The sequence below is a fragment of the Pieris rapae genome, chromosome 16 (genome assembly GCF_905147795.1).
Source record: "Pieris rapae chromosome 16, ilPieRapa1.1, whole genome shotgun sequence".
Lineage (NCBI taxonomy): Eukaryota > Metazoa > Arthropoda > Insecta > Lepidoptera > Pieridae > Pieris > Pieris rapae.
The window spans coordinates 1,213,124-1,329,552 of NC_059524.1; the positions used below are offsets into that span (position 1 = coordinate 1,213,124).

At 32.8% G+C, this 116,429-nt stretch overlaps 5 protein-coding genes and 2 long non-coding RNA genes across 8 annotated transcripts; 2 read left to right on the top strand and 5 right to left on the bottom strand.

The window, feature by feature from the left end:
• Positions 1–1,804: 1,804 nt before the first annotated feature.
• Positions 1,805–11,455, bottom strand: LOC111002974 (elongation of very long chain fatty acids protein-like). Of its 2 annotated transcripts, none has more exons than XM_022273282.2 (6): positions 11,309–11,455; positions 8,273–8,463; positions 5,118–5,249; positions 4,938–5,043; positions 4,250–4,386; positions 1,805–2,471 (listed from the first exon to the last, which is right to left on the bottom strand). In XM_022273282.2, the coding sequence occupies exons 1-6, from the start codon at positions 11,367–11,369 to the stop codon at positions 2,208–2,210; spliced, it is 891 nt and encodes a 296-aa protein (XP_022128974.2). In that variant the 5' UTR covers positions 11,370–11,455; the 3' UTR covers positions 1,805–2,207. The 2 variants fall into 2 exon arrangements, with proteins under 2 accessions (XP_022128974.2, XP_022128975.2); XM_022273283.2 differs by lacking the exon at positions 11,309–11,455 and adding an exon at positions 10,101–10,189.
• A 4,078-nt stretch (positions 11,456–15,533) lies between these two features.
• On the bottom strand, positions 15,534–21,949 carry LOC111002975 (elongation of very long chain fatty acids protein 7-like). The gene is made up of 6 exons (XM_045631624.1): positions 21,765–21,949; positions 21,424–21,614; positions 18,209–18,346; positions 17,592–17,697; positions 16,898–17,034; positions 15,534–16,092 (listed from the first exon to the last, which is right to left on the bottom strand). The coding sequence occupies exons 1-6, from the start codon at positions 21,823–21,825 to the stop codon at positions 15,841–15,843; spliced, it is 885 nt and encodes a 294-aa protein (XP_045487580.1). The 5' UTR covers positions 21,826–21,949; the 3' UTR covers positions 15,534–15,840.
• Positions 21,950–22,833: 884 nt separating this feature from the next.
• Positions 22,834–23,350, bottom strand: LOC123689864. Its single transcript, XR_006750734.1, has 2 exons — positions 23,267–23,350; positions 22,834–23,077 (listed from the first exon to the last, which is right to left on the bottom strand). It is a non-coding gene; the product is annotated as an uncharacterized LOC123689864 (long non-coding RNA).
• Positions 23,351–28,955: 5,605 nt separating this feature from the next.
• On the bottom strand, positions 28,956–29,427 carry LOC123689863. Its single transcript, XR_006750733.1, has 2 exons — positions 29,389–29,427; positions 28,956–29,199 (listed from the first exon to the last, which is right to left on the bottom strand). It is a non-coding gene; the product is annotated as an uncharacterized LOC123689863 (long non-coding RNA).
• A 13,345-nt stretch (positions 29,428–42,772) lies between these two features.
• Positions 42,773–53,349, top strand: LOC111002979 (nose resistant to fluoxetine protein 6-like). Its single transcript, XM_045631679.1, has 13 exons — positions 42,773–42,835; positions 44,202–44,341; positions 44,903–45,212; positions 45,995–46,106; positions 47,121–47,205; positions 48,015–48,181; positions 49,088–49,166; positions 49,244–49,347; positions 49,831–50,004; positions 51,022–51,169; positions 51,645–51,822; positions 52,429–52,571; positions 53,111–53,349. Exons 1-13 carry the CDS (start codon positions 42,778–42,780, stop codon positions 53,294–53,296), a joined length of 1,884 nt encoding a protein of 627 aa, XP_045487635.1. The 5' UTR covers positions 42,773–42,777; the 3' UTR covers positions 53,297–53,349.
• A 1,241-nt stretch (positions 53,350–54,590) lies between these two features.
• LOC111002972 (nose resistant to fluoxetine protein 6) lies at positions 54,591–70,443 on the top strand. Its single transcript, XM_045631725.1, has 13 exons — positions 54,591–54,818; positions 57,081–57,220; positions 58,305–58,620; positions 59,011–59,122; positions 59,717–59,801; positions 60,256–60,422; positions 61,488–61,566; positions 61,934–62,037; positions 62,436–62,609; positions 65,283–65,430; positions 66,023–66,206; positions 67,036–67,178; positions 70,209–70,443. The coding sequence occupies exons 1-13, from the start codon at positions 54,743–54,745 to the stop codon at positions 70,347–70,349; spliced, it is 1,869 nt and encodes a 622-aa protein (XP_045487681.1). The 5' UTR covers positions 54,591–54,742; the 3' UTR covers positions 70,350–70,443.
• Positions 70,444–70,997: 554 nt separating this feature from the next.
• On the bottom strand, positions 70,998–106,922 carry LOC110994720 (elongation of very long chain fatty acids protein AAEL008004-like). The gene is made up of 7 exons (XM_022261529.2): positions 106,797–106,922; positions 84,976–85,041; positions 76,939–77,129; positions 75,637–75,717; positions 74,980–75,142; positions 74,494–74,630; positions 70,998–73,302 (listed from the first exon to the last, which is right to left on the bottom strand). Exons 1-7 carry the CDS (start codon positions 106,801–106,803, stop codon positions 73,096–73,098), a joined length of 852 nt encoding a protein of 283 aa, XP_022117221.2. The 5' UTR covers positions 106,804–106,922; the 3' UTR covers positions 70,998–73,095.
• Between the last annotated feature and the right edge of the window lie 9,507 nt (positions 106,923–116,429).

The window sequence follows — 116,429 nt, forward strand, 5'->3', positions numbered from 1 at the left end:
CAAACCCGCCACTTGTATTATTTAAACATTGTATTAAGTATTGTCTTTTAACGAAATCTTTAATGTCTTTTTGCGAAACGTCGGATAAATTTAAAATTATGTTTAAATAATTATAAGTTTACAATAATACATAAATTTAATCCGTTAAAAAGTGTTTTCTTTAAATTGTTCTAAGCTTTTGTTTACTAAAAAATAAAATAAGGCGAACTTAATTTCCTTCGGCTTGATTACAGTTACTCGATTAAAAATTAAATTAAAGAGAAGTGTTTACAGTTTAGTAATTTATTAAACATATTAGAATTAAAATAAAAAATGTATCGTGTATTCCTGATGGGATTTATTATTAATATTAATAAATCGTTTATTTGCACTAAAATATTACATATTTAAATTAATTGCTTAGATTATGTTCATTGAGCAAACTATCATGTGTATAGTATAGTTTCGTTGAAAATGAAATTTTGTTCGATTGAATTAAGGTTCAATTTTGAATATATAAAAGAATAAAGGAGAGGAAGAGAATTTACATATAAATTTTCTGTATACGCGCTAGTTTCCTTTAATTTAATAAAACATGTAACTACAGCTCAAAAGGGAAAAGAAAAAGGTTAGTCGACATCACTAGAGACAGAAGAGCTGGCAGCTACCTCGGACAAAGAATTTGACTAGCTATTCAAAGAGGGAACGCTGCCAGTATCTTCGGAACCTTGCCTAAAGGGACTCCTTTTATTAATATATTATCTTTTAAGTTTAAATCAATGCAAACTTCTTAGGTCTGAGCCTCAGACTTCTGTATATGTTCCGTGATCATTAGTTAATCTAATAGGCAAGTAGGTCATCAGCCTTCTGTCCCTGACGCAAGCCCTCAACTTTTTGGGTCTAAGGCAATCAGGTTTCATCACGATTTTTCTTTACTGTTTCAGCGAATGTTAAATGCGCAAATAGAAAGTCCATTAGTGCAGCCGGGGATGGAACCTACGGCCTAAGGGATGACAGTCCCACTCTGAATCCACTAGGCCAACGTTGTTATTTTATATTTTATAAGTTTAGTTATTGTTTATTCAATAAATATATTGTTTTAGTTATCTATGCTCAGAATTCAAAGTAAAAGTACAGAGATGTGTAGTAAGCGGTAAGAAATCAAAAATAAGGCGTGTCATGTGAAAAATAATACTTAATATTAAATCAATGCGTGACTTGATTTTTGGCGAGCAGCGGCCCTAGCTTTAAACAACTGCACCCTTCTAACCCTTCAATCAAGGTTAATATAGCTTTCATTGTATCTATATGCAATTTGTGTATTTTATTTGTTTAACATACAGAACAGACCTCAAAACAAATATCAGTGTAACTTTATTTAATTTAATTTTGGTATTAAATTTTGGACTCAATATACAAATCGTAAATACATTGTTATGGAGAATTTTTCCCCGGCGATAAATTTAATAATTAATATGTCTGTTACTAACATACAAATATCACAACATTTTTTACAGCTGTGATACTTTTTTGACATTCATCGCCTTTTGTCTTCAGTCACCGTGACCACGCACGCTGTAAAGCACGCGAAACGTCGGATAAATTTAAAATTATGTTTAAATAATTATAAGTTTACAATAATACATAACTTCAATCCGTTTAAAAAGTATTTTTCTTTAAATGTGTAAAAGTTTAGAAAGAGATATATTGGAGCTAGCCGTGTCAGGTGCACAGGACGGTCATAGTATGGAACCTTGTGGCAGGCTTTATTTCACTTGACTCACTGTACATTCGAGGGGCTTACCAAGTGTATTAAAAGAATTCATATAACTTAATATTTATTTTAGTAATAAGCAAAGTCAACCCAATCTGAATTATAAAATAATAGAAACACTTATAACAGACAGTTTCAGAATTCATACATGCCACAACGAGCTTAAAAGCATTTCCAGGACAATATTATATTTTTGTAAAAAAGTATGTATGTGTGTATCTCTTGTAAATAGTATTGTTTATAGGTATAAATACGGCTTAATTATTTTAACTATATACCTTCTATTATAAATGGTATTTAAAGGAATAAAACACTACCTTTAGTACAAACGTATCATAAAGCCAGCACAATTCGTTTACTTTCCAATACAGCCACGGAGCATTTGTGAAATTTTTATGCTAAAGATATACAATTCATTTTTTAATTTTTTTTATTACTATACATGTATTTACTGTTACGAACGAGAGTTTAGATTTTCTTTAACGTGCCGCGATTCGATCAAGCGTTGTATTTCAGTATGTTCGATGTTCTTCTCAACTTTCTCTTCCTTGGATTCTGTTTTAGATTGTTTTATATAGGTTTTGATATAGAAGTCTACGAATAGAATGAGCATGAAAAAGTTCTGCGGCAAGAACACAGCTGAGATCCAGCGGGGATAGGCACAATCCGGTATGAACACGATACAACCCATGTGTAGAACCATGATTAGGAATTGAAGCTGAAATTAAAAATTAAATTAGTTTCGTTTGTTAATAAAGTTCCATTACTCTGCAATGGGGGAAAGAATATACGCTTATATTCACTTCCTATAAGACACTGACCATCTCAGTTTTCTATGCATATCGAACTTTTTTTCTGTTTTTATATAAATCAGTCTTGAATTGTTACACCATTACAATTTTACATCTCTCTTTATAAAAATCTGTTTAAGCTGCGATGAAAAGAGAAAGATATAGACTTGACAGTTATGAGTAGAGGATTTCTATTTATGAAGTTATACTTCTTTAGGCGCGTTATGAAAAATTGATGAGAGTGAAATTTTACGATGCGCGCGCACCGTGTCACAAAATTAACAGAATGAAGTGAGTGGCGCATGGTGGCACGCACGTCGCCTCTGTTCACTGTGTATTTATATTAGTAATATTTATCCACATGCTTTCATTTTCTACATTTAAAACACGTGTTTTCATTATACAAGTGCGAATTTTATATGTGCGTCTGAATTATAATCAGAAGTGATTTAAATTGAATATTTAAATCAATACTAATGAATATTACAAAATATTTGTGAAATAACTGTGCTCATCAACCTTCCTAAGTGCTTCAATACAATTGATACTAACTATCCGTATATATTATTTTGTAATATAAATGAGAAAATTATTATTTAATATATTACATACTAAATATTATTAAATTATTAACGTTAAGTATTTACTGATTCATTTTAATATTTATCGTTAATTACTACTGCATTTTAGATTTTTTTCTATGCGCCAAAGAAGTATAACTTTCGTCTGTACATAAGTACATACACTCTTTTTTTTTATGTCGGAGCTTTAATGTCAGTTGTCAGCTCAGACAGATCCACCAAAATCGGCAAATCCAATAAACAACAAGTATTAAAAGGTTTTAAACCGATTTGATTTTGACACATTATTATAAGCTCTGTTTAATGACAATGACCGCTGACAGTAAAGCCATTGCTCCGACAGATACTTTTGTTCTAATGCCAACGTTCTAAAATGTTCCTCGAGCAATCAAGAATTATTTAAGAATAAAACTAGACGCTATTGAAGTATAAATGAAAATATTTTCAGATTTGTTAACAACTAGATTGAAATTGCTTTTTATTAATGTGTTTTGCTTCTGAATAACCTTAATAATTATAGTTTAAACTGATTGGAATGAGAAAACACACATTCATATATTTAGAATGTAGTGTAATAAGAGATTAATATAATTTTGATTTGTAAAGTCCTGCTAATAAATTTTTGCAATATATTTTCTGTTGTTATTAAAACATGACAATATTCAAAGTATGTGAAACAAATCAATAAGTAAGTGTTTTTCTTATCTACCTTTAATAGAATCGTTCGGTATATTTCTCTGTTAGGAAGTTGTCATCATGTGGATTGACTAATCTGACAAAATTTCCTAGTGTGAAGAACAAATTAAAAAATTAACTCCGGGAATCGAACCCAGGCATGGTTTTGCCGAAACTCAGCCATGTCCTTAATGTACAGAGCATACCATGTAATTTATAAAGGCTGGCCTTTAGGCGGCGGTATCCCATAACATCAGGTGAGGCTCCGGCTGCCTATTTTCCCCCTGATACATATAAAAAATTGCGTGCGTACAAAGTAAGTATACACATGTCAGAAGTGAAAACAGCCGCTTAAATTTAGCCTCATGCGCCTTAAGAAGTTTTATTTCAAGGATGTAGAAAGTCCTACTCAATACGGTTTCAAACAATTATTGTAAACATAGCCTTACAATTTGTAGCTGAGTGATGTACTTCTTCCACCATAGCGAGCCCTTCAAGCTTGGGACGGCTACTGTGAGCAGGTAATATGAGTACATTATTGCGTGTACGAATGAATTGAGTAATCCAACCATCGTGCCGTGGCCACCTGAAATTTGAGAGTTGTATATGCTACATGTGCCATTTGTTGTGCCATGCCCTCACAGTGCATTTCCCAATTAGCATTTCTAAAATTCTTATGCCCCATATGTAATGTACATAATTTTTTAAATTAAAATATTTAATTGTTCACTTATAGTTCAGGAAGAAATAACTAGGTCGAAACGAAACAGAATGAAAATTTTCAAAACACATAATGAAAAACTGAAATTCAAATTTCAAATAATTTGAATAAATTTCCAAGAAACTACCAATCAAGTGGCCCATCTGTAACAGTGCTGTAAACACATGGCCAGCGTATCGGAAATAGGTCTGCGAATAGATATTATTATACTCCTAAATTATGACAAGACATAATTTGGTGCATTAAAAATACTCAATTTTAGAGATATCCCAGGAGTTGACTGATTGTCACATCTGTCACAGGATACACCAGTGGGCGATAGGTTCGTCACGTCCCGACGCCCCCAAATAACATTAATAACGTTCAGCGATGTAAAGTCATTTGTGTCCGTTTCATAAGAATTGAAAAGAACATACCTGGATAGTACGCTGTACAAGCCCATGTAAGCACCACCATTCCTGTGTGGTGATAGACGTGAAGAAAAGATATTTGATTGAATTTCTTACGTAAAACAAAAAATACCTGTAATATTGTAATTAATTAAAGGATTAAACTCTGTACTATAAAAAACAAAAATATATAAAAAAAATACGCACCGTATCAAGTAAATCTAAGACTTTCAGTAAAAAATAGCAATATACTGCTTCAGCTGCTTTCAATCCAGATTCTGAATTTGAAAAATCAGTTGGTTCACATATCAATTTATAATTTGACCAAATTTGAACCCCCTAAAAGAACACGTTTATTAGTTAATGAATTTAAGAAAAAAACGCCATGCCTCATTCGGGGACTGCCGCAGTAAAGCTATTACATAGTATTTTTTATCAACTTTTGCAATTATAATTATTTATTTATTTTTTATTTATGCGTTTTGTTCTCTTATATTAATTTAATCTATCAATCTCTCAGACTCAGAATAACACGCCTATATAGTTTGTGTCACTCTAAACCGTACCGGCTACACCGGCCGCGCATATCATCGTGTGTTAGGTTCATTTTCGTTACGGAATTTCTTGATTCAGTCGGTACGCTCAAAGCCCGCGATAAAATCTATGCTACAGCTTAGAAAACACAACACGTATATATAGTATTTACAATATTCCAAACGGACATAGAAATAATAATAATAAAAATTGATAAAAATACAAAATTAAAACGATTTTAAAAACGTTGGTTCCTGTGTCACCTTAAAGGCTGGCGGTATTTTCTCGATTTATTGCAATACTCATCCGTTGAGCGACGAAAGCACCACCAGTGGTACTTAGCTACCAGGCGTTTGCGCAGGCGCAACTTAAATTTGTTTAGTGCCTCTGCACATGAGTCTTAAAAGGGATCCACAATCGAATATTAAGGAAATATTTTTTTTTATATTTTAAAGGTTTTTGTTACGTTGACAGTCATAATTGACAACAAGATGTACCTGTGAGTGAATATTTTTTATGTGAATCTCTAAATATGACGTTTAAATCTCTATGTAATATTAATGTTTCGAAAACGTTTAGTTATAGTCTTTAGTTAATTAAATTAAACTAAAGGTCAATGTTGTCTGATGAATATGCAAGAAGTTTAGAATTCTTGCTACACTGTATTTGTTCCATGACGCTTACTTTATTTTTGTATTTTATCATATTGAATTTATTGAACTACCATATCTATCATATGGTGTTGTTATTCAGCAACCTATATTTTTAACCTTTCTTTAAAAAATACAATTGAAATCCTGGTGAGTTTCGGTTTATATTTTTTCGTACTATAACCGTAACTGAAACGTATTGGAAGCGCAAGACTAAACGAGAGAGCGAGAATTTTCTTTGTCGTTTCTATGTTAGTTTAGAAATAAAACTGTCACACTCGCTTCGAAAGATTCTTCTATAATAATAATTAAAAACTAAATATTGTTTTAAATAAATCGTTACTCATAATAAGCTTTGGAATATATTTTTATTTCAGTACTTAAAAAAATATAATCTTTTGATATTTGATATATTTCATATCGTATGAACGTTTTTTTTTAATTTTAATAGTTTTAAATAAATACCGATATCGAATAGAATTCTTGAAATAAAACCTATTACAAAACAACTTAATTCAATAAAATTAAAAAAAAATGTAAAAATAAATTTATTTTAATTATATAAACATAGTTTATAAGTTAACTAATTCATTCAATATAGTGTTGCCTAGAAGAGATCGCTTGTTAGTGAAAGGCTGCTCGTTGCATCCCTTGTATTTTTTATGTATTGTGTTATTTGTGTTTTGCAACGAAGTGTAAATATATAAATAAAAATATAACTATATTTTCTTTACAACTTAAACTTGAATTGCTGAATTGAGAGACATCTGGGCAAAGAAAAGCTCCAATATATTGGTACACTGCTTTGAACATTGCCTGAAAGTATCTATTTTTATCTGAATGGTGTTATCTTAACTAAATACTGTTATTATAATACTTTGTTTGAAAAATACCATTTATTTAAAAAAACAAAAATCATATGAGTAAAATACAATTCGTGAAATAATAAGGTAAAGTTTAATTACGATAAAAACTAGTGATAGAGTATTCTTATTTATGTAAAATGAAGAAATAGACCTTTTGCCTATTAAGCAGATTCCTAAAGAATGTTTAGGTATGTACTGTGTAATACATTATGCTACATGATATACGGAATTATCCTTAAACAAACCGCATGAGACTGGTAAAATACACGAAATTAACGCAAGCGGAAGCTTGTTTGAAATAATATATGAGATATTGGGAATTGATGTTTTTGTTATACACTCAAATATTCGAATCATAATCGTTTATCTACAGCAAATTATAAACTCAACATCTTTGAAGTCATTAACGGGGATTGTTTGTTTGCTTGTCTTGTTTCTTAATTGATTTTATTTTTTTATAATCACTCTAAACTCAAAACTTAGACAAACAGAGACTTATCATACCAACTAGTTTTCAAAAAAATGTTGAAATTTTATATGTTCTAAACTATAATTTGGATATTTATATACTAAAAAGAAACGTTTTTTGTATCGCTTCAGTCATAGTTTGAATGCGAAATATAATATTTCAGTTTAGCCCAGCGATATTACGAATTTTCATACAAATAGATTTAACGAGAAATCAAAAGAGAATTTATAAGAAATCTGAATATCTCTAAGGCAACATAAACGCTGATTTTTTTGTCATCGTATGAATAAGAGATGTATAGCAGTTTAGGTTGTCAATCACTCGCAATAGACCCCTAGTACCTAAACTAAAACGTAAATCTAAACTTATAAATCAGCAGTGCTACCATTTTAGTTCTGGGCCTCAGATTGTTGTATCAATTATGGTCTTTTGGCAACCTTATAGGTAAGTAGGTGATCAGTCTGTACCTGAAACACGCTGTCGACTGTTTTTTTTTTTTTATAGAACGGGGGGCAAACGGGCTGGAGGCTCACCGGATGTTAAGTGAACACTCACATGAACACTCTCGATGCCAGCCGGCTCGCGACTACGATGCCGGCCTTTTAAGAATTTGTACGCTCTTTTCTTGAAGAACCCTAAGTTTGAGGCAAGCCTCACGATGTTTTTCTTCAACTATACGTTTTAAAAGATTCTTTTTGACACCCAAGTAATTCAGCCTTAGTATTTATTGTCGAATTCTGTCGTCGGAGCATTTTGTTTTAAGCTTTTTGTACACGAAGAAATTAAGGTGACTCAGAGCAACAGAGTGGTTTTTTAGTATTTAAGGAATTATGTCATACTTACGGTCACAAAAACATATGAACATAGTATCACTTGTAAAGCGTTATAAGCAATAAGGATGCGTTCTAAATTGAAGGGTTTTCTCTTCTCCATACATTTTGGTCCCCATTTCATAACAAACAGGAGGTATAATGCACATAGTCCAATTCCTTGATACGGTTTTCCAATCAGCGGCCAATGTTTTGTTCTAGGATCTGAAAAAAAAAACCATAAAAAAATCAATGACACTCCAACCTTTTTATGTCTGGGCTTCAAGTTTTGTATCTGTTTCATGATCGTGTGTTTGGTCGCCTGACACACGCCGTCGACTTTTTGTGTCTAGGCAAGCGGTTTCCCCACGATGTTTTCCTGCACCGTTCGAGCGAATGTTAAATGCGCACATAGAAAGAAAGTCCATTGGTGTGATCGAACCTACGACCCCAGAGATTAGTCGCACTCTGAAGCTGACACTGCTCATAATAAAAAACAATATGAAATATATTTTTTTGTCTTGTCTTCAAATGTTATCTAGACAGACGTTTGACCGCAATCCAATCCAATGTTAAATGTTTTCAAGGGTACAATCGTCGTATTTATTCTCAAGAGAAAGTTGTCTCCCAATTTCGGCACAGTTCTTGTCAATTGATAATTCTTTTTTATGCTGTATATATATCAATCTCTGCATATAGCAAGGACCAAAGTCAACCACTGCTGTCTGTGTATTGTCAAAATACTCGCGACCAATCAGAATAAAACGAAACAGTTCATCGTGTTGTCTTTTGTTTTGCTTTCTTTTCCTGATCGAACTTATATATCGAAATTATTTCAAAACCAATGAGTAAGTCATTGCTGAGGGTCTGCCTAGAACTTTTTTAAAAAGATCTAGTTCAAGTACTGATGTGTTAAGTTTTCGTACATTGGTCCCCTATAAACTGAAACGTATAGAATCGTAAGACTGAACGAAAGAACGATAGTTTTGTTTTGAGGTTTCTATGTTTTGAAATTTAACCGTGAAATAGATTTTCATTTCTTCAATCACAATAAATATATATTAAGACCTAATAGTCTAAATATGATGATGTAAAATAAAAAAATTAAAAATACGTTTATTTTGGAACATAAGATCATCAAGGTATCACTTATTCCACGTCATTAAATTCGAACCTGTAGGCATCCCTACTCATCGGCAAAGAAGACAGAGGGTGTAGGCCGAGAGAAAAAGCCGGCGTAAAAAACTCTCGGTACCTACTCTTTTAAAAAAAGCAAATCATCAAACAATATACTACAATATTTAAAACAAATATAGCAAATTAATTAGAAGTAGCCTGTCTAGCACTAGTCCCAGGCCCTTTTATCAACTAGATAATCGCTAACTTTATAGTAAGCCTTTGCTTACACAGTTTTTCTTTAATACATTTCTTAAATTTATTTAAAAGGCAGAGATAAAAGAGCCTCTGGGATTTTATTAAAGAAAAGTATCCCTTTTCCCAAAAAAGAATTACTAACTTTACATAGTCTAGTACGGGTAAATTGCAGTTTGTGTTTGTTCCGAGTATTGACATTGTGCGAAATACCAATTTAATTTATACGTTAATTCATTTAATTTTCATTTAATTCACTTAATTCATTTAATATAAACAATTTTATTTTCTTTACAACTTAAGCCTGACAGACTCGCTAAACTGAGAGACATGTTATTATATTATGAATAAATAAGGTCAAAAATCGGCTCGCAATAAGGCCACATGGCTGTAGGTCTACCATGAGCTCTTATTACTCAGTTCTCTTATTTCTCAGTGGACAAGAGTCCATTTCACCATCTTGGTCATCTCTGTCAAAGCGCTCTACGTACCTACAGTTTTCCTTCACATTTTAAACACAAAACTCGAAGCAGTACCTACTAAACGCCTTCAACTGACTACAATTGAAAACGAAACGTAACATTAAACGCATTTTGTAATTAAAACTATGTTTATAACATTTTGACAAAAACATTTATATATGTATACATTCAGTATTTTGAATTTAATAAGAATTGCTAATTAACATCCAAAACTGAACTTTGGGAAATGACTCTGCGGTAACATTTTGTTTCGCGTTCCATTTTCACTATTATTTTTAGTATTATTATATTTATATTTAGTATAATTTTAAATCAAAGTTATAGATCTAGTATCTGAACTTAAATATTAATGAGTAAAATTTGTTGGTAAAATAATGTTTAAAGAACACAGAAACTTTTTAAACGAGCGAAATACACGTCGCCATTAGCCGTCCCAATTTTATTTATTTATTGAGTTTACGACATCATACATAATTCTAAGTCTACTGAAAATTTTACAAAATCTAACATCTAAAATCTGTGACAAGAATGGTAAAGTTTATAAAAAAAAATAATTAAAATATAAAAACAAATGTGTAGGAAAAGATAAACACACAATAAATACTTTTTTGTGTGTACAAAATCTTAGCCACGCTCCATATATACATTGGTATATGAAGATAAATAAAATACCACAATAATAAAGTATAAAAAAAAAGAAAAATTATTTTAAACGCCATGGATCTAGGTCGTTTATCAATCTGGATATTAGTTGGACAATGCGGAGGATGGAATAACTAGTAGGTATATCAAATTATTCTCTAACCTAATTTCGTATGTTGACAAGTTTTCTTTTGAAATACTGCAGCTAGATTAATATTTTTTGTATATTTATATTTATAATGTAATTTATTACATACACATATAATAATAGTATGTAATAACTAATATTACCATATTAATAGCTTACCATTATTAGCTATACCATACTAATATTTCTCAGCGCATTCATGAACATGAAACTTTCAAGTGATGTAATGATATTATGATATACTAACTTCCAAAACTACATTCTCATTTATATACAAACCGCTCAGCCCGTCTCAAGCTCTATATATTGTTTCTTTTATCCTGGTAATATATCAATATCTAAGCGAAATAAATCTAAATAGTTTGTCGGTGTGAACACAAATTACACTTTTAAATGATGGTTTAGTTACTTATAAACTATAACTTACCACATAACTCATCAAACAAAAAACGGTACTCGATGACTAATTTTTCAATTAAAGCCGCCATTTTAATATTGAAATATGAAGCGATATATTTCGCTAATATTCATATAAATTTTTATAACAACACTTATTCGACCGATCACGTCTAAACAAAAAAGACAATGAAATCAATTGGTCGGATTAATTTGCATTTTTATACGGTCATTGTTTCGATGACGGCCATTTATTTAAATATAAAAGTGTATTTTTAAATAATTTAGAAAAGAATATTGATTGAAAAAAATTTTCAATAAAGTTTCTGTTATTGATCAGCTAAATCTTAGTACATTAATATATTTTATATATGACATTCATAACAACGTCGATCACGCTGCCAATTACATTTTTTTTTAATTTTCTACACAAAGATAAAATTTAACATATCGATCTAGACTAATTTAAGACTAATATGTAATTTAAAACTAACCTAGTTAACTAAATACAATATTTACAATAAGAAAGCTTCCAATAACAATACTTAGAGTCTCTATGAGTTAGACACAATTTCTTTAATGGCAAATTACCATAATATAATTGATTAAAAACAGTCATGTCTAGTTACACTGGCATTTACTGAACATTTTCATTTCATAAAAAGAAATAGTTCAGGAAGTTACGACAGAAAGAGAAATATACGAGCTATAATATAACCAGTAATAATAATATTAATAGCCTTTATTCAGATACATTTTACATTTTATATTTACATTTAAACAAAGCAATATTAATTTCTAGTGTATCTGTGTGCCCTTTTTTGGCAAAGGCCTCCTCCAAATCCCGCCATTCCTCTCTGCACTGTGCCACTCTTTACCATGTACCACCTGCTGTTTCTTTAATGTGGTCTATCCACATCCTGAATTTTCTCCCTCTTTTGCGTATGCTGTACCTTGGGCACCAGTTAAGTAGTTTTTTGGTCCACTTTTCTGTACCTCTTGCCATGAGTCCCGCCCATTTCCACTTTAGTTTATTGATTATTATTGTAACATCTGTTACCTTAGTTATTTAACCAGTGTTATAGTCTATATACACCATTTAACTCAAGAACGTTTCCTTTTCAGTGAAATTGGTTCAACTATGGAGGGGGCTTCGAACCTTCGAACCAGGAAACGGATAAAGGATTGCTTCTTATCCTATGTTCAATATGAAACATGGTCAAACAAAAAACTGAAAATGTATCAGTCAAAACATCAGTCTAGCCTAGCCATTTGTTAAAAATGTTATAACAAAACGCAACTGACAGTTATCCCTATTATCTAAGGTTATGTATGATTAACCATTTCAAATTCAATACCAAGACGTTCGACTTTACCGACAAATCCGTAATGCGACTAGGATTCCAAAGATTGCCAATGAAAGGTCAAAGGACTGAAGAAGAACCAGAAATTGCGCGCAAATTGCACAAGAAAGTTATGCGTTAGTATGACTCGTTTGCGTGCTTCTCAATCACAAGAGACAGACAGAACAAGGAAAACGCAGCTAGATTGTTAATGAGAAATCGTCGAGAAAACCTCAGAGATCAACAAATAGATAATGTTAAACACACATTTTTTTTTTGTATTTAAGACGCGTTGTACATCCGATTAGATTTATATAAAAGGGTGTTTATTATTGCCTCTTTGGATAGTAAGTCTCAATAATCATACTTACCGTCTTACAACGTCTTATATTCTGTAAAGTTGGCGTTTGGAATGAAATGCTGACAAAACTTCGTTATAATATTTGTTACCTTTAGTTCCTTTCCTTTTTAAAATATTTTTCGTCCAAACATTTTAAAACGCGTAACATAAATAATTTGCAAAATTTTTTTTTATGTAATAAGTAATGTAAAGTGACATCATATGTAGTGTTGGAAGTTAAAGACCTCGTGAAGCCAGCCAAAGGCCAAGACAAGATACTATGCATGCTAATTAATGTTTATTTTAATATTCAGTCTCGTTTTAATAGTCTACTGAACAGAAACTAATATAATGTAATAAAAACTTGCCTACAGACGAACATTTGTTGCTTGAAAAGAAGATCGTAAGGGCTAAAGCAAACTTCAGTTTCTACACATGCTACAGCATGTGTCTTAAGCCTTGGGAAACTTTTTAAGTACAAAATATCTGACAAAGCTTTAATAATGCTTGGATTGATTTCGAGGTCAGCTGTTCTGATATTTGAAGGACGTATATCGGTAGTTTTTTTTATAGAACAGGGGGTAAACGGGCAGGAGGCTCACTTGATGTTAAGTGATACCGCCGCCCATGGACACTCTCAATGCCAGAGGGCTCGCGAGTTCGTTGCCGGCCGATTAAGAATTGGTACGCTCTTTTTTTGAAGGACCCTAAGTCGAATTGGTTCGGAAATACTTCAATCGGCAGCTGGTTCCACAAAGTGGTGGTGCGCGGCAAAAACTGCCTAGAAAAACGCGCAGTTGCAGTTGGTCAATTTCTACATGAGGTTGGAGGAACCGGTAGATTCATCGTCGTCTAGCGACGTATTGTTTTGTTTTCTAAGATGGGGAAACTGTAAATCTATCTGATACTCAATTCTGTTTTCGGAATGTTTGCTCAATCCATGCTTTATCTAAGTTACATGTGTAGAGAAACTATACCTGGGGGAGTGGGGTTAGTAGCCTTGTCTATGTCCTCAATCTTAAAAAGCGATTTTGCATGGCCACTTTTAAAAAGGTGTACTTACGTCATGTGTTAGGAGCTTATCTTTCTGATTGAACGATCATTTATCGAGAAGGTTGGAGATGCTATCAGGTTCAATGTCTTGGTAGGGTCAAGTTCGGGGTCTGTGGGGAGTTTGTGGAACATTGGGTATGATGGATACCTTCGAGGTAGACTGATGCGAAATCGCGGATTGTGACGGCCAAGGTCAGTAATGATCAAGAGGCGATATTTTTAGCAACTGTTAGAATGGAATTAGTAGTGACTCGTATAAGATTTGTGCGTAGACGGTTTCATGATACGCTTGCGTTTGGCGGATTAGAGGATAGAGCTCAGCTGTTACCTGCCTCCGTCCATTAGCGAGCTGAAGGCATTATTCATGTTTAAGTGGTTCTGAATCAAGTTTGAGTCCCACATAATCCCTGCTTGAGCAAAATACTGGCAGCATTTCCTGACGTTAACAAAAAAAAGTCTTCGATAACACTTGTTTAGATTTCATTTGAACATTGACCAACTGCTGACATGGCACACGTGTGTTCCAAATCTTAACAGCTGAAAAATAATTTTAAATATATATTATTTGAATATTGATTAACTGCTGAGACGGCTCACCCATGTTCTAAATGTAAACAGCTGAAGATGAAACACTATCAGGTCACAAGAATAATATCATGTATGTGTGAATAGGTGTAAGTAGTATTTAAGAGTAGCTTATGGCTTTTAAAAGCAGAGGATTTTCTCATAGACACCCGTACGATCAGAGACTTAAAAAAATTTAATATGTTTTCACTGTACGACCGGAGAACTTTAACCGGTGTTACCTGTTTACATAAATTGCTAAATAATCATATACAGAGAATTAACTCTTACAGGGTATTAAAATTGTAGTCCCATACTCATTCTTTAGGGCTGAAATCACCAATATTTTCCAAGTTCCTTCTGCGAAAACCAAACTAGACACTAACGGATTGAACACAGCTTATCCGGAGCTATATATTCGGTAGCGGGCTGATTAGTTTTAGAGAAAGCATTGTTGGGTGCCTTTCTCGAATCTAATTCGCTGTTTTTCTAATGATTTTTTTTATGCTTTATGTACCAAAAATTCTTGGTAATTTTATTTTATTGTGTCTTATTTTGTATATGTTTTTAATTAGTATTTTTTTTAAATAGGGATTTTTTGCAAAACTTATGTAATTGAAAATGATTTACAAAAAATTATCATGAAACAGATATCTGAGACTCAGATTTTCAATCTAATAGGCAAGTAGGTGATCAGCCTCCAGTGCCTGGCACACGTCGTTGACTTTTTGGGTCTAAGACATGTCGGTTTCCTCACGATGTTTTCCTACACCGGAGCAAATGTTAAATGCCCACATAGAAAGAAAGTCCATTGGTGTACAGCCGGGGATCGAACCTACGACGTCAGTTATGAGAGTCGCTAGCACGCTGAAGCCACTAGGCCAACACTGCTCAGTTGCGACATATACATTCGATAAGGGTTAGGTTGACAAAGGAGGGTAAATAAAATAATTATATATTAATGTCGTATAATAGAACAAGAATATAAATAAAAGCTTAGATTTAGCATAAAGTACATATTCAAAGAATCGTTCCAATTCACTAATCATTTATCTTTCATATCTCCATAATACTCTTTCATAAGTCTCTTTTTGTTAAATGTTGTCTACGCTGTGTTGAAAAGAGACGTTAAGTAGGTACTATAGTTACGGTATTTAGTTGAAATAATTATACATTTTGATATTTTTTTTAAATAAGGTGGTATATTCATGAGAAATCTTATTATTAAATAGATAAAAAGAGATATTTTTTTTTTAATAAAAATCATAATTCCTTTTGACTGTCTACCACAGACCGTTGACGTACGATCGACTCTTCAAAGATATTTTCTTTGCTTTCAGACTGTACTGGTGCGACCTTTGGTTTCTTTATATAGGTCCTTATGTAAAAGTCCACGAATAAAGTGAGCATAAACAAATCATTAGGGAGGAAGGGTATTGCTATCCAGCGTGGGTATCCGCAGTCTTGCTTGAAGACCAAGGCAAACATATGGAAACAGCACCAGGCCAGCTGAATCTGTAACAAAGAATTTGTTATATTACAGATAAGGTATAAAATTTCGTTGTATACACTGTAAACTATATGTAACGAAACAAAAGGGACTGTACATTTGACAACGTTATAGAGAGTTAAGAGAGAGTAGAGTCGTGTACTATGCGGTGGTGTTAATTATTTCGACAATGTTTTGCGTGTTGTTTCCACAAGATTGTAAGTGCGTGCTATAAAAACTATTTTTAAACCATAATTGTCTTAATATAATAAAAATAAAATCAAATATACATTTATAAGCATTTATAATTTTCTTAACCTACATATTATCTAATAAGAAAAATAATAAATGGAAAATAAAAACAAATTTAAAAAGTTGGGTTATTCCTGCAGCGAGGAAAACATCAGCTCTAGGAACACCGGCAACCCGGAAAGACTTATACTTGAGCCCTATATTATTACAAAAAAACTTGAGAAGTGTCCCTTGACAAGTTGAAGTTCCTTTCGATTAATTAGTGAAGGAATTGTAATATTATTATTTTTTAGTTATAATAGTATTTTTTTAATTATTAACAAATATTATGAAATGTAAACTGAATCCGTAGGCCCAATTATAGTAATTAGAGTGCCTAAAATTATTATTTTGTATCAGTTTATTGTGTTTCATTTGGAAAACAAATCTGAAGATAGAGACATCTATTGACACCTATGTACATTTTTCCGAAAAAAGGTTCAGTTTCATCATAGAGATGTCGCTAGTTATTTTTTTCCGTCTAGCCCCCTTTCGCAACGCGCGATAAGGAACTTCGCACCAATAATTACTGATACTTACAATTTGTAATTGCGTAATATGTTTTTTCCACCACAACGACTGTTTCACACTTGGCATCGCGACTGTGAGGAGGTAGTAGCCATACATAACTACGTGCACGAAGGAGTTCACCATGCCTATCAGAGTTCCGTGGCCACCTTAAACGAGAAACAGCAATGTCACATGAGAGAAATAACTCAGTTACCAGTTGGTAAACATTTTTCAATTTAGATCTAAAACTTGACGCTCCACATCTCTTGCTCTTGCTTTGGTCTGTGTTTTCCATCAGTTTCTGTCCAGCACCTCTCTACTGTATACAGTTTTGAGGACGAATATTCTTTCACTTCATCAGTCCAGCCGGTTGGTGAACTGCCAAGTGAATTTGGCCAAGGATCAATACATATTAATTGTTTATAATTCAAGCATCACATACCTAGACAATAAAAGAATCTATAAGATATGAGTGATTTTTGGTAGTTCCCGCTCATAAGTCAGGGCTTCCGACTTACATATGTGTCCATTTATTTAAACATAATAGGAGGCAACCGGGCAGGAGGCTCACCTGATGATAAATGATACCACTACTCGCTCGCAAGAGCGATGCCGGCCTTTTAAGAAATGGACCCCAAGTCGAAAGAGTTCGGAAATACTACACTGAGCAGCTTTGTTTTGGGTAATGGGTAATCATCAAGTTATACATATGTATATTAATTACCTGGAAAATATGTTGTTGCTCCCCAAATCAGCATCACCATTCCTGTGTGATGGTAAACATGGAGAAATGAAATTTGGTTGAACTTCTTTCTCAGAACGAAGAATATCTGAAAACATAACATAGTGGTATTAATCATTAGCTATTATAAATTTCAATTATTTAGTATTTCTTTCTCATAATATATTAACTGTAATTTTTAAATTCATTAAGAAATGTCTGGAATTTTTATTATTTCTGCTCCTAATAGATCTAAATAGTAGAGCTTTTTGTTTCATTTTTACAGCTACCTGAGACCTGGATTTCTGCCTTAAAAATGTTCTTCGTTATCTAAATGGCATATATCTGCTATCGATGTTTTTACAGATTGAAATCCCTGTAGATTAACAAAGCAACGTACGAACTTAGCGCATTATAAAAAATATGTCGTCGCCAATATAAGGGAGAAAATGTATATGTTTTTAGTCTAATTTATTTAGAATTTTAATAATCATCAAATTCAATATTATAATTATAGTTTAACGCCGTAATTCCACCTTTACCTTTACCAGTACTTTAAAATAATTTTCTTACATTTCAAATAAAAAAAACTCAAAAAGTACAATAAAATATGTAATTACCGTGTCAAGTAAATCCAGATACTTGAGCATGTAGTAGTGGTGAACCATTCCAGCTATGTTCAATGCATGTTCACTATTGCTATAATCTATTGGTTCACAAAGCCATCTATAATTCCAACCCCACGCGTAAATGATGGTCTAAAATTTAATAAAAATAAATTTTCTCAGATCGACTTGAAATATAAAGTAGTTATAAAGAGCAAGATTAAATGGCATACTAATGAAATAAATTGAAATATAGCTTGGATAAATTCAGTCGAAGTAAAAAGGGTATTTAAGGCTCAAAACAGAGCAATTAGAGGAGCCAACTTTCTTGATAGTTGTTTACCTATATTTAAGAATCTGACAATTTTATCTCTTTCCTGTATTTCTATTTTAGACATGCATTCGTGTTTTGCAAGAGTTAGCTTCACTGCATCATTGATTTGGTTTATGGCAAGTCACATGACAGATAGGGAGCAGTGTGTGGAATGTGATGCCATTCAATCTAAAAAATATTACAGTTGGTCTGGCGTGATGCAAGGGAGCAATTTAGGGCCTCCTTTAGAATTTTTTATTTAATATTTAATAATTGTAAATGATCTACCAGGAGTAGTAGAAGAGGCAAAATGTGTGCTTTTCGCGCATGATCTTGATGATCACAAATTAATCTAATTATATAATAATACAAAAATACCCTATCATGTCTTGGGCATGGTAGGGTATAACAAGTTAGAGGTAAGGAGGGACCTTACTATCATATTATATTTTTTTTAAAGGTCCTTAGAGGTAAAGTGAAATGTTAGGAGAGACTGGAACTGCGTGTGCCAAAGAACTACACTCGAAGTGGTAAGCAGTCGCAATTGCTGGCAGTACCTAGGGCGCGTACGAATTTACTCAGATAAGCAGCATTTACGGGTGTATTGCGCACCCTAAATATTATTGCGTGTGAGTATTGAGTTGCACACTGGCTGTGCCATTGATTCACAAGAATTGCATTATTTATAATAAGATATAAAATTAGGTTTTAAGATTTTACCTATTCTTGAAATACATTATTATTATTATAATTTAAATAATATATAAGCAATACAGTAACGATTACAGGAAGAATAATCTTTTGGGTTTCGACCTCAGAGCTTCAAGAAAAGAGCGTACCAATTCTTGGCCTTCTTAGAATCAACGCACTTTCGAGCCTTCCGGCAATGTCCATATCACTTAACATCAGATGAGTCGCCTCCTACCCGTTGGCCTACATCCTAATACATAAAAAAATTATCTACATAGGTGACGATTTAACAAAACATTAGTGAGAAATAGATGGATTGGCCATTTGCTTCGTGTCCAATAAAAACGTAACGATGACTGGGCGTTATGGAAATCTGTCACGAAAATAACACAATATAGAACAGAAAGACGTTTTAATCAGGAATTGTAATTATGCGCATGACATGGAGTTTGTAACTACTTGAACTGATCGGAGTTCAAGTTCCATTTTGTTTGTATATTAATTTTTTCATCGATTTACATACTAGGCCGCTAATTTATTAATTTTACAAATTGAGGCATAGTAAGTGTGCGAATTTTCAACCATTCATACGCAATCGAGCAAATGTGAATTTTACAAACCCACGTTACCACCTTTTTAGGCCTCAGATATTTGTCTATTTCATGATTTTTAGTTTAATAGGCAAGTAGGTGATAAGCCTACCTCTCGACACTCGCCTTAGAATTTTTCTACGCGGCAAGTCGAAACTTAAATGCGCAGAAAGTCTTTTAGTTCACAGCCGGGGATCGAACCTACGACTTCCGGGATGAAAATCGCTCGCTGTGGCGCTAAAGCCAAACGATTTTACAAATACAAAAATTTTTGCTAGGACTATGTCGCGTATTATAAAAAAGTACATGAAACTCGGTGTTTATCGTCTATATATAGGACATGTCATGAATCAATATTTACAATTGAATAAAGAGAGTGGATCGATCAAAAAAGCATATTTATCTTTTCTCGCCGAATAATTTTCACGATTGAAGAACACTACTATAAGCGAAATGATAAACTGTACGCTCACAGTCCTGAAGAATCTGCTCTAGTATTCGGAAATGTAAAACGTGGTCATCATCCTGCGATGATGATTTGGTGGTGTTTCTTATAGTTTCTTATCAGATCCCCGTTATCCAGGACGTTGCGCTTACTAAATGCCGTCTCCGATACTATCGACATATTTGTATGTTTGCAGAGTGAATTCACAGTAGCGATATTGTGTAAATTATGTGTCTAGTTTTTATGTACATTATTATATTTTTATGAAATGTTTCTCCACATTGTCGTATTGGCGTAGGTTGTAAAGAAAATGTATGTATGTCTGAAATAAATAAATAAAGGAGTCAAATCTTCAGCCAAAGTGAATACATACATTCTCGGATCATGTTGTGAAACCTCTCAGCAATTGACTTAAAAAAAAACATGAACTTTTCAGCAGGATTCTGTACCTGGTTATAAGGCACGTACTACTCAAGCCTGGCTTGGAACCAATGTTCCGGAGTGTAAAAGAACTAAAGAGTGGCCCTCATCTAGTCCAGACCATCTACATAACTTTATGACTTTAAATTATGGTTAGTTTTAGAGGACATAGCCTGCTATAAACGACACGGCAACATAGTGTTTAAAAAAATCTTTGGAGCAAGTAGTGGCGAAATTTCCCTTGGAAGAAGTGCGTAAATCCATGGGTTCGTGGCCACACAGATGAAAGTGTTTTAGGCAAGTGGCAATGTTGTATTCTCCTTAGATAAGTCTATCCACCCCAGAATGTCTGTGTCTGTCTGGATCCTAAAAATTCACGCGCCTGGCTAGTATTTAAAATAACCGAAACACGCCGATACAATTAACCCACAATAAATGTGTAGATAAAAAACCTTGTAGTATAGAACGTTTTTCGATGTATTACGTAAAAATATAATGTATGGTAATCTTATGTATTATATGCATTGATTATGACATTATACAACCTAGCTTCGAAAATTTAACATTCTTATTACTAATATATCGAAATAAATCTCGTTTAAATGATGAATGAAGCTGATAAGTTCAACTATGACAAGGATGCTTATTCTGACTCTTCTCAACCTGGAGATTTAGCAAATTTGTGGCGTCACTGGCTTTAGGTGGCCTTGCAGACGACTGCAATCGAATATTTGTGAGGAAGACAAGTTGTATATAACATTCACCTACTTACCTCATAAAAGACATAAGCACATGCTAAAACTTGCACAAGATTATGTATTATCATAAGCTTATCGACATTGTATGGCTGTCTGTTTTTCATCCAATTCGGTCCGATTTTTAGTACAAACAACAGATATAGACCGAGTACGCATAATCCTTGGTACGGTTTCGCTACTAGAAACCATGATTTTGTTCTTGGATCTGAAAGATTAAATTATCAAGTAACGTGTATAAGTAACGACAACTTAGGTATAAAGCTTTAAAACAAATATTTATTTATTTATTTATTAATATATAGATAAGAACGATAAATATTTTGTGATAGAGTTGGAATATCGTAATTTATCATACCTGCTAATTCTTCGAAGATAAAACCATACCCGCGCCAAATAGTTCTTATTAGAGTCGCCATTTTCTTTCAAAATTAAAAAAAAAGCCTATGTGAACAATCTAACACTGGCTTTAAATTTAAAAACTGAATTACGATTTTAGAATATAGTTTCCATAATTAATATGGCATCCATTCTATTGCGAACAGGGACTACAAGTGAGATCCCTATTTATGCCGCCTTATTTAAATTGATAATCACTTATTTGCATTTCAAATCAATTTAATGAGTAGGGTTTTCTAAGTTTTTGAAATTCTGTTGTGTAGAAGTAATCGTGTTATTATTTTCTATACTTTAGAATTAATTTCAAATGCAAAGGACTCACTAAGTCCAGATCAGGTTATCTGGCTTTCAATCCTGATCAGATACAACTTTTATATCAATATATTATATCTTAAGAACAAATTCCTGTTTAAAGGTAACTGTAAATTTAATTTTAAGTGGTATATTGTAACAGTAGTACCTACTTTGTACAACGCTTATATGGTTTCAATAACTTACCAGTTGCCACTGAAACACAGTTTTTTCTTTATATGCCCTTAAAAAGAGGTAAGATTTAATAAATGTCCTAATATCTGAAATAATTCCAATTTTTTTTTGTCAATTGCCTCTTAAAGTTTTACTTTTATGTAATGAACCAAAATTTATAAGTTTCTATTGACCGTTGTATTCCCGGGTCGAGGGACTTTTTCGATCGATTATATTGTTACTTTATTTCTGTAAGAATATAAGAGACGGAAAAGGTGGACCATACACATGACAGGAGATGCAGACACAGCGGGTCAAAATGGAGAAAAAATGTTACAAAATTGCAACCACGAGATAGAAAATGGAAAAGAGAAAAACAGTGCAAGAAATGGGCAGAAGATATAAAGAAAATAGGGTGCACAACTGGGACAAAAAGAGCTAACATTAGAAAAGAATGAAAGCAGCTGGGAGAGGCCCATTAAGTTAGGTTATGCAAGTAATATAATACAAATGTTTATATATATTGTTATGGGTTTTTGAACTATAAAATAAAACAAAATAAACACATTTTGAAATATTTATGACAAACCTTAAGCTAAGTAAATACTAACATGCATTAACTAATTAACTAAACTTATAAACTAAAATTAACCTTAACTAATAGGTTATGGGCGCCAGGAGGATTTTTATTCTTGGGTCATCCCACCAAAACCCGCTGTATTGTACAGGAGTGTTCACAACACAGTGACACTATCTTCATCCAAACATTTGTTTTATGAATATTAAATTTGAGGGCATTTCATAAAGCTAAAAAAACAAACCAAAAAAAAAAACATTTCAAATACTAAAACAAAATTAAGCCACAAGATAATAATAATAAAAAAAAAACACATACCCCTCAACACAGTAATAACACTAGAACCAGAATTTTATATAACACCAAAATGTTAATATTAAGTGTGTCACCGACACGTCCAATTATCGGCAAACACCAACCGTGTCTGTCCTCTCGTTCCTACCCTCTTACTATCACATTCCCCCTACATACAAAAGAAATGAAAAGGTATATATAAAAAAAAAACATTTTCATTTCTTTAACTGCTGCTCTCTATTCCAATATGGCTTTAAGTCCTTAGCGTGCCAAACCCCTAACGGTTTGCCGTAACAGTTATTCAACCTAAAAACATTATTTGATAATTTTTCAACAATTATAGCTTTATCAAACTTTGGTGCCAATTTAGCCATAAATTTTTTTCCTGCGTTAGACAAAAATTTATTCCTTTTCCAAACGGTATCACCCACATTAAATTTAGCCTCTCTATATTTTAAATTATAGTAAATTGTACTTTTTTTATGTGCGTCTTTTATCTTTTGTTCAACCTTCTCATAGATACTCAAAAGTTTCTTATTATCTACGAGATATTGTGTTTCATTAATGCTTAAAGATTTGTCGAATGTATTAACTGTATCATATGAATTACTTGTGACTTTGGGGGGGATAGCTGTTTCTCTGCCAAAGAAGAGGAAAGATGGAGTGTAGCCTGTGGTTTCATGAACTGAAGTCCTAACAGCATGAGCAAAACTTTGTAAGTTTACATCCCATTCATTATGTTTCTTACTAGTAATGAAACTTGATATCATTGTCCCAATAACCCTATTCACCCGTTCTGTAGGGTTACTCTGTGGATGATAATTAGGGGTATACCAAATTTGAGAGTTATAACTATTAATTAATTCTTTAAACAAATTTGATTCAAATTGCTTACCATTATCTGAGATAATTGCTTTTGGAACACCAAAAAGTAAAAATTGGCTTTCAACAATACTGCAAATCTTATCTGCTTTACCAGTTTTTAGCGGAAATAGTAAAACAAACTTACTAAAAAAACAGGTTATTACTAAAAGCATAGTGTTACCACGTTTGCTTCTTGGAAACGGTCCCATTAAATCTAATGATATAATTTGCCACGGTCTATTAACATGTCTCTGATGACCCATGTGACCAAAAGGTAAACGTTGAGAAACTTTAAATTTTGCACAAATTTCACTGTAAGCGTACGGCGCCTCGATCTGAAGCACCGCCGCTATAGTGGAAATGAAACTCGAAATGAAGTAGTAATTGTTCCGTATATTGATCGAACGTTAGTGATGGTAAAACACAATTATAAAGCGAAGCAAGCTTATGACTAACGTCCGTCCGGCACGGCTGCGTAAATCTATCTGGTATACAAATAATAACTTAAAACTAAGCCTTAAAACTACACGCTGGTAAAAGGGGCCGACCGTCCCTTTTGATACCTGCGTAGTCGCCGACCGTTTCATAGAACAACATCTGGCTGGCTGCTTCGTTTACATTGTTTCTTAATTACATTGTTCGTTGTCCGTAACAGTCTCCCCTCAGCGAAACCTTCCTATGATGTGAAGCTTTCCATAGGTAGGACAACGATGCGCATACCAGTCGTCTCAGCTTATGATGTTTCAATTCCAGTTCTACTGATCGGGTTTCTCCATCAGGCCCTTTATGCGTTTTCTTTACAATTCTGATCCACTGTAATACCGTCGTTGAATCCGTCCAATGCACGATCTTGTTTGGTTCAATTCTGTAACCTTCTGTAATGGCCAGGGCTAATCTCGCTCCGATTAGGGCTGCCTGCTTTAGTCGCGGTATACTCTGTGGCTTAATAGGTGCCACCCATGCTTTCGCTGTGAGTCTGACGTCAATTACATCGGTTCCAATTCGCCAATATGCCACTCTCGCCTTTGCTTGTTCAGATGCGTCGTAAAACACATGCAATTGTAACTCAGCTCCCCTCGTGTAATTATACCATCTAGGTATCTTCAGTGTTTTTAGATTTTTTAACAGGCTCAACCACTGTTTAAACTCAGTAGCTTGGTCAGTAGGAATTTCTTCATCCCACCCTGTCTTTAATCTCCATAACTGTTGTAGAATTATCTTCGCCGTTACGGTATAATAACTTATTAAGCCTAGCGGATCAAAAATCGACATAACGGCTCCTAAAGCTTCTCTTTTAGTTGGCTGCCTGATTCCCTGTTTCACTTCTTGAGGAACTCTGTGAAGGCTTGTGTTAAAAGAAAGTACGTCTTCAGTGGCTTCCCAAATTATTCCTAATGTCTTCTCATAATACAAGGGTGTGGTTCCCAACTCTTTGGGGCTTGTAGTGCGAAGCTCAGGTGGCGTAGCTTCCACTATCCTTTGTGAGTTTGAATTCCAATCAGCCAATATAAACCCGGCATAGCTATGAACTTCAATCACTTCTTGCATTGTTTTTATGGCTTCGTCTTCGGTATCAAAGCTATCTACGTAGTCATCCATATAATGATTTTTTGTTATAGCATTATAAGCGTTTGGATGTGTAGTACGGTAGCACGAAGCATTGTAATCCCTTACGCTGTGTGCTTGAAATGGCGAGCTCTTAGCGCCAAATATCAATGAAGTCATAACGTATTCTTTTGGGGGCTTATCTCGATTTTCTCCACGCCAAAGAAACTTTTGAGCAACTTGATCGTCTTCGTTCACTTTAATCTGCAGGAACATTTCTCTAATGTCAGCTGTTGTCGCGTATTTTCTCTCGCGAAACATAAATAATATACCAGGCAATGATTGCAATAAGTCTGGCCCGTCTAGCAACTCATCGTTTAAGCATACTTCATTTGATCTTGCCGCTGCATCAAATACTAGACGAACTTTTCCCGGTTTATTAGGGTTTGTAACAGCAAAATGAGGTGAGTACCAATCTTTTGATGTCGGTATTTCGGGTCTTTCAATAGGGCGGGCGTAATTCTTCTCCAACAGGTTATTTATTTGTCTCGTATATGACTGTTTAAACTCATACGACTGATCCATTTTCCGTTCAATGCTTTTAAGCCGCTTAAATGCCATATTATAACTTTCTGGGAATTTCGTGTTATCAGTCTTCCATGGCAATCCCAGGTAGTAACGCCATTCTCGTTTCTCTATTGTTCTATTGAACAATTGAACTGCACGTGCGTCGGCGCTTGTTAACCTTTTTTTATTATTTATCCCTAAGGCATCTATTGCAAAACTTTGTTTTAATATCGCCTCTAGACGCTCATCCATTGTTTCTTTGTAAACGTCGTTTTCTGCCGCCTTTTTCATGCAGTACAAGACACGTTCGTTGTCTTCCATTAAACTTCGTTTAGGTGCTGTTCCATGTAAAATCCAGCCTAATCGTGTTAAAGATGTAGACGGTTCATTATTCTTCCCAAAGTATAATTTTCTTGAAACGATGAGATGCCAATCGTTTGCTCCAATTAATAATTGTGGTTTATCTTCGCCGATCATTTCTTGGAGTGGTAACTTAACCACATTGTTGTAGCGTAAATTATCCGCGCTAATTCTTTGGCTATAGTTGAAAGTGAGTTGTAAGCTCGCTTCTTCTAAGAGGTATTTTGAGAGCGTAGTGAGAATTGGTTCTTTCTCATTACTATTAGCCTTACCGTAGTCTGTCCATCTAGTCTGATAGTGCAGCTTCCGTTTAGACACTATTTCTTGGACTAAGGCTCCGTTACTCGTATAGCTACGATCGTTTACACTTTTCAATGGCCACGTGATGTTTGGCACTTTTATTGCAAACTGGTTTATTTCAACAGCTGTATATCCCGGTCTGGGTAATCTATTTATTTCTTCCAGCGCTTTATCAAACTGCGTCAGATCTTGAGCATGTCGTACAGCGGGTTCGTCTGTAACTATTTTTTCAAAGCCTCCGATAAGCTGTTCTATCCCTTGGTCTTGGGATGTCGTTTTCGGTACGGAGACCTCTTCGATAGGTGATATGGGACGCTCTATTTCCCGACACACATTGTGTTTCAATGTCTCCACGCGTTCTGGGAGCGCTGTGTCTTCTTGTCTATCACCTTGAGATAGATTATTCACCTCGCTATGACTTCTTAGCCATCTATCTACCATAGCAGCGGACTTGTTTCCGTTCCGCTGTTCTGGCAAGCATTTGACGATTCTCTCTTCGTCGGCTCTGCTTAAGTCAATGGCGAATCGCTCATTTAACAATTTTATTTCAAGCTCCATCTCTTGTTCCATCTCCTGCATCTTTAATTCGAACCGTTTCCTTATATATTCTTTTTTCAATGCGACTAAGCGTTCTTGGGCTTCGTATTCAATTTGCTTTACACGGGATGCCTTTGACCTCATCTTATTTCTAGAGGTCTGAACTGACTCCCTGTCGTGTGTAATATCAACTAGTCCACGTTCTAGGACTTTCGATGGTGATTGTAACGGCACGTTCTCTGTCCGTACATCTTCATCGATTTCATCTGCCCTCCTCGCTTGTCGGCTTCTTGTGTTCATTTTGAAGTCGATTGTATTCTTCGCTTCGATGAACTGGTGGATAATGCTTTCCGTCGGCGACCCACGACAGCAGTGCGTCGATGCGGTGAGTCACTTTGTACAGGCAATGAAGTCAACCCTCTGCACGTACTCCTGGGATCGCAGGTAGTACTGCCGATGAAAATCTTCCTGGGATCGCAGGTAAAATCTTCCTTCTTCTCGGCGTCGATGCGTTGAGTATATTTCTTCTGGTTATCCGGCTTCTCGAAGGACCAAAACTATAAGCGTACGGCGCCTCGATCTGAAGCACCGCCGCTATAGTGGAAATGAAACTCGAAATGGAGTAGTAATTGTTCCGTATATTGATCGAACGTTAGTGATGGTAAAACACAATTATAAAGCGAAGCAAGCTTATGACTAACGTCCGTCCGGCACGGCTGCGTAAATCTATCTGGTATACAAATAATAACTTAAAACTAAGCCTTAAAACTACACGCTGGTAAAAGGGGCCGACCGTCCCTTTTGATACCTGCGTAGTCGCCGACCGTTTCATAGAACAACATCTGGCTGGCTGCTTCGTTTACATTGTTTCTTAATTACATTGTTCGTTGTCCGTAACATTCACATTGACCCACGTGGCGTTTCACATCACTTAAAATACTTGGCCAATAATAATACTGTTTTACCCTAAAAACCGTTTTCCGAATGCCTAAATGACCCGCCTTTACATCATTGTGACAGCGCTTCAAAATATTAAATCTAAGAACCTCCGGAATATATAACTTCCAATCATTAGCCTTATCAGGATATTGTTTTAAACAAATCTTTTTATACAATAAGCCATCCCTAACTCGCCATTTAATATCAGAATCACTATTCAAGACACTTTTAACTTTATCTTTATACCATTCATTTTTATGTTCCTCTCGTATTTGTACATCATCACCTTGAATTTCAATCGCGTTAATTGATCGCGATAAAGCATCGGGTACTACATTAGAACTTCCTGGCCTATGAACTATATCGAAACTGAAAGCTTGTAATTTCATAGCCCACCTTGCAAGTTTGCCATGGGGATCTTTCATTTTATGAATCATTTTAAGTGCGCTATGATCCGTCACTACAGTAAAATGAGACCCATCTACATATGGACGAAATTTTTCTACGGCATAAACAATACTTAATAATTCTCTTTCAGATGTAGAATATAATTGTTCTCGGTCATTAAGTTTTCTACTTAAATATGCAATTGGTTTTTCTAAACCGTCAATCTTTTGGCTTAAAACAGCCTTTCAAAATGTGAAAAAAAAAAAAAAAAAAAAATGTTATGGGTTTTTGAACTATAAAATAAAACAAAATAAACACATTTTGAAATATTTATGACAAACCTTAAGCTAAGTAAATACTAACATGCATTAACTAATTAACTAAACTTATAAACTAAAATTAACCTTAACTAATAGGTTATGGGCGCCAGGAGGATTTTTATTCTTGGGTCATCCCACCAAAACCCGCTGTATTGTACAGGAGTGTTCACAACACAGTGACACTATCTTCATCCAAACATTTGTTTTATGAATATTAAATTTGAGGGCATTTCATAAAGCTAAAAAAACAAACCAAAAAAAAAAACATTTCAAATACTAAAACAAAATTAAGCCACAAGATAATAATAATAAAAAAAAAACACATACCCCTCAACACAGTAATAACACTAGAACCAGAATTTTATATAACACCAAAATGTTAATATTAAGTGTGTCACCGACACGTCCAATTATCGGCAAACACCAACCGTGTCTGTCCTCTCGTTCCTACCCTCTTACTATCACAATATATTATATTAGTTGCCAGCAATTAAGGGTTTATAATAATTGAATGGTTACTTTAAATATACAAAAATTATTTTTTATAATTTTTTGTCAGAACCGCCTTTTTCCTTCCACCTGTGCTTAGTTAAGATGTCCTCTAGGCCATTGTGATCTACTGTCATCTGTGTTTGTGGCTCCAGGTCGTGCCTGGATTGTGCAAATATAGGGACATTTATAAGCACATATTCTATAGTTTATTCGCCATTATTGCAGATACAAACATATTAGGCCTTGACTTAAATTTAAGCATATGCAGGGGTATGAAACGCTTCTTTTATATTAACTTATATGCTCTATCATCTCTGACTAACATTTTATCAATGCTGACATTCTTTCCACTGCTTGTGGAAAATCAAAAAAAAGTGATGGCGGCGGCAGTTGGTAACATTGCTGCATCATATATGTAGAGATAATTAACATTAATAAGGAAATGGAATGAAAACATGGATACTGATTTGTTACTGGGTGTGTCAAATAATTGTGGGCATTTTTTGGCATGGTTGTAAAACATATACAGAAATTAATATTAGGTAGGGCGACAGGTAAGTTGTAATACAGCTTTAAAGAATAGCAAACTGGGAACGGTAGATAGTGGCGGAAAGTTTCTTGCCAGTTCTTTTTACCCGCTCTACGCCCTTGACTTGCGGGCTGGTTGTAAATGTAAATTTACAATTAATTTAATTTGTTTTTTTTACGTGCATACCTATATGAATAAAGATATTTTTGAGTTTGAGTGAAAACAAATATTATCCAGGAACTAAAAATATACTATATAATAAATTACTTTTTTCTACTGTCCTAGGCTGTACATTTTGGACGTTTAAAGAAATGATTTGATTTTCAAGATCTTGATATGAAAACAACAAAATCATTTACCGCAAATAAATAGTCAATTTGATAATAGTTTAATCATCGGTGTAATATTACACAGATTCTCGCAACAGAGTACCCCACTATTAAAAAGCCGATAATAATTTTCCTAAATACATAATTATATCAAATAGTCCAAGTGTAATTTTCGATATATTGTGGATTAACCAATGTATCAGTGTGCCGACTTTGGCAAGCTTTTATCAATAAAAGAAAAATAAATAAATAAACTCGACTTATAATAATAAAAAGCTTTATTCATCCACATCTCTTTGACATACATTTAACAATAATAGATTGAAGTACAATGCCAAGAAGGCTTTTCTCAACTTTTTCCATCCTATTTATTTTTTGCCAACGTCTTGCGATCCTGTCAACCTATCGCTCTATTAGTCTTTTGGACCAGTCCATTCGGTTACTGTTTTCGATCAACTGGCATGCCCGATGACTCCGGTGAATGTTAACATACTAATCTAAAATAACTAGCTGATCTAGTTCTTAGAGGTTATAACAGAATTATTATATGTATAGAGAATTAAACGCTGCAATAAGGACGTAATTACTATAACACTGCAATAAAAACTTAATTACTGCACTACAATTAATTTCTTTCACTTCATATTACATAAACCTTCACCTTTAACAAAGGAATGCCCATGCGCATGTGCAACATCTTGTTTTATAGTCTACTCTAACTTGACCAATGACCATCCCACTTCGGGGAGATGTTTGACGTCAATTCGTAAACAATGGAACGAGTCAAATGAGCAACTTTCCATACGCGCTTGTAAGATTCTCAAGTTTGTATATTTAAAATGTTTATAATTCAATTAGAGCAGTGTTGGCTTAGCGGCTTCAGCGTGCGACTCTCAAACCTGAGGTCGTAGTTTCGATGCCCGGCTGTGCACCAATGGACTTCCTTTCTATGTGCGCATTTAATATTTGCTCGAACGGTGAAGGAAAACATCGTGAGGAAACCGACATGTCTTAGACCCAAAAAGTCGACGACGCGTGTCAGGCACTGGAGCCTGATCACCTATTGCCTATTAGATTTAAAAATGATCATGTAACAGATTCAGGAATCTGAGGCCAAGACCTAAACAGGTTGTATCGCCATTGATTTTTATAATTTAATTAAATACATATTAACATACAAGTAAACAACATATGAAAAAGTTTCGGCCGGCGAACTATCACTTTTTTTACGAGTTTTGCCAAACACCCACCGCTGCCTGTGCAGCTAATGATCAACGCACCTAATATATTTGATCTAATATGATATAATATGTTCAACTATCAATATTAATAACAGCTGGCTTACAAATTTGCAATGCTACTCTATCTTCCGAACTATAAGACGAAAAAAGCGTGTCCTAATTGTAACCTATAAATACAGAGACTCTTCGTTTGTTTGACAATTATTATTATGATTGTTTGCATACTATACGGTCACTTGCTAGCGCTTCCAGAACACCTGGAGATCCGTAGAGCTTATCTCGCATCCCCGGGTAACTCAAAATTGAAGTCAGAGTACGCAGGAATGACTACGTAAATCATTATTATATCCATTATAATCATGAAAACAAAGACATATTACAATAAATAAATTTTAATAATTATTCTTAATATTATACATTTTTATTTTCGTTTACTCCCGTTTGCCGTTTCCCTTTCAGGTTTTCTTTTGACATAACTGTTGTAATAAAATTGACCAAACATGTTCATAAATATACACGCATATACAATTGTCAGAAGTTTGAAAATAACTGGATAAGAGCACGGGAAAAACATACTAACGACGCTGTGGATACCAATTAGTGTAAATTGTATCTGAAAAAAAAACAAAAAAAAGTTAATACGTTGTGGTGTCATTTTAAGCCTCGGCCGTGGAGCGATCTTTGAGCATTCTAAGCAAGAGCTATGACACCCATATGTCAAAATCTAACACCCCTCACTTGCATCTTGTATCTGCTCTTTTGGGAAATATACTTTACACTTCTTGCTGTTACATCATCACCAGTAAGTGTTCGGTGGTAGTGCAACTAATAATCCCTCTTTTTTTTATATTTTCTATCCATCAGGGCTGAGTACACAAACGACATATTTAGCGTTGTAAAACGCCATTTATTGCAATAAAAACATAAAACACTATTACTTAACAATAAATTTTAAAAATACTATGCAGAGAAAATGATAGTGAAAAATGTCAGGCGATAGCCAAATCGCGCTCATACAATGCACTATACTAAACTTGACAGATGACAAGTGAATTTGACAGGCGATATAGTCGATTGAGGTTTTGCGGCAGGGTGACTTACGCCCAAACCCAATAACCTATCTCAATCCATTTTTTACAATCTGTAATAGACGTCCATCCAATCAACGGATTGTATATATCCATATGTCGATATCTTCATATAAGCTATCCGTGGTAGGTCAGATCGGTGTTTGTGAATTAATTATTGACTTCGGGCGTTTATCAAAAATTAAATCAATACGTACCAACTGTAGTACAGTAACATATTTCTTCCACCACAGATATTGTTTATACTGCGGCCCTAGGCCAGCGACGAAATAGTAGCCATACATTATAATGTGAACAAAGCTATTGACAACCCCAATCATAACACATTGGCCACCTGAAAATAACATTTAAGAAATACTAGCTGACCTGGCGAACTTTGTTCCGCCTTAATGGCAATAAATAAGCAGTTTGGGTTTTTTTATTGGAAAAAATACAAAAAAATTAAATACCTACATTAATCATTCATTATTATTTCTGTATTTTAGTACATAGGTTGCTCTTCCCTTAAGTACCTTGTGATACACATTTTTTCATTTTTTGTTTTATTATCAGGCGCAAAAACAAACAACGCTGATGGTCTTCCGACCCGTGAACATGCCACGTATAATTGACCATGGGAAAAACATGAATGTTCTAGATTTAAACCACAAACTTTTAAGGATTGGCCTTGTGATTTGTTGATGGTCATGGCAAATGCAAGACGTATCGGAAATTGAAGTCTTTTAAATTTTCCTATCATTATCGTAGCGTAAATTACATTGTTCTTCAATTTTCTAACCACCAAACGCATACCATTATGTAGTTCAGGTCATCTACATCTTTATTCTTTTTCTTCTTTTTTATCAGTAAGCAATGTAACTCTCATGTTTGTTGTCAGCTGCAGTTTCGTCACATAGCGCCATAGATTTGACGATTTGAGGCAAGCGTTTATTTCGTCGACAGCCGTAGATCTTGGAATTACTGGCAGTATTTGGCGGAAATCGCCAGACAGTAAAATCATTGCTCCTCCAAAACATCTCGATTCATTGCGTAAATCTTTTAATGTTCGGTTAAGTGCTTCCAATGCACGTTTATGCGCCATTGTGCATTCGTCCCAGATGATGATTTTCGATGCCGCTAAAACTTTGGCCATTGCTGAGTGTTTTGCAATATTACACGTTGGTTCTCCAATAGTTTGAAGATTTAACGGTAATTTTAATTCTGAATGAGCCGTACGGCAACCTTCTAACAATGTGGCTGCTATTTCAGAAGAAGCAACTGCAACCGCTATGTTGGATCTCGCCCGAACAGTTGCTAAAACTAATGACATGAGGAATGTCTTGCCAGTTCCACCAAGGGCATCTAGGAAATATAAACCACCATTTTCTTCATCGTTTGCCTTCATTAAAGTATCATAAACTTCCTTTTGTTGGTATTTCAACAGGGGTACATTCGTTTGAACTACTAAATCTAATTCCTGGTGATCATATTCACGTTCCCGTTCCAATACTCGATTAAATGCGTCATTCGACAACAACAACAAATAGAAACATTCATCATTCTTTGGATGAACTGTATACATACGACAATACCGAGTTTTATAGTTCTCTTCACTGTTTATACGAATGGGCAATAGCACTATCATTATAATTAAATTGTAAATTGTAAAAATAATTAAACGTATTTATTTAATAGAAATATTTTGAACATTGATTTCTTACAAATATCAAATTGTCATATATACGTCATTACATAGCTGTCATTATACGTCAATTACATAGCTATCATTTGCGTTTTATTATTCCAAGTCTGATTCTTATTTGTTATACCACTTTTTATAGTGACAGACGTTTCATGTCAAGTCCCACGGGAACGCTGTCGAACGGGATAAAAAGTATCCTATGTCCGTCTCCTGGCTCTAAGCTACCTCCATACCAATTTTCACTCAAATCTGTTCTTTCGTTCTTGAGTTATAAGTGGTGTAACTAACACGACTTTCTTTTATATATATAGATTAAAAATAAAATAATAAAACAAATTCATTTTTCAAAATTTCTGCTTAAGTGACAAACATATATGTAGGCTCTTTTATTCTAAACACTACAGTCTATCTATAGATTTCATTCCTTATTCAAAAAAACTCAATCAGAGTATAACTAAAACAATTGCTAACTAAAAAAATGTCTTATCTCTTTCCGTCAAAGTGTGAATTCACTATGTTGCAAGGAGACTTACAAGTATGGCGGGCATACCGTATTACAAAATATCTTTTTTTTTTAAATATTTAAAAAGAAAATGTTTAAAGATTAGTACCTGGGACATATCTAACGGCAATCCAAGAGACGATTGGCATTAAACTGTGATGATGAAGATGGAGAGGCGACACTTGTCTGAATGACTTCCGAAGTATGAAGAATACTGTGTCCAGAAGTTCAATATACTTCAACATGTAATAAATATATACATTTCTCGCGATCTAGAAATAATTATACACACAATTTATTTAATTTAAACTATTATTATATTATTTGTAGTCATCTAATGGCATCCATCGTGGTCAGCGAGAAATATCAATTTAAAGAAAATTGATTTATACCATTGGTTAATTTGTTGACATTTATATTAATCTTACTAAACGTAGTGCTTAAAATGTAATCACTTCGATTACGATGAATGACAATTATACAAACAATATCAATCAATATATTTTAACAATAAAATATATGGGAATATAAATAACATTCAATAAGATTGCTGAAATATTTTGTCCCAATATCTAAAACTGTTTAAAGTGAACAAATTTATCCAAAGACGTAGTTTGTAGCCGGTGTAATGAGACAAGGCACATTAAAAATTAAGTTAAGACAAACGAGAACAGGCTCATATAATGTTAGATGACTATGCAACAAGATTTGCAATTGCCATCCTCTTAGGAATTGGTTTGCTTATCTTGAAGGACCCGAAATTTATCCTTCATTGGGCAGCGGGTAGGTACTCATAAAAGTAATCATTGACTCAGTGACTAATGGAGAAACTCATCTGCAGGTATTAATACGTTGCTATGTGTTTTTTTTATATAAGCAAACGAGCCTACGGGACGCCCAAAAAGGCATAGACACCCATTTTTAGTGGGCGCGTTGCCGGCCTCTAAGGGAGGAGTACGCTTGAATTTTGAATTGTTGGAGTTCGTATCTAGGCGGGAAGACCCCCGCCGGTCGTCGATTGCCAAAGTCAATTTACTAGTTCGCAAAAGAAAAATGGTTTAAGAAATCAAATATATACATACCCACACACTCGTTTCTAATTCAGGTTCATCGAGTCCTTGACATAAATAATTATATTTATTCACAAAGAAGAAGAAATAACCCTGAAAGAGAGTATTTAATTACCAATATTAAAAGTAGCAGATGCAGATATGTAAAGTTCTTAATTACATTGCGATTTCAATACCAACACTTTAATTTTTGTGCGAGGTAGCTGCCAGCTCTTCGTTCTCCTGTCATGTTTTTTTTTATAGAATACGGGGCAAACGGGCAGGAGGCTAACCTGATATTATGTGATACCGCCGCCCATGGACACTCTCGATGCTAGAGGGCTCGCGAGTGCGTTGCCGGCCGTTTAAGATGGCGTTAGTCGACTAACCTTTGATGTTTCCCTAAAAAGCGGACCAAGGTTCTGGACACCGAATGGGACCAAATCATATTCAGAGCCTATTTTTAATTACGTAATGAATTACGTACTTATACATTTAATTCCAGAGTACAGCTGTTAGTTGTATAAATTCCATCCAAGCCTTACCTGGTAAACTAAATATGCACTAGCAACTACTTGAGATATATTGTAAAGCTGGATAATATTCTTCAAGTCGTATGGTTGTCTGTTTCGCATTAAATAAGGACCGAGTTTCCTTGCAAAAATATTGTATACCAATATAATGCCTAACACTCGCCATAAGCTGGATGCGAGAAACCAATCTTTTGTGATAGGACCTGAAACAAAACCATATAAATCATAGCGCTCGTAGACATTTGATAAATAAACCTTCGAGATTTACTTATTTACTAGCGGATCCGACAGACGTTGTCCTGTCTATACGTCTTTAATTTGAAAATTTCAAACTTTTTTTAATAAGCTAAAACATTCTGGACCATTTTGATGAAAATTATTATTCAAATGTTATGACAATATCTAACGATCCAGCACATGGTCACAATGATAACAAAACTTTTTTTTTAATTTGATCGCAGCGCTAACTGTCGGGACAGACTAAAATTAAAATTCGAATATTATTTAAAATTTGACAGTGCGATGGTAGCGCCGTCTGTCGGATCCAATGTAAAACATTCCAAAATCAACAACTACTAATTAATTAAAAAAAACATTGTCCAGCGGACAAAATTGTGAATCTAAACCATTCTCGAATCTCCACGAACACACACAAAAAATTTCATCAAAATTGGTCCAGTCGTTTAGGAGGAGTTCAGTCACATACACACGCACACAAGAAATATATATATTAAGATAAGTAATCTTATAGCTAACACTTTTCCATTTACAAGAAAACACGAAACGATATACAAAGCCAAAGATTACATTTTTATTTATGCGAGTGTCCATGGGCGGCAGTGTCACTTAACATCAGGTGAGCCTCCTGCTCGTCTACCCCCTGTAACATAAAAAAAATTAACAAAATATAGGGCCAAACTCTTTAAATTTGTTTAATTTTAAAGTTCCCGCCTTCGTGGTTAGTACAATCGAAAGTCCTAGGTTTGATGAGAGAACTGATCAACGTATCTTCATGTCCTAAATACCTAGTAAAAAAATCAGTAGCCCTTCTAGCATTCTTCAGGTCTGGGGGATCAAATTTCTGAATCTGGTTCATGATCATTTGTCATTCTAATAGGCAAGTGGTTAGGGGTAAGTCCATTGGTGTGCAGCCGGCAAAACATAAACTTTTAAAAATTAGCAGCATTCAATATCGCAAACATTGGCATTTTACATTTCTAAAGTTCATAGATGGAAAATCATAGATGGCGCTGGTATACAATATTTATTGTTATTTACTATAATAATATTATTATTAAATGCAATTGATTTGAACAAATATATTTATAAAAAGTACAAAGCAGAGCCTCTTGTACTTAATATATTATTTTAAAGCTATTATAATATGTTTTTTTTTAGTAATTTGCGCCATCTAGACCTATAACTGGATAACGTGATACACAACTTACATAATATTGAGAGCAAAAATCACTGACTAGCTATTAGTAGGAACTAGGGCATATATATTTTTAAACCTATTTTTAGTGTCTTAAATCTCTCTCTCTCAAGACCATAGATTTTAACTGGACCCGTGTCAAATTTATTCTTTTTATGTCTAATGAATATTATGTATATTATAAATATTATGTCCTTTAAATTTGGAAAATTTACTTTATCTACGCTAATTTTAGTGTAGCATTATTTACAAGTGTAGTATTTACTGCTAATATAAATTATGACAGAGCAGTGTTGGCCTAGTGGCTTCAGCGTGCGACTCTTATACCCGAGGTCGTAGGTTTGATCCCCGGCTGTGCACCTATGGAGTTTCTTTCTATGTGCGTATTTAACATTTTCTCAAACGGTGAAGGAAAACATCGTGAGGAAACCGACATGTCTTAGACACGACTTAAAAAGTCGACGACGTGTGTCAGGCACTGGAGGCTGATCACCTACTTGCCTATTAGATTTAAAAATTATCATAAATCAGATTCAGAAATCTAAGGCCAAGACCTAAAGATGTTGTAGCGCCACTGGTTTATTTTTTATAAATTATGACAAAAATAAAACTGAATCGATACTCTGTGGAATGAAAATTCAAGTACATATATAATATGTATGGACTTTGGAACAGGGGTTAAGTAACGTAACGTTTAAATTACGGAGCAGTTTATTATAATAATATTAACATATTAGGGACTGATAAATTATTGACTATGACAATGTGATTTTTAATCGAGTATGACGAATTAAGCTTAGTGTTAAACTTGTAAAAACAAAAAAGTGCGTGCGTCAAAGTACAGATATCACAAGTGAAACTTCTTTGTAAATTAATTATTACTTAGGCAAATGCCCCAATATATGATCAGGTACCAGTATATGATTAGTTCATGTATTTGTAAATCTATATTCACACTGTTTACACACTGTATACCTGGTAATGAATATAAATAAATAAAAATCTGCGTTTACTGCACAAGACTTTATGCGACAGAATTGCCATCTAAAGTTCTAATATCTAACTACTAAACGAATACATCAACCAATAGCGTATATTTTTCATGATATCTCACTCTCTCGCAATCGGTCTCAATCGCTGTCTCCCTTTTCTTCGACAAAAACGCTTCGTGACTTATTCAAGTCATATTCCAAAGTGTGAAATGAGCTGAACAATGATCAGCTCATTCCACACGTTGGAATACGACTTCGGTATGTCAAAAATCATTAACTTGGTTGATAAATCAACTGTCTTAAAATGTTTGTATCATGTGGTCTGTTTATAAAGAAATACCTTATGATACATTTTTACCGGCAACGCACTTGCGAGCCTTCTGGCAATGTGATTGTCCATGGGCGGCTGTATTAAAATAAATAAAATATGTACATTATGGAATAAGTGATAGTGTAATTGGTAGACAGACCCTACTCATAGGCAAAGAAGACAGAGGGGTTGCTAAATCGGAAAATCTCTTTTTATGGTAGTTAAATTAATTCTATACAATAATGTATTTTAAGAACATTGCTTCTCATTTCTATAAATTGTATATATTAAATTGTATATTATATCTGTAATTATGATTAAAAAAAACCCTGCCGTCCGAACCACAGATCGCTGGTAAAATAATTGTCTGAATATACAAGTTTATATTGATTAGTATAAATTTTAATAGTATATTACTATGTATTTATGCCTCGGTTCAATAATCTACTAGCAATGCAGTGGACAATAGGTAAAAGTACAGTCTAATGTCAAATATCATTTATATTATACATTCTGTGATGCAACGATCATTCCGCTAATTAGTCGGCAAATAAATTTAAGTTCCTTTTTTTATTAATTATATGGCAAATTTTAAATCCTTAGATAGTTTAAAATTATTATTATTATTATGTATTTAAACACACTAGCAGCTTAATAAGCTGATGCGCGCGTATTTTCAGATTTGGAGAAAATATCTAATCTATTTTTAAAATAAAGTATGCTAAAGGATACTTTACTGCCACTTTACTGTACTGCCAAGTACAGTTGGTGTTAATGATAAGTACCAGACAAACGAAAGTTTTGTGATCCTCTTCAAGGTCAAACCATAAAACTTTAAGAGAGAAATTAAAAGAGTTGTTAAAAGTCAGCTGTAAAAATAAATAGTAAAAAATGCGTTTGAAAAACATTATTAAATTATGATAATAAGTTAATAATAATTCGTAATTTTGTTTTAATCTTTTGTTTATGTGTCTAAATAACCCGTCTATGTATAAAAAACCAAAACTCCATGGTAAGATATTTTATTTTTTTCATCGAATTCTGAAGTTATACTATTTCTATTATGTACTTATCATTTTTAATTATTTTAAATGTAACACACTCTACGGGTACTTAGAAATGAATTTATAGGTGATATTCGGAGGAGACATAAAAAATTCAAGCTTGAACATTTTTTTTTAAATATAATATTTTATACTTACTTGCCAGATCTTCGTCAATATATTTATAAGCACTGATTATAGTATCCATATTTGTACTGATAATAATTAGTCGGACAAGCACCGCCTTCACCCAATGCGCTCAAAAGAATATAGTATAACAGTAGCTGAAACGTACTATACATACATTTACATATTTATATAAATCGCGTACATGCATTATTAATAATACTTTTGATTTCGGCACTCCCATAGTATTTTGAACATGATCAAAATCTTACATAGAATTATTTAAATACTTAAAATAAGGATTAATTAATTCAAAATGTAACCTAAAACGTAGAAGAACTTATTAACTTAGCATTCAAAATGTTATACATGTTTAACATTTCATTTTGGTTATTTAAAAAAAAATGTTTACCCCTTATATTATTAAATTAATAAACGTTTAATAGATTAAATGTATGTACAAGACCAATCAATATACATAAGAAATATTGTTCTTTAATACGCCCTTGACTTGCGAACTGGTAGTATGCTGCTACTAGCAGTATAACTATATGAATAAAGATATTATGAGTTTGAGTTTACACTGAACCAGGGATATGATTGCTTCAGAAATTATTCCTTTTCGAGAATGCTATAGGGTCTGTAAGGCTATCTACATACTAAGCACTCTATCTCCATAATCAGTTGTAGGCAGTAATCAACCTTTTGTGGCTGACACGTGCACACAGAATATTGCCTACTACTAATTATATGTTAGCGGTCTCAGGGTAGATCCACATAAAATAAATAAGTCTCTCAACTTAAGAGGTTAATTATCGCCTCCTACCTTATGTTTTCCCTATGATGGATACAGACTAAACAGTGTATTAAGAAGAATGTACTAAGACTGTTTTAGTATTTAATTTAGATCTTAATACTTATCTGCTAAATTACTGTGATTACTACACACTCTGTGGTCGCGCGTGTGCCTGTCTATGCACACTTTGTTGTGTATGTCAAAACCAGGATGTGTCAAACTCAGAAGGACCTACTTGCTTGTAAAACAAAAATGAAGGCAACCGCTACTGAGTTATGGATTATAGAACTTATTACTGAAATTTGTTTTTTTTTAATATTATGTAATACTCTTCTACATTCTTGAGAATTGCTTACAATGGTTTATGCAATGTCATTAAATCGAATGCTCACGGAAGTATTTTTATAAGGGAAAAATAATAACACCAAGTTTCTATACACAGCATAGTATGTTATTGAAAAAAAATACAATTTACATTTTTTGAAAAATCCGTTCGACGGTCAAACTTAACATTGTTAGCGTCGAGTTATTTAAAATACCTATATATTTAAATGCAAAATACATTACGTCAAATGATATATACATATTCATGTTGGTTTGTTGTACATTTTTACTGTTACATAAAAACGTTGTTCCTTTGATTGAAAATTATTGACAGAGATTATAATGTCTAGTACTTGAGCGCTGCTGAATTCGACATATGTATAACTATAATATAATTAACAATGTTTTTTTCTGTCTGTTAATGTTTCTAATCCAAAGATCTGCTTTTCTCGCTATCAATATATAGTATACGCTATCAATAATAAGTATCGCAATACAGCCAGGAAATTCATTATTTACGTACACTGCCACAGGGACCAAACTTTTTAAATGTGTTTTAATTTTCAATTAATTAATTTTATTTATTATTATTACATTATTGGAGTCAGCAATACTTGCTATTTTTACACGCTATACTTAATAGGAGGATAGATAACTCGTACGTACGTGTGCCTCGTACGAAGTCGAATTACCTGCGTAATTAAAATAACATCCATTAACAAGATGTTTACCTTTTCCACCTCAAAAAGAGAGATGTCAAGAAGTACTTGAAGAAGCGGGAAGACTCTTTGTTTAAGTAGTAGTTTTAAATTCTAAGTATTATTTGTTGTTTTTAAATGTTAAATTTCAGTTTACTTAGTTTTATTTATTATTTTGCTTTTCTTTAAATGTATCTTTATCTATTAATGCACTTGCTTGTTTTCTGTTTTATATGTACATAATTGTTTATCTATGTAATCTGTTTTGGCTTTCTGTATTGTCTTAGTGTTTTGTATTATAATATATATAAGTATAAGCTGTTAGATTACTTATAGTTAAATAAATAAATTACTTTGAAGGTTAAAAAATTAATGTATATATAATAGTCACTGAAACAGAATACTTAATATAATATTGTTTTAAAAACGTTTATTTTACTTATAATCGTTCGTACAAAAAATATTTAAGTTACTGTAATAAATACATTTGCATACGATTTTCTGCTGACAATAAAATTATATCGATCAATTATTACAACATAATATAGTTATAAAATATATATTTTCTTGTGTTAAATATAAATGCATTTATTCAATTGTTTATTATAAGTTTTATAGACATCGAAACGTTAGACGCTTCTTGTTCAATATGAAGGTTCTAGTGTTTGTGATTTTATTGGAACTGTGTAATGGACTCTATTTAAATGGTAAAATGCATTTAATTAATCATAATATATATATATATATATATATATATATATATATATATATTTAAAACACTTCTGCCAGTATTAAAATCCAAGACAGACGAGTCTTTCTCTGATAACAATTTTCTTCTTGAAACTGATTTCACCTAAAAAAATATTTATATTGTCACGTAATATTTTTTAAACTTTAGAAGCGGTGTTGGCCTAGTGGCCTCAGCGAGAAACTCTCAAGTCAGAGTTCGTAGGTTCGTCCCCTGGCTGATACAACAATCAACTTTTTTTCTAAAAGTGCAGGCGTTGATCACCTATTTACCTATTTTATATAGATCGACAAATTATGATATAACATATACAGAAATCCGAGTCCCAGATCTAAAAAGGTGGTTCCCTATTTTTTTAACATACGTATGTTTTATTATTATAAATTAATTAAATTATAACTCTACAATGGAGTTGTAGTTAAACAATAGCTTTTGTTATTATCTCATACTTAAAGAATATTTTTAATTCTAATATGTAGTCATCAAACTTCACTAAAATCGCTATTGATACGAAATCAACTGATTTCCAACTATACAGTCGTCAAGACCATAATATAGTATGTATTTGAATTGGGACATCGTCCCATATGTAAGATTTATTAATTTACCCCGGAACACATGGTGTTACAGGCGCAGCAAATATTATAATAAAGTCCTTTCCCAGAAGCATTTTCTTTGCCACGCCTTCTAAATTCTAATGTAATATGACACAAACATAATTTTTAATTTAAAGAAAAACACTTTTTTAACGGATTATAGATATGTATTATTATATTTAAACTTATAATTATTTGTACATAATTTTAAATTAATGTAATACATTCTGTTTTTTATTTTTATTTTCTCTAGATTAAGGTTCTATAGATTACCATAAATATATTTTTTTATTACAACTTGTTATGCACTTCTTGCACTCATCATTTTTATTTATTGTTTTTTTTCTTACTAGGGTTGCTTGAAAGAGACTGCTTGTTAGCGATAAGGCCGCCCGTTGCATCCCTTGTAATCTTTATGTATTGTGTTATTTGTGTTTCTTTGCAACGAAATGGAAATAAATAAATAACCATAAATAAAATTATAAATCAAAAAACGTCGCGTCCATTTTGAAATTGCCCCCTTAACAATGACATTGTCCTTATTTCCCTGCGTAACGCAAACTCTCTAATACATAATTTAAAAATATTGAGGTGGCTTGGCCCAGCCCACCTTTAATTACTTACCCTAAGTTATAAAGGTAACATCACTTACTCTAATGATAAGACCTGTTCCGGGCCTACCGAAAAATTTCAAAATCCTCTGCATTTTTTTATTATTATTTCTATCAGATACAGAATACTCCCGGATGCCGCCAGTCTTTCAAATGGACCTCTACGAAGACTGTACATTAAAACCAAACGGAACTTACTGCTTGGTCCAATTTGTCTTAGTATCAGACACACAAAGTGATCTTCTGGATATGATAAACGTGAGTATATATTTTTTACCTGCTGTTAAGTGATAGTGGACAATTCGACGCTCATATTGCCAGTCTCGCAAGTGCGTTGCCGGCCCTTTAAGAAATAGTTTACTCTTTTTTTGAAAGGCCCTAAGTCGAATTGGTTTGGAAATACATCGGTGATGGTATTTACGATTGAGTGTGAGATTGTTGTACTTTAACAATATGGGTGCAGTCTATGTCATTACGTAAATAAGTATTATATCTAGAAAGCACTATACCTTACCAACTACGTAGGTAACATACAATATTTATATAATAAATATTGGTAGGGCGACGCTCTCTTGCTGAACACTTTATCAACAAAGGGCACCACATGCTGTTTGCATTCGTAAGATTAATATATTTATTTATTGTTAACTAATTCGATAACTTATTGTATTGACTCACCCGAAAAAAGATGATTTGTGACTTTGTATGTATCTGGATAGTTAGAACGTTGTGAATAAGTTCCAGCACCGTTTTGCTATAAAATAATGATCCTATAAACGAATAAATCAAATAGCATAATTGTAACATTATTAATTACAGGAATATTCCAGTAACCAAAACACACGTTACAATCATAGCCTATTACGTCATGGTATATGCGTTCCAGAACAATGTGGTAATGCAAACAAAAAGGACCAAGTGTTGTCCCTAGAAGCATGCCTAAATGATACATACTGGCAAAAGTATAAGTTAAAGACCAGAGTACTTCAACCGTTGCAATGCAATACAGATGTAAAGGACCCTATTGTTTTTACAGCTGAAAATATTGTTGTTTTAGTAATTATTGTTGTAATTATTATCATGAATATAGTTGGGACTCTGTATCATTCTTGTCTGATAAATAGCAAAGGTAATTATTTAATTCCGAAGAAGACTTCGGTTGCTACTGAAATTTCGGTTCAAAGATACTTTACTTTCTCAATGAATTACAATCACTTATTAAAGTTTGGGATAGGTTAGTTGTGTACATCGCGTTATCGAGTTATTAGAAAATAAACTATATAAAATAAAAACATGAGTTGCTACTAATTGAATACAATAGTATAAAGACTTTTCATATTTACTTAAAAAGAAGAAAACATTTCGCTTATACAGTTAGTTTTTAATTAAGGTAAATCTGTGGTCACATACAAACGCAGAAATCTGCACTATAATAATTTATTGCACATTATTAAACTTTCAAACAAGTCACCCTGAAGTCTATTAAGCCTAATAATTTATTACATCATGTACCTAAAACATTCATTGAAATGAAATAGTTTATTTGCTAATAATATAGTTGTACAATTAGATAGATTAATTTAAAAAATCTGCACAATCATCTATGTATAAATAGGCATGCAAATGTCGTATTAATTTTTATAATCTCTAGATCATCAATAACATAATGCCATACTAATAAGTAAAGTTATTTAGAATTGGTGTCAAACTTATGGTCTTAATAATCACCGAAACGATAAAGGCTCCTTGCCTATAACATTTTTTTACACATTCCCCTTGAAAGAATTGCAAGTCAGTGCAATTCTATAACATCTAAGATATGATCTATCTAAAAAGGTGATAAAATAGTTTAATTGTCATGGCGTAACAATTTGTTGCATTATGTATAGAACTCTTTATTATAAATTACAGGTAACCGATTTCTCATGTGTTTTTCTATTAAACAAAATTTATCCAAGTTACGAACTTCAAACACAAACTTAGATAACGAGAAACAACAGTTAAAATGTTTTCATGGACTAAGGTATGGTATAGTTTGTATGTATTTGAATTAAATCTCAAAAATCATTTATTGGTAACGTACAATTATGAACGTGAAAAATATTAAATGCTTCTAATTGTATATTTACTGCCAGTTCTCAAAAAGGGCGTAGAACGGAAGAAAAGAACTGGCAATAAACTCGCCGCCACTCTTTTTAATCGCCAAGTTTTTTCTTTTACACAACGTTTGTAAGGAGCTGCAACCATTACACCATGTTCCATATGACGTCTTTAGTAATAAAGCAACTGTTTTAAATGAAATACATTTTGTGATGTGTAGATCAATTAAGAACTGTTTTTAAAGTATGAATTAACCTAGGCAGAGTGGCGTAGCTACCTTGATTGGCGCCCAGTGCGGAAGTTGGTGGTGTCACCCCATCGAAAGTAAATTTTTTGTTTGTACATTGTTCTTAAAGTTGAGAGACCGGGTGGGAGTCACCCCAATAAAGGTGACAACCGGTGCGGACCTCCGAGCTACACCACTGCGTAGGCACCTAAGTGCTATAAATGTAGCGTAGGAAGTCAAAAAAGCAGAGCCCGCAAGAGATTACTCGGAAGGCGATTACTTTATGAGGTTTTATGAACTGCATTTACGTAGGCACAGAGAGAAGCGAAGTAGAACCCTCAGTTATAAAGCATTAGTAATCACAATTGACATGTCCTCTTCAGAAATGCCTCATTTCAACCTGTGAAGATTAAAATAAGTGTATGATTTAGAGGCGAGACTGAAAAATCAAAAACGTAAATAATCCCTAAGCGACGCAGGAAGAAACTTCTTATTTACTTATTTATTTAGTACAACAAACAGCTATCATAAATTATATATAATTACAAACAAATACACTGAGAATATAGCCAAAGATGGAATACATGATACATTTAACAACAAAAAGATTTATAAAAGGGAACAAACAAACAAAAATTATTGAATACATTTGACTAATTGTGATTTAATTTATTTAACTAAGCCTATAGATAAACAGATTTTAATTTTCAGAATGCTGACGATATTGTGTGTAATTTATTTGCATGCGATGATGATAACTCGCATTTTTCCGGAAAATCCACGTTTTACAGAAAAAGTAAGTATAATATCCATTTCATAGAAATAATAAAGGAAATACAATTAAATTATCTATGAATAAATTTGCAAATATAATTTATCTCCAACAAACAAATACAGTATTTACAATATCCTTAACCTGCCTAGTAATATTAATAATTAAAATTGATAAATACATATTACATTTTTTTTTAAAGTTTGATCTCTGTGGCAGTGTACTTTTCATGCAGTATTTCCTCGCTGTATTGCGATACTCATTCGTCGAGGATAGACCCAGCTCTGGACTCACCGGTACTATCTAACAAGCACCATCACCTACGCCTGCACCTTGGACCCCACGGCCCAAGTCTATTCCATAGGAAACAATATCAAAGATGAAGGAAAGTCATATATTTGAACCGTTATTATTTCCGCCTGCTCAGCGTTTGTGTATAAGAAAATTGTAAATACTGTATCTTTGATTGTTATGTGTAGCTTTAACTAAACGATATAAAAGTAAGCAGTGATGTTGGTGAAATTTATAATTCACTCTTCATGGCTGGAAATCTTTCACAAGGCAATCTTTTGCGAACTAGCGAACTGTGGCATCGACTCTCGGGGTCTTCTCTGAGAGATACGACCTCCAACTATTCAAAATTTGACCGTACCCCACCCTAAAAGGCCGGCGACGCACCCACTAAAAATGGGTGTCTGTGGGCTGCGATGCACTTTTTGGGCGGCGTTTGACCCCTATTGTATAAAATGAGACAGCAGTTAGCATTACAAAATTTTTTTTTATTAAATAATCCTTCTACATTACATTCATATATATTTTCTTAATCATTTCAGATGTATGATAACGTGATAAATTATGTAATTTTTAACGGAACAGTGCTCGTTCAAACATTCTTTATTATGGCTGGATTCCTGTTGTCATATAAATTAGAAAAATTGTCAGAAAAACAAAAACTTACATGGCATTGGATACCGAAAGGCATATTATTTACACTACTAAGGTATAACAACTACCTCTTTGGTATCTTTTTTTATTCATTAAAAAACAATTTCTATTTCAACTTGCACAGAAGTTGCAGCTTGCATTAGGTTCAAACTTATAGTGAGTTGTACGCTCTACACTCAAGTCAATTCATTTGCAAGCAAGTTGCAAGCGCAAGGGCTTGTCTATAGAGGGAAGTGTGCAGGATTACCTTGTAATATGCTTGCTAAGAAGGACACAAAGAAAACAATATTATTTTTATTTATATTAATATTTAGCACAGTACATCTTCTACTTATGATAAACACTGGACACTGGGAACTAACTTATATGCAAGGCGAACTTATTTGCAGACAAGTGTGACGTCACACATGCATGCAAGTATGTACTTGCATATTAGAAACCCGGTTTAATTGACTTAACGGTCGGAATCTCAAATTTATCTTTCTATACATTTACTGAACGCTGAAATCATCAACCTGGTTTAGGAGTATGATAACTAACGAAAATGATCAAAACAAATGAATTATCCGTTTGTTAGCTGTATTATTATTTTTAAAACATACATACAGTGTTGGCCTAGTGGCTTCAACGTGCTACTCTCGTCTCTGGGGTTGTGGGTTCGATTCCGGCTGTGCACCAATAGACTTTCTATGTGTATTAAAAATTCGCTCGAACGATTAAGGAAAATATCGTGAGGAAAGCCGCCTAAGACTCAAAAAGTCGAGGGCGTGTGTCAGGGAAAGGTGGCTGATCACTAACTTGAATATTAAATTGACAAACAATCATGAAACAGATACAAACAATCTAATAAGGTTGTATCGCCACTGATTTAAAATAAAACTTATATACATGAAGTTATTAAGTTTAAACCCTGAATATAATAGATTTTGATGTTTGTTTTAATTCATTATTTTATTTTAAGGTTAACTCCATCGTATGCTTTAATTCTTGTATTTACAATAACCTGGCTTGGTTATCTCGGTTCAGGACCATACTGGCAGGTAACGTTCTTTCAAATGTTCATATGTTATTTTAAAAGAAAAAACCCACATCTATTTTTTTTTTATTGCTTTTTCAGGTTGCCGTTATGAGTGAGGTGGAGTGGTGTCGTGAAAGCTGGCTGTATAATTTGTTCTATTTAAATAATTATGTGAATCCCAATAGATGTATGTATCATTCATGGTAAGTGCCACAAGGCTGTTGTTAAACTATAATTATAGTTAATAATAATAATGGCTACATAAGTCTAAAATTATATTTTAGTTACATTAGTAAGTATTGTTTAATTCAATTATTGGGGCTTTTAATATAAATACGTCGCAGCCAACTAGCTTAATTAGCCGTTCAATTAACAACCTAGCCGTTTAATTAAATAGCGCCGTTTAAGTAACGGCCTGAAAGATATTCAGCCAGTCGATTAAACATCTAAGCAAATGACTTAGATCGATGACTTAGATTATTATCGAACCAAATCATTTTGTAAACGAAATTATACTGCGGCAAATTTACCCTTTAAATGTCAAGAAACCGATTTATTCTACTACAAGTGTACATAAAGTCTCTCTTTTCCTCATTACCTAAACACAATTTGACAGAAAGAGATGAATGACAATTTAGTTGACACAGTAAAAAGAAATAACATATCAATGTTTCCAATTATGTTAGGTACGTGGCCGCAAATGTCCAATTAATGATACTGGGGTACTTTGTCTGTGTATTGGCGAGAGGAACATCAGCAAAGAAATGGACTATAGGCATTCTAATTGTTATTGGCACAATTATACCAGCTGCTCACACATTCTACCAAGACTTGGACGCTGTATTGTTTGTATCTCCTGAGTAAGTTTTAATTTTAAAAAAGCACACTTGCTGCTTGCCCACAGTTTTTCGTGATGTTTTTCTCAAAGACAAGATGGCTGACATACACGATTTTTTAGCGATAAATATAAACAAAAATAAAATATGTTTATTATGAAATATAAGATACAGGTATCACTTATTCCACATCTTTAAATTTGTCTCGGTAAACAAGTCTATTCATCGGCAAAAAAAAAATGATCAATATGTACTTTTTTTTTGTAATATGTGGAAAAATCTTCTATAGTTTTCGCAGCGCATGTGATGAAATATATTTTATACGCATTTTTTACACCTTGGGTAACATTATTGTAGTTTTAGTAGGGATCCTTATTTTTTCTTGCAATTAAAATAGACTATATTAATCAGTGATAATGAATAAACGGTGAATGAATTTTTAAAATCGGTCCAGTTCTTCTTCAACCATTTTGTTACAATTATACTGAAATACAAATATTTCCTCTTTATAATATTAGGATAGATTTATTAAGCGCCTTTGTAGATGTAATACGCAATGTTGTTTAGTGAACAGCAGTTTTATTTTAATCGAAGAATAAATTTCAATAAAAACGATTTGCATAAAAGTACCAATCATCTAAGTTTCAACCTAGTTTTAACATATAATTCTTAAAAATTATAAATTTGGTATTTCTCAAAACTTAGGAACCGTGAAGTGGGTTTACACATTTCTGGCTCAGGTACCCAAGAGCCCTATCAATTCAAAATTTCACCATCACCTTGATGGCTGGAAGTCTTCCACACAAGGCATTTTCTTTAGCGAACTGTGGAATCGACGTCCGCTGGGGGACTCCCCTAAGATATACGACTTACAACTTTTCAAATTTACAATGTACAGGAGAACAATTAAAACAACGACAGGGATTTTATTTATTATATATATATATAAAAAATTTAAAAAAAAACAATTATTGAAAGTTTAATTATATTATATTTTGAGACTATTTCAGTGTTCATCAAAATAACTCCTCACTTTTACAGATTGGCCTCAACATATTTCATGAACCCGACCTATGTTTATGTTTACACTCGCGCTCACAATAATATACCAGATTTTGTGATGGGTATCGCATTGGGATACTATACGCACTACTTGGAAAAGGAAAAAGTTGATTTAGCCAAATTTCAGGTCAGCTATATTATATAATATTGTTATATCAAATAGGTGCTCTTAAAATTATTGAATCATGAAATAAAATTACTTAATGTGTCTTTTAAGTCTGTATATCTTCGGTTACTTTTACTTTTGGGTTTGTTGCATGTACAATTTATGATTATGTGTAAATATTGAACAACTACAATGTTATGTTTACCTGAAGTGTTTTGAGTAAATAAAGTCTTTATACCTAAACTTAAGTCCACCGTAACAGAAGGGGACATCTAGCCTAGAACAGCATGATCGATCCTGGAATCTTTACTGGTAGCCATTCTTTTCCTTCTTAGCAGCTGAATATAATCTTCTTAATCGTATAGTAAAGTTACATATAAATTTACTATACATATGAGATTCTTGTGTAACCTAACCATATTAAAATCTTTGTAACTTTGCATACTAATAATTTTGTTTATTTTGTTTACAAAGTTTACGTGGGATTTTTTTTCAGAAATATAAATTTTTATTTACATTACCGCTACCAATGATAATCGCGCTATTATTAATCGGATTTGCATTTATAAACGGAGCATCTGTATACGCCCGAGCTTTATATGCTGGCCTAATTAAACCACTATACGGTGTATTTTTATGTATGATGATATTTGGATCGATTTTCAAACTGGAAAGTAAGTATTCATTTAGTTTTCTTTTCTTACTGCTTCTCTGCTTCCAAGCGTTGCTGTGGCTAAGGTCTTTGTTATATTACATGGTAGTAAACTATTCAAGGGAAACGGTAGGAGAACTTATGTAACAGTTAGATAGCTTATGTGAAACGTTGGTACTTTTAACACAGCGCCATCTGTTGGAGTTGTGTCAAATTATAAACAAATAATTTGCAATAAAATTTGATGACCCTCACACACACACCATCACACAACACAGCCGATTTATTACTTAGTTATATGTAATTTATAATTTTTATTGAATTTTTCCTTTGTAAATGTTTAAATATGTTGTATTTTATCTTCCACAATATCTTTAGTTTAATTGTTTTTTGTCATACATAATTTATGTTAGCTGAATTACGAAATGAATCCATAAATTAGGTATTAAACATTATTAGTAAAACTTCACTAGGCTTAAAAAGCACAAAAGTGCTCAGCCGGTAATCGAAACTACGTACCTACGGGATGAGATCCGCACGTTGAAGCAACTAGGCCAAAACTGCTCTAATCTAAAGATACTCACACAAAAAATGGTTTGGCGTTTTATTGATACTTTGATTATTTTAGATACTTGGAGACCGATACTGGAATGGAATATGTGGCAAGTACCGTCAAAACTCACATATGTCGTATATCTTATACACTTGACCGTAACACGTTTTATACTAGGACACAACGCAATGGTGTACACCAACTCTTTATTAAATAAGGTAATGTATGGTCGTAATCTAGATATATAAAACAAATTCGTGTTAGTTACACCACGTATAACTCATGATCGGCTGCACCGATAAGTATTATTTATCTCTTTTTTGGTGGATTTTACTCCGTTCCGAATAGCAGAAATAACGGAAGTTAAATAAATAAAGTTGTCGAATAATGATAAATAATATAAATTAATTTTACGAATGCAAACAACATGTAGTGCCATCTGTTGACAAAACTACGCATCATTTTACATCTTGTCAGTTCAAGAAATTCTAGGGGTGAATGAGGAGATTGTATAAGAAGAGTTTCTTCGATCGAAGACATGTGTTCTCTCGTGCTTTAACATGCAGTATCGCAATATTAGCACGAGAGAGATTATAGTTTCGCAATGGCAAGCAATAAAATATTAATATGTTATTACCTTAATGAAATCCTAAATTAAGTTTAATTAAACACGGTATTTTTAGACTGTTAGGAGGAACGAAGTTAGCCGGGTCAAGAATGAGGTGACGTTTAAACGATGGACTATGTATTTTTACAGGCCCTGGTTGCATTTGGAGTTGCTATCGCAGTATTCCTACTGTCTATCCCTCTTTGGGTGTGCTTCGAGGGGCCAATTATCGAGTTATGTAAACTGCCATTCGCGAAAAAAAAGGAAAAAATTGAAGTAATTGATGATAACTATACTGTCAAAATTGAGGAAGCGACCAAAAATACGTCAAATTAATGTTATTCAACATATTATTTAAATAATACTTTTTTACTTTAATAGAGATAATTAAACGCATTGAATTATCATCTTTATTTTGTTTTGTTTGTTACGAATGTATTTCCTGTTCTAAACGGGACATGTTTTGCTGCAACATATGGCCAATAATAATAAACAATTTCGACAATATTTGAGTATTACCTCTATTTAGCCTACCCTGCCTCGGTATTATTCAAATCAAATTTCTAACTTAAGGAACAGTCCAAATTTCATCGAAATCGGTTCAGTAGTTTTGAGATATGCACAATTACAGTGGGGGCATGTACAAAATAACCTGGCTTTTTGAGTCTAAACCATGACGGTTTCCATGAACCATACGAACTGTTAAATGAGTAGGTACATAGAAAGTATATTGGTGCACAACTGAACTGGATTTCCTTTTGATAAGTGCCTATAAACAATCAAAATAATTCAAAATGTCTATTCATAAAATTTTTAAAGCGGATGCTACATTCATGTGTGTTACCAGAAGTATTACATACAAAACAAAAATGAAAATTATAGTAGAAACGTGACATGAGAAATATTTTTATTTTATTTTTATGTTATGATAGCAGCATGTTATCATGAATCAATGTGAAACGTTAGCTATCATTATTATTTTGCGTTTATGCGGTATTTCGCTTTATTTTAAAAAGTGGATACATACAGGAAGGTATAAGAAGTCGCTTAGTACTTATAGGTGCTATATTTTCTATTGAAACTATTATGGGTTTATTTTTTAACATTAAAATGAATAAAGTATCGTGCCAGAAGGATTTTTGACAAATATAATAATTATAAAAATAATAATAAAAAATAATTACCAAATATGTGATAATTTCAGTAGACAAATAAATTGTTTTCCAGACATATGGTACACCTTATTTGAGGGCATTTTCCAATGTTACACAATAAAAAAAAATCCAAAATTTAACTCACTATAAGAAAACTCTTTATCTTCACAAACACGGCAATAGTCCTGTGTCTTTTTATTCCCTACCCTTAACTGATTATGCTACGTATAGTCGTATAGTAATATATATATGTATTGTATATAGTGACCCTGAGTGAGTCATCGGAGTGCTTTAAATAATAGAGAATTTTAGTTTTACTCTATATTAAACACTCTCATACAATAATAGAATATAACTGTATGTGCATTTTTTTAATAGAACAGGCAATCGGGCAGGAGGCCGCTAAATATGTTAAAATCTCCAGCGCTGTTGTTGCTGTTTTAGATAACCCGATACATTTGGCGTCAATTGCGAAAAAGTAGCTTCATTGCAGCGCTGACTGCAGACTTGCAGCGCCACCGAAACTTGATAAGATATAAAGAATATCGGCCTACAGAATGCGTTCTATAAAGCTGTCTGTTGTGTTTTTTTTTTAATATATAAGGTTGTGTTGATTGTACACTGGTGCATGGAAATCAAAATGTTATTTACAGTGTTTTTTATTGTGTTAATTAATAAGTGCGTTGGTATACCTGAGCTAAATGGTGAGTAATAAAACGCAACTAATTTATTTAAAAAAGTATTTATCAGAAAATCTTGTGCACAACCCGTGCTTGTTAGTGTCTCATAAAAACGCTTACAAAAACAATATGGAATTAATTTCTTACTAAAATTACGAGTCTCTTATTCAACGTTCACATCAGACATACAATTGACTGACGAACATTTTTTAAGATGTTTGAACTAACTTTTTTTATAATATGTCCAAGACGATTCCACCTATTCTCTAAATGGTAACTGACATTGTACCTGAGAAAAGTGTATGCAGAGAAAACAAAGTGCAGAACAGAAGAGTGCTCTTTTATTCATAATATCCAGGACATAGTAGTGTAAACTTGTATAAAATAAAATAAAAATGTTTATTCATTTTCAGTAGTTACATTTTCATGTATTTGAGACTTAAATGGAATCAGTAGTGCCTACAAGCATTGCTCTTAATAATAATAAGCCTGGCTACAATCATATATGGGGCGTAAGATCGCATTTGTTTCCTGTTTATTTCTTTACCAAGTTGGTGATTGATCAACTAAGCTTCAGAAGATAAACGACTTATAAGGAAATTGTATTCGTTTTGACAACAAACTCCTAAGCGAAATTAGAGTATTTCTAACTAAAAACTCTCGTTAACCATAAATTAATCAATAAATACTATTGATTACCGATATGAATAACGTTATTATGTGTTTCAGTCTTTTATACCTAAGTGACCCCTTACATGCATAAATTCTTCACTCAATGGCATAACTGTAGGTATTGGCTTATGGCTATAATAAAAGATACCGAAAGATAACCATAAACGTAAGAGCAATTGTTATTTAGTACAGCCGAGAAACGAACGCGTACGCGTTGAGAGTCCAAAGGAGCGTACCAATTCTTAAAAGGCCGGCAATGCACTCGCGAGCCCTCTGGCATTGAGAGTGTCCATGAGCGGCGGTATCACTTAACATCAGGTGAGCCTCCTGCCCGTTTGCCCCCTGTCCTATAAAAAAAAACAAGACTACACTGCTTAATAAAACATTTGCTTAAAAAGTTTTATACAGTTTAAGTCGTAAGGTTATCAGTGGCAATCATTAAAAACATTCCGACTTGAGCATTGTTTATCTAGATTTAACGTTCATTTTTAACAAGTTATATCTGCAAACAATTATGACACGACAATATTATTAATTTGCACGTTACCATAAAAAATTGTAGATTTCATTTTGACATTGGCCAACCTGATCTGAATCTGCATGACTGAGGCAACTATATACTTGATTTTATATATGTATATGTAATTATGTAAGTATATAACATGTTAATGTAAATATATCAAATACGATTTGAATATTGCCTTATTTATTTCTCGCTTTGTCTCGAGGTTCTAAGACTTCTTTCAAACCCTTAATTATTATCATAGTGAGCCTTAAATGATATTTTTGAGTAATTATCACCACCTTTTGCTTCTGATCCTACTCTTAGGGCTTCGTCTATTGACTCAGAATTCTTTGTTCAGACATCCCGTACATACCGTCTTTAAGGTAAACTATATGGCTTAGGAATCCGAGGGTAGTAAGGTTCTTAGTTCTCACCCTCTTTATTGGAATCGATATCTAGATAACTCTTTACTAATACGAAAACTATGATTTTTAACCGCTAAAGGATTTATTGCTTTAAGTTATTGCTTTAAATTAAACAATCTTGTTTACAAAATTGTAATAAACTTGACTTGATTCGACGTATCTGTTGATTTGAGTCTGTCTGAACTCTAAACAAAAGAACCACTTAAAAACTGATATGAATTGCTCCAAAATAACGAGGTAACGCCACTGAATCTCTCGGCTGCATTTCCAGACTTTGGGGCGATCAGCAACATCCACGACTGTTAATGTAAAGTGGGAACAAACTGTAATCCGTGTCGTATCAAGTTTTTATTTTTCAGACATTATGTAATGGTAGCAGATCCTTATATATGTTGTATGATTATGTAAAACAAAAACTTTACGATTAAATAGAGTGGCGGAGAGTTTATTGCCAGTTCTTCTCTTCCGTTCTACGCCCTTGATTTGAGAACTAGAAGAGATTTGTAAAATTAGAATAATTTCATATATATTTAATTTTCAAGGTTCATAAGTGTACATTGTGTTACATATATGAATAATACGATAATTATACAATACAGTTATGATTTAGAATTTGAATTTAATGTAATAAACTGCAAAGGTGCGATGCCTTGGTTGTAAGTTCACTCTAAGTTTATTTTTCAGACACGGAATACTCCCGAATGCCACCAGTATTTAAAATGGACCACTTTGATGACTGCATATTTAAACCAAATGGGACTTACTGCATGGCTAATTTCGTCTTAGTTTCAGATACACAAAATGATCTCTTGGATATGATAACGGCGAGTTTTCACTTTATAAGTAGAGATGTTTGATAATTAATTACACTGGTTGACCCGGCAAGTTGTTTGTCTAAAAAAAATTGCTAATAAAAACATGGGTTGGTGGCAGGAGAGTGGAAATTAAGGGTTGTATGTATATTTAATGCCATGTCAAATAGGACAGTCCCTTATCACTTTGGAGTAGAAGAAGCTTTTCTCAGACACACAGACAGACAGAGACGTAGAGTAGACAGACGATATATCTATATACAACGCTGACCCCAGTGAAGTTATTTTTCTACGACTTCTGCTAATAAAATTGGCGGCAATAGTATAAAATTAAATGTAATTATTTTAGATAAGGATTGATATCTACTTGTAAATCAAATCAATCTAATAACAAAATTTAATTATCAAAATATCTCTCGAATTTTTTTAATTCAAGCCTACCTACTAAACCTAGCTCTGAAATCACTTCAACCAAATCGAAAAACTATTAAACTATTAAGATTTAAAACGTCCGAGTTATCAGATCACAATCTAACTCAGGGTCGTCAAGCATATTATTCTTAATGTTATGTTGATAATTAAATAATACGACTTAGCTATAAAAAATGCTCAAATAATATTAACGCTGGTTCAGCGTGCTGATGCGATTTACGGCCATAGAGGGCTGTGAATTCAACTGCTGATTGTGTGGTGGTAAACGGTAAGTTTACTCAATTACCTTATCCTGCTTCGAGCGACGCACATTAGGAAGTCCCACATATACCTCCACCAAAGGGAGCTCTCGCCTAGGGAATGTATTTCTTCTTCTTGTAGTTGAAGGGCACTACTGAATGGACTTCCCGTCCATTCCCTGACATTGCGGAGCCACGCCTTCCTCATTCTGACAGCGCCTCTTTTTTCCTCGATCTTGCCAATCATGTGACTTGAAATATTCGGTACCGTTCGTGCACATGTCCCAAATAACTTATCTCCTTCTTTTTAATGGTCAAAGAGAGTTCTCGATATCTTTTAGCGCGCCGAAGAACTTCTTCGTTCGTGACTCTTATTTTTGCACCACTAAATGAAATGATGTATTAAAACCCCTTTATTATTACAGGAATATTCGAAGGCAGTAAAGACACGTTTTAATCATACAAAATTGCGTCATGGTATTTGTGTTTCACAAAAATGCAGATACGTAGACTTTAGTAATAAAGAGGATCGCGGATTGAACCTTGAAGCATGCCTCAACAAAACGTATTGGGACGAATATAAATTAAAAACTAAAATTATTGAACCTTTAACGTGCAATACTAATGAAAAGGAAGATGTTGAATATGATGTACTTGAAATCATTGCGGCTGTTGTATTTATATTAATTCTATTAACAAATGTTATTGGGACTATAGGTGACTATTACTGGAATGGAAATGGTGATAATTCTATATTATGAATATTATTAGCATATATGTATAACTTATTCCACGTTTCATTAAAAAACAGTAGAAGTAGAAAATTAAATCACTCAAAAACATTTTAAATATTCATATTATAACAAACATTTATATATAAATCAGATTGTATTTAATCTAAATTTACTTTATAAAATTAACGAGACTTTAAAATTGATTTTAAAGTCCCACGAATAATTTATTATTATTGTATAAAATTTTTGGACCATTAATGTGGCAAATTAAAGATACTAGCTGCCCACGACACGGGGAATCCTACATTCTATAATTATTGCGTATGATAAAGCGTTTTCTTTACTTTAATTTCTTCTTTACATAAAATAATATTTTTAAATTTAAAATGTTTTTCAGGAAACAGCTACTTATTGTGTTTCTCCGTAAGACGAAATTGCCATAAACTATTTATTTCATACGCCAACTTTGACGAAGATCAAGAACGTCTAAAATCAATACATGGAATACGGTATGATTATTCTTTGCCCCAGCATCACCATTTCGTGCCTCCGCTAAATGTTCATCCTATGATACCGGCAAACATGTTGAACAAATGTCCTTGCCTTCTAGGTATGACTGGAGGGGGAGTGACGTGTCGATTGCGTGATTGATAAATCAGTTGACGTTTGTGTCCCGCGCTGCGATACCCCCACTCCCTTGTTTAATGCTCAAGAAGTTTGCCGGTATGTGTAACCATTTCTTTATTCTGCCCTTCGTCCACTAGAAGCTGCAGTATCTTGTCGTATATTAAATCGATAGAATTTTTTTATCATGTGACACACATACATTCAGATGCATGCATTTCATATGTTTTTTACTGCTAATATAGATACTTAAATAATTAAGTAAATAAAATTCGGTCTATACTCAGTGCCCACGCGATAGCGGTTAAAATTTTAAGTATACACCCTAGCGCCATTACGCCGGTTCGTGTGTCAAAGTCAAAATCGACAATTGTCATATTTCTTTGACTGAGACCGATGTAGCACAAACCGATACAGAACTATTCACTTTCCATACCATGCGTGTAACATTAAGTTATTTATACAGTTTACATTTTTAGGATGTTAACAATAGTGGGTGTTGTTGGCTTACACTCAGTTTTGATAACAATAACAACGCCTGCAAATACAAGATTTATAGAAAATGTGAGTTATTATCACTATAACGCGAGGAGTCATACCGTCTACCTGCAGTCATGGCGGAATACCAAATACCATCTGTAACATCTCGTCGTCCGTGGTTCCACAACTGAGCGTTTTTAAAGCATTCTTTGCCACGCAACACCGCTGCCACTGGCCACTGAAATATTTCCGAACCAATTCAACTAAAGGACTCGAGAAAATAGAGTACCGTTCTTGAAAGACCAGCAATGCCCTTGCGAGCCTTCTGGTAATGTCAGTATCCATGGGCGTCGGTATTTCTTAACATCAGGTGGTCTTCCTGCCCGTTTGCCTCCTATTACATAAAAAAACGTACAATTTATATAACCTATCCGAATTTCAAAGACATTAGTTCTTTGTACGAACTACATGTCATCTGAGTCTGTGCAATCCACATATAAACACTTGGCCAGCGAACTTAGAAGATATACTTTTACAGCTTTATGATAACATAATCAACTATGTATACATAAATGGAACAATTGTTGTGCAATCTTTTTTTGTAATGGCTGGATTTCTCTTGGCATATAATACAGAAACCGTGAATTCAAGAGAAAATGTGTCGTGGAAACTGATTCCTTTAGGATGTTTACGAACATTTATCAGGTATGCAATATTATTAATATTTACATACAAAGGATATTCATGGAAAAAATTGGATCAAGTTGACTTTAGGGACCAATCTGGTTGCCAAACTCCAAAAATTTTTAATTCCATTTTACGTCATCGTTTCTTCAAGTAGGTGAAATAGAAAAACTATATGTTGGAGTCGAGTAGTTCTGATTTTTTGAACTTTGCAGGATCAATACACGATTTAAATATTTATCTTTGCTTGATAGAAAAAAATCCAAACATTGCAAATTTTTGACACTTTGAATTCATTTTTTAACAAAAATGTTTATAGCACATGATTTTGAAACCTACACGATATGTTTTGTAAAAATCATAAAATTACATTCATTTATTTATGTTTTATATAAACTAAATAATTTTACATAAAAATTGGTTTTGAGACACCATGGGTAGTGTTACACTGGAATCGTTCAGCTTGCGAATTTCATCACTTAGGTATATAGGCTGTGTCCCAATGAACTTTTTGACTGTCTGTTCGCATTCAATTAACATTCACTCGAACGGTAAGGTAAAATTTGTGAGTAAAACCGGCATGCCTCCGACCTAAAAAGTCGATGGCGTGTCACAGAAAACTGATCACAAACTTGCACAAGACATCTGCACCACATTTTTTTTTTGGTTATGTGATAGTGTAATACAATAACAATAATAAAAGCCCTTTATTCGCTGTCTATTTAGCTTAAATGCTATTCTTATCAAACAGTTATATTCTTAAATCTAATTATATAGCAAAAATAATAATTAATTCTCAACCGCTTTGGTCAGGTTGTCTGTTGAGGTCTCCCCCAATTGTTTCCATGTCTCTCTATCCTTGGCAGACCATCCTTTTGGTAGATCGTCCTCCCATCTTTTAAAAAAGATTGTAAACATTTGGTCATATTTGGCGGTTGGTTCTTGGAACTTTGACTTATCCTTTGATATTGATTGGTGAACAGTTGGGCATCTAGCGCGACCTCGTTGGGTTTTATGTAAAATCTAGGCTAGATTTTTTTCACACTTCACCTAAAAATTTCAAGCAAGCTATCAACTTCTTTTCAGATTGACACCTTCATACGCTGTCATCCTACTCTTTACTATGACTTGGCTTAAGCGTTTTGGCTTCGGACCACTTTGGCTGGTAATATTCAACTTTTACCGACCTAAAAAGAGAAGAATTATGGCTATATTGTTTTTGTGACTAGAATGTCTGAGGACCGATCTTGATGATTAAGCAGAAATTTTCATCCAACTCGTCTACGCTGCAAGAGTACAATAGTTGTAAAGCTCACAAACATAGCCCCACTCTATATAATCTATACTCATTAAGTAGTACTTAAAACATCCAAATGACATCGCCAAAGGGCTTGCAATCCAGTATATTTACCTAAATATCCGTAATGCTACAATCAGGAACTTTTACTAAGAGAGCATATAATATATAAATAAAAGTATCGTAACATACTCATACGGTGCTCTTTTTTAGCATTAAAAACGTATATTTTTAGGGAAACATCACACTTGAAGCCGAGTCCTGTAAAGTGAATTGGTTGAGCCACCTTCTTTACTTCAACAATTATCTAGGCAGTAGCTATTGTATGCTACAAACCTGGTAAGCGAATATTTTTAATTGTAATGCATTTGAGCCGTGCATGAGTTGCACTAAAGAGGCGCACCAAATCATTGCCGTGACACTCACAGCTCGCAAACGGCTCGCGAGCTGCACATTCGCGACATATTCGCCAGATGGAACGCATGTCCAGCTGAATTAAAAAAAAAGATTAATTTCCTAAGGTCGAAAATTTAAGTGAGGTGTGAACACACGCCAGCCTAAGCCTCTTCAATACGGCGGTCGTGTCGCACATCCTTCTTATTACGCAGGCTACAGAAAAGAGTAATTGTGTGCTCACACATACACTCGTACTACAATATCTACGTCTCAATAGTAATAAGCCGCCGTGGCAGTTAGCTTGGAAAATAGTATTAGTATATCTTGGGATTTTATTCCAGGTATTTGGCAGCAAACGTGCAGTTGATGATTATGGGTTACTTCATATGTGCACTGGCCAGATCAACAATTGTTAAATGTTGGACACTGGGAATTCTTTTCGTTATTGGAATCATGCTACCTGCGGCGTATACATTCTATTATAATTTGGATGCTGTCCTTCTTATGTCCCCTGAGTACGTATTATAACAAATATTAATTATTTAGCTTTTGTATGGGGTGCTAAATGTGTGGACACGTATGCCCCGTCTCACCTCCCTCAGACCAGCAAAAAAGCTAGGAAATGCTGCCAGTGGTAAAGCACTACCTAAGTGACCAAACTGTTTAAATTTGGATTAATTTTCTTTTTGTTCCCTCAACTTAACTATTGAAGTGAACTCTTTTATCGGCGTTGGAAAAAAAAATCCGCCACATTTTTCCGTTACGCGCAATCTTTTTCCTACCACGGTTGAATCGTAGAGATTCGAAGCACAAAAAGAATAACAATATTGTAGTTTCGTTAATATGAAGAACCAGTTTCATAATTTATTAATAAACTATTTAAGAACGCAACATAAAATTGCATTATGAACATTAAAATCAAAGAAAAGTGTTAACAGTGTTAAAAGTAGTAAGGATATATATATTATATATTATACCCTCTAGAAAGTAGAAACGAGAGCCATCTAGTTTTATTCATCTAAAACGCACTACACGCTTTTAAATCATTATTATTTGTTGACATAAATAAATATTAATTTAAAAGCATAATTTCAAAAAATTTTTGTCGATTACTTCAAGTAAATGCAACGCTTTGGAATCCTAGAAATTGACAAATTGTGAAACTAGGCACGAGAAACAAAAACGCAAACAAGAGCTTCGTTCGATTGCAAATGTATTTATAATGTCGGTTTTCAACATAACAAAGAAAATACAGAATTTGAGGACTCAATATAACAAAGAATTAGCCCGTTCTCAAGAGCCAAATGGTAGAAACGTTACAAATTGGTATGCCTATGATTACTTACACTTTTTAAAGGACTCAAATAAGCCATACAGACTTGTTCATATGGTAAGTTTCAAAAAGTATATATAATATTCAAAACAAATTACTTACAGCCTCGGCAATTATACAATTGGCCTAAACCGTTTTTAATTAAATTAATTAATCAAGTTTAGGTAATAAGTAATAGTTTGTATTTTAATGGTTAACTGATATATTATGCTAATGCCGAAATTAGGAATGTGACATTTGAAAGACAACATTATCTCCTATTACTTTTCAGGATATTTAACAATAAATCAACTAATAATGCTATTTATCACCACCTCCTAAAATGGCAAGAATTGGTAATATAATAGATACCAACTTAGTTAACAAAGAGAGATGATTTTTCAGTATTTAGTGAATACATTGCAAATTAATTGCGTTCACTAAAATGTGAAAGAAGCCAATTATTTGCAAGAAAGAGAATATATAATGTTAAAATGAATATCCTAAGTGAAATTAGTCTGAAACCTACCAATGTCTTCACAACAGCCACTTCTCAAGCTGTGCAGATGCAAAATGAAAAATTATTGTATACTGTACCCATTATAAACAATAATAAGAAGCATTACCAACATCTCAAGGACCTCCAACATCGGCAATTAATGATATTATTAATGGGATCTGCCACTATTCAACATTCAAAGTTGCCATTCACTTCTCCATGTGGAAGTGGATAAACCTGAAAAATATGACATGAGACATTGAGTTATTGTCTTCTCATGGAGATATAATCTAAAGTGATTTGTGAACTTGTCCTAAATTTCTAAGGTATACAAATAACTTGTATTTATTTAGAAGAAAAATGTAATTAATGACTTCATAAATTGAATATGCTTATAACGTCTATCATTGTAGAGACAGGTATTATAAACTTACACCCATATTCATAAAAATCAGTGCAGTTGTGTACAATTACACTGATTTAGTTGTAAATAATTGAATTGATGTAGGTAAATATAATTGTACTTATTACATAAAATAATAATAATTCTACCTCTTTTTCTAATACTTGGGTGTGATTCTGGTATTTATTTGATTAAGATCCGGCACTAAAATTGATGGAGTTTTTACATGATTACAAAATTTTTTGGAATGTAAACAATATGTTTTATATTTCAGAATGAGCATAATAATTCTGAAATATGCATATTAATAACAAATATATATAATAACGATAATAATGATAGTAATGATTATATTACAATTTATAAAATTCTGTAATAATAATCTTAGTAGTAATAATATAAGGTAAAATGATAATTGTATTATTTGTATTCATGTCTATGATAATAAAAGCCTTTTGTTAAACATTATCTAATTTAACTATATTTAACCAATTTCTGTACAGGTGCATATGGTAGGTAATTTTTCGAAATATAAGGTCATAAACAAGTTTCACTTCTTACGTGTCTTCTTACTTTAGGTTAGTAAAATTGTAAATACTGTACATTTCATGGTTAAGTCTATTTGAATTTTTTGTCATCGTGAAGAAGTCACTGAGCTACGAAGTTTCATTTCTCCTCTCAAAGTCAAATTCATAAAATTTTCACGTGTGTCTCTCACAATTTGTATGTGTTACACACACACAAAACTTAGCGATTAAAAAGAGTGGCGGAAAGTTTTTTGCCAGTTCTTCTTGCCCGTGACTTGAGAACTGGAAATGTAAATTTACAATTTTGATGTTCATAGTGTTGCTTGCTTACCTATATATGAATAAAGATATTTGGAGTTAAAGTTTAAGTCTCTTATCCGCTCTAGGTAACTCACTTGTACTTCATACAAAAATATAATAAAATAATCTTCATTATTCCAATTCCAGGTTTGCGTTTACTTTTAACGATAACCCCACTTTCAAACACGTTTACAAGACGGGACATACAAACATACCAAACTTTATAATGGGCATTGCTTTGGGATGTTATACTTATTACTGTCAGAAGCAACAAGTCGACATGGCTAAGTTTAAAGTAAGTTTTTATTTAAATCTACCTTTACCAAAAACAACAGCTATTAGTGGAACGCGGTGTTAAGTCACTCAGTCTAGTAAATAAACCTAGTTGTAGAATATAGTTGATCAATTCTCTTCTAGTAGGGCACTACACTTCTGAGATGAAAAGTGATAATCAACGCGGACGAACATGAAACGTGTTATAGAAGTTAATTGATGAGTTTAATAACTCTTTATAATATTAAACTCTAATATTTTATTTTATTTGAAAATGATGAAAGTAATTTTTACGATGCGCGCGCACACCGTCACAAAAAAGCGTAAAGTTAGCGTGTTCAACATTTTAAAATAAAAAAAATTACCATTTCTTTGATTGTGTAGAAATATATTTTTTAAAACAATATAACCTTTTTTCTATTGTTACTGTTGTTATTTCTACAATCGTAGAATAAGGTGAAATATAAATTAAATATAGGTATATAAATTTTAGAAAATATTTTTATCATGTTTGGGCAAAGAAGTATAACTTCTAACTCATGTATATAAAGTACGCATATATGGTTTTTGAATAATTCTATATCTACGTTATATGTAAGATTCTTTCTTTTCAGAAATATAAGTTCCTTTTCAATCTCCAGATCCCTATTATATTAACTATGATGTTGTTCGGATCTATATTTAAGGATGGCTTGGACATTCCTCCCTACATTAGAGCAATTTACGCCGGTCTTATAAAACCTATATATGGGTGCTGTCTTTGTACTATGATTTTTGGCTCCGTATTTAAATTTGAAAGTGAGTATTTACCGACATGCTTTATTGATAATATAGTATTAGAAAGTTAATATGGAAAATTCAAAACTATCAAACACATATTTATTTCAACGGCTGAAGCGAAGTAAACGCTAAACTACCTCTCATCTTAAAAATATAAATGAATATATGAATTTAATTTAATTATTATGACTAAATTTATTATGTATGTACAAAGAAGTTAATTATAAGTTACATTTTTTCCATAAATTAACATACCGTTTGTAAACAAATGCTTAAAATGCAAGAAATATTTACTTATTTTTGCTGCAATTGTTGCTGTAATAAACATTGGAATTCCGCTCTGTCTATCTCTTTCGCTTGTTCCGCGCTCTCGCTTGCACGCTCGGCTCAGGCGGAACGTGACAATGAGTCACGTTTTTTCGTGCGTGCAGCCGGCGTTCATCGATTTATAAGACATTAAACGTCAAAACTATAACATACTTCACATCAGTATGTCGAAACTTTTAACCTAACAACTCCGCTACAGTTGCATCGTGCCTTTAGCAATCTAAATTTGTCCCTACCATTTCCTGAAAGCATAGTGTTCTCTAACTTTTGTGAAGGTTACTTAACGATTGATTAACGATATTTGTTGCTTTTGGAGATACTAATATTTGCAAAGTATTCCAATATATCTTCCAATTATCAACTTTTAAGGAGCTAGCTTAATAGTGTCAATAGTGTCTACCATTACTGTTAACTATAACTGTATTATACAAAAAGCATTATCAAACAATAACATGATGCTTTGTATAATACATAATGCTGAATCCATGAGGTAATAAATTGTAGGTTTAATTTTTTTCAGATTTCATTAGACCCATACTAGAATGGCGGATGTGGAAGGTTCCAGCTAGGCTGTCTTATAGCGCGTACATTATCCATGTTACCATTATACGACTTATGACGGGACTTGGAACTTCAGTATATGATGTTAACTACTTGCATTTGGTAATAATTTTATTGTAATGCGAAACGGTTATTTCGTTTGTGATTGGTCAGCTACGTGTCTAATGGCGCCAATGACAAACGAAACGCGCCATTTTGTTTTTTTTTACTGACTAAAATATCGATTGCTTTCTAGTTTATACAGTAAGCGACTTGCAGTTTATAAGTTTACCAGCTGAAATTTTGTCTTTTAGTATAGACATTTACATTGCTAGCATTTTTTGTAAATTAGCTCTGAATGATTCTCTTATATGGGTTTTGCTCCTTATATCATCTGTTTTTGTTTATAATTTTTCTCAATAAGCAAGTAGGTTATCAGTTTTGAGTACATACAAGCTTGTTAATTATGCAGTTATAAAATGTATTCCTTTTAGCGAAACTAAAAATCCAAAATCATTTAATAGTATTTGTAACTATACAATTTTAAACCTCAATATTTCAAAAACGAACTAATACTAATTTACGATTACTTTAATTGTAAAGAACTGCAATCATTTCGGCATGCCTTACTTGATAATTTTTTTTTTGTAATTTAAATTTTTAATTTTATAAAAAAATATCAAATTATATTTGTAATATTATTGCAGTAAATTATAATGTATTAGTGATTTTATGTACGGAATATAATAACGATAACGCCCAAACCCAAAGGTAAGGTAAGGTAAGGTAGGTGGGCTCAGTTTCCGCAACTAGACTCGAAATTGGTCCGTTTTGCGTAAAGCCCTGGCTACTTAAGCCAGCCCAGCTCCTTCCAGAAGCACAGAAGTCTCCTGGGCACTTCACAGGCTTCTCGGAGCGACCTCACTGTTCCGAGGATTTCTTTACGTTGTTTAGCCACAGCCTCGCATTCCAGGACTACGTGGGTGACTGATTCCTCTGCACTGAAACAGCCTCTGCACAAGGGGCTGTCTGTCGCGCCTAGGACAAGTAGATGTTTATTAAGGAGACAATGGCCCGTTATTGTCCCTATCATTGTTTTGAGATCGGTTCTGTTTAGGTTTAGAAGTCGCTTAGTTAGTTGTGGGTTCACCACTGGCAGAGCCATTTTGGACTGCCTGCAGTCTGAACTATGCGACCATCGTTGATTCTGGATTTCGACGGATTTCCGGATAATCCACGTTCGAATTAGCGAGAAGGGCAAGGGAAGGAGCGGATACGGGCCATCCGGCGTCATTCCGGAGCCTCTTCTCGCAAGTTCGTCGGCAGCATCATTGCCGAGAGAGCCACTGTGTCCTTTTATCCACTGCAAGGTAACCCTATTGGTTAGTGTTAAAGCCTCCAGTGCTTCATGACACTCCAGTATTAGTTTGCTGTTTATCTTTTTGTTTCCGAGCGCCATCAGCACGGATGCACTGTCGGATACGAGCTTAATGCAAAAGTCATTAACTCCTAACCGCTGCACGGCTCTGGCTGCCTCCGTTAAGGCGACACATTCACATTGAAAGATCGAGCTCTGTGTGCCTAGGGGTAGGTGTATGTTGATGTTGAGATCAAGAGAGAATATGCCAGCGCCAGAGCCACACCCTGTCTTTGAACCATCTGTATATATACGTAGCTCATTCAGGGTAGACTGATCACGTTCCTCTTCTCTCAATTGTATGTGATAGTTCCTGTTGAAAATAAGTTGATTAGTGATTCTGTCACATGGTGCAGCTATAAGAGGTTGGTACTCTATTGCCTTGTTCAGAATCGCTGTGTGTGCACTATAGTGATTCTTTCCCCACAGGTCCAATACCATAAGCCTGATGGCAGCTAGTGCTGCCTCCTGCTGTATGTGTAGGTCCAGAGGTACGATTCCTAGGGCTATCTCCATTGCTGCAGTTGGTGTAGTTCTCATGCAACCGCTAGCAGCGGACAAGGCAAGCCTTTGGAAGCGTCTGAGTTTCGTGATTGCCGTTTGAAGCTCTGTTCTTGGCCACCAAACTAGGGCTCCATAGACCAGCATTGGCCTGATAATGGCAGTGTATAGCCATATAGTTATCTTCGGCGATAAGCCCCATTTCAAAAACCCAACCCCAATAACCTATCTCTATCCATACTTGACCATCTGAGATAGACATCTTAAATAATAAATAAATCCAAATATTGATAAAAGTGTGCCAATAACCAATACGAGCTATCCATGGTAGGTCGCATCGGTGTATGTGGATAGACCTATAGACCTTTGTATGAAAATGAATAAAATAAAATAGTTCAACTGTGCCAATATCCTATCTTAAGATTTTAACTTACACCAGTTTTTAAAATAATTAAAAATCTATTTGATATGTTTTAAACATTAACATGTATATTTTAATATTATTTGTACGGTTTTATTTACTTTATTTGATTATATTGATTATCAAATATGTGAGTGTAAAGTGCGAAGAGATTGCATTATATCCGTCGCCAAAAATGGTCTGACAATCCACAATCTCAGATTGTTTTCAATTATTTATTGGGTTCGGGCGTTAGAATGTACTTTTCAAAGCGGACTAGCGAATTCGGAGAGAAACAAGTATGAATTTTCTAGATAATTCTCTGACTATGTTGTCGCTGTCATATTTACTAATTACCTACTACTGACATATACCTGACATTTTGCAATAAAATGTCATCGGTTAAAGTAACATGTTATTCAGTCACAAGTACATTTAAAGGCGATTTATATTTTTATTGATTTAGTTGTTTATTTCGGAAAATAAGGTTCCATATCTATGTTAGTAATTACAACTTAATAACTTAAATCTAAGTGTCAGTAGGTTTACATAATATTCATACCCGTAACACCAGCTGCCCACTGAAGTATGACGACTTAGGGTCCTTCAAGAAAAGAGCGTACAAAGTTCTTAAAAGGCCGGCAACGCACTCGCGAGCCCTCCAGCATCGAGTGTCCATGGGTGGCGGTATCACTTAACATCAGGTGAGCCTCCTGCCCGTTTGCCCCCTGTTCTATAAAAAAAAAACATTCCGCATGAAATGGCAGAACAGTGATTGAGGCAATCGACTCGGTCCGCGGAAATCTTATATGTTTTGTTCAATTTTTTTTTTCAGTTACAAATAGCTCTCGGAGTATTGGTAATAGTTTACCTAATCACAATTCCGTTTTGGTTGTGCATCGAAGGACCTATTATCGCGCTATACAATTTATCAATGAGGAAAAAGACTGTGAGAGTATCAGAATCTTCTAAATAAATACTAGATCGATATACGAATTATGTAAAGATTGTATATAGCGAGTAAGTATGTTGAAAATAATTATGTATAAATAAATTTTTTATTTTCCTTTTCTTGGTTTTTCTTTATTATACTGAATACACATAACATTTATAGACGGTGAATTTTCTTGTAAATCCTTCTTGTAATTTTTTTTTATTGAGGGACTTGTAAAAATAATCATCGAATAAACAGAAACTTAAAGCAAAGATGTAGTGTAACTTACTTTACTTACAATCTCATCTCCATCGTTATTTTTGAGAAAACATCCACCCCTCTTCACATTTTTATTAACCTATTTAAATAAAAATAGTTTGCTAAGTGCAAAACTCACAACGGCTATACCAATTGGAGTATTTTTTTATTTCTACTTTTAACTCTTGACTTTTTATGGAGGATTTAATCGATTACGGACATAGATTTATTCCAGAAAAGTGAACATTGTCTATGGGACAGAAGTTCAATATGTATGTAGTTACTAAAAATGTACGATAAGTTAAAAAAATCGCTTCAACTGCGCGGGGGCAGCTAGTTACTAATAACAGTAACTTAAAAAGACAGTTTTCGTTAATTTTGCAAAATTCCTATTTGTCCAGAATAAGTACATAAAAATGAAATAAAACAAAATAAACCAAATATTATTTATTCATATGATCTTAGTTGTAAAATGTTCATGTGTAATATTGTAAAATACACTTTTGCCGGTTAAAATAATTGACAATGACAGAATACCATGTCTAAAATTAACCCACGATATTTATCACTCTAAAATTGTATTGTAATTTTCATTGAGTAATTCCCGATTACATTCGATAAAAATATATTTTTACTTATGTATATTTATAAATGTACTGACTATTACCTCCACTTAAAAATATTGCCCAACTTAACTTTAAATGCCATAAAATACCACTTAAACAAACGCATTCACTTATAAACACTTATTACAACACAAACATACATAAAAATGCAATATTTCGTCACATCTAAGAAAAATTTCAGACAAATAAAATCTTCAAAGAAACTCGTCTAACGTAGATGTTAAACACATTGTATTTAAATAATTGTATGTGTCAAATTGATCATCTACAGATATTTGTGTTAAAATTGATATAATGTTTTAAACAAAAAGATCGGGCTTCATGCTTTGAAACATAAATTTCGGAAGTGTCTATAAATATAAGACAGCCAGATGATTTTCAAATATTACCCAGCTAGGAACGTAAATCCTGGAAGTAATGCCCCGAGATTAGAGCCTGCAGTATCAATTCAGCAGGCAATTCTTCAGTATTACATATCAATAATAGCGTTTATTAATGAACATTATTTTTGGTTATAGTAATAAAGTGAATGTTATAATCATTAAGCATGGTTCACCCAAGAACATGTTATATAAAATATTATTGTCTGTATTGTATAAGATTATAATATATATATGGCAGACTTATTGAATAGGCTTTATCAGTTACAATTATTGATCGATTATCGGTGAATTTTTAATACAAGTGCAAATTTATCTATTTGCATCCTTTGTATTAAGAAAAATATTTGTCGACTTTATTTTTTGGAACTAAATTTTATGAGCGCTTCTTCAGTCTGAAGGTCAAGTGATTTTCGAAACAGAAACACTTTCTTACGCCTTACTTTACACCACATTTCAAAGCTATCTACGTACGCAGAGTCAATCATTATGATATTCACAGTTTAGTTCAATATAAAGGATGTTCTCGGATCAGCGTCCTTACATTTAATCTCTAATTGTGCCAGCGTTTTAATATTCAAATTCGATATAGTTAATATAAGATTTGACAATGATCATTACACTCATAATGTAATTGTAACTTCTATGTAAAATTCTACCTTTTTAGACAAACTTTCCCGCCATTATGTGTAGCAGAATACCATACAAAAATGGGATCATGTTTGGAATCGATCTTGGAAGTTACAGTTAAACAGAGCCGGTACGGCCCTGCTCTATTTATCTGTGAACTTTATTATACTAAATGTTATTTGTTTCAATGAACGACTCTTACATCTTGCCAATAAATTTTCACGCATTTATATTTAGATAAAAATGTACAAGACATGTATTTACCACTTTACTTCAAATAATTTAATATTTGGAAAGAAAATTAAGTAAAAATATTGCAGTCCAAACTTCATTGAACCCAAGTTTTCGAATTATGGACGTACAGACTCATACTAGCTATGTTCAATCATAAAAAGCAGAGAACTGTTTTGTCCAGAAATACTTTTATATAATAAATTCATATTCCACGAAATATGTCGATGACGCACGCGCAACTAAATCACGACAATCATTTATTTAATCCACCAAATAAACATCAAGGATTTAAAGGCACATTACATAATATTTTAAAAGTCTAATCGTAGCCCGTAAACGAACAATTGATTATTATATCTACACACCCTTAAGCTATCCTTATAAAAAATCTTACATGCTTCGTTTTAATACTTTGATAACAATATTCTTTAAATACTATTAATAATCAGTAGATTCAAATTACTGTTTTAATATTTTAAAAACTTGTAAGTTAATGAATTCAAATACTGAACATTCCATTTTCAAAATTTGAACAGCAGAACGAAACATTTAAAAGTCAGCGCAATTTTTTTTTTTTCGTTCAAAGAGTTTTACAACGAAGCATTACGTAAAGCTAAATCACAATAAAACGAGTTCTAATACTAATTGAGTATCGTAAGGCTAACATTCTTTTCCCTCTTTGTACACCGTGCTGGTAGATACGGCTGGTCTCCTCTTGTCAACAATGTAATTTTTGTAATAAAAGTTACCAAACATATATAAGAACGCTCCAGAGTTGAGAGACAGTAGGAAGTTGATAAACTTTGGGTAGTTGCAGTCACAAAACATGACAGTAAAGTTATGGTAGAATATGATGCAGAATTGGATCTGAAACAAACAAAATACATGATGAGTTATGTATATGTTACAAAAATATTTGGGGGTCCACGATAGTGGATCTCAACACATACACTGATAGTACCTATTTACTTACATCATACTATCTTATAATATCAAAACATATACATTATTTATAAAAGTACCTATGAAGCAAAAAAATATTATATATGTTTATAAAATTGTGTAAGTTGTAGGATGTTGGTATGCGCTTTGTGGTCACAATACATTGTGAACTTGTAAAAACAAAAAAAAAATACAATTCAATTAATAAATGTATAAATTAACAAGTGTTTTTAAGTTTTTAATACTAAAATTCACTACAGTTATAAATTTACAGGAAATCAATATCAGGTAAGTAGGGGTCTACCCAACACGGAAAACATGGCAAGGGGTCTACGACACAAAAAACTCTGGTTTAGATTATTATTTTGCCCTGTCATTTAAATTTCAATTCGAAGATTTTTTTGTTAGGACTCATTTCACATTTTGGATTATAGAAGAAATAGAATAAACGTGATTGTTTTCAAGTAAAATAAGACACTCTATATATATTTTATACATAAATAATAACAAAAAACGTAAACGAAATGTTAATTACAGATTTTTGTTTGTCCGGCGACGCAACCCCCTTAGCTTATAACTATTATAAAACCCCTAATTTAGTTTTTGTTTGTTTCTAGTTTTAAAAGATTACAGACAGTTGATAACTAGCTTCAAACATTATGTTTGATTTATAGAACATCAACGACCGACGTCGAACTATACTCAAATCATCAGTTATCAAAAACAAAGTTTGTGTTAACTCTTCAAACGACGTTTGTCCATGCTCATCTGTGTATTTTACGTTAAAATCATTTTGTAGCTATACTCTTTTCTTTGAAAGCTTTGTAAAAGAGTGGCGGAAAGTTTCTTGCCAGTTCTTCTTACCCGCTCTACGACCTTGACTTGCGAACTGGTTGTAAATGTAAATTTACAATTAATTTAATTTGTTTTTTTTACGTTTATAAGTGTACATGTTTACCTATATAAATAAAGATATTTTTAGTTTGAGTTTGTTTGTCATAACAATTTTAACTGGTTTTATTTAAAAATATTTTTATCTAGATACACACATGTGCCATAGCACGATTAAACGTACGCAAAGATCAAATCTAAAGCGGGATTAAGTTATAAACTTACCAATTGAAGCGTAGTGACATGACTCTTCCACCAAAGTAATTTCTGGTATTGCGGGCCAAGTCCAGAGATCAGGTAATAGGTGTACATGATGATGTGAATAAATGAGTTAATTACTCCGAGAAGAGTTCCGTGGCCACCTAAAATATGATAATTGGTTTATGTTTTTATGATCACCCATGAGCAGATAGCTTGCGCATGCGCAAATAGTTTCGCATCTACTTCGATTGTCAGGTTCACAATGAAGTTTTATGGAGCAATTCTGGCTATATTTATTGCACGAGTAAAGTACAATACAGTAAATTATAAATCGTAGGTACAGGTAGTTGATCACACTTGCATGAGAAACCAATCAAAACAGAAATTTATTTATTCGGTTCCCATAACCTCACCAAGGTTGGTATTAAGCACTAAAAAGTTATGTTAATATTGCAAAAAAACGCTTTTATATAACTAATACCATTCAAATAAACATGATGTATGTACTACCTGGCAAGAATTTGACTCCAATCCAAGCACAAATAGGCATCATGGTGTGATGGTAGAGATGGAGGAAGGATATTTGTCTGTTCTTTTTCCTCAGAACAAAGAACACTGTGTCCAAGAGCTCCACAATTTTCGCAAAGAAGTACCACCATACAGCTGCTGCCATCTGAAAAAAAGAAAGGTGTGTTTAATTAGTTTAAAACCACAGGAGATTTACCAAGTAGAACAAGAAAGACAGTAGGAGTAATAACATTGGCACTATGTTAGAGTCTAGAACTATTAAGCCAAAAAAATACGCTTATGTGATTTTGTGAAATTATTAATAAGCAAATTCATTTCTCTTTCTATATGGGCAAGAGCAGCGCAAGTCATCCATAAAAACACAATTCGATGCAGATAATCTATATTTTCTGTTTAGGGACTAATTCGGTCGGTCATGCACTTGAAAACCAGACTATTGTGTCCATGGGCAACTGTTTGCTTCCAGTCTCATAGTGTGTTTGTACATGGGCAACTGTTTGTTCCAAGGCTCATAGTGTTTGTCATTGAGCATTTGATTGCTCCCAGTCTCATGAAAAGTGTTAAGAGAAGAGGAAGGAAAACTGATCAAATAATCCTGCTAAATCTGAAAGACACCCATAGACTAATGTCTGTACATACCCTTTTAGCTTTCGGGCTATCCGAGTAGTCCACAGGCTGGCAGGAAAAGTTATAATCATTCCACCAACCAGCTACTAGACCCTGAAAACCCAAAGTAAATGTAAATATTATTATGTCAATAACATACTGTTATATTTGTCACAGCTCTATAAACACGGATATAAGTTTAATGTTTGAACTTTGAGACTATTTGTTAAATATTGTCTCAATTGAAGGTCGCTTAGTACAGTAAAATGTATTTAATTTAAAAAAGAATTGTTAACTCTAAAATGCCTTTATTTAAATATGGTTACCATAAATGACAGGAATATGAAAAATAACAGGTTGAATTGTGAGCCTGTTTCGGGTTAAGAACAGTGAAAATCAATTAGAAATTAATTGTATACAATGTCATATCATATTTTAAGTATGCATTAAGAGACTTCGTTTGAAAATTTGATATATACACACATAATATATCTTATTTAAAATATATTCTTTAAAATTATTATTTCAAATTTATTCTTTAGTGAAATTGTGACATTATTATGTCGAAAAAATGCATATTTTAATGTTATACATTCATGTATACATATGTTATACATTTTGTGTTTATAAGTATTATTTATTACGACCGAAGATTTTTAATATCATTTTTATATTCGTGTTTTTGAACATATATTTGTTAAAAAATAAGATTTTTTGCTGTCTTTTTACGAGTGTTTTTTTTCAAGTACCCATATTAATACTGATATTAAGATTTTTTATAGAACAGGGAGTAAACTGGCAGTAGTATCACCTGATATTAAGTAATGGACTCTCAATGCCAGAGGGCTCTCGAGTACGTGGCCGGCCTTTTAATTTTGCATAAAGTTTGTGTATGGAAAATTATTATTTAATTAATGGTTTCATATACATATACTAAGTTTCTATGACGCAAAAAAATCAACTATGTATGCATTAGGTACACCTACTCGGGGATCCAGAAAAGAAAACTTGCAATGAACGGATATAGAAATATTAGGCCTGACTAGCGGTTGAGTTCTGTTTTTTTTTTTAATTTAGGACCCAATAGAATTATCTAGATATTTTATAATACGCTTAAAATCGAGTTAACCAAGGTAAGAAAGGAACTAATCAAAAGTATTAAAAATAAACGTTAATCCTCATAAAATCTACCGCAGAAATATTTGTACTTTCGCTGTTAAAATAAAACGTAATGCTGATTTATTAACGCTAACGTCATTTAACGAACGACAGACAATAAATTTACTTTTAAACTACTAATTACGTGTGTATACATGGACATGGTTTTATACTTACTTCGTATACTAAGTATATGCTAATCAGAATCTGTGATACATTATACAATATGATAGTGTTCTTCAAGGAGTAAGGTTTCCGATCTCGCATATACCGAGGGCCCATAGATGTGCAGAAGTATAGGTATGATGCCAGTACCGTAATTAACGGTCCAGGACCTGACATCATCCACCAGTTTTCCGTTCGAGGATCTGAAATTAATAAAAAAGTATTTAAAAATTTTGAATGGACTATTTTTTCAAGTATTTATTTTCTTGAATCCCTGAGCAAAATATGTTTTATATCGTTAATCATCAATGAAATATTCTATATTAAGCTATTGCATAGATTTTATCGCGGCGACCGAATCTAGAAATTCTTTAACGAAAAAATCTAACACGCGATGACGTAATATAGGCGTAAGAGCGGGATAGAATGCATTCTGCGTATACACAATTACACAGCTCTCTGACGAAATCGGTGACATAGGGAAAGCGCGGTCGGTGCAGCCTGTACGCGTTAGAGTGAGACAAAGTATATAGGCGTGTTAGTCTGAGTCTGGTAGAGTGGTAGATTGTCATTGTAGAATATCAAATAATAATAAGAAAAAAACTGCATAATTAAAAAATAAATAATAATTTGATGAAAAATGCTATGCAATAGCTTTACAGCGGCAGTCCCCTGTGCCACACGTTTTTTTCTATAGTATTAAATCTTTATAAGAGTCACGAAAAAACAATTGTGAATAATAATAATAACAGCTGAACAAAACAATGTTGTTAAAACCTTTTTTGTTAATATTACGTATTCCATATTTGGCTATATCTTAAGTATAATTGTTTTATAATGTACAATTTATATTAAATGTCGGATTACGAAAACAGTAGTCCACAACAATAACAGTTATCCATAACAACCTTTATTAGTCTGTATGTATATACTATATATATATATCCCGATCTTAAAACCTACACAAACACAGCTGGATCCTAGCTAGCTAACTTCGTTTCGCCACAAACTTCCAGAATAAACGTAAGAGAACGTTTAGTTAGAGAAAGATCATAAAATATGTTGAAATGAAATTTTCCCGAACAAATAAAAATCTTCTCTTAGTACTCCCCCCCCCCCTCTGTTTAACCTTTTAACTATGTTAGAAGTGCGTTAGTACGACTAAAAAGCTAGTTCTAAAGACATATAAAACTCCAATTTGGTTGCTATGTTGACCTATCAATCCAACGCAGACTTGTTATTGAGTGTGTTGTTGTATTCACTGCATAACTTGATTACACTACCAAGATAATCTAATTAGGACAGTAACATTTAAATTTATTCTAGATTTTTCTTGATACAATTTCAACTTATATTATCCTTTTGTATTAATCATAATATCATTTTTATGTTCGTGTTTTTCAACACATTTTATTAAAAATAAGATTTTTTGCTGTGTTTTTTGCTAAGGTTTTTTACATGTACCCATTTTAATACTATAATTTAAGTTTTTTTTTATATAACAGGAAGTAAACGGGCAGAGAGAGATGTTATGAGTTATTTACTGCGAATAGTTAGCTTGAACCATAAACAAAAGTTAGTTAGTGTGACGAAATATAATTACCTAACTTACTAACACACTCTTCTGTCTTTGTCTGAATTATTGTTTATAAACGATATACATATAATAGATACATAATAAGCGGTAACGCGGGTCCCGCCAGCGGGCTCCGACTCGCCAATAAATATTGTCGCCGGGATTCGAGAATCCCACCAGACCTAAGACTAATCAAACAAATCTCTTTTTAGGAAAGGGAAGATAAGAGTTTTCTCTTCTCTGGCTAGCTTCTCGGCCAGATATCAACCTGATCACCTGCCTCATAGGGTATATATATGGTTCTTAAGTAGTCAAGAAAAAAAAATGTTTTACCGCTGTAAAGAGAGTAAACTTATAAGTGGGTATTAGTATTAGTATGCAAATATCGCATATAGATTTCAAAAGGTAATTTTATGCGGTAGAAACGTCACAATAATATCGTTGTTCTGTTTATGTTACCTGCTTAGAATATATATTACCATTTGAGATTGTTATGATTTTTTATGGAATCGATAATGCAAATATGCTTCATGTCTGAATTTACATTTTTTATTAACAAGATTCAAAGTCGCTTATCATCGAATTTGAATATTTTGACATGTGTATATTTTTTCAGAAATGTCATTAACACGGGTAAAACAGCAATTTAACTATGGCTAAACGTTTCAGAAGATAATTTTTATATTTCTTTAGATTAAGGTTCTCTTTTTTTTAAGATTTGGCTATGCACTTCTTGCACTATACTCATCATATTTCTTATTCTAGTGTTTTCTCTTACAAGGGTTGCCTGGAAGAATCCCTTGTTAGCTACATGGTCGCCCTTTGCATCCCTTATAATTTGGATGTATTATGTTATTTATTTTTACAGTAACGAAGTGTGAATAAATAGATTTGAATGTATTCATTTTTATAGAAACAAAGTGTGAATAAATAAATAAAATAAAAATCAAATTTAAATATGGCATTGTTGGATATATGCTAAGTATTAAATCGTTTGCTAAGGTTATGAAATTTCAGTTTCGATATCCAACTGAAAACTGTCATTAAAAAAACGCCTAAAAATTCGTGAGTGAGGGCGATCGTCGTTGTATTGAGCACGGAAGCGTTCTGTGAAATAAAACTGTCCACACATCTAGTTACTATAATTACTTTGTAAATATGGAGTATCGCAGAACTTTAGATGTTTTTAAGGTGCCTTATTAAAATAAAATATTTGAATATCTTTACTATCAACCAAAGACCATTTTGTCAGAAGTACAATACAGGTTAATAGTATTCTAAACACGTTGCGATCAAATAATTCTTGTGCATTGTCGAATACTTGATAGCTTATTAAATAAATATTATCTGCGCATTGTTTTTATCGTCTTTTGTTTATTTTATCATATTCAGTTAGGTAGTTTAAAAATAGTCTTGAAATCAGTTCTTAAATAAGAGCGATATCTGCGGTATCCATGTAGCGATAAAATAGAAAAAATCTGAATATTATGAACCATTATAATCGTGTGATAAAAAAGAACTATGTTTGTTTGAGTGCTGTGGCATTTGTAAACCCGGATTTAATTTTTCTCTGAAATAATTATTTAGATGCTTGAAAAAGAACATTTACATGTTAGTTACAATATCAAGCCGTGCGCGTTATAAATCTAAGTAATAAGTAAAAGTAACAGTATATTATTTTATAATGCGACTTTTTATTAAGCATTAACTTTTTAACAACTTAACAAATTAAACACCATAGATCATAGATAAATCTTACAGATACAAAATTATAATCACATAATAAAACAGTTAAACATACAAATAATTTAAAATCAAATTTAATTGTAAAACTTTATTTTATATTTAAACATTTTTTTTTTGGAATTGTTTGATAAAATAATTTTTAAAATTAATAATTGAAAGTACATACATAACAATCCTTTACACGTAAAATTCACAGAAAATATTACATTAAGCCATGCAAATCATTACTTTTATTCATATCTTGCAATGCATTATTTCCTTATGACAATTCATGTTTTCTTGCGTTTTATAGGATATTTGTTTTAACTGTAAATGTGTTTACATTTCATTTAGTTTTTTTAATCATTTATTTAGGAACCAAGCAAAGCCCTACGACAAATATATGGCCTGGGGCTTGAGACGAAATCAGTTTACGATAGGTGTGACCCAGTACCGCAAAATATATGACAAATATTATTTCCATACAAATTCGTATCGTGCATTTCGCTCAAAAATCCGCGTGCGATTATACGGAGCGCGCGTTTTTATACGCCTAATTAACATGCCTTAAACCCATATTGACATTTCACACATAGAAAACTCTACGAATAACAAATTTTCAAAGATACATTTAGGAGTCTTGTAGTTTAAACAATATCCGCCATTAAATATTGTTTACACACAATTTAATCCAATTCCACTGACATTACTGTTAACTATTATATGTATCCTATAATTTCTCATACAATGTTAAATAAAAAATATGTTAAATACATAATAAATAAAAAATGATAATTGATGATTAAAATGTTAACTTAAATGTGTCAATAAGTTAAGGTTAGGTTTTCATACTCATTAGATAATTAAATTCATATAAACTCGTTAATTTTCAAAAAAGCGTCAAAATTTATAATACCAAACAAATCATATCGAATCCATATTGGTAACTTTAGTTAATCTTAAGTGCTAAACAGAGCTAAGTGACAAAAATTTAGTACAGGAATGGAGTGTCTTTTCCTTACACATTCTTATGTTAAATATCCTTATGAGTAAATTAAGTTAGGCTTAAATTACTTATTAATCTTAAATTAGGCTAGACCGTATTATTATGTATAAGTTCACATGTAACTTTTTTGAACGTTTATGATATAAATCCTACATAATACAAATAAATCATACAAATGTTATAACAATGAGGTAAAACTCTTTGTCACTCTTATATAAGAAAAAGAAAAAGGAGGTATTTTTTATAGAACAGGGGCAAACGGGCAGGAGGCCTACCTCATTCTCAGTGATACCGCCGCCCATGGACACTCTAAATGCCAGAGGGTTCGTGAGTGCATTGCCGGCCTTTTAAGAATTAGGACGCTCTTTTCTTGAAGGACCCTAAGTCGAATTGGTTCAGAAATACTTCAGTGGGCAGCTGGTTCCACAAAGTGTTGGTGCGCGGTAAAAACTGCCTTGAAAAACGCGCTGTTGTGGAACGGCGGACGTCGAGGTGATTTTGTAAGGTATCTTTTAGCAACTCAATTTACACTTGATTCGTAAATATTTACGTTGATGATCAGAAATGAGGTGACACAGACTAATCCTACGCAAATTAATTCGTGGGTACAAGGCATAAATATTGATTTTGTTCGTTAATCAAATGTTCACGATAATTATATTTACATTTCCTATTTGATTATTTTGTAACGACGTTATTTCCCGTGAACTAACACTTGACACTTTGTATTTGTACGTTATTTTTATTCTGTGTAAATATAACAATTAATTATTAATTGTTTTATTAGATTTATGTACTTAATTAATTTCAGACGGTTTGCGAACGGACATTACAGAGAAAGCTAACATTAAAAAAAATCAGCGGCGCTACAACCTTATTAGGTCTTGGCCTCAGATTTCTGAATCTGTTTCATGATCATTTTTTTTAATCTAATGTGCAAGTAGGTGATCTGCCTCCAGTGCCTGACACACGCCGTCGACTTTTTGGGTCTGAGACATGTCGGTTTCCTCACGATGTTTTCTTTCACCGTTCGAGCAAATGTCAAATACGCACAGAGAAAGAAACTCCATTGGTGCACAGAAGGGGATCGAACATACGACCTCAGGTATGAGAGTCGCACGCTGAAGCCACTAGGCCAACACTGCTCAAAGCTTACATTTAGGACACGAAAATATAAGTAAAAACTGAACGTAGACGAGAGAAGAATCTTAAGGAAGTTGTACAGGTAAATACAACTTCCTTCTTGCTTCAAAAGTAAATAATATAATTCTTACCGTTGCCTACTAAGTAATGCATTTTTATGTATTTTACGCCATTTAACAACTATGCGTCGTTGCATTAACATAATTTGTCTGGGATTAACTATTGTATAGATAGGTTCCCTTTTTATTTGGTTTTGTATGTTTTATATATTATATTATTTCTCCATGTATATGTGTCGTTGTCATGTTTTGTTTTGTTTGTATCATTTTTAGTTTTAGTTATATTAGTGAAACCTATTGTGGATACATCCAATGTATTTATTTTATTTTTATTGTAAAGATGTATCTGTTTTGTTTCCAAATAAATAAATAAATTCCACGCGATTTGTTAGAGCCCCAAGATATTACTTAAAATCATTTTAAACTTATAGGATATTAGTAAACATTTGTCGTGTTCATAGCGCATACGAATTCCAACGACAAGATTCGAAGTAAATATGTACAGGACGCAAGTGTTAGGTAAATATTTTGCTGTCAGCAATGTGCTCATCGTTTTGTTGAATTTAACAGTTTTATTGATATATAAAAAATATTTTATTGATATCTAATAAAAATATTTTTTATATATTATTATTTATAGCCTTATATCAGAATACAAGATATATAGATTACATCTATTGCTTTTGTTAATCTACGATAACTGATTCTGTGTGCCCACGGGTAAAGGCCTCTCCCATTTTTCTCCATTTTTCCATGTTGTATATCAATCATCCAGGTCTTTCCAGCCATTTATTTTTTATATAAGGACTTGCTAAATAGCTGCTCAGTATTTTGAACAAATTAAATCAGGGTTCTCCTAGAAAAGAGCGTACCAATTCTTAAAAGGCCGGCGGCCTAAAGAGAGCTGAACCTTAGTTGCTTAAACTAGTGTGTGGACATAGGCATAATCATTGTATAGGTTAAATTGTAATTCATTTAAAGACACGCACTCCTTAGTGAAATTTACTGATAGAAAAATGTAAAATGCCTTCATAACGAGAAAATTATTAATTATCTGTATTGCTTAATTATGCTCGTGGAGGCCTACCACAACATTCTTAAATAATTTGTAAACTATTCAAACATTCGTGTATATTTAACAGATTAAATGGATGACTCCGAGTAAGACATTTTTATTCTTCACTACAGTCTACCCTTGATAAATAATAGGGAAATTGTCTCATCCGAGGTTTTGCATTCATAATATATTATAGGAAATATACTAATCACATAAATAAATTTATGAATAATTATTGAGTAAATTACCTCACCTATTCGTAATTTATAATTGTATAAAGTTTAATGTACACACTGAAGCAATAATAATTTGTTAATGTAACCGGATTTTGCGAAAAATTAAACGGGAGTAATAAAACTAACTACTCAAGTAATAAAGTATAAAATGTATTCTTATAATTTTTCATTTATTTGCTATCTTAATTCATACCGCGAACAGTCTAGATAGATGTAATGTTCTGATGAAAAATAAACCAATTTTACGCTAACATATAGTAGAAAATCATTTTAAATTTTGAAAATGAAACTACTTAATTTGGATATACATTAAAAAAGTATATTATACGACATGCAAATTAATTTTTACAATTTTCTTAACCTTAAATTAATAATTAAAAATTGATAAAAGGAAAATAAACTAACTAATTTAAAAAGTTTGGTCCCTGTGTGTGTGGCATTTTGTTGCTGTATTGCGTATTAATTCGGTACAAGTCTTACCAGAGAGTAAGACGTATCTCAGTTTAATATGCTTTATTAGCATATTAGCATTTACATAAGTCTCTGTCGTTTTAAATAAAACTACTGAAACCGATATTAAATTAAACAAATATCTTATGGAGTAAAGACTCTTGGGCGCTAGGATTCAAGTGCGCAGGCGCTCATGAAATATTTAAGTTCGCGCCTGGTAGATAGTACCGGTAAGTTCTGTTGCTTTTCTCGAGCAAGTATCGCAATACAGCTAGAAAATACTGCCAGCGTTAAAAATACACTACCACAGGGACCAAACGATTTAAATATGTTCCAAATATTCATTTATTAGAACTATCTATATACTATTAAATACAGTATTTGGTTTATTTTGATAGAGTTTTTTCCGAAATGGTTATACAGTTGCGACAGACCGAAACATCGTGACTATAGTTCGTGGGTTATTATTTTATATTGCTAGTATTATGAATAAGATTACTTTGGGATTGCAAAAGATATATTTTAAGCAAAATAGTCGATCACGTCAAATTCTAATATTAGCTGTTGTGATATTGTTTAATCATTTACTGAAACCTTATTTTATATGAACCTTAGATTACTGAATATGTTTCATAATCATTTAACAATCTAATAGGCAAGTAGGTGATCAGTCTTCTGTGCCTGTCACACGCCGTCGACTTTTAGGGTCTAAAGCAATTTTGGTACCTCTTCAAAAAAAATTAAAAATGTCAATTGGTGACCGCCATATATTATCTATTGAAATGTTTTTCACTTACCGCTATTCCTCTCCATAAACCGATTGTACGAATCCACGATCGACATGTTGTATCCAAGATTAGCACCTGTAGACAAAGAAGAACTTAATAATTCGTTCACGATATTTTCAATAACTGCAAATGTATGTTGTACAGTATGTACCGTTATTAATCTACACTAATATTATAAAGAGGAAAACTTTGTTTGTTTGTTTGATTGTAATGAATAGGCTCATAAACTACTGGACCGATTTTAAAAATTCTTCCATTTCTAACCATTCGAAAGCTACATTATCCACGAGTAATATAGGCTATATTTAATTTTGAACAAAAATAGGGTTCCGTAAGATATTAGGGTTTTTCGGACACAAGGTGTAAAAAATCTACCAAAAAGTTACTTATTTTGCGTACCCTGCCAAAACTATTAAAGATAGAACCATAAAATGTTCTAAGTAATTGTAGATCTTATAAATATCTACAAAATAGTCTAGGACACTCTATACCTATCTATGTCGAGTGACGAACAATAACCATAAATGATATACATGGCAAAACGACGTTTGCCAGTTCAGCTAGTGTATAATAAAGTGATAGCTTTCACGTTTCCAGTGCTTAAACGTACGTCAATCTCAATCATAGAACAATATATCTAATTGGTTTAAAATAAACAGAAGAACATCTTCATAACAGGCTGGTATTGATAAGAATTACACCATATGAAAGATGTTTATTGCCAGTCCTCTTCCGTTCTACGCTTTTGATTTGAGATCGGCAATGTAAAATTAGAAGCATTTAATGTATATTTCTTTTTTGAATTTGAATTTGGAATAATTTCCGAATGTTTTCTGTGTTGTGTAAATATCAAACGGAAAAATGTTTAAGTAAAAACTAAACTAAACTTGGATATAACCAAACAAATTGGGCACGAACGTAATAAAACATAAACTAGTGACTAGATGCTCACTTAAAGATAAAATTATTGATTATTATTATCATAAATCAAACTTCATTGTATCTTAAGAAATAAATCTTATGATGTAAATTATAGAGATATATGTCTTCCTTGTAATACAATGTACTTAAATAATGATTACAGTATAAAGACGTAACCATTCCGTAAACTAAAATGTATAAAAATTATATTTATGTTTATATATAATTTGTATTATTATTATCATAGCTATATATGACAATTATGGTTAACATAAATGTTACAATTAATTAAATAATACACAAATAAAGCTACTTGTATATAATTCCTTTTTAAGAAATAAAAGGAATTAATTACAATCAACAACGAACTACCTTGGTTAGACAGATATGCACTTATTAAAATTTATCAGCACATTACCGAATATATACAGCTCCGGGAAGATCTTTTATTACAAGATATTTTATCTGCAATCTGAAACTGTACTACTTAATAAAATTAGACTTAAGGAATTGCAGTAATATTTAAAGACAAAAAAGTCAGGACGATGTTAAAAATACGACATATTAAAATTTAAATCTCTTGCTTCCAAAACGGACGGTGACAATATTTAAAGGATATATAATAGAAGGAAATAATACAATATGAAATTGCAAACAATAAATATCATATTCGTTCATATTTACCTTAACAGAGCAACCTATGCGTTCAGTTGTTATTAAAAACTGGCACCCAAAAATTGTTATAACACACAGCTTGATTACAACATCGATTAGCCTTCAGTGAACATTATTATATTTTCCCCTCTACTTGCTTTACATTCCTTAATGTCATTTACCTAATTACAGTCATTAACAATTGAGAAATGTTTCTCGTGATTCAACTCCAAATCTGGTGTTGTATAAACACGATCGACAACGAAATCTATATTGTCTTTTTTTTTGTTTTTTTTTTATAGAACAGGGAACAAACGGGCAGGACCTGATGACGGAGCACCTGATGTTAGGTGATACCGCCGCCCATGGACACTCTCAATGCCACAGGGCTCGCGAGTGCGTTGCCGGCCTTTTAAGAATTGGTACGTCTGAAAATCTTCACAGGCATGCGTTTTCACAAGCTTTTTAATGCAGATCCCACCAAAGTAGTAAGAGAATCCATTTAGCAATGGTCACCGAAACTACCTTGGGTATTTCTAACAAAGCCGCATTTGGAGGCTCACTAGGTAACATTCCACCTGAGACCAGTGAGGGTTCAGAATTAGTACCACGGTAGGAGGAACTTCAGCTACTTTGTTCTTTTATTCTATTCTATGTAGGACAGTATTTTTGAAAATTGTCTATCTTATAGAAGGTTTTGTGGACGTATTTCGTTTAGCAGTTTTATTCCTTACTTCGACTCGACCAATCCAGTTCAAGTAGATGTTCGACGTCAAATCGTAAGAATTCGTAAAAAACCGAACAGTCAAATGAGCAATTATGGCACATGCGCACGATTCTTGAGAATTGTTCCATAAAAATGTTTTGAATTTAATTTAAAAAATATTAAAACCTATCCACTTAACACTGCATCATCTTATACACAGCATTCTCCGTTCGTACCAATTTTTTTACAAATATCATATAATATTAATAAGCATTTTCCGGTAGACCCAAAATGTCTTCAGTACGAACCACCGGAGAACTAATTGAGATCAAGTCAATAGTGCAATTAAATTAGAAGAAATTTCGGAGAATAGCCGACCTTCAGTAATTTGGGACGCGCATGCAGGAGAAGAATGGTACATTCTTCTCCTTCATGTGTCAATTGTAAGCCTAGAAATATACTAACTAAACTTAACTAAAATCTATACTAATATTATAAAGAGGTAAGATGTGTATGTAAGTATGTTTAAAAAGAATTGGCTCAAAAAGTACTGGACCGATTTTATAAATTCTTTCACCATTTGAATGCTACGAATATCACTGATTAATACGCTATAATATTAAAGTATATATCAATATCTACGAAAAATGTCGACATAAATTTCCTCCCGTACGAAGCCGGGACGGTCTAGTCTTAAATATAATAGTAAAATAATTTATCAAAAATATGAATGTTAAATAAAATTGCTTAACCTATTTAATGCATGAGATGAAGACTCCTTTCTGTTTCAATTTTGGGCTGCCAAGACAGGGTACTCCAAAGTAATGGCCAGGTTCATGACAGTGGTACAAAATGGAAGTGTTAACGACAATCATAAATTCACTATCATTAATTTTGAATTATTAATTATACTAATTCATTATATGTTTCTAAACATTTAATTAATTATAACTATGAACTTGAACTAGTTATCGCAATCATTCTTTGAACATTACAAATTATTCACTATTTGTTCTAATTACAACGTTATTGTAATTGTTAATTGTACAATTTTGTAAACATTGTGTCATTACTATAGAAATCTAGTAAGTATGTGTTATACTAAGTTCAATGGCAAAGATTATACAAGCATGGAGTGTTAAACATGGGCTTGTTTGTACAACGTTTTCACACAGTTGCTGGAAAATACTTTCAAAGAATCATTTTCCAGGGGTCCACGGGACACTTGACAAGACGTTAGGGTGACAAAATAGGGTGTTAATACCCTTTTACCGATTTTTTTTAAAGTCATCCATGGAAATTAAATAAATACGATTTTTGTGTCGAAGAAAAGGGAGAGAGCGATTGAGACTTTTCGAGAGAGAGTGGAAACAGCGAACGTAGAATAAAGCAAATAGCCATGGAGCGAGAGTAGGGAGCGAGTGAGAAAACTCGCGAGAGAGAGTGAGATAGAGCGAACGTCACATCACGCACAGTCCCTCGGAGTGAGAAGTGGGAGAGAGCTATTGAGAAAAATTGAGAGAGAGAAAGGGATATCGAGAAAAATACACGCTATTCGTTTAGTACCTACATATTAGAACTTTAGATGTCAATTCTGTAGCAAAACTTCTTGTGCAGTAGGTAAACGCAGATTTTTACTCATTTATATTATAGTTAGCATACATACCGGCAAACATCATGAACAAATGTCCTGGACTGCGCAGTAGCGATTTCTAGGTATTATTGGAAGGGAGGGAAAGGGGGTTGGGGGCGATGTTATTTCCGAACTAATTCGACTCTGGATCTATCAAGAAAAGAGCATGCCAATTCTTAAAAGGCCAGTCGCACTCGCGTTCATTTTGTGGTCTATAAGAAAAATACTTAAGATCATCACACAGTATTACACGCTTGATCGTACGATTATGGACCCTACAAATATAACGCAACAAAAATGTTAATTCGATAGGAATTTGCTATTGTTTTTATCACCAATGTCAACTTGCAACATTAATTAGAACATACAATTAAAAACTTCACACTGACATTCTCACGGTATTGTACTTTTTGTTTATTTCAAAATCAGAGGAACTAGCTGATACCGCGATTGCATTCAATTCACTTAAATCTTTGATCGAAATCTATGCTAATATTATCAAGAGGAAATATTTGTATGTAAGTATGTTTGTAATGAATTGGCTAAAATAGTACCGCACCGATTTTAAAAATTCTTTCAACATTGGAATGCTACATTATCACTCATTAATATAGGCTTAATTAAGTAAAATAAGGATATATCAAAAAAATAAAAACGTTTATTTCGGAACATAAGATCATCACTTATTATATACACGTATCACTTATTCCACGTCATTAAATTTGAACCTGTAGGCATCCCTACTCATCGACAAAGAAGACAGAGAGTGTGTGAGAGAAAAAGCCGGCGTAAAAAACTCTCGCTACTCTTTTAAAAAAGAAATCTTCAAACAATACTTATTTTAAAACAAATATAGCAAATGAATTAGAAGTAGCCTGCCCAGCACTAGTCCCAGGCCCTTTTATCAACTAGATAATCGCTAACTTTATAGTAAGCCTCTTTACACAGCTTTTCTTTAACTGTATCCTTAAATGTATTATAAGGCAAATGTGTAGGTTTAATTAAAAATAGTAACTATAGCCTCGCTGTCCTCTATAGTAAACGTGTTAAACCTAACCCATGACTACTGTTATTCAGATTAATTACCTCCATTAAAAATAGTGACAGCCGTTATCACAAAAACGGTCCTACTAACACACTTTACGTGTCAAAGTCGCTAAGATAATTATCGCATACCAAAAGAGATTCGATGGCCTCCAAGGCCATTCGGATGTCCGAAAACAGAAAGTGTTGCAACACAACTTGAGCACTATATATATTCAACCTACATAAAATTAAGGTATAGATTTTACATTCTTGACCAATGTCTTTGAACTCTTAACTCTGCTATCCAGTATATATTTCTAGCCTTATATCAGAAATACAAAATATATACATTATAACTATTGTTTTTCTTTATCTACGATAACCGAGTCTGTGTACCTAAGGCCTCCCATTATCCTCCACTTTTCTTCATGATACCACTAATCTCATACAAGTCTTAATTTTTCCAGCCATTTCCCCGATTTCTTGTGGTATGTCCAGGCCTTTTCCATTTCAGTTAATTTATTTTATATGTACCGTCAGCAAAGCCCGTTTTATCTTTTAAATTATTGTTACATATTTCGTCAATTCTTCTTTTGTTTAAGTATAATAGAAGTATTATATACTTCTTTCCACTTTATAATACTTTTTTCATCGCTAACCACTAAATAATATTAAAGATGTATGTATATCTAAGAATTAAAATTTAATAATTTTTGGTTGGGATGCGCAAATTTACTAATAAATATATATGTTATATATAAAATTCTCATGTCGCGTGTTTGTGGTTAAACTACTATATACGTTATTATATTATTTGCTGTTCCTGAATACTCGCTTACAACAATATATGCGAAATAATGAAATGCATTTACTGTTGAAAAGAGTGCCACAACTGGCTATACTCTTGGAGCGTTACTCCAACGACTTAGGACAGAGGCACACTTATTCAACTAAGGAAACCTGAGTAAGCAAAATGTACAGCCTTGGCTCATAGTACATATTATTGTTTGGCATTTTATTGTAAACAAATAAATTTTTCCATTACGAACCAATGTTTTTGTTGTTTAAGATTTGTTCAACCGAACAATCATAATATTAAATGCATGCGGGATCTTAATGTTGGGCAAGAACAACTTTTAAAGTAGGTATACGAGTATTTTTAGTAGTGTGTCTTACGAAACCAATAACAAATAAAGCGTTTAGCCTACTTCGACAGACAATTTTATACGTGTTTTAAACTATAACCTTTTCATAGAACCTACAAACTGTCAGGAGGCCGATGATGTTAAGTGACAGTCTGGAGTGACACCAGCGAAGAAAACCAGCGCTCATTGGAGTGCCAATGAGCGCTGGTTTTCAAGGATCGTGAATGCGTTGCCGACCTTTTAAGAAAAAAAAAGATCAAGAATATTATTCCTTACCATCAACAATTTCTTTAAACTGCTCACGAATTAGCTTAAAATAAATATATTAAGTATAATTATTAACCATCTAAAATTACTCTTGTACCAGATTTCTGTATTTCTATTTCGTCAGGTTAATTATATCGAAAGCATCTTTGTTTATCTTGGTACTATCCTGTAAAAAATAAGTTAAGCCTATTTTAAGTTATTAGACTTGTGACCAAAGCGTAGGTATCATTAAATAAATATATATTATAACAATTGATTACAATACTATAAAGAGATATGCATAGACAATTATACAGTCATTAATGTCTGTGGTTAGTCAATGATCCGGTATGCTACCACAGCATTAATATAAGTTTAAAAATCTATTTAAAATTGGTTGGTCTGTAAATTAAATTATTTAAATGTAGTTACTCAATTAAAAACTTTATTGCATTTAAATAAACCGTTAAAACCTATAATCGTGATATTCGAGTATTTTTCGCGATAACTGTAAGTGTCATTGAATACTCTTAAAAATTCCACAGCACTTGACTTAAAGTAGTACTTAGCTAAGCATGTGTTAAGACAAATAACATACAATGTGACTATTGTTCGCAAACTGCTATTAAAATGACAAAGATTTGCTTGCATACTATGTAATTTAAGTTATCCCTTTATAGAAACGGTAGTCCTTAATAATAAGCCTTTATTCATTCACATCTTATTGACATACATTGAACGAAAGATAAAAAAAAATCCTACTCTAATAGCGGCCCCTTCATTTATTTTTATTTTGTTTTGTGCCATCGTCATCCAATTCATTACAGCTATCCTTTCGATCCCGCTTGCTCTATTGGTCTGTCATTGTTCCTTTTTCCTTTTGGGCCACTCAGTTACTGTTTTAGTTATATACTCAAACTGTTCCAGCTTTTTGGTTTAAAACATTCATTGATCAATTATTAAATTTCTTGGCTTTTTAAATGCTTAATAATTCTACTGTAAAGTTTGAAGCACACGCAAACTAAATTTACAAGTTCATTGACCGCATTAATTCAAATAAATTTTAATGTAATTATTAACTCCAATATAGTAGCATTTTTTCCATGGAATCAGAACGTGACAGGTTCTTTGCTACCGGGAATACTACTACTACTAAGTTTCACGAGCAACAGTTCAGCATAGGTTATGTGTTTTTTAATACTACCTTTTATAAACTTTTGTTATGGCTAAATCAGATACATTCTTTATGAAATGTGTGATATTATGTATTTTGTTTTCAATTAACAAGAAACTTTGAAGAAGTGTTCTTTACTTAAATCCAGAGCGAGTGGCAGAATTGACAGTAAAAAGTTTTGGTTACAGGCTATTACTTTGTATCTATTGTTTAAGCATTCAATGTGTTAAATGGAAATAGTTTTGCAATACTGGGGGCTTAGTCAAGATGCCAACAGTACAGTATTTAGAAAATCGAAAACTATATTTGTATGAAAATTTGTCGACACGAACTGTCAATTTCATACAACTCATACATACTGGTCAGTTTTTCGTTGTTTCTCAAGTAGAAACTAAGCAACTACGTAAATACATAAATTCTAAAACCAGTTTGGAGTGTCAATAGTTAAGAATCACAATTATACTGAATAATAGAGTTGAATAATATAATTATATTTAATTGCTATATTAATAAAGTGTGAATTTTGCAATAAGTATTAGGAAGACTTAAATTTTAAAGATTATGTTTATTCTGTATACAAACTGTTACTACGGTAAACGAACAAAATAAAACACAGAAAACGTCTGTGTAATTCGGACCACAGAAGTACTCAATTATGAGCCCTGAATTTTGAATCTGTCAAAACCTAAATATTCTAATATATTGCGTATATGTCGTCATACAAAAACGCCATATTTATAAATAGTTCTTGCAATTTAAGTCCAGAATTTTTTTAACGTAACATGATCTGCCAGATTCCTGATCACAGCAGAGCGCTCTTTCTGGAGAAAGATAAGGTCTCGAATAAATAGTGAAATAAGGAACGATGCTCTACTTATAAGTGCTTTTCTAACTTCACTGATACAATTAGATACCTTTGTAGAATTCCCTACCTAGTTACGGGGTGAATGTAAAAAAAAACTAGTATATTACTCGTCTGTGATTGGTTAACCATTCTTCTGGTCCTATCACAGATGCGTCACGATGTTTTTGACAAATCACAAACAAACGAATCGCGTTTCGTCTATTGTTTTAGCTTCGAGTCGCGGTTTTTGACCATAGTTTGAAGTGCATATAGAGAATATAATATGTACTGAAAGTAGATTTGTTTTTGCTTCGATAAACCCTTTAAGTCATGTGTAATTACTACATAGTCTTGTTAAATGATATAATATGTTTATTTCGAGATCATTCATAAACAAGATAGACATTTGTATGTTGTCGGTGTTAAGTATTGGGTGTTATGTAAATTAACCAGGCAAATTAGTTATTGCTTTTTTCACACATAATTTTTTTTATTTTTATTAAGACATCATACAAAGTATTCTGCTACTCATTGGTTGATACTTACTGATTTATAATAATCAATGAAAATCATTTTAACTAAATAAATCAAGAGTTAGTACAATTTTAACCTTTGATTTCTTTTCTGCGTTTAAATTTTTAGTCTGTGACTATTCAATTTTAAGTTCTACACAAGGCAATGAGTAGGATTTAAATATTGATAACTAGCGGACAGCGTTGCGGGCGCCGTCACACGAGTAAATTTTTAGTATTTTTTTTATTATTAAAACCAATATCCTGTGATGAATGTATGTGAAAGAATTGTTGAAACCGATCCAGTAATTTTGAGTTTATAAAAGTAATATATAATATGTTTTATTAACAGATTCATAGACTAACAGTATATAGATATCATGTAAGACATATAAGGCCTTGCCTATTCCATGAGTAATTAAAAAAATACCTAACAAGTTAACGAAAGGATAAATATCTGCGACCTAACTACAACATAAGTTTAATTATCAATAGACATCAAATGAATAATCAACCGTAACATTCTAGGAAGTTCATGATCATGAGTCATTTAATTTTTTACATCCATCTTGCATAAATACACGCGTTTATTATTGTTGTAAACAGATGTGTTGATTTATTTATTTATGCACTTTATGTTAATTATATTACATAATATAAAGGTGGTCCTCACTAGTATATAAGTTTTATTATATATGCATATAATAAAACTAATGCTTTTGCATGCGGCTCTCATCTCTGAGGTCGTAGGTTCAATCCCCGGCTGTGCCACAATGAACTTTTATGAGAAAACCATATTTTTTTAATAGATCACATCAATCTTCGGTGTTTTACATAGATATATACATCTAAGGCAGGTCAAATGTTTGGTGATGGAATCATAATTTACTAATGTAACAGATAAACCTACACTTATAACTATCAGATAAATCGTGTAGTTGTTATACATATTATGTACATTACCTTCAAAATAAAGAGTGTGTACTTATGTACACGCGTTTAAAGTTGTACTTTTTTGGCGTATGGAAAAAATAACTAAAATGCAGTAGTTATTAACGATAAATATTAAAATTAATCATAAAGATTTTATTTAAATAGATAAATTATTAGTAAATAATATCACCGTCGTATATGAAATTGATTTACGATTTCGAATTTAGGTGTTGGTGTGCGCGTGCATCGTAAAAATTTACTCTCATCATTTTTCTTCATCGCGCCAAAACAATTTACGTAACTTTAAAAATACATTTATTATGGAACATAAGATATACAGGTATCACTTATTCCACGTCATTAAATTTGAACATGTTACTGGTCTAAGAAAAACAGTCATTTTATTGTTTTCATATTCTTGTCTTGTATGTAGATTTATGAATTAAATGTTTAAATGTTTTAATAATTTTGCTAATAGTAATTTTAATTTTGCTAACATAGTTATAAGTATTGCTCTCCTAAAAATATATGAACATATAATGGTCTGAATTAAACGATTTTTATTTTATTTTATTTTTATAAAATTCTGTGGTGTGCAAATATCTACTGCAACAAGATGGCGTCAATACCTATTAAGTCAATTATGTGGCAATCTTTCGCTAAACCGAAAGTCAAAAATCTAATATGTCTAATCAAATGATAATTTAGTAATCGCTTAATAAGAAATTATAGTTTGTTTTATCTTGACTCAAGTTAAATAATTTAAACAAGGTTATGTTACCAAATGTGTAAAGAATTGATTGATTCACATTAATTCTTTTGTTCGAAGTCTTCCGGTTAATATTGGTTTTAATTTCTGTAATCAATACAGCTTTTTTATAAATTTGACGATTAGTATATGATCCTCCTTGGAATTGATTTGCTCCGGTCTTGTTCTTCTGCCTTCAAGGTTCTGGTTCTTCTGCCTTTCAAACAATTTGTATGACTCAAAACTTGGTAATTAAAAAGAGTGGTGGAGAGATTTTTGTCTCTTCTCTCGTCTCTTCTGTTGCTGTTCAGAAGTGTAATACTTATATGAATTATAATCGTATTTTTTTGCCTTAAGGTAACTAGTTAAAATGTTTTCCTTTGCGCGCGAATTATAGATCGTCTCATAGTTCACTAGATTATCCGTCCTTAAAATATTGTTAAACATAATTAAAAACACTGAACTATGTCATAAAATTTTCACCGGTGCCTAATTTTTAATATAAGCCTTGATACTACTAACCTGGTAGATTGTTTTGCCGGAAGTTAAATCTAGGTAAAGCCAAGTGGAGGCGAGAATCATAAAATGGAAACATGTCGAATGACCTCTAAATAGCCATACAGTCGGTTTGGAAAAATTGTGCGTCCTTGGAAAATATGTGGGTGGTAATAGTTCAACTTCTCCTTATAATCTCTGACATACTACTAAATAACTCATAGTAATTACAACTATATTTGAATGTTTAAATAAATCTGATTTTTTAACGGATAAAAATACGATTGTTTCAAAATAATATTATAGAAGAAAAAATCGGTTGTCTGTAAGGTTTACGTTTAAGTTTATGACAATGTCATAAGAAAATATTGATGGAATGGTTGCATTTTTTAAAAGAAAATTTTAATTTTGTCTCTCATTCCGCGCTCTCGCTTGCACTTCAAGCCTTAAATGGAACGCCTCAGAGGTAGATAACGCCGCATGAAAGCATGTTTTTTGTGCGTGCAGCCGGCTCCATCGAATTATAAGACGTTGTCATTTCAAGGGTTGTAACAAATCTGAATTGTACATTTGAAAACATTGAAAAGGAACAGTCTTTATTATTGTATGTAGCGTGACTTCGGTACTACTTTTGTTTTATACTTTTTTGATTACGTACATTTCTATACACCCACGCCTCTGCCACCCAAGATATGTCTTCGACGAAATGAAAAAATTCCTTCCCCCAAATAAATAAAACAAATTTAAAAGTTTGGTCCCTCTGGCAGTGTTGCTATAATCCTGACTCTATTGCGAAACTTATTCGCTGACTCAATTGTTTAACTAATTAGCGCTTCTTGAACTTGAACTCTTTATATAAATATTAGCTATCTTGAATCTGTATATTTAAGAAATTTGCATATCATCATACTATCGCTTGCCGCCTTCTAGCTAAGTTTCGTTTTCACCATTTCTTTATTTTGCCATTGATGTAGAAGATTCAAACAAGAGCCTATATTTGCCATTCCACCAGATTTTTTTTTCAAATACGTAGTGACTAAATTCTAGGGCAATTGTGAAACTTGCGGTTAAACGGCCTTTGATCGGATATGAGTCCGGATCTGCGAAATATATCAAAATATTTCGTCTTGCGCAAATTAAGCCGATCACAGACCTTGACCACGTTTAACATACAATTATGTGAGGCAACTTTTATAAATAATTTGTTTAAAGCGACCTTTATGTGCATTGCACATTCTTAATTAATTTAGGGCAGTGTTCTGTAAATATCAATTGTTACATTTGCGTAGTTACGATGGGTTTACAGCTTTTGCATTTTTACAACGCCTTTATAATGCCGTAACTCCCTTATGAATCAGTCTAATTGCATTGTTTAAGATAGAATATTATACATTTGTATGTTTTCGCCGTGTCAACACAATTTGAGAGAAAGAGATGAAAATATGCTAAAGAAAGGATGACACGTGTGACAATGATCTTAGAATTTAAAAAAAGCGTTGCGCTAACCAAATCCTTGCCACAAAACGAGTAGCTCGCAAAATCGTAGAAAGCACAAAGAATAGTAAGGCAAAAGAGGTAAATAATAACAGCAAATTCACATAGTAAGGCTGATAAAATGGTCCTAAATGAGATCCTTGAGGAACGCCAGACAGAACCGACATAGATGTCGATGAATAGTGGTAATTAATTTCCTTAAGTCCTATTAGAACAATGTTGATTTGTTCTTGATTAAAATATGTTGAATAAGTACGCAAAAAAATATTTGTATGAAAGCCTAAGTATTGCTTGCGAATACTAAAATGTTACATTTGTTCGTGTATTATTTTAAGTTTATTTGAGAACATGTTTTTTTCATATATTTTATAACTTAACCTACAAGATCAGATCCATTATAATTAATAGCATTATGGTGAAATTATCAAAGATAATCAATGTCATTAACACCGAACCTGACACAATTTTTTATGTAACCATATGGTGAGAGGCCATCTTTCACAACCCGCAGATACAAGGTTCTTAACTTTAACGTTATGTTTTTTCGAGTAATCTTTAGCATATATATATATATAGGGCATACGAGGGCAGGCCACAGCTACACCGTAAAATTCGTGTATTTAGTTACTTTATTCGCGACCTCTTCAAAATCTATTATATTACTAGCGGATCCGACAGACGTTGTCCTGTCTACACGTCTTTAATTTCAAAATTTCAATTATTAATAAGCCATTTTGATGAAAATTATTATTCAAATGTTATGACAATATCTAACGATCCAGCACATGGTCACACACGATATAACACAATGATAACAAAACTTTTTTTAAATTTGGGGACAGACTAAAATTAAAATTCGAATATTATTTAAAATTTGACACTGCGATGGTAGCGCCGTCTATCGGATCCAATGTAAAACATTCCAAAATCAACAACAACTACTAATAAGTTGAAAATTAATTAAAAAAACATTGTCCAGCGGACAAAATTGTGAATCTAAACCATTCCCAGATCCCCTTGAACACACACAAAAAAATTCGTTCGTAAGATATAGATATATATTATCGTCAATTTATATAAATATTACACAAACGACCATCGGTAATTACACTGTATAATAAAGATGAGTATCGAATGAAAATCTGTCTAAAATTTATTGGTTTATCGTATTTATACAGACAATGTGGCTTTGTTTTGATCTACATCAATCTATAGTCCAATTCAGTGGCCTAGAATAATTTAGTGAACGAATTCGTTCGGTTAGGTAACTTATACAACTTTAGTAGGTAGCTCCCACAGTGGTGCGCGGCTAAGCCTACCTTAAAAAACGCTGACAACGCACTCGCGAACTGTTTGGCATTGAGAGTGTCCATGGGTGGAAAGAAATCATCAGGTGAGCCTCTTACCCGTTTGCCCCCTGTTCTATAAAAAATACAAAGTTGAGTTGGACGTGAAAAGGCCAAAAGGTCAACTTTCTCTTTAGCGGTATGAGCTAGCGTGTCAACGTCCTAGTACAGGGGTGAAACGCATGGTATTTTGTATTTTGCCTTGACGTCCGATAATTTGATAGTAAAATCATTTATGCCAATATGACAGCCTAAATGTCACTTTTGGACGTTAAATATTTAATGTTAAGGATTCTGGCTGCCCCTTCCAAAAGGAAGTTTCGTGTGGAGAAGAATGAATGAAATTAATGAAGAAACAAAAATGTATACATATACATATTATGTATACATTTTTTTCATTCATACTTCCGTCCAGGCTTTAAATCATTCAACGCGAGGTGTAGTTCAATTGATTCAATAATCTCTAAATGATTATTATTTTAAATAATCATTGTATCCTTGAAGATAATCCTTTAATGCTATTGACGTACGTTTAACTTGCTAAAAATATTATTTCATATTTTCATTTGTATCTAGGAAATAAAGCCATTAATTATAACCGTTTTTACAAAACGATTAATTTTAAAAAAATGTGTAGTTTTTCATAATGTACATATGAATAATTTTGCGATTTTTTTATTAATACGCGTACTTATCGTCCATAATCTGTAGATTAATTCAAAATGTACTAATAAAAATCACTTGAATTCATTATACTTAACTTGCAAATATGGATGTTAGAAAAATGTATAGACTCGCCAGATTCGATTACATTATTTTCATTCATCTCGCTGCAATATTACGCTAGTTAGTGTTCGTTTTTTTGATAGATCAGGAGCGAACCGGGCAAGAGGCTCATCTGATGTTAAGTACCCAGGGACGCTCTCAATGCCAGAGGCCTTGCGAATGCGTTGCCAGCCTTTTAAGAATTTGTACGCAAAACGTACATTCCCAAGTGACTCGACTCTGTACATCGAGAGCAAACAACGTATCGTAGCAGAGAACTTTGATTTTAACCACAGCTAATAAATGGATTACCCAGTCAGTTACAAGGCAACCTAACGTTAACCAACATAAAAAGTAAATTGAAGAACTACTTTGATATGCATTTGTCGTGTTCCTAAACAAAACTGCTGATTAAAATTTATACAAACCACAGCGGTTTTCTTATGTAACATATTATAATTTTATAATAATAAAAAATAAATATATATCATAATATCGTATATATATATATTATATATCTCGAGAAACAAATAAATACTAATATTTACATTTAATACAGATGAAAAACAAAAAGTAACCGTATCGAATATCACTCCATAGTTTTAATTTTGACATTTTTACACCTGAGTGGAAATTTCCCATAGTTTATCTCCTCATAAAAACATCTCGCATAAACGATTTAACTGTCCATAACATCACAACCAAATCAAAATTTGATCCTTATCTTAATTTATAAGGTACACGATTATTTAATCTCAATAGTAATAATATTAGTTTTTTATAAATCCGTAATAAATTATTCAATATAAGTGTAAAAAAAATACAAACAAGATTCTCAATACAGGTACACAATTTTTGCTTTTTTTTTTTAAGTTTGACAGTATAGTTATAATATGTATTTATATAGTAAAAATCTTTACAACGCTGGTTACGATTACCTGAAATTTTGTTTAATTTATCTAATTGGAAGGATAGTGGGCAGGGTAGTGGGCAGGGAAGTGAGCAGGGAATTGGGCAGGGAAGTGGGCAGGACGAGTGTGTAAACGCGATACTTCGTCTAAGTATCGAATTTACGCTTCCCTGCTCACTACGGCTGAAAGTAAATGAGGTGTTAGGAATAATCAGCCTGTCGGTTTGTCACATTAATAGTCGAAAATTGTTAAGGATTCACTCAAACATAATATACTTAATATAGTATATATAATTCACTTATATACTTGTTAGCCGACTTGTCAACAAAAACAAATTTTATTAATCTGTATCTTATACGCAATATACTTGTTTCAAAAGGAAAAAAAACATTGACATTCGGAATATGGATCACATATTTGTCTACAAAAATTTCCTTAATTTTTTTTACTCTATGCCACATTGAGAATTTCATACAAATATTCACAGTAAACTAATATGCACATAGATTGTTCAATATTCAGTAGTTAAAAAATTTATTCTATCTGAGAATCTCGGATTGTTTGTTTTCTTTCTTCTTCTCTCTTTCTTTCTTTCTACATTGTGGCAAATCTCAGATAGAAAACAATCCTAGATTGTCGATTGTCAGAACGTGACAGTCAATCGATCTCCTATCTAACCAAACCCTACAAAGACAATCCATTTTTGTCGACATAAAAAAAATTAAGATAGCATATTGGCACAGTTGAACTTTCATTTTCATCCAAAGGTCTATCCACAGATACCGATCCGACCTACCATGGATAGCTTGTATCGACAGATGGCTCTTACAATCCGTCGATAGATTATTGGCACACTTTTTACAACATTTGTATTAAGATGTCTATCTCAGATGGTCAGAAATGGTTTGAGATAGGTTATTGGGTTTGGGCGTTAACAAGCACGGACGACGAGCGGTTACCTTTACGCGGTTCAAAACAGAACATAAAACGGGTTTTCTGTTATTGCTAAATATTTATTTCTTAATAATTTGTTTTGTAAAACAAAGCCAAACAAATATTACGATAAAAATGTATGACATACTGCTTCTTAATGTGAAGTTCTGGGTTAAGTTTAAGTAATCTTTTTTATATTCAAGGACATTATATTATATTCAAATTAAATAAACGCTGGCGCAAACGAAATAAATCATTGCAAAACATTCTGTATAATTTTATTTATTTAGAGCAAATACTTTGCATATACTATTTCTACTACATATATATATTTAGAATTTAACATTCTGTCTCATGTATAATCTTTCTAGAATGTTGCCGATTCGCATTTTGCGGTCAAGAGTGCGAGTCATTGACTTATCTTAGCATTTTCGGCCAGGGCTATTGAAACAGACCGTTTACGCAAGAGATAGCGCCCAAGCATGTACGAGCCGCAAGCCTACTCCATTTCATAACTCTAATAGGGTGATGGAACGGACATCCGACACGACTTGGGTACCACAAGAGAGGTGAAGAATGTGAGTGAGTGCTCCTATTGAAATAGGTGAACCATGCCGCCAGCTGATAGAGGACAAATCTTTGTTTTTAATTTATTTTATTATTCTTTATCACTTAATATGTCATAAGGAACATGGTGTAATGGTTGCAGCTCCTTACAAACGTTGTGTGAAAAAATTTGGCCATTTAAAAGAGTGGCGGAGAGTTTTTGCCAGTTCTTCTCTTCCTTTCTACGCCCTGGATTTGAGAACTGGCGAGAAATTTAAAATGAGAAGCATTTAATGTATATTTCTTTTTTTGACGTTCATAAGTGTACATTATGTTACCTACATGATCTTATCCGGACCTAAGATTTTTTATTATTTAAAACGAAATTTTAAACATGTACCACAGAATTGGCCACAACATAGGCACAGTGTGGACACAAGAGTGAGACCAATTTTGTCATAACTTTAATTATATGTGTCATGAATAAAGATTTATTATTATTAAACCAATTTATTCTGTAGCTTAAAATTTGATGTTCTTATTTTAAATAAAAATCACAATAACCAAGATGACAATTACCGCGTTATGACGGCGTGAGAAGTGTTGAATAATGACATTATAATATAATATTTAATAATCTGTGACTTCTATAAGGATTATAGAAAAAATACAGCGATAACCCAGTAATTATAATTGATTTCCGCTGACAGTTATAAAATGCTTTTATTTGTATAAAGGACACAAATTAATTTAATAATAAAAATTTATATTATTGTTGGATAGTTTAAACATTAAGTGTCAATGTCAATTTAGAAATGGAATTTTTTGACAACCCTGCTTACTAACTCAACTTAATTTTTTAAATAGTGTTTATATATTTTCCATAGACATTTAATAAACCTATGTATAGACAATGACAGTTGTTTATGATGTCCGGTGTATTGTATTCGGTATTGTTTATATATAAGGTTTCTTGAATTTTATAATTCTTATAAAAAATAATAAAATACACCAACCTCATAATTAGATTTAGATGTTTTTAATAATGCAAAAATGTTGATAATTAATTAGATTCAAGAACTCTCATTAAGATAAGCCACACGCGTGAGTATAAATTAAAAATAATATTTTTTATATTTCTTGAAAACGGTTTAAATAATCACTATTTGTATCGAAGTAATGACTACAAAAAATCTTAATAAAGAGGAATAATTTTAATTATTCCTTAATTTGTGGAAATTGTATCTATTTATCTCTAATTGTGATACAAAATTACCTAAACTTAGTTAAAAATATGGTTTACCTTGTCCAAAAAGCGAAACTAGGTAAACCCATATATTTACAAGTACTTTACACAATAAAGTTGTACCTAACGTAAATAAACATACTTTAAGTGCCTGCGGTTTTTTCGGGATTGATTTTTTTAATTTTTTTAATAGAACAGGAGGCAAACGGGCAGGAGGCTCACCTGATGTTAAGTGATACCGCCGCCCATGGACACTCTCAATGACAGAGGGCTCGCGAGTGCATTGCCGGCCTTTTAAGAATTGGTACGCTCTTTTCTGGAAGGACCCTAAGTCGAATTGGTACAGAAATACTTCAGTCGGCAGCTGGTTCCACAAAGTGGTGGTGCGCGGCAAAAACTGCCTAGAAAAACGCGCAGTTGTGGAACGGTGGACGTCGAGGTGATACGGTTGGAATTTATAAAACCTTGTTATATCGATGAATGGAGGCTTTTCGTCAACCGTAGAAGGTGTACTATTTACTTTATTAATTTGTTATTGTTTACGCTATTATAACTGTTTTGGCCTTAAATCGAAGAGACTGAAAATGAACTTCTACTATCATTTCCTCATTTATCAGTTTCCTGATCAACAAAATTCCGCAAGGATCTGTTCGCTGTTTGTTGTTTATTTAAATGTCAAAATAAAATAGGTTAAACGGTGTATGAGATATTTGTAAATTCTATATCTTTTTCTATAATTATCTAACCCACCCTGAGTTTTCTAGGAAGAGTTCGATTTGAAACAGCACGTTTAGAGTAATCTAAAAAAAGCTATTTTAGATTGCAGTTAACAACCGTTTAAATTCATCATTAAATTAACACCTGAAAGATAAGTACATATAGGAAATAAGATATGAAAAGAGATGCCAATAAATGAATTCTGAATCTTCACTATTCAAGAATTCTTCCTATATTCGCTAATAACTCTGTATTTTTTAATTTTTTCGTTAATCAGCATGAGAACTTGTCTTTTTTAAATAAAAATATAAAAGAACCAGAAATATTTATACGAGACCTACTCACGTTGAAACCGTAAGAGATTTTTAGTACAAAGCTTAGACTAGTATATACATATACATATACATGTAAATAAAAGTATTACCGATGTAGCCGGGGCTTATTTCCCGACGCGTAACACGTCATTCGTGAAATAGTGGAAGCGATGAAATGTATTTTTTTAAATAATTGTGAGATATAAAAAGTCCCTAGTTGGAAGGGGAGTACAGTAAATAATAATAATAATAAAATACACGTATCATACACGACTCAAATCTATACAGAAACAATCCAAAAAACATTTCCCAACGCTTTTTCTCTTACAGATTTTACCACTTTATTAAAAACATACATATTCACTCTCGATTCAAAATGTTTACGAAGATCTTCTTAACTGCAATAGTACTAAAATTACTTACATTTACTGAAATTAAAAATATATTTACTAAAATTTGTTATTGTTTACGGTATTATAATTATGACTGTTATTGTAACTTTCAGATTATACAACTTTATTAAAAACATATATATTCACAGTCGATTCTCAATGTTATAAGTTTACGTAAATCTTCTAAAGTACTAAAATTCCTGTCATTTACTGAAAGTGTTATGTAGGTTTTTTGACTTAAAGAACTAATGATAAGTAAGTCAAATGGAGGACACTATCTGCCTGTGAGTGTGACACAAAATCCTAGTGGGATTATCATTTTACAGTACATAATTTATAATTATGTAATGTAAACACAGCAAATACAGGGATCTAACCTCCGAATATGATTTTGTCCCATTCGGTGTCGAGACCATTGGTCCGTGGGGTCCTAGCGCTATAAGGCTATTTAGGGAAAAATCAAAAAGATTACTCGACATCACAGGAGAACGAAGAGCTGGCCTCGGAAAAAGTATTAGTCTAGCTATTCAAAGGGGGAACGCTGCCAGTATCTTCGGAACCTTGCCTCAAGGGACTCCTTTTAACAATATATTTTAGTTTTTACATTTTAAGGTTATTATATTAGAATTATTTATTAAATAATATTTGGGGTAATAACAAATAAAAGAGTCAGATTAAAATCATATTCAGTCTAGGCTCTGAATATGATTTTGTCCCATTCGGTGTCGAGACCCTTGGTCCGTGGGGTCCTAGCGCATTAAAGCTTTTTAGAGAATTATCAAAAAGGTTAGTCGACATCACAGGAGATCGAAGAGCTGGCAGCTACCTCGCACAAAGAATTAGTCGAGCTATTCAAAGGGGGAACGCTGCTAGTATCTTCGGAACCTTGCCTAAAGGGACTCCTTTTAATAATATTTTTTAATAATTAAATTTTAAGGTTAGTTATTAGATATATTTTTAGTTTGTAATTGTATATTAAATATATTTATCTAATTAAACTTATATAAATATACGATGTCCGAAGGTTGTTCGAATGTACCTGTGTTTATTAAAGTTTGCAATGTAAAACAATATAGTACATACATAATATAAATAATAACAGTGGCATACACATTATGTAAGAAATAACGATATATATCGCAATATCACTTTCTCTTATAATAAAGAGTCAGATAAATGTGAAAACAAAAATAAATTAATTAATTAAAAAAAACCTAGACATATTTATAATTACTTTATTTATTAAATTTTATTTATTCTCGTGTGTTCTAAAGGCATGATGGTTTAATAGTATGTTACAAAGTTGTAGGACTAGAAAAACATAATACACATTACATGCAATTAACATATAGCAATACGTTATTCACTAGATCGTATTTATATTTGCATTTTTGTCACGCCTTTGCTAACTATGGTCACTGAGCCGACAAAAAGTCTCAGGTTTTAATTCCGGATTATACCGATATATATATATATACAAAATAGCGATTTCCCTAAAAATAATTCAGTAGCGGCTCAAACAAGTTATATTGCGATTTTGGAATTTGTCTTTGAAATATGTCTACACTATATAATATAAAGTTATATTGAGATTTATGTCTATTTTTATTTATTTCGACCATCTAAATTATTTCAAATTAAATAAATCCTATATCTTAATTATTATTATTATTGCGTGCGATTTTGTGAGGCAACAAAACCTATATCGTTTAATTAGTATTTAAATAGTAATTTTACTTGAATTATATTTTAAAATTCTTGAAAATTTATAGGTTGCTACTAGAATCAAAGTATTAATAAATTCATCATATTTAAATAATTAGATAAAGGAAAATAAATGAAAACCAAAACATCAACTGCTATTAAAACACGATTAATATCTTTCCATTAAAACATTCCGAATATTTAATGGAAGAACGCAGTTAATGTTTTAAAACATTATATTAATGTGATTAATAACGATAACAATTTAAAAAAAATCACTTCATTTAGAAAAACAATACGTTCTTGCCTAAACTTTTTCACTTTCCACGTATTACGATATAAATTAATTTATAAAATCGAAATGCATCAATAACTTAACAATTTATAATAATATCTTAATTTTTCCTAATTGTACTGAAACTCACCGTTCATTCTGAAATCCGAAATGGCACAATCACAGACTTTCACGCTATATCACAACGCCTTGTAGTTGATTCTACGCACGCGAATCACTACTAAATGCTCGTGGGCTGGCTTCGCAGTCCTATATTAAAGAAACGTTCAAGATCTTTAAGCGACGTCATGGAGATTTGGTTCGGGATAATTTCGACGTTACACATATATGTATGTATTGTGTACATGTTTTCATAATTCCGAAGCAGACAAAGCCAGTTGTAAGAACCTTTTTTTACCTGTGTTTTTTATTAATACAGAAAAATTATGTTAATTTAGCAAGATAAATTTATATTCAGAATTATAATTTACATAATAAAAAGTTATAGCATTTCAAGCAATATAATGTCTACTAAAAATCTACTAAGGACTATTGAACTTATTATTAATATAGGGGCATCAGCAAAGTTTATTTTTCAGCGTCTTTTTGAACGATCTTCTTTTGTTTTTTAAATTAATTCAAATTTAGGATCACATTTTTTACCCAAAATATAACTGCCTAAGTTTTATACCGCTTCCATATCCACTTATTACTGTTGTTTTTAAATTAAGGGGTAATGACTTTTAACAAAAAATGCGTTGGTTTTATTAATTATGGCAATTAAAAGATGCAAACAGGTTATTAAAAAGGGTTTAGTTTTAACAAAAACATAAAGTTGAGGGTATATGTTTCTCGAAAATATATGTGATCTTTGTGGAGTGTAAATCTGTTAAAGAGATAAGGAGTCTTCTACGGCTGTTAGAAAAGTATTGGACAAAGTGACCAATTGACGTCAAAAAATTTATTAACAAAAAGCGTTTGTTATAATAACGTAAGTAGTTAATTTTAAGATCATGCTGGTTTTCTTACGATTTTAATTTACCCTGGGTTACAAAATCAAACAAAAATCATTTATTCATGAAGGTAACATATTAATGTACACTTGTACATTATGTTACCTACATCATACTTATGAACGTCAAAAAAAGAAATATACAATAAATGCTTCTAATTTTATATTTACTGCCAGTTCTCAAATCAAGGGCGTAGAACGGAAGAGAAGAACTGGCAATAAAATCTCCGCCACACTTTTAAATCGCCAAGTTTTTTTCTTTTACACAACGTTTGTAAGAAGCTGCAACCATTACACCATGTTCCATATGACATCTTGAGTAATCAAGAATAATAAATTAAAGATTTGTCTTCTATCAGCAGGAGGCATGGTGAAATAGATCAATCAAATCAAAATATAATTCATATAGGTAAACTTGAACGTTATGAACGTCAAGAAAAACAAATTAAATTAATCGTAAATTTACATTTACAACCAGTTCGCAAGTCAAGGGCGTAGAGCGGGTAAGAAGAACTGGCAAGAAACTTTCCGCCACTCTTTTCAATCGCCAAGTTTTTAATACAAATTGTTTGAACTGGAGCAAATCATTTAAGTAATCAACTTCCATAAGGTGACTGAACAGCATCTGCGTCCATAGTCAAAAAATTAACTCTTGTTTTTGCATCAGTTTTGCAATTGTGTCAAGTTAGACTTGTTCTCACGGTTAGCCATTTAGTAGTGTAGTTTCAAAAGAAATAAATGCGCATAATAATTAATTTCTTAAGTTTTGCCACATTTTGTTTACAACTTGAAATTTGATTTATTTGATGATTGCGATATGCAATCTTGTATTTATTTAAAATTACTAGTAAATAATAATGCATAACGTTCAATAAAATTATATAAAGCTCATAATTGCAGGCATTTCTTCACTGTACTGCGAATTAATTGAGTGAAAATTAAATAATCACATTAAAAGATTTACGCTTATACGTTTAAACGTATCTCAATCCTGTGGAATTCAAATCCCGGGAGAGTGGGCAAACGGGCAAGATACTCATCTGGTGTAAGTGATACCGCCGCCCATGGTCACTGAATGGCAGAAGCGTCGCGATAGCGTTGCCGGCCTTTTAGGATTAGGCTCTTTTCGTAATGGATCGTCGAATCGGTTCGGAAATACTTCAGTCCATGGTTCCACATAGTAGAGGTGCGGCACAATCTGTCTTTAGAAACGATTAGTTGTGGAATGATGGACTGTCTCGACTGTCAATTATGAAACTCAATATACGCAATTAAAACTTGCACGTACGGCTAAAGCGAACATCATGACGGAACTGGCACGGCATAGAGCCAAAAAAACCATGCGTGTCGAGGGATCACCTACTTGTCTATAAAATAAAATAACCATACAAAATAAATTTGGTGCCATTTACGGCTGTAGTCCGTTTCATGTACCACCATGACATTCAAACTGGGATCATGCCCTTCAACTTAAATGGAGTAAATTCAAAATCATTTATATAGGTAACACAATGTACACTTATGAACGTCAAAACAGAAATATATTAGAAATGATTCTTATTTTTATTTTACTGCCAGTTGTTAACAACAAGGGCGTAGAACGGAAGAGATGAACTGGCAATAAACTTTACACAACGTTTGTAAGGAGCTGAAACCAATGTTTACACAATGTTCCACAAGACATCGTAGAAGTAATTCATAATAATAATAAAATAAATGGAAAACAAAGATTTGTCCTCTATTAGCTGGAGCCATGGTGAAATGGAGCACTCACTTACATTCACGTGGGAACAAGACTAAATAAATAGTGGAAATAACCACATGTAGCACCCATTCACCTGTATGAAGCATGGCCAGCCACCGGCCCTGAGAGACAACCCGACGCATGGACACCGACAAGCAATGACATTTAAGCGAGCATGACGATCCTTGAAATGTGAACTTGGCTACATAAGAAAATAGTAATACTAATTATACATTAAAGAAATAAACGAGCTTTGGTGTATTCTCGTCCGTAATATCGTGTATCATTTCACTGCGAATGCTGCAGAATTAGCCTATTCGAAAGACCTTCTAAGTGTAGGCCCCACTGGGGTTTATAATCTGAAGTAATTCCCAAGAACACCGCATTATCAACAAAGTCTATTTCCTCATCTTTAATTATTATTTGAGCATTACTATGTTTTACATTTGTCGTAACAAATTTAATACATTTTGTCTTCTTTTCATTTAGCTTAAGATTATTTGTATCTTATCAGTGAACTACACTGGAGATGGCACATTCTCATGCGTAGTGTGTAGTTATGTATTTCATCCTTTCACTTTAAATAAAAGCAAAGTGTCATCTGCAAACAGTACTAGCTCGTGAAGCTCCTTTACAAGTACAAGACAAGGAACTACAGGGGACTTAGTATGGAGCCTTGAGGTACACCCATAGTAACCAAATGGTTTGGCCCAAAAGAAAAAAATAAACAAGGATAGATCAATAGATCAATGGACCGAAGATACCGAAAGGGTAGCTAGAAAAATTTAACTGACGAAGGCAAAAAATAAAATAGGTTGAAGGACGTCTTCTTCCGAACAGGGGCCGCATCAGAGTAGTAAAGCTAATTTTGTACAATTTAATATGTAAATGTGCATAAATTAAGGATTATTATAATTTATTTACGTCATGCATCATGTCTACTCATAGGGTTGGTATATTTTAATTTAATTTAATTTTTTTTTAATATATAAGATAAGAAAATATCGGAGCGGCCGCGTACTGTTAAAACTACAAAGGCTGTTTATGCTGTTAATGCAAGAATTCGTCGAAACAACATGAGGAAGCAGAACTGACGCATATTGAAAATAAACCCCTAAAGTTCGTGGTTATCCTCGATATCCAGGAGATGTCCTTAATCAATCTTTACAATTGAAGAGACTGGATCGACAAAAACGCCTTCTGTCGCGATGCGCAGATAAAGATCACAGAAATATCCGTTTTACCGATTAAAGAATTTTCACTATCGAGGAACACTACAATAAGCAAAATGATAAACTGTACGCTTCTAAGCAAGCTGCTCATGTGGTTGAAAAGGTACAACGTGGTCATCATCCTGCGTCATCACTGACGATTGGTGACTGTGACGGTGACTGATTGGTTTGGCGTGTCATATCAGGGAGTCACAAAACTTTGTGAAAAAGTTTTTTTTATTTTTACTTTAAAAAAACTTTAGCTAAAGTGGTAATTATAGTCTTGAACCATGTTGTCAAACCTCTCAGCAATACAATTTTAAAAATATATCGTGGACTTTCCAGTGGGATCTTCCACCACAAGTCATGACCTGCTTGCCTGGCTGAAACCAATGTTCTGGATTTTTAACAGCTGAAGACTGGTCCTCATCTAGTCTAGACCTCGAGCCACCATTTTTTATAGAACAGGGGGCAAACGGGTCTCACCTGATGTTAAGTGATACCGCCGCCCATGTACACTCTCAATGCCAGAAGGCTCGCGAGTGCGTTTCCGGTCTTTTAAGAATTGGTACGCTGTTTTCTTAAAGGACCCTAAGTCGGACATGGCCTGTTCTAAAAGACACAGCGATATTGAGTCTCTTAAAAAATCTTTGGAGCAAGCAGTGGCAGTTCCTCTGGAAACAGTGCGTAAATCTGTAGCTTGTAAAAAAAAAACACGTTTATTTTGGAACATAAGATCATCTAGGTATCACTTATTCCACGTCAATCAATTCAAACTTGTAGGCATCCCTACTCATCGGCAAAGACAGAGGGAGAAAGACGACGTTGTTGGCCAAATAGATTAGTCCTGTATGAAAGCCAAAGGTGGCTATTTCGAATAGAATGTTTATTTATTTTTTTGGGAGACTTTAGTAAATATGTAATAGTATTACACTACCCCATTAACTAAAATCCGGTCCCTTTTTGTAACAGAATGTATGGCTGGACAAGGTATATATCTTTGTTAGAAAACAATATGTGTTACCTTGGACCGTTCAACACAAAATGTTGATGTGGTGAATGTGGTCCTTTTAATTAAAAAAGAAGAAACAGTAAATTCTGCATAATAAAACCTTAAATAGCTGACTGAGGTACCAGTTTTACTAGTTAACCATTTAATCAACTTCAGAAAATTTGTTTTTCTTGGTATATACGTCTTGTTTGAACAGACTAAACTTTTTTTAATAATAAAATGCAATAGCCTCGGCCTATAACAGAGGCGCAATCTAGTGTTTTGTTTACGTGCGTAAACATTTAAATACAATTTTATATTACCATTTTAGTAATTAGCGTCATATGTAAGTATAGAAGATTGTTTTTGCCAAGCCATCTTTTATCAAGTTTCACGTTTTCCGTCCTATAAATTTTAATTACTTAGCTTAGCTATTAGTCCTCTAAAAGATTACTTGACTTATCAATTGTCTATATTAGCGAGCACAGAATATTGACAATTAACCTACTTGACAATTGACGGAAATACATCACTATGAGTTGGCAATTGACTATTGTACCAGGCACAAAAATTGTAAATCTATAGTGCTTATTTGTATTAAATCTCATTATTTGTGATTATATTTTATAAAATATTCATTGTCTCCACAAAGACTTCTATTGCATTTAAACTTAACAGCTTTAACAGGTTCATTGACACAGGTTCACGTTCATTGTCCCTTCTTTAAAACTCCAATCTTAATTGTTTCAGTACAATATCACAAAAACTCTCAGAAATACATACAATGTTTTATGCTAATACTATAATATGTTTTGATGCTTTCACGTTGAAGCCACGTGACAGTTGTTTATCGACCTTGTAGTGGATTAGAACTATTTAGAAAATAGGGAAGCCCCATTATATGAATTTTGTATTAATATGTTTCTTGACCATTTGTCTTAATGGTCAAATATCAATAACGTCAAATTAATTTTTTCGAAACGTATATAAATAAATTTAAATTAAATTTGTACAACTTGAACGTATTGACGTTCTGTATGTTTTATATATATTATATATATCTTTTCAAACTGTTTTACTCCTAGCGGCTGAAAAAGCTAAAGCCTGCAAATACAGGGGTCTGGGCTCTGAGTATGATTTTGTCCCATTCGGTGTCGAGACCCTTGGTCCGTGGGGTCCTAGCGCTATAAGGCTTTTATATCAAAAAGGTTAGTCGACATCCAGGAGAACGAAGAGCTGGCAGCTACCTCGCACAAAGAATTCTAGTCTAGCTATTCAAAGGGGGAACACTGCCAGTATCATCAGAACCTTGCCTAAAGGGTAACACTAAACCTACTTTTTCTCAAAAATAACTGTTTTACTAACTAACTGTTATCTAGTTACAAAGAATAACATTTATTTCGATGTCTTCTCGGAGCAGCAATATAAAATAAAACTTAATAAATAAATAAAACTAAATAAAACTTAACTAAATAAAGTAATCGATAATATTCATGTTGTACAGTAAGAAAAAAAGGGTTATTTTATACTTCTGTAAAGTTTGTATTCGACGCCTATATTTGCTCAACATTTTTTATCAGGCATTTATTCCTTGATTAAAAATCCACAAAAAAAGAGATTATTTCACGTTTTTGTACATTTTTTTATTCGTACGAAACTTACAAATGACATAACATGATCTAATCGCTATATGTCCTCACTTGTATATAATGCGTAGACACAAACAGATAACATAAAAATTATTCGATTCGATCTGTATTTAATCAGTATTAGCCATGCTGTGCAATTATTTTACAATTTAAAGAAATATTTTTTTACATAACATAAATCATGTTGAATTTATGTTTTGTCAAAATTAATTTCTGGCATGACATGATGACATAACAATTAAAATGTGTATGAAATATATATGTAGTTATTTAAGCGTGATTTATCGTTGACCTTTCTTTCCATTGTTGTGAAACTTTAACATTTCTAGTGCATTAATATAACTTGAGGAAGCCCTTAACTTCCGGTTGAACTATGACATTACTTCAATTATCTTTTTAATATTCTTACAAGTCTATAAAGTATTAAAGTTTTGTATACATTGTTTTTATATTACAGGGATCAAACGGGCAAGAAGATCACCTGGTTTAAGGTGAAAAAAAATATATGTTTACTATTGAATATAAGATTTAGATATATTACGTTACGTTACGTTACGATGTTACGTTATTAAATTTATTTCGGTAGACATCCCTACTCATTGGCAAAAAGACAGAGGCCGAGAGAAAAAGCCGGCGTTAAAAACTCTCGCTACTCTTTTAAAATATCAAGTCATCATACAAAATGACCATGGCAGATATAGATAGAGGAAACCAGAAAGAAACCGTCCGCTCTTTATCTGTATCAAATTATAAAACTGAACGGAAACCTCACAGTTCAGTTTCAGGAAGCGGCAGCTGTTCACTGGCATGACGTGTGACCCAGCCATCGTTTTACTTAACCATATTTGAGACAATTAAACGACCCTTCACACAACGCCACCGCCCAAGTAAGGCTAAAGCCACACGATGCGGTGACGATGCAGTGCGGTGTGGCAATATATGTTACCCCTCCCCGCCTCGTCTCTCAGGTCACAAGTCCGGTCCGAAGTTCTTCTGAAGAACTGGCAATAAACTTCGCCACTCTTTTTAATCACCAAGTTTTTGTTTTACACAATGTTTGTATTCTTACAACCTGCAACTGCACCCATTACATCATGTTCCACATGACATCGTAAGTAATTACTAATAATAAAATGAATTAAAAACAAATATTTGTCCTCAATCAGCAGGGGGCATGCTGAAATATGAGCACGCACTTACATTCTCGTGGGAACAACACGCAAATACGTAGTCGAAAGAACTAATATCACCGCATACACGAATTCAAGTACAAGCACACCAAGTAGCACCCGTTCATGAGTATGACGCATGACCAACCATCGCCCCCCTCGCCATTTTTGGGGAGAGAGATAACCCGACGCATGGCCACCACAAGAAATGACGGTCCTGGAAATGTGAACTTGACTTATTTACTGCAGGAATCATCCAGTTACGATGTGAAGCTTCTTAATATTTCTGGTGCTCGGTGGTTACCTAAATATCGCTTTGTTGCTCCAGATAGCACCTGGAGGCATCAAATGCAGGAATTCTGCGTATATAATGAGATGCATCACTGTCTGACTTGTTTGTGGGTTACACATACATACGGAAATGACTTCAAGCTTAATCTGTCAACCTGGCAACCGCCCGTGTCCTATTATAATCTGCATCATTTGTGGGCAGGGTCACTTCTAATAATTTTGTAGCTGTCAATAGACAACTAAGTAATAAAATATTTCGTTGTTTAAAAGTACTCTATTACAGTATCGTAAAGTATTAATTGAAATAGAATTTTCTTAAATAAGTTAAGATTGTATTGATATTAACTATAATTTGATTGTTATGATTTATGTTTAAACAATTACAGTCTTTGTTGAAAAAAGTTTAATTGATGTCATTAAAAACTACTTATTATTCGATTTTTAAGCTGTCGACTAAATTTTTATTTTTATATACATACTTTATAAAGAAATTAATAAGAAATTGATAATTTTCAAATGTATTTTGTAATTAAAATTCCAAAGACTTTTAGTAAAGATCTCTTGAACAATCTAATTGCCCCGCGATAGGACGTGAGCCCCACGTTGGATTCAGCCCAAACATGAGATCCTCGTGATCCCCAACACCATTGGAGTCTTCATTTTCCTTGAGACCGTTATAACGTGCAAAAATCATGAGGGAACCGGCATTTCTTTGCCCCCGAAATCAAAGATATATGTGTATATGAATGTTTTAAAGCTTAGCTAAGTTAATGTTCATATTTCACAATGTGTCAAGAGCATCCAACCACTATACCAATATTGCTAATTTGTTTTCGTTAACGACTTAACCTAGACATATTTAATTCTAATAATATTGTACTAATACAAAATGTCCAGTACAAAAATATTCTCCTGAAAATGGAGTTGTCAATACGAAACCGGGCTATTTCAATTATTACGTAAGCACTATAGGGAGGGTAGTCTTCGATTTTCCTATTTGGGGATTACGGCAACAGTAATTATTTACTTTTTTCACATATTACCTACACATTTATTTATAGCCTTATTATATCAGATTACAAAATGTATAATTTTAGCTATTGTCTTTGTTATTACGTTAACTGATTCAGTGTGCCCACTGGCAAAGGCCTCCCCCATTTTCCTCCATTTTTCTTAATGTATATTAATCTTGTCCAGGTCTTTCCAGCCATCGCACACTTGAAGCCAATAAAACCCTTTAGTTTTTACCACACTCACAAATTTATTTAACATTCTCGTTTCCGATACCTACTGTCTAATAACATATTATTATTATGTGTCACTAAAATTTACGCATTCTGCAATAAGTCAAGTTAGTTGTTTTGTTTATTCGACGTCGCAATCCATGTTTTAAACAATTAAACCCAATTGATCACCAGCTTCAACAAAATTGTTTTATTTGTATAACAACAACCCCCACCGAACTTAATTCTTGTCTCCCTAAATATAAATTTTATTAAAGTAAAACTTCTTTATCGGCTTTACATTTTTCTGGTCCCCACCACGGTTGATTCGAAGAGATTCGAAGTCATTAAAAAAACATTTATAAAATAACGAAAGCAATAATTATATTACAATTAATGAAATTCTGTTATAATTTTAGTAATAATAATGTTGCACTGGTTAAGCACTGCAGAGCTGCTGCTCACTTTATGGACGCAGCTGCTGTACCAAGTTT

Coding starts and splice junctions, on each gene's coding strand:
- LOC111002979 (XM_045631679.1), top strand. CDS start 42,778: ATGAAGGTTCTAGTGTTTGTGATTTTATTGGAACTGTGTAATGGACTC. Junction 44,342..44,902: donor ATCTTCTGGATATGATAAAC/GTGAGTATATAT, acceptor TATTAATTACAG/GAATATTCCAGTAACCAAAA. Junction 45,213..45,994: donor TTGTCTGATAAATAGCAAAG/GTAATTATTTAA, acceptor TATAAATTACAG/GTAACCGATTTCTCATGTGT.
- LOC110994720 (XM_022261529.2), bottom strand. Junction 77,130..84,975: donor GTTTATGGAGAGGAATAGCG/GTAAGTGAAAAA, acceptor TATTAATTTCAG/ATCCTCGAACGGAAAACTGG. Junction 74,631..74,979: donor TGGAGTCAAATTCTTGCCAG/GTAGTACATACA, acceptor ATCATATTTTAG/GTGGCCACGGAACTCTTCTC.
- LOC111002975 (XM_045631624.1), bottom strand. CDS start 21,825: ATGGCGACTCTAATAAGAACTATTTGGCGCGGGTATGGTTTTATCTTC. Junction 17,698..18,208: donor ATCTGGATTTACTTGACACG/GTAATTACATAT, acceptor TTATGTTTTCAG/ATATTCTTCGTTCTGAGAAA. Junction 16,093..16,897: donor ATATTACGCAATTACAAATT/GTAAGTATCAGT, acceptor TCTTTGTTACAG/ATTCAGCTGGCCTGGTGCTG.
- LOC111002972 (XM_045631725.1), top strand. CDS start 54,743: ATGGAAATCAAAATGTTATTTACAGTGTTTTTTATTGTGTTAATTAAT. Junction 57,221..58,304: donor ATCTCTTGGATATGATAACG/GCGAGTTTTCAC, acceptor TTATTATTACAG/GAATATTCGAAGGCAGTAAA. Junction 66,207..67,035: donor CTCCGTATTTAAATTTGAAA/GTGAGTATTTAC, acceptor AATTTTTTTCAG/ATTTCATTAGACCCATACTA.
- LOC111002974 (XM_022273282.2), bottom strand. CDS start 11,369: ATGGCGGCTTTAATTGAAAAATTAGTCATCGAGTACCGTTTTTTGTTT. Junction 8,464..11,308: donor TTTGTTTGATGAGTTATGTG/GTAAGTTATAGT, acceptor TTTTTTTTTCAG/ATCCTAGAACAAAACATTGG. Junction 5,250..8,272: donor GTTCATATGTTTTTGTGACC/GTAAGTATGACA, acceptor GTGTTCTTTTAG/GGGGTTCAAATTTGGTCAAA.